Source organism: Clarias gariepinus, chromosome 24 (genome assembly GCF_024256425.1).
Source record: "Clarias gariepinus isolate MV-2021 ecotype Netherlands chromosome 24, CGAR_prim_01v2, whole genome shotgun sequence".
NCBI classification, from domain to species: domain Eukaryota; kingdom Metazoa; phylum Chordata; class Actinopteri; order Siluriformes; family Clariidae; genus Clarias; species Clarias gariepinus.
Window position 1 is genome coordinate 15570476 of NC_071123.1, and position 144179 is coordinate 15714654.

Sequence of the window (144179 nt, forward strand, 5' to 3'; positions counted from 1 at the left end):
TATTTCTTCATATATTTCCTATATTCTGTATTTTTTATTGTACAGTTATTTTATTTTTATTTTTATTCTATAGTTTAATTTTATTCTTTCTTAGTAAAATTTACCTTCTATTTTATTTTTTATATTTATTTTCTATTCATAGTCTTTTATTTTAAGGTCACATTTGTATTTAAAAATTGTGTCAAGTTGTGTGTGGATCGAGAGGTCACCACAGTGGACCAAAGACAAACAACAACCACTTACATGTCACTACTGTTATGGTTTTGCAGGGGACTAAGGGATCCTCTATGAGGTAGATCTACTGTACCCCCTCCTATATGAATAACCAATAAAAGGGATTGATTGTAGATGCTGTTATAGAAAAAAGCTTATTCTCAAACTACTGGAAGGTGTAATGGCCACACTTTAAAAAAAGTTTATGATTATGTTTAATGTTGTGAAACAGCCATGAGACATGTTAATTTTTTCAATAAACAGCAACAAATTGTAATTCGTCTATCTGGCATTTTTCCCCACGTGGAGATAATTAGACGAAAAAGACATTCTTACAGAGAACCTGGAAAGCACAAAGTTCTTTAACTTAAAGACTTCCCCTTGTAGAAAACATGCTGATTGTTACAAATGTTGATCTTGATGACTCCTTCCATAAGTCTAAAATAAACATCTGTTCGGAAAAATGTTTCACTGTCGAAGCGAAGTCTGCTTTATTGTCGATTCTGCTACGTGTACAGAACATGCATGTAGGGATTTAAAATACGTTACTCTCATTCTTTTAGAAACAACACTAAGTACAAAAATTACAATGTAAAAGAACAAAATAGAAAAAACACCTAAGTAACACAAATTAAGATCATAACAGTGATAAAGAGTTACTTTATATGTCCTGTAAAAAGAGACAAATAACACACGACAGAAAGCCGATATGGTGCAAAGTGGAAGCAGAGCGAATTAAGTGTAGTCATCAATGATCTATTTTTCTATGTTAAATAATATGTATTTAAAGCTGTATATTATGTTGGAGAATCTGCCATGTTACTACATAAAGAATATTGTCTTAGACCATCTATTGAGGTTAATCCACATCCAAGATTAACCTCAGTCAGAGCTACTGTATGGAAGACCATCTTCTGGAGACCAAAGTTGTCTTAGCCATAGTGGTTATGAGAGCAAATCAAAATGGACAAGGTCTTTGGTGGAAGAAGCTACACTAGTCAAATGTGGACCTTTGTAAACTGTGTGTGTGTGTGTGTGTGTGTGTGTGTGTAATATTGATCATGCCATTTTTAAAAAAGAACATTCCGCTTCTGGTTGCAAAATAAATGATGGTTTGTCAGGCTTTTTGTTGTGTGAGTACAGAACAGGTCATCCCCATGCAGCTTAGAACACCCAAAATTAATATGATGAAAGCAAATTTCCCAATAAAGACATTCAAAAAGAGAACTGAGAAAAGGAAAATACACTAAATATCATTAATCATTTAATATTGTATTACAGTAAAATGTGGCCTATTTTAACAATGAACATTAAAACAAAGCAGCTTTACAGATGTAGATTTAGACCCACAATAACCAGAGACATCTGTTGCAAGGAAACGCTCTCTTAAATGACGTGAAATAAGAGGAACTAGACTCAAAAGGGAACCCATTCTCTTTTTGGTGCCAGCAGACAGTGAGATCATAAACATAATCTAAAGTTTGTAAAGAGTGTGTGAACTATTTTGGGAACAAAACAAAATATATATTCTTTTTTATTAGACAAGTTGACATTTGATACCTTATTTATAATAAGAAGTGAAATTTCTTAATTGCATTCCCTCCTGACTCTCCTTCTCCCCAAGCAGTTTGAAATATTTATAATACTTAACTGTACACTTTATATAAATTCAGTTTTTCAGTTTATTAATCCTGTTGTGACTTTTGAATGCTTTAATATGTAGTTATCCCTATAGCTATCTGCGTGCATGAATATGGCTATGGCACTGGTGTTTCCTTAGCTTACTTAGAAAGTATAAACTTTAGGGAAGATTAGCTAATTTCCTAACCAGTAACCAGCAAATGCAAAGAATGTTTTGTTTGAGGCAACATGGCAACGGCACAGTGGTCAACGGCGGCCATGTGGTTGTGTTGATCCTAGATAAGGGCCTGTTAATAACATACAGAACAGTTTTAGAAGCTTTTCTGAATCTTTTCAGAACTGTTGACAGTTTATCCCATGTCATACGACTCAACATGGGGTTTGAGCAAAAAAGCTGCAAGTATATGACAGACACTCCATGATCCTAGTCATGAACCTGTCCTTCAAATTTCCACAACCATGTGACTCATATGACTCTGGGTTCCAAAAATATGACATCAGTGATTTTCATCACAGCCACTCATATGACCCACAAATGTTAATTAACAACAGTTTTTCCTTCAGACATTGAAGGATAAACAATTCTGGGATTTCAAAAGTAAAAATACCCTTTTTTAGAAGTTGTGCAATAGGCCACTTGTCACTTGGTTACCAGTGCGACCTAAACATTACTCATTTGATTCTGAATGGGTTTAACAGTTAAATTTAATGTCAGAGTTTGGCAAAAGTTCAAACTTTAATGTCTTACATAAATCTTATAAGGCTGAAGTCTAATACAACAAAATAATTTCATAGATGTCTAATGTTCTTTATGCATCAGGCTTCGACGAGACTATGGAGAGTCCCAGTGTTCCAGTTTGCATATTAATCTCTATAAATTAACACTGTCTAATATTTATTTTGGGTGGACATGTTCAAACTTTTTTTTTTTTTTTTACATGTTCTCTCTTTGGTTAATATTTTCCTACGGTGTGGTTTGACTACATAATAGTGATGTTTCAGTGGGGGAGATTTTCTTTAACATACTTTAGACTCTATTGTTTATTGGAATAAATGTTTGGGAAAATCTGTTCTGTACTTTCTATAAATTTTCCCCCCATATTTTTTTATTTGGTGGCAAAATATATAAACAATTCTAACCCAGTGACTTCCACTTTCTGAAAAAGAGAAGACAGGGTTTCCTCTTGCTGATGCAGAAGAACTATCATTTTAGATTCCCCAACCAGGTAATGGGCATACTTGATGAGGGTATAACGTAACTGTACCAAATGTAAGCAGACTTGGTGTGGGATTGGTTTACGTACAAGACTAACATAAAGAATTACGCAAAAGAGCTTGAAATAGCATAGGAAATTGCTGTGAGTGACAAAAATAAAAAATGGTGCTATCTTTGGCTATTTCCTTCGAGAATAATGTCTTGGTTGCAATGTGAGGGATGTAACTGCACACTCTCATGAAATCATAAGCTTTGAATGTAAATTCATGGAAGTACAGACAGTCTTTTCAGAAAACTTGCAGACTGTAGGAGATATGATTAATCAGTAAAGGCATGAAGCCATTTCTCAGAACCTGTTGCACCACAGACACAACAGAAATACAAAGTTATTGTGGCAACTGTGTCGCTTCAGCATTTTGTACCATCTATAAAAGTGAGTGTATTGTACATTTATGAGCGAGGTATCAGAGGCACATGCTCTTTTAGGAAAACAGTTACTAAAACAGTGATGCAACATGGGCTTCTTGGTTGAAAATATGCAGGTGGTGGGGGATATTTGAACTTATCACTTACATTATAGCAGAAAATATCAGCTGCTTCAATTAGAGGTTCAGCACACACACACTGACCTCAGGTTTTATTCCAAATGCCCTTCCTGACACAACCCTCCTAGGGACTTTCACTAAGCAACCCTAATGGCTCAAAATCGGACATGCAAGAAGTCTCCCACTGAAAAACCAGTGATCTAAAAACATAAGCCTGAGTACTAATTTTTGTTGTTAAATACAGTAGCACCATGCATGTGTGATGTATTAAGGAGAGTAAACATATTGCAATACAGTTATAGTATTAAGACCTAGTATCAATACTGAAATTGATTGATTCGGAATGAAGATAATGTCAAATTATATATACTGTACATAAGTCACCCAAATCCTTATGCTTGCCCAATTTTTCTGTTTTAATTTCATTCTTCTTCGTCAATTTCATGAAAAAAGGTTCACTCACTCATCGTCTATACCGCTTTATCCTGTTTTTTTTACCTTTCTGTTTATAGAGTTTGCAGGGAAAACATATTCTTAAGCCTGGTTGTGATTGAAAAATGCTCTAATGTGTTCCACAATATCTATATATCTAATAACATCTAAAGAAAAAGGTTGAGGTTCAAACCACATTCAAAATACACATTCAAAGCTCATAATAGATCATGTTCAGTTAATGGGGTGTAGGAAACATGCTACACAGGAATTACAAGAAAAGTAGCCACTGGGAGTTTTCAGGGTGGAGCTTGATGACGACTCAAATCGTAGAAAAACAAACAAACAAACATTTAAAAAACTGAAAGGTTATGCGAGAAAATTAAGGTTTATTGATTAACTCGCACATTTTTAATTATTGTAAATGTGGTGGTGTAGTGGTTAGCACTGTCGTCTTGAACCTCCAAGGTCTGGGTTCGATTCCTGACCAGGCTCAATTCCCGTCTCTGTGTGCATGGAGTTTGCATGTTCTTCCCGTGCTTGGTGGGTTTCCTCTGGGTACTCCGGTTTCCTCCCACAGTTCAAAGACATGTAGATTAGGCTAATTGACGTTCCCAACTTGCCCGTAGTGTGTGAACGAGTGTGTATGTGTGTGTGCCCTGCGATGGATTGGCATCCTGTCCAGGGTGTACCCTGCCTCGTGCCCTAAGCCTCCTGGGATAGGCTCCAGGTCCCTGTGACCCTGAATACAGGATAAAGCGGTATAGAAGATGAGTGAGTGAGTGAGTGTAAAGAAAAAGGTAGAATTTCTCAATGCTAAACACAGGAGTTTACAGTACTGAACTTTTTCAAGCTAGAAATGACCAAAAAGTGAATAGAAATACATTTCTTACGTTTTGATATGGTTAGTTATAATCCTTTAATATGAAACCTTAGCTCTCATAAGCTCTTTTGCTAACGAGTGAAAAAGAGAAAGTGTTTTAGTGGGTTTTTTTTTTGCCCCATGTAAGGAAGCATCTGTTTTTAGTCAAGCGAAGTGAATGTAAAACTTTAACACTTCTAAAGGAAGTTAAAAGCCATCTCTTCCTCAATAGGTGAGGACGTGAGATACGGCACGTTAATAATAATAACGTCTCTGCAGTTCCTGTTGAGATTTGCTCAACAAACTGCCCCAGTTGTAAGAAACCGATCAGCGTTTAGCAAAGTGATGAAATACGTGTTGAAGTAAGTTAGGAGCATTGCATGTTTTTTCCTTCTTGTTTTTAGTAAAGGGGTTTTGAAACATGAAGCATTTTTGTTTCCATTTTACACTTTTAGTGTTTTACACAAGCAAGGGGAATATTTTCTTATCTCTCTTAGATAAGGCCTGTAATAAGAACTGAAAACATTTACAGACAACCTTCGTTTAATGCCTTTGTGATCAGCATGCAAAACATTCTCTATGGTTAATAAATAGCTCACAAGTGAATCTAATAGCGATTCACTTGTGAATATCCAATTATTAATGGAATAATTACATAAGGGTGATGGCCTCAGTTGGAATCTGGATTCATTCTCCTATTGCACAACAAAGCGAGCATACAATCAAAAAATCCCCCACAACATTTAGGGTTATGGTTTATTTGCGAAAGAAGGAGGAAACTTTTTCACTCCACCTACTGTCGCATAACAGATTTCCTGTGTGAAAGTGAATCCTATAAATATCAGTGTAGTATGTTTTCTTTTAGTTTCCTGCTGTGAGGATTGTGTGAAGTGTTCAGAATGGCAGAACCAAACGTGCGACACTTGGAACTTTTGGGCTATGAGAAAAGGTTCTATCCAAGCCAGCATTATGTAAGTAAAGTATATATTTTTTAAATGTAGCATAAACCTTGACGTTGTATAGGTTGGATGAGAAAGGATTTACGCGTTTGTTGCTTGTTCATGTAATAAGGTGTACATGATCATGGTGAAATGGAGCGACCAGTCGGAAAAACTGATCTACAGAAAATATCCAGAAATCCATACTTTCCATGTAAGCCCAATTCTGCCCATTATTCACATTTTTGCTTTTCACTTTCACTGGTTTTTTTTTTGGAAGCAAAGTATTCCACACGAATGTTCACAGTTTCTAATATCTAATCCCCATTCTGTATTTATTTATTTATTTATTTTTTAAAATCTAGAAATCTTTGAAGGAGATGTTTCCAATCGAGGCAGGTGACATTGATGCTAAAGATCGTGTCATTCCTAGATTGCCAGGTAAGAATGAGCGACTCTTATCCAAGTACAGATTGTATTTTATTTTCGCAATCAAATTGTTTCCACATCATTGTGATCATTTGAACGGATAAAATGATTTACACCCTGCTTTAGGGAAACACCTGCTTCAAATCAAGCATTACAATGTGACAGTGTGATAATAATATCTGAGTCATACATTGCTGTTGACTGAATAACACTAGCTAAGTGTCACTCCATTTGAACATGTATTTATTTTGGCACATATTAGGGGATATTAGCGGTATATAATTGCTTTTCAGCTATAATAATCATATCCTTTATGAGAATCTGTATGAGAACATAAATAGAATTCGAAAACGTTGTGAAATTGAAAGCAGATCTTAAATAGCCCGTGTGCATTTTATGGAATTTACGCACTTGTGCACTGCGCTGGACTTTCATTTCTGCCCAACGTTTTCCTCTGTAAAGTTGCATTTACAAACTGTCATGAAATTGAAACTTGTGGACTTTCCCACAGCTCGCACATCGCACACCTGTCTCCCTCTTCAGCTGCAACCAGAAAGCAAAAAGAGAAATGATAGCACTAACTACCAGGCCGCACAATAATAATTCATTACTTAAAACTGTACTTATGCCCTTGTGTAGCTCCAAAATGGATCGACAGCCAGAAGTCAACTGAGACTAGGCAGGGGACTCTGACTGAATACTTTCAATCTCTGCTCAACCTGTCTTCAAAGATCACCCAATGTCAGCTAGTCACAAGTTTTTTCCAAGTACGGCCAGATGACGAGAATCCACCAGCACCAAATCCGTAAGTCTGATGCGCTCAATGCCTTCATGAGTTCACTAATAAATCCATACAAGATAATGCCTCACGGACATGATTCGGATTTGCAGATCTAAACGGAACGAGACCTTTGTCTCACCCAATGACAGAGCCAGAACCAACAACTCTGGTAATATATCAATCCATTCCCATTTTCATGAAGTTCTTATGATGTCTCTTGAACTCTTAATGTACACCCCTACCACAGAATCCTTTTTTATTAGTGATGAATCTACTTTAGCATTACCAGTAAGAGGTTTTGATTATTATTTTTTTTTAACTGGTGTAGAAATCACAGGTCCAATCATGCTGGACACCTACAGAGTGATTGGAGATTACAGCAAAACCTCAAAATATGAGCTCAACCTGAAGGCAGGGGATTTAGTGGACATTGTGGAGAAGAGTTCCAATGGTGAGATAAGGATGGAGTTCACTTATTATATTGGTTAAATTTTAGATGTTCTTCATAATGTAAAATGTAATGTCAGATTCTATACAACTGAAGATGAAAAATATATTTGTGTGTGTGTTTGTGTGTGCATTTTGCTTTAGGTTGGTGGTTCTGCCAGTGTGATACACATAGAGGATGGGCTCCAGCCTCCTATCTAGAGCCACTAGATGGACCTGATGAGTCTGAAGAGCCAGAACCAAACTATGCAGGTCAGTGTGCCATTGAGTGTGCGATCTAGAAACAACAGGACTTTTATAAAAACAAGTTTGCTACAATTAATTAAAATAGAAATACAAAGGACTAAAGGGAAGGGGAAGGACTTAAGGAAGGACTACAAACCACCCTAAGTTTGAATTGCATTATTTGAAATCAGTTTTAAAGAGATAATCAAACATTTTTATTTTTATTGCACCATTTCATCATCATTTTGTCATTTTCAGTTCTGTCAGTTTTGCCATTGTCGGTTCAAGTAACTGTAAATCAGCTTTAAATTAGTCATGGACGTACTTGGTAATATATGTGTAATGGGCATTCATCAATGTATGTTTGTGAATCTAAAGAGAATTCGTCAGCATTATCAAAAGTTTCTTAGTCAAGAAATTCTTTTAGATCAGTTAGTCCTTTGTTGACAAAATAGATAACATCTGTTGATGACTCAATCTTATATTAAATAGGAGAACTGTACAAAACCACAAAAGCCTACAAAGCAGTGGAGGAGGATGAGCTCACCCTGGAGGTTGGAGAAATCATTGAGGTCATCCATAAACTTTTGGATGGCTGGTGGGTGGTCAGGTATGAGATACGTCTTCCTTGAAGTCTAACTTTTAACCGTAGCAGTTAATAACTTTTTAAAGTAGATAGCAAAGATCGATAAATATCTCACCTAAAATCAATGTTCTTGCTTGACAGGAAAGGAGACGAGACAGGGTACTATCCATCCATGTTTCTTTGGAGTACTGGGGAAAGGAAGGAAGTGGAGGCTGAAAGGAGCGCTGTGACCAGGAACACCCCACCACCCAGGAGGTATTCAGTTTTAGGGAATGCCTAAGGATTATATGTACTATATTAGTTTCGGTTTAGGCCCTTAACTATCTGTAGAACCCTATAGGATCCATTTAATGACATAAAGCATTGTCAGTTTGCTTTTTTTATTGATAGATTCAACAAGGTTGGAAAATATTTCAAGTCTAATATTTTTATTCCCATTCAAATATTTTCCCACAAAGCCCTACAACTTTTGTAATGTAAAGAACTTTCACAAAAGGTTTTATTCAATTGAGGATGTTATAAACATTGACCTTGCAAACAGCTTGGAGTGCAAAGTAGCCATATTTCATGCTAACATGTTAAAGTACACAATCATAAAATGATTCTATGCATCATAAAGGCTGTTCTTTTTGTTGTCTTAAGATAAAAAAAAAAAGTTTCCTTATAGAGGCAATTTCGAAGCAACCTAGAATGTCCACCATAGATTTCTAAAAGTTTACACATGCATTATTGCATGATAAGATTTTTTCTATATTACCCTTTTTCCTAAACAATGTCTTCATCCTTCTGTGCACAGATCGACTATACGTAATGCCAAGAGCATACATGCCAAAGGTCGCCAACGCATCAGCCAGGACTCATACCGTAGGCAGAGTCGCAAATTCCTACAGCAGCGAGGAAGACTTGTGTCCCAGCCAAGAAAAAACTCCAGATCTGCTATGGTGGAAGGTAGGTTTCTACATGACAAACTTGCACAAACTAGTTTCCGAAAAAGTTTCCTTGCTGCAAAAGTTACTGTTTTTTTTTTAAATACTTTGGTAATCACTCATCCTACTCCCATTTCAACAGTTTTAAGTGCATTTTTTTGTGTCTTTGTACCCAAAACCCTGCAACAGAAGATGGCAGCAAAGAGGAGGCAAAGAAAACCCCAGCCATACCTCCTAGACCTAGCCCAGAGCTTATTATGGAGCGTTGCACAGAAAACACACGCAAGAGAATCAGTATTCACGCCAACTGAGGTGGACTAGTCACTGCTCCTAAACGCTCAACACTGCACCAGGATGAAGAACGGCAAGCTTTAATCTGTCACTGCTGCAGCTTTTGCTTGATGCATCTTTCATGAAGAGTTGCATGGCATGGAATTGTCAGTCTTAGACACGGCACAGTTTCATTTCCCCGTTCGAGGATTTATATCCAACATCTGTGAATGCTGGCAGCTTCACTTCTGTGCTCTATCTCTGTAACCAAAGAGGAACATAGCAGTTTTAAGCTCTGTGTAAGGATGTTACATGACTGTATATGTACTTGGTAATAAGCTATAGTGTTGTTTTTGTTCATTGTTCTTTATTAAAATAAATGCAAAAAAATAGCAAATGCCTTTCTGTGTCATTCCTTGTACGTAATGTCTTTTAGGTATTTATAAATCATACGTTATGCAGCTGATATCGGCAGCTAAAGATATCAGTATAATTCTGACTAATAGGGTGGAATGTTTAAAGGTTAAATGTGTATAAGATGTACAGGTGGAAAGCAGAACTAACAGGGTGGACATGCTTGAATTAACAAAAAGAAAGCGTTAATGGAAAATGTAAAATCATCAAAATGCAGTAAGTGGGAGTAGCTCTATTATAATTTATAGTTTAAGAAGGTGGAAAGTACTACCAGATACAATGCTGAAGTTTGGGCATTGGCTAGGAATTAAAACGCATTTCAATGGCTCAGTGGTAGGCAAGAAAACTAGTGCAGAGCCACCACTGAATATGGCTGAACTGTAAAAAAAAAAAAAAAAAAAGAGAGAAAATGACAATGTGACATGGTCCAATTGTTAACACTGTTTGACGGGATGGCTGCTATGTCTGTATGTCTGGTACTCCCCTAAAGTTGATTATTAATCTACTTGACTAGATTATTTATTTTTCCTAATTCACTGTCTATACCGCTTTATCCTGTATACATGGTCATAGGGGGCTTGGAGTCTATCACAGGATATGGGGTACACCATGGACAGGGTGCCAATACTTATACTAATAAGTATACTAATATACTAATAAAACTCTATGCAGACAGACAGATTAAGATTAATCAGATTATTTTCCTATGGTCAATTATTTAATCATAACAATAATTATTGTCATTATTATTGGCTTATAGCCCAAGCTTTGTGTTATGATAGCACTAGCCACCCCAGGGTTTATCTCTCTTAGCTCAGATGACATTTGCCTCTCTCCTGTTCAGAAAATAGAGTTTACGCGCCCTCTAGCGATCATTTGCATCACTACCTGCCATTTCATTTTGAGGCCCAACGGTTCCAGTTCATAAGCAGGCCGCTGATTGGACCGAGAACGATGACGTCACATGTGCGACAGACTGTTACTAAGCCAACCAAAGTGTCGGAAGTGAACTGTCATGGCTGCCTCCAATGGCAAAACATGTCTCATAATAAAATAACACCGTAAACAGAAATATAAGCGAAACATTTACTATTTTAAAAAGCGAGGTTAATAGAAAAAGATAAGTCTATATAGTGTGTTTGCGCGCGAGGTCGACTTTTATTTATTATTATAACAAGAGCTAGATATGGTTATATAGACTTGTGGCACATTTAGCTTGTTAGCTTCTCCTAGTTAAGTGAAGCCATGGCGTTAACCGCTGCTCGCTCTCGCTGCAGAGTTGTCCTGAGCTGCCGTTTATTTTCCTCCGTAGCGAAGAGCAGAGACAGAGAAGCCCGGGACGAGCTGCCGCTGTTCCGCTATGTAGGAGAGCGCAGGAAGCCCACTGATAAAGTGTTCGTGTGGGGCTTCAGCTACAGCGGAGCGCTCGGCATTCCCAGCTTCGTGATTCCTGACAGCGGCAAAAAGAGACCCAGGAAATACCAGCTGACCCCTTACCGCCTCGACACGGAAGGAAAGGTACCTCCGGCTTCAACGTGTCACGTGTTTCACTCGCATCAATTTACAGTAATTGTAATGAAATATATAAATGCATTAAGAAAGTGTTTGTATCAGCCATAACATTATGACCACCTGTCTGATATTGAGTAGGTCTTCCTTTAGTCACCACAAATAACAGGGATGCATTGTGTGTTCTGACACCTTTCTATTATACCCAGCATTAACATTTTCATCAGTTTGATCTACACTAACTCTTCTATTGGATCGAACGACACAGGCCAGCCTCCGCTCACCATGTGCATCAGTGACCCCTCGCCGTGCATGACCCTGTTTTCCTTCCTTGGATCAATTTTGGTGTGTCCTGACCACTGCAGACCAGGATCATCCCACAAGAGCTGCAGTTTTGGAGTTGCTCTGACCAAGATCTCTACCCATCACAATCTGGCCCTTGTCAAAGTCACTCGAATCCTTATGCTTGCCTATTTCTTTTCTGCTTCCAAAACATGCTGCCTAATATATCCCACTCACTTCCAGATGTGATTGTAACGGGATTTTGAAACTCTAGCTACTGGAGGGCCAAATTCTGATGGTGAGACTAACTTGGGTTGTTCAGTGGTCAGAACATACTAAAAGTGATTCAAGGGAGAAAACCGGTGAATTGATGGCAGGGTCATGGGTGGCCAAGGCTTATTTAAAGTGTTTCGCAATTGTTAAATAACTGTCGGTCATATGATAGGTGAAAGTAGGTTTATATAGACTGCAGTACTGAGGAGAGATTGCTGCCTGCCAACACCCACATTCAAAACTAGACATGGAAGCACTTTTAGCAAAAAAAACACATCTTATAATGATATCAGTTGCCTTAATAATTATAATATTTATATACTTAATATAGTGTTTTTTTTTATTTATGACTACAAAGCTAATTATCTCCTAACACACGGCTGAATCCAGGATCCCTTTGTTAAACCTGATGTGTGGGACATAGGGTTGTACACCCTACATAGTGCACTAGCTTTTTATTTGTAACACTATTAGGGATTCGAACCCAGAAGTTAACATAGCTGATATTCTAAAATGGAATAAGTGGACATTTAAAGAGAAACCACCTCTATGGTTTATTCTTCTTTGGTAGCTTTTGGTCACATAGTATTTAAATAGCACAACAGAATTTAAAACTACTTTCACCTCCGTTAATTACACTATTTGTAACAGTCACTAGCTCCGCCAGTTACTGTTAGTTCCTTCTGTTGTAGAAGATATATGTTGGTGAAGCAAAATAACTGGTTGAGTAATCAAGCGTATCTGTTTATAATAAATGGTGACTGTGATACTGTTTCACAAAAGCAATATCACACTCAAGGTTGCGCTGTTGTGCTAAATATCAACATACCATGTCACGACATTGTGTCCTCCTGATCCATGACCTGTTCAGTCCAACAGCACTCCCTCTCATGTGATTTTACTTAATTACACACAAATAAAGTGGTCAGGATCATGTCCACATAAGGCTTACCCGGGCCGGCCAAGCCAATGCAGCACGAAAAATCTCAATGCTGCTCACAAGAGAGAGGCACCTAAACATCCAGTACACAAAAGCCCGCCATACATGGGGCCCAGCAGCCAAACAGCTCAAGACAGCTGACCTGGCCTCCAAACTTCCATAGACCTCAGTCCGGTCAAGCACCAATGGGATGCACTGGACAAACAAGTCTAATTCCTGGAGGCCCCACCTAGCAATCCATAGCGCTAAAAGGATCTGCGGCCAAAGTCCTGGTGCTAGACACACCCGCAGAAGATCTGCACAACCACACCATGATGTGCCAAGCCTATCCAAATCCTTAGTGGTTGTAGGCGTTGTTAATGTTTTTACTGGTATGGCTGGTATGGTTTCATTTATACACCAAAATCTTAGAGTCACATAATCCAAATACATCTTTAAAATTAAACACAGTTGAAAAATGTGAAAATGAATAGATGAAATAAAACAAATGCTCTGCAGTGTAGTGTTTCCATGAGTGTATGTATGAGCAGCTGTTGTTTTGGATTTTTGGCAGATCTCTTCAGCAGCATGTGGTTATGGGTTCACATTATTGGCATCGAATACCAAAGACATCACCAAAGTATGGGGTATGGGCCTTAACAAAGACTCGCAGCTGGGCTTCCAGCGCACCAAACATGACCGGCGTAAGTTACTCCTCACGACACCACAGCTGAGCTGTTTTCTGATTGCGAGTCCATGCCAAGGCAGTGTGATTTTGAATGAACAGGTGGCAGAAACACATGGCTGAGCAGCAGAGTGAGATCTGCAGAATAGCAGAGTCTAGTTGGGTCAAATAAGAAATAAGTCAAATATCAGAGGAAAGGAATTTTTTTTATCTTATTAAATTGGAGAAAGAAAGATTCATAAATGAATGACTCGTTTATAGATGTTAAATGTAGGTATATTACACAATCAGAATCACTGTCTGCGGTGTAGGAGGAATAAAACACTTCAACCTCAAGGTTACTGATTAAATTTTGACCCTCAATAACGAGAACACTACATTACTTGTATTTTAGGGAAAACATGCAGGGCTTCAAACAATAGAGAGATCAGGATCTGCTCTTTTCATTTCCTGATACTTAATCTTAGAAGATTTCCTCATTTTTATTCCTAATATTTTCCCAGATAAAGCACATCATTGTTCCAGTCTTTGTAAAAACATATGAAAAAAAGTGTCTTGTTTCTCACCTTAAGGCCAAGCTTTAAAAAAAAGCTTATAAATGGCTCTCCTGTGTGTCTGTATGCTTTTAGGGTGTGTTGTTTTTTATTAGAGTTTTTCATTTAGACTCTCTGTGTACTCGGTCAACCCACAAGCCTTTGAGGTAGCCTTCTTTCATACCCATACTGTACATGATAATGTTCGAATGTATAAAAATGTGAGTGAGTGTTTTAGATCTTTTATAAGGCAGAGAGAAGTTCTCGCTGTGACATTTATTATTATAATTATTTATTAATATATATATATATATATATATATATATATTTTTTTTTTTTTTTACTTTCCGATTCTAGGATGGACGTGACCCAGCTTGGTCTGAAATTAAATTCCAGGTCTAAGATTTTAATGAGTTTAATGTGTAATAACGGTAGTTAAACTGATGTGTAACCGTTAAACCAGCGCAAGGCGAGCTGAATCACACAGTTGACTCATGCTGGAAAATCATACTGGACTGTATTGCACATAACATATGCAAACATTCTAGGGAAATGTTCTAGTGTACAAATGTTCTAGGGAAGTTTGTACTTAGTTTGAAGGTCGAGATATTCTTAAAGTTTTGTTTATTTTTACAACCACAAAAAGATGTGTGCTTTGCCATGTCTGCTCTAGAATCTGTTAAGTTCCCATAAGCAAATATTATCTGCAAAAGATATGATCATGTATGTTGATACAATGAGTATGCCTTTGTTGCCCCAAAACAGAAATTATTGGGACAACGGGGCCAATTCTTTTCAGTTGGGTTTGGGAACAAATGGTTAATATTTTACAATTTCAAAAACACTTCCTAACAAATTTCCTGTGTTAGACAGTCGTCAATATGAGCTCCAAGTTTAGGATTTGTCTGTGATGAGTGAGTTTAAAAGGTAAATCAACTTAAAGACCAGAGAGATGTCGATGAGAGAAAGGCAGGTCGCTTATCATATGTCAAATGTTCTAAAAAAGAGAAAGAAACCACCGGTGTATTGATGATGAGACTTAAAACACATTGGTTGGTTGTTAACAACAGAAACATTGTGAGAGCAGATCATCTGATCCATGCACAACTTACCTAAAGGAACCCTCCCGTTTTTATTTGGGCTGGGATATCGGATGGGAATCGAACCTAGGCTTCCACATGGCGTGCCTGACAAGCCACTAATGCTTTCCATCTTCTACCCTTTAAAGATTTCTAAAAATTCAGATTCTGTAGTCAGATTTTCATCTTTTGACCTTTAAACCCAAATGTCTTCAGTGCAGAGGAAAAGAAAAATCACTTGGTGTTCCAATACTTTTGAAAGGGATTGTAAATCTACCATCCAGTAACAAACTGAACTCCATACTAACTTAAAGACATACCCTGACACACAGTATGATGCAGATCAATCCCTGCTATCCGTTATCACCCAAATGAGGATGGGTTCTCTGTTGAGTCTGGTTCCTCTCAAGGTTTCTTCCTACTGCCATCTCAGGGAGTTTTTTCTTGCCACCGTCGCCCTCGGCTTGCTCATCAGGGACTTTCTGATCGTTTTGATTTATACACATTTTTTACAATTCATATAAATTTTCATAATTTTCTTTTGACTGTATAAGGCTGCTTTGTGACAATATCAATTGTTAAAAGCCCTATACAAATTAAATGTAATTAAAATGTAATATAATATGAATAAAATAATAAAAATGCTACTTAAAATTCCAATAAACAATTTTAAATAAAACTAGGCATCATTTGAAACTCACTGTCATGTTTCTTTTATTGGCTATTATATTATATTATATAAAGAGTAAAGCATGTTGTGATGCGTTGTAATATGAAAATACTCACTGACTGTATTCTGTGCTGAGTTGAGGTGGTCTTGAGGTTGTGGTTTTGTTGTGCTTGAACCACAAGAGCTCGCTAATGCTGCTACCATGCAATCAATTCCTTTCCCCCCCCCCAACATGTCCAAGTTGTCCTTGTATAGAAATTATTATTGGTATTGTTATTTCATTCTTGTGCCACAGATAAAAGTTATGACTATATCCTGGAGCCATCCCCTGTGTCTCTGCCGCTGGCGAACCCTCAGGAGACACGTGTCCTCCAGGTGTCTTGCGGCCGTGCTCACTCTTTAGTGCTCACAGACTCCGAAGGAGGTAAGCCGTGATCTGAGGGAGCCAGATCAAATGTCTGCATTTCATACGCTTATTAATAGATTTATGTTAGAAGGATGAGCCCTCGTTTGTCCTAACGTCACTTTATAAGTGCATGTGAATGCAATAAAAACAGTATTATAAAAATTATTATTATAGTTTGAAAATAAATAAATAAATAAATAAATAAATTATATATATAGATATATATAGATATATATAGATATATATAATATTATTATATAAAATAATAATAAATCGTTTTAATTGTGATCACATATTTGTTCCCTTCCGTCCCAGTGTTCAGCATGGGAAACAATGCTTATGGCCAGTGTGGAAGGCAAATCATTGAAGATGAAGTTTACAGGTTGGTGCCTAAATTGCAAATGATTTTCTTTTTTACTTGCTTTAGTTCTCATGTCTTATTCCTGTCCTGATTGCAGTGGCAGCCATCTTGTCCACAAGATAGAGGGATTTGATAGTCGAGTTATTCAGGTGAGTTTTATTAATGTACTGTGGGACAAAAAAAAAAATGACTAAAGACATTAGCTGTGATCGATAAATCTGTAAAAAGACAGTGTGAAATAATTTCTTTAAAATGACCTCTGGAACATCAATCATTAATATTTTCACCTGACAAACTCCTTCTGTTAGGAGCTTAATCTGATGCTTAATAAAACCAGCTGGATTGATTTGAATACTAAAATGATCTGCTTGGGAAGGAACATTAAGAATCATTTTAAATACCTTTCTGAGCCACCTGCTGCCACACAGCTCCAAACATATTAGATGATTAACAGTTGGCCAGCTGTTTGTTCTTTTAATCAAATGCGTCTTTTTTTTTTCATGGTCAAATGTTTTTGGCCAAACCTGACATTGTATCCAAACACGTATCTGTCAATATTGAGTTGGTCCCCCTTTTGTAGCTATAACAGCTTCCACTCTTCTTGGAAAGCCGTCCACAAGATTTTGGAGTGTTTCTATAGGAATTTGGGCCTATTTATTCTGTTGAGCGTTTACGAGGGCAGGCACTGATGTTGGACGAGAAGGCCTGGCTCACAACCTCCAAAATAGGTCATCTTAAAGGTGCTTGATGTGGTTGTGGTCGAGGTTAGGTGTCTGTGCAAGCCAGTCAAGTTCTTCTACATTAAACTCATCAAAACATGTCTTTATAATAGTTGATTTGTGCACTAGGGCAGAGCCATGTTGGAATAGAAAAGGGCCTTCCCCAAACTGTTTCCACAAAGTTGGAAGCATAATAGCATTCTCCAAGATCTCTTGGTATGCTGAAGCATTAAGATTGTCCTTCACAGGGAATAAGGGGCCTGAATTCAGCAATAAACAGGTTTGGCCAAATACTTTTGTGTTATTGTTGTGGCCAAAGTGTTGAATATGTACTTGGCAAAAGTATCTGGCTTGTAAGATGTATTTTGGAAGCACTTGCCATACTTTTACCAAGTACTGTACATAATGAACTGGTAAGGTTTCCTTCTGATGACTCTTCCATGCAGATTGTGCTGTGTAAGCAGTGTTGCTCAATGGTAGACTTAAATCTTCCTGCAGCTTTTTATTATCATTTGGGAGATTTGCTTCACCTTCAGGCCTTTGGTTCCTCCGGATTCCCGGACTTATGAAAGTCTTTCAAATCTGAAATTTCAAGCTGGAAGTAATTTGATATCTTTTCTTTTTTTAATAACTAAGGTGTTCTGTTTGATGAACCAGAAAAAGTATTACGCTCTGGAATTGTTATATCTAATGACAATCGTAGACCTGCCTAGCAAGTGACAGTTAAAGTCTAGAAAGTTACTTAAGGTCCTAGACTTCTGTAAGGTGAATGGTTTGCTTTAGTTTACCCCAGAAAACAGAACAATATGTAATTTTGCTGGGGTGCACAAACATTTGCACACAACTGTATGTTATGTCCGAAAAACTAGATTAATTTTTACTACCAACACTCTGGAGAGCTGTGCAGTTTATATAATTTTTTGTTGACTGATTTAATGAAATTAGTCAATGTTAAATTGTGTCAGTTTCAATTGAGTCAGTTGTTCGATTTAGAATCGATTGACGTAACTTTTAAATCTTTAATTCCCTAAAATTCATGGATTCCTTAAAAATATACCACAGTCACTACAGAAATGCAAAGCGCTTACATTTCCACCTTATCGCTTCTTTATGTTTATGAGTGCTTGGTGCAATACCACCACCTACTGGACTGGAGTGTAGAGAAGAAGATAGAAAATATGTAGAAATAAGACATAAAAAAAAAAAATCAACTTACGTTTCACAGCATTTCAGTGCACATTAGATACTTTTAGAAGTTTGTTTCTAATTGTGGCGTAGTGGTTAGTATTGTGGCCTCGCCCCTGCAGGGTCTAGGGTTTAATTCCTGCCTGTACTGTGTGTGTGTGGATGTATGATTTGTATCTTCTGTTACGGACTGGCACCCTGTTTAGGGTGTATTCCTCCTTAGGCCTAGAGGTCCAGACCGTTAACTGATTGATCTGAATCTAAACTGAAAATCTCAATGCTCCAAAATTGTATTGAACAATTGTCAGTCTACGTATGATTCACAGATCTACTAAATAAAAAGTCGTGTTCTCTAGGTGGTGTGTGGGCAGGACCACAGTTTATTCCTGACTGAATCAGGCGCTGTGTATGCCTGTGGCTGGGGGGCAGATGGACAGACAGGTCAGTGCCATTCATCTTCTCTCTCTTCCTCTTCTTTCAAATATGCTCCTTTAATCAGAGGTTTTTGTAGATGAATTTGCTCCTTTAATCAAAGGTTTGTATAGACAAATATGCTCCTTTAATCAGAGGTTTTTCAAGCCAGGTTGTGATTAAGCGAGTTATTAGTCATATGAAACAACCGGGACTAACTCGGATGTTGCGTGCCTCCTTAGGTCTGGGCCATCACAACAAGGCTGCGATGCCTGTCCGAGTAGGCGGAGACCTGGAAGGCGTCAAAGTTCAGCAGGTGAACACGTATGGAGATTGCAGCCTGGCTGTGTCCACAGACGGTCATGTTTTTGGCTGGGGCAACTCTGAGTACCTGCAACTCGCCTCGGTAACTGAGTCCACACAGGTACGAGCTAAGCTAACCTTTTAAAAGGTTCAGTTTATATTGTTTAGAAGTTGCTAGAACTGTAGTAATTGTCAATATAATTATTATTGTATAATAATATAATATATAATTATAATTGTCAAAAATTCCTTTGACTTACAATATTACATATCAGAGGCAAATTTATGAAGCATATCTGTTGCAACGCTATCATGGATTATTTATTAACAACAGCACCTACATTATGCTTTATTCCTCTTATACAACACATATTTACTATTAAATACATTTCACTTACTAAAGGACAGCCTAGAAACAAGATAGTTCCTGTTTTATTCCTCTATTCTCTTAGCTTTTAGGTTAATAAGAAAAAGATCCCCTTTATTAGTCATTAGGTTATGCAGCATCCCTGTGGCTTTTTTGCAGATCAGCTCCCCAAGGCTGCTTTCTCTGAAAGGCGTGGGTAAGGTGACGCAGGCGGCGTGCGGGGGAACTCAGGTCGCCGTACTCAACGGTGAGCATCGTGTCTTTGCATGGAAATGACGATGAACTTGTTTTGCTGCACACTCTTCATCTAACCAGCTGCTAGCATATTTGGTGTTCACTTGGCACGATACAAAAGTGCTAGATTGTTTTATTTATACACAGGTCATGAATATATTGCCCTGTCACGTCCTGGCAAGTTTTCAGTTGCTTTGTTTTGGTGATAGAAAGCTGTAATCTCACTAGGTGTCCTGAAATCTTTCCTATTGCACATTAATGATGCAGCAAGCGATGTAACAGGAGATGTTTGTTTGCAGAGGATGGAGAAGTGTTTGTGTGGGGCTACGGAATCCTGGGAAAAGGGCCCAATCTGGCTGAGTCAGAAATCCCAGAGAAGGTGCCAGCGACGCTTTTTGGGAAGTCAGAGTTCAACCCGGCGGTAAAAGTGTCTCAAATCCGCTGTGGCCTCAGCCATTTTGCAGCCATTACAGGTGAGCTTTAGTGTTAGAGCTGGAACATGTGACAGTTGAGTGCAAACATTTGCATTCTCTGTGTTTTTTTTTTTTTTTTTGGAAAAGAAACCGTATTTCGGATTGTGAGATATGAAATTTTAAAAATTAAATGTGTTTGAATGATAAACATTGGTTAATAGATATACACGTTGCATAAGGAATAAAACATGAAAAAGGTGCAGTTATAGAAAAATAATCAATAACAGTGTGGTGTGATGCAGCTTATTAAGAAGCAGAGTTTCACCAAACAGGTTAACACTTTTGCTATGACAGCTATAAACACCCCCGCCCCCCCCAGAAAGATAATTAGACTAAAATCAATCTACCGACTCTTCCATGCTGTTAGATGCACCAGACTGCCATCAGTACTCATTCCCACTCTTTTCAGCAATAATCAACCACAAGCTTCTCATGTCCGTCTTGGATGAATCACAATCTTAAATACTCTAGATGGTCGGGTTAATTTAGGTGATTTAGAGGTAAAGTACATCGGCTCCACGCAGACTCTTGACTGGTGTCCCACAAGGCTTTGAACTTGGTCCTCTACTGTTTCCCCGTCTACTCAATCTCTTAGTGAGATCATATTTTATACGCTGCTATTCTCATCTTCTCCTTCCCTGAGGGAGACACTCAAGTTTCTGCTCGGGTTTCAGCATTCCTGCCAGACATTTCCAAATGGATCATCATCTGAAACCTAATCGCAACAAAACTGAACTGCTGTCTATCCCAGGCGATTCATTGCCACGTCAGGGTCTCGCGATCTTCCCGGACACCTCTCTGATCTCACCTTAAGTCATTGTATACAACTTTAAACAATCAAGTGTCCTTTTCCTCTAACATTTCTTATCTGATTTCACCTTTGCAACAGTGAAAGGAGTCCATTTCTGTCCACACAGGCCACTCGGGCACTTGTTCAGTCACCTGTCACTGCCTCCACTTGCTCCTGGCACGTCTGGCACTTTCCCCAAGATTGCTACTCTTCCTCCACTGGTTTCTTATAGCTGCCCAGAACAGAATTAAAACACTGCTGCTTGCCTACAAAGCCACACTAATACTCTATCTTTGCTGAACTGGTCCCACAGGTGGTGAAATGCACCTATGTGATGAAACAAACTTCCCTAATGTCTGAACAGCTGAGTCACTGTTAGTCTACAAACGAATTCTGAAAACCTACACCCCCCCCCAACCCCCGCCAAAATACTTTAATAATCACTTTAGTAAGAATTTAAAAAATAAATCTTAATTTATGGTTTGCTTAGTGTATTTTATAGACACTTGTGATGGTATTCTCATATCAGTAAACTTGTAAGCAAGTAGCATGATGTAGTCATTGACGGACATCTGGATAAGGGAATCTGCAAACCTTCATCCTGAAAACCTGGATGTGCAGCATTACCTCTGGGTGGTACGAAGTGCTAACACTGAAGACTCCTTCTAAAATCCAAAATAAGTCATGATCATTTTACCACGTGTTCATCACACATCTCTGTGTAAATAGTTAGTAGAGAAATAATAATATATTAGAACGAATGCAGAAAAAAACATCTAGGATATTTAAAATCTTGTTGCTATGAATGAATTGTCATTATTTTGAATTGTTCCATCTTCTAGTATGCAACTGTTTTTCAGCCTTTGATGTTTTAAGTAAAATGTGACTGCGATTTATCTTTCGGGATCAAGTCCGAGCGCTGATTGTTTTTTCAGATCGCGGTGAACTGTTCGTCTGGGGCAAGAACGTGCGAGGATGTCTTGGCATTGGGAAAAAGGATGACCAGTATTTTCCATGGCGGGTTCGTACTCTGCAGAGCTTCTCACTTCTCACTCTTGTCACGCTTTAACCTAATCTACTACACATGTGCTGTAATAGAGAACAATTTAAAGAACGCTAAAGGACTAGTGTTTTTTTGTGTCTAAATGTTACTTAGGATGACTTATGTGCATGGTTTTCACAGGTGACCGTCCCAGGTCATGTGGTGGACGTGGCGTGTGGTGTGGATCACATGGTGGCGCTGGTCAGGTCTGTCATATGAGCATCAGACTAGACTGCTGCTTTGGTTTTTGGAAGTGGATTACTGGAGCTTGCACATGGAATGTGTAAAAAAGAATGTATTTTATGTGAGTGGGACACGAAACAAGTAATTAACTGTTTAATTTAGATCTGTGAGTGATTTGTTCAAAACCAAGCTGAAATATTAAACTTTATTTTATTATTATTTTTTTTTATATAAATACATCAAAAAAAGAAATAAATAAAAGGACTAGTCAGAAAAGAGCCATGAATTTGAAAATTTCACTGGGAAGATCAAGTCCCTTGTGTCAAAGCAGAGAAATCCAACATCTGTTTCACTTGGCTTCATTGTACAAGTAACTCGAGTGTGTTCTGTAATAAACTTGTCTTAACATTGTTAAACATAATCGACACGCAGATCAGTCGCCAACTGCGCATCGAAGCAAAGCTAATATTAAAGACACGGTCAGGGATGTTTAGATTTCGCTTCTATTTACGTTTTCAATGCTGGCAATAAAATATCTGTAAAAAGGTCCAGGGTGCGTAGTGCCTCAGGGGTAACAGGGTTGGAAAAAAAAAAAGGTACAGAACAAGGAGGCATCTCTGCACTCAACAGTACAGAAAGCTTACATTACATTAATGCTTTTATAGTACACTAAAGGAAATAGTCTGAAATTGGTAAAGGTAATGATAGAAAATTTCCTCCTTATAGATCTTTTATAGACACGTGACTACTTAAAATCGTGAAGCGTTCCCATATTTTTTCTTTCACCAAATTTAAATTTAAAAAAAATGTACATTATGTATACATTATGTACAGTATATTTCTATTAAAATTTCTATTTTTATCCTAGTTAAATTAAATTTTCTATCGTATTTTTAAAAATCTTTTTATTCATATTTATTTCTTATTTCTTAACTGGCGGCCGTAAGCATTTCACTGCATATCGTACTGTGTATGACTGTGTATGTGACAAATAAAATTAGAATTTCAAGAGAAACCTAACAATTGATAGCTGATGATGTTTTGGATTTCACAATTTATTTGAAAGAGAAACAAGCATGTGAAAATTGATGAATAAAGGTAATAAGGATGTTAATTTGCAAATGTTTGATTTATCGTAACGTCATTACCTCAGACCGTGTATAAATATGATTCCTCCTGGATTTGCCAGCTTTTGCTAGCATCGTCATTAGCATCAGCTCATTCAGTAAATGTAAAAGAGACCACGCTAAGGAACATGGTGTTTATTCTTTATAAAATTATGTGCAGATAACTAATACTGACATTTTAAGCTTTCTAAATAATAGCCAGCTAACTGTTCTGGGGTTGAATAGCGTAAAGGGAAAAGCCAGTGCACATTACATGTTCCACAAAAACCAAGTTAGTATCAGTGGTTAGAAAGGGGTTTGGGATTCTTGTTAGAAGCAAGTTAACTTTGTAGCTTAGGTTAGCCGTGAAAAACAACACAGATGGTTTAGAGGCAATTTCGGAACCACTTAGAAGCAGTTATTATTCTAATGAGGCAAATATTGTCATTAAAGATGATATAACATTGTCAGATGTAATCAGTGCTTCCGTGACTGGTTTTGTACGTGGGTTTTGGCACCGGCATCTATTATGTAACGTTGCCTTTTGTTATAGAGAAGTGTCCATTGTGGACAGATATCGTGATGTCAGGTGCAAAATAAAAATGTTCTTTCTTAAACTGTAGTAATAATAGCATTAAATAATGGTATTAAATATTAATTTATAACATTAATAATTGTTTAAGAACACTACTTTGCAAGTGTGTTGCATTTTTGTGTATTTGAGTTCACAATGCTCCTTTGCAGAAATAGATGCAGGATGCTGAAATACAGGGTTCCAATTCATCAGCAATAAACTAGTCTATCTACAAATCTCTCTATATATAATAACGATGTCTACAGCAATATCACAAGTGTTAAGCTTTGATTCATCAGAACGTATGTAGCTGTCCGGTCCTCTGTAGCATTTGCCTCGTTTCAAAGCAAATGTGAACAAAAATCGACGGCACTGTTAATAACACCGGAGCCTGAAATCTCTGTATAGGACTGTCTAGCTTTTCTAAAGCGTAGGTAAACAAGTCAGTCCATATGCAGGTAAACAACTAGGCCATATACAGGACGTTTGAGATGCAGCATGTGTAACTCGTATACTAAAACACAAAATGGCTCCATGCTGCACCGCGTGTGATTATAGGACAATGGCAATCCATGCCAAGCTCAGTCACATTTCCTAATGCACACACACCCAGACCTGAAGTGCACTATTGCAAATGAAGAACACAACAACTTGACAAGAAGATCCTTAATAAATTCCCTTGTTAAAGAGGCATAATAGATGCTTTCGTGTAAAAAAACTTTAAGCTTATCAGGACAGCCGAGTGCACTGAATAATGCGATCGATGCAATCCTGATAGAGTGCGAGTGAATTAATGAGAAACAAACCAGCAGGACACGAATCTCGCAGTTGGCTGGCACGCCTCAATTTCTATAGCAACTCCGGACTCCATGGAAATGAATTCTCAAAGGCTCAAGCAGACAATCCATCACAAACACTACAAGCTGCAAAAATACTGTTTTCATTTCTTTAATGGTCAGAGAAGAAATAGGTCACCCTTTAATTTTTAACACTGATAAATACATGGTTTCTGCTAATCAGATCTTACAGGAAAAAAAAGAAAAAGCCTGTGGGGGAGGGGGGGGGACAAAAAGGTCCATTCGTGCATTAAGACCAACAAATGTAACCCTTTTAAAAAGAGATTCCTTCCAAGGAGCAATTATTCTTCCCCGCTTTTTTTATTATTATTATTCACATCAGTAAGAATAATAAGATCTTTAGGGAAAGACCTTAAATAAAGTGCAGACTGGGGTGAGAGAGTTGAAGGCCTAAACTAACGCCAGTGTCCTTTAACACTTAGACCCCAACTAACATTCAATAAAGGACTGTAATTCCTTACGGCTTGTCGTTCGAAAAAATGCTGAACGGTAAAAACTTGGTAAAGAAGCTAGAGTATTGCGTGCCATTTCTTTTGTCATAGTTATAAAACACAAGATGGCTTCACACGTTAAAAGGGGGAAGAAAATGTCCAAAACGAAATAGTGTACAGTAAATTGCACAATCCATTGCTCTAGTTTTTCAGTTGAAATTGAGAATGAAGAAGTGTGATAGTGACTAATATAGTGAGATAGCGACTTAAACCCCACCTCTGTTTTGGAAAAAGTACAAGAGCTATGTCAGCCGTGATGCCTTTGATTCCAATCTGATAAATCTCTGCCGCAACTCAGAGCTGGAGCACAGAAACCCATTGATTGTAGTTTGGATTCAAGAACAACAACAACGTATTCATAACCCGGTGACTTGGCATTGAAAATTAGAATATAAACTTCAGGTGAAATAGGGGCAAATGAAAAACAAAAAATGGTTTCATAAACAAATGGGGAGAAATGTGTTTTTCCATAAATTGAACACAATCGATTTATATCACTATTTAAAACAATCGGCTTTTGAATTGCACTCAAAAACAACAAGGAAAACACACTAGAGGCCTAAAGTGACTTGGCACAGTACGAGATCAGGGAGGAGCAATGAAACAGACGTTTACACCAAAACATTGGCGAAGTACATTCTTGGCCTTCTATTAAAGAAGACTGATTACTAATACATTATGGTTATTTGCGATGAATAAAGAATTGTCGTGGTGTGGGGGAGTGTATATATGGGGGGGGGACCCACCCCGTGTCTCAGTTAAGCCTTATCATCGTGAAATAGGTCTGAAGGGGGAGATAAGGCAGGGGGGGGAGAAGGAGAAAAATCGAACACTGCAGTCAAACTAGCTAAAGGGTCCCTGTAGAAAAGGATGCGCTCTGGGGCAGGGGCAGGAGGCTGGTGGACAGGTATTGGCACGATCAGTCTAATCAAAGTGGGAGAGTGCAACTAAAGCAACCCAGCTGTCTGTCTCTTTCTCTCTCACATTCTCAAAAACATTCTCTCTTACACACACACACCTTTCATTCTCACCCCGGCTCCCGTTACCACCCCGACACCCCCCTCCCCTTCCCATCCCCTCCCTTCCCGACAGCAGTCCTCAAAAAGCTCTTGGCACTTTTGAAAATGATAATCTATCAGGGACTCGGAGAGGCTCGTGTCCGATCTCACTGTCCTGTGCTCTCGTTGGTCCTCAAGGCTCCGATCACACTCTGAATGTTCTCTTCTGGAACCTGCAGGAAATCAAGATGCTGATTTTAGACATTCTGTTTTTTAAAGAATTGTGGTATTTGGGGTTTTATGTTTGTTTGATTGATTGTGTGAGGTGTGAACCCTTATTTATTTCCAGTTCAGTCATCTGCCTCGGGTGGTGGTGGCGGCTCAAACGGTTAAAGCTCTGGAATACTGATTGGAATGTTGGGGTGATGAAGGCCCCTAACCCTATCTGCTTTAGGGGCGCTATATCCTGGCCGACGCAAAGAAATCATTTCACTGTACTGTAAGGTACATGTGACAAATAATGGAATCTTTTCTCATTCAGATGACCGATACCAGCTAGGGAAGGTGTGAAGGGTGATACGTGGCTAACATCGGCCTTGCTGACTTGCTGAGTCACAATATAATGTAACACACACTCGGTGGAAAGTGCTGTCACATAAAAACACTTACCAGAGCATGGTCAAACTTGAAGGTGCTGATGTAGTAGGCTGGAATGTCAGCTGTTGCCAAGGGTTCAGATATTTGGGCCACAATCCCACATTCGTCTGATGAAGACAAAAACAAATTGTACATTTCACAAAACCTGCTTTATATTTAGTCAGGGTTGCTCAGCAGGTCACAGTAACTGGGGCTTTAATTGAGTTATTGAAAGGGTTTGCACAGCCGTGTTTTAAAACTCACCGAATCCTAAAGGCTGTCCGCCAATGCGAACCATTTTCCAAAGCTCTCCTGAAGCGCTGGTAAATAGGACGTTGTTGGGGAACCTAGCAAAACAGACTCATGTCAACACCAGACACTGTTGGGAGGAAGTGGTTTCATCATTTGGATAAAAAAAGAAAAATTATTAATCAAATCAATTACAGTTTTTGAAGATCGGGACTTGACCAAAGACTAGCGCAAGTTTCCACATTTCAGTGTAATCCATCAAACCTGTCTCTACTGACTACACAAACACACACACACCTGCCCACCTGTGCTATGAGTAATGGAGAAGTGTCTAACCTTCGAGTAGTCTGCTCGTCCATAACCAGGGAGATGTAGCCCTCAATCAGGGAGAAGGAGAAGAAGCGGATGTGTCCTGAATCCTCATTCTGTGCTCCTGCCTCCTTCCCTCTGTCACAAATACAAGCAGACCAGGAAATCTCAGTATTACGCAACAGGCATACAGTCTGAAGTGCAGCCTGTTTTTATTCTCTTTTTTTTTTTTAACCGCAGTGCAGTGAGGTCAAGAGTTCAGCAAAATACTGAAACAAGACACTCTGCTGAGTGCTTCTCTCTAATAAGTGCAGTAATGTAATTACAGGCTGTCTTTGAAGCCGAGTGCTTGTATGTCAGTCAACAGGACTGACAAGGGATTACAGTCTGAAATTAATTTGACAGTGACTCTTTTGTTGCACTGGCAGTGTAATCAAACATGCTGGATTTGGAATAACACACTGACAATGCGGTCAAAGTGCAGAATGACAGATTTAAGTTGATTTATGACTTTATCAGATGAGCCATATTGGGATTATAGCCATTTGCTTACACGCTGCAATATGAAAAAGAGTGGAGACATGCGAATGCCAAAGTAATTTAATTTTTTACATAGATATTTCTAAAATCAGCATGCATACAGTGAGGTAGGGTTTTTATTTACTTTTTTCCTCTTTTTCCTTCAGAGCACTGTAGGTCTATCAGTGTTGTTCTCCTATCAGGCTAGCAGATGGCTCACAGAGTCAGCCATATGTGAGAGAAAGCGAGGCTCTTACCCTCCTGAGTAGAACATGACATCCATGAGCAGGGTGGCCACAGAGGGCAGCGTGTCTGGGTCCAGACTTGTCACGCAGAACATATTACTGGGACTGGAGAGAGGGTGGATGATGGGTCGAGGAACTAAGACAGAGAGAAAGAGAGAGACTGAGAGTTTAATCAGAGAGCCATGATTGGGTTGTTGGCACCACAAACATCACCACTTTCATCTCCGCGCATATAAAGAACTTCTCACCGAGTTTGGGCTTGACGAAACCGTTGGTGACCCCGGAGCAGTTGGCGGCTACCGTCTCTCCATTGACCACCCTGAGGAGGGTGAACTCGGAAGACAGCGTGTGCATGACCATAGGGAGATCCCTCTCTCGGACCTGGATGCGGAAAACCAGGACGCAAGGGAGATATGGTTTAGACTGGATTGATATATTATTTATTGTAATTTGCTGTAATAAAACCACAGAAGCAAAAGGTTTAGTTGTTGGAAGTCCATGTTCTGCACATCGTATTTGTTGCATGTTAAAATATTTTTTTAATTTATTTCCATGTTTGTTTACTCTTAATTCTGCCAACAAAGAAAAAACCTGCTAAAAACACTTTCGTTTAGCTTCAGTAACAACTTTATCCTGGTTTATCACGATCACCAAACCACTTACCATCATGTTTTGGAGTGATGGTAGGAATCCAAAAAACCCCAAAACTATTCATGCAAAACTCTCCCTCGAGCTGGTGAGGCAATGCATACTTCATGTAGATCTTGCATGCAGGCTTTTCCGTTTCGCACATATGGCAGGTGGACAGAAGTAGACTTTCTGTACGACGCCACCAAGTGCTGTGAGAAACTTCCCAAGTTTTTAAGCTTGCTGAAATGTTTACCCTCACAAACTTTAGTGAAGCCTTTACAGTCCATGACCTACGTCCATGAGCTCAAGTTACTTTTATTCCCGGGGCACACCTGAACATTTGAAGTTCACTTGGTCATACTGTTATCTCATGACCTTACAATGAGAAGCCCAAAGCATTGATCACTAAACAACAGCTTACAAACAAGTATCTGTGGGTTGTCCACAGGTTCTCTGGTTTCCAACACCCTACTGTATGAGATGCCTGAACCGGATACACGTTGTATCGTAAGTGATCGAATCAACAATGGCTAAATTTTTTAATAAAATTAATGCAAAAATAATAATAATAAAAAAAAAACACAGTTGTGTAGGCCATCATCTACACAGGAGTTTTCATCCATAGTGTTTTCTGCTGCAAATGACATCAAAATTATCAAAATGGCAAATGAACTGAATTTATCTTACAAACCACATACTGCGTCCAGAAATCAACTGTATTTTAAGCCAGTGTATGCAGGAATGCATGCAGGATTTTCTTTGTAGAAACTATTAAATGTGAGCTGCCTGTCTGAACAAAGCCTCAGTTGTGCATCTTAGCTCATCGGAAAAACAGCTGGTGATTTAAATCAGCTGTATAGGATTTCTGCAGCGCAAAAGAGCACCCTGGCCTGGGATTGAGGGACATAAAGTTAGCCAAGATGAAGGAAATGTTAGTGTGGCGAAGAATAAACTTTGCTAAAGGTCCCATTTGTCCTTTACTGTTTACTGCAAAACACGTTATATCACACATTTACACTGTACACTCGTCTACTTAAAATAATACATCTTTACTGAGACAGGAAGTTGAGTTTAGATTGATGATTACATTACTACCAAAATGCAAAAAATAATAACCCCCCCAAAAAGCAGAATTACTTGGCATGAAAAAAGGTACTCAGTATTATTACACTATGCTTAAGGGATCAGTTACACTGCTTTGAAGCAATTGTTAGGTTCTTTGCTACATTTCTGCCAGCGTGCCTGTAATTTGAGTCTGAGCTGTCAATTTAGTCATCACCTTCATATCAAGCGTTCGGAGAAGTTACTTAACTCGACTGTGCAGTGAATTTCCAGTGAACAGCATCCCTGTTAAGAAGAAAAAAAAAAAAAGCAAGTGCCTACTTACTAGGCCTGTGTAACTGAGGAACTCGCACGCATTTGCATTTCAAACGGCCAAAACTCCCAAATACATTACAGAGGGGGGAGGGGGGAAAAAAAACCTACAAGGATGTCTTGAGCAAACAGTTGGGCTGAAATTTAAACACGTCCTACAGGGCTCATGCTAAACAAGACTCAGTAGGCAGGGGGGGACACTGTTTCAAGGGCAACCCCTGTGGATCTCCTTTCTGTACATGCGTTTTTTCAGCAGACGAAAAGAGAAAAAAAAAAGCAATACAATATCCCTGACGGCTACATCTGACTATCATTAACGTATGAAAAGCAAATATTTCCAACAGAGAAAAATAGCCTGAATTTTTTTTGTTCCTCTCCCCTTTATGAAATACAGATCTTCACAGGAGACATTACAGTTCCACAAGCAATAGAAAACTAGGCCATGCCTGGGCTGCAGAAAGATTTCAACCAAAAAAAAAAAAAAAAGTGAGAAGAAACAAGAGAAACATGTGCGTCAGTTTTGTCTCATTGAGTTAGATAAAGGGGTTCACTGTGGCCCAGCTCCCAAAGCTAGGACAGGCCCTGCTATTTATAAAACACACATATACCAGGGTGAGGAGAAGGAGGAGGAGAAGCAAAGGGATCTGCTCCGGCCCAAGTCGGAGATGTGGATCAACAACTGCCCAAACCCTTTTTAACAACCTTTCACATCCCGAAGGGGGAAAAAAATAATAAAAATGAACAGCCAGAGCCAGGAGAACGTTTCGGTGAATTCCAACAAGAGGCCGTGCTGATCCTCTTTACATAACCACCTCCAGATTACCATCGGCTTCACCTTTTTTATTTTCATAAACAGGTCCTGGAGAGCGTGCGGGCTGTGGGGGAGGGGGGTATAGAAAGAGAGAGAGAGAGAGATAGAGAAAATGTAGCTGATAAGTGTGTGTGCATGCAGGGAAAGGAGATTCATGCAGTCGTTACACAAAGAGAAAAATGTGCTGAGACGACAAGCACGAGCAGTTGTCATAGTAGACAAGTCTGGGTGTCTTGCTTTTTCTATTCTCCTAACTCAATGGCCAGTTTCCCCCTCAACAACAATACAATACAGTCAGGCTGAGACAGCATATTTTCTGCATGTTATATGCTCGAATTACAGATTTTGTATGCACGGCACGAAAAAGCTGATTGTTTTTTTTCGGAAAACAGTAAGGCATTGAGAATAATACATCTTGAGACATGCCACGTCTCAAACAGCACACTAGGATTTCAGACACACGCTCCTATGCATTAATCCGACGGAATCTGGACGCGTCTACTTCATGTCGGAATGAGCGCTCTGGTCATGACGCTTGGTGGACAGTACTTGTGGAGATTTCTTACGAAAAAGTCTGGGGTGCATGCTGTCAAATTAATGTACTCTCTCATGATGTCCTGATGTAGGATTTAACGTATAGCGGACATACCGATCATGACAGTCTAAAAAGTGATGCTTTTAAAGCTATCATATTACACGTCCCTAAAAGTACAGTGCGAACATTGCAAGCGTTCTACGGCTCCTTTAGTCACGTATGGATGTGCCTATTGAAGCCTTGAGGCATGAGATTAATAAACACTGCAGGGGGTTGCTCCACTGCGGACTCAAACAAGGAGCAAAAGTTTTAAAGCGGACGTTTTGAACGACTTCTTTTACAACCCTACAGAAATGAGGCACACTGCTATTTGAGACGCAATAACTTGTTTTCTGACCAAAGTCAGACCTTTAAATTCTTGGGTATTTACTCAAATATATTAGTCTTAAACGAGGCAGAATGTTAAAACTCAGCAGTTCTGTAGCCCTCCAGGACTGAAACCCCTGACCCGAACAATCCCATATTCTAGACGAAATGTTTTAGCTAGTCCGATCAAAACGCTGACCTGTACAATAAAGCACCTCTTTGCGTTCCCCTGTGTGCCTTTCAGCCCAGACTCGATGTCTATTCTAGTGTGAAATGCACTGTGCAAGCAAAACTATTAACAGTGAGAATATACAGGGCTGCGTGTAAAACATGCAAGTAATTCCACAGAGTCAAACTTGAGCGTGCATTAACTAAACGTTTGAAAAACATTTAACATATACATGGTATCTACAGGGTAGATATTATTGCCTTTGAGATTATACCACAGCACTGTTGAATGTTGAATTCTTTAAATCTTATTGGTCACGAAGTGTTGAATCTTTTTCCTCTAACAGCAGACACTAGTTCCATCTGCAGATTATTATTATTATTATTATTATTATTTTATTCCTACGTGGTCATTTCCATAGTAATGACTTACAACTTGGAAATATGTGTTTCCTATGATAAGACAGTCACTTACTGTATTTAATGTTTATGGAGGCACTTTCAACGTTCTAACTGGTAACTGTTGTCTTTGTCTTATTAAATTCCAGAAAAAAAGAAATAAAGCGCAAATTACAATTTATAGCTGTAATACTTAAAGTGAAATGGTCTCGCAGACATTCCACAAGATTAAGAGCCTTTTCACATTAGTCACGATTGATTTGTACCGTGCCCAAAACGATTATCGATTTATTCGGCATTCTCAGGTACATTTGCGCATTAACACTCGGTATGCACTATGAGGGTGCACCTAACTGTTTTGTGAGCCTCCATTAAAACACAAGAGAAGAAGAGGACAAAAATTTTTTTTTTTTTTTTTTACTGATATTAATCTGATACTAACTACTGATATTAATGTCTAACACTACTGATATTTCGAGAAAAAAAAGAAATTTAAGAGCAACGCTCTCGTGAGCTTTCCTACTTTATCAGCTATGGCTGTGTAGGAAGTCAGAGGATGAGACTGGCACATGCTTACTGTAAGTACACAGAGATTTTGTGGAGACAGACAGCCCTAATGACATTGCTACTAAAAGAACTATCCTAAAAGAACTATGGGGCCCTAATGTGAAAACACCCTAAATGTTACTAGAAACTGATCACATCTTATTTTTACACAATATAGTATAATTTCTCATTTGGAAAATTGCTGTGGTATGAGAAGAATAAAACACTTATTACAGAGTTGATAATATTAACAGTACTACAGTGCCCCTAAAGGCACAAATAAATATGGAAAAAATTTTCTTTTAAAAGATTTCATTTCATTGCGGGTGATGCATATAACTTCTGGGTCTTTTAAACTACAGTGGAACCTTGGATTACGAGCATAATTCGTTCCGGAAGTGGGCTCGTATTCCAAAACACTCGTAAATCAGATTTAACTTTCCCTTGAGAAATAATGGAAACCTAAATTATTCGTTCCGCAGCCAAAAAATAAATAAAAATACAAAATAGAAAGTAAAATTTAAACAAATTAACCTGCACTTTACCTTTAAAAAAAAAAAGTTAAAATAAATCCTGACATAAGTGTTGAGGCGCTGTGTGTGTGTGTGTGAAGAAAGAGGAGGAATCTGCCCCTCCCGTCTCCCCCTTCTCATCTTACAGTAAACCTTGCTCCTCATTTATTTGAATTTCACACAAACACACATTAACGGAAAGACTGTTTTGTCTGAAAAATTAGCAAGGAATATCGCTAATGTGATTTACAATTCTGCAGCGCAAGAGAGAGAAAAAAACGTTGGCTCAGTTGTGACCACGTGACGCTCGGTGTCAAAACAAGAAGCGCATGTGTGATACATAATACTCTGTACTCATAAACCAAGACTTGTTCGTTTTCCTAAGTCAAAATTTATTAAAATTCTTTGCTCGTCTTGCGGAACGCTCGCAAACCGTGTTACTCGCAATCTGAGGTGTTACTATATACTTTAAAACACAATTTAAGTCCTGCCTTCATGATCTAGGTTTCTGACCAATCATAGATAAGACAGAATTCTTCTAACCAATCCTAAAGCATAAGGCAGGATTTCTTAACTTCATTGAAACTTGTTTTCCAACATTAAAATTTTTTTTTATCATCATTAGTATTTATAAAATCACTTAATTATACATTAGACAGACACTGAGATTTAATAATGAACCAAAATTGGACTAAACGTAGCTAAACACAACAGTTTAAGTCCGCCTTCAGGACTAAGCTCGAAGCTTTGGACTTATTAAAGATGAGAACGTTATAATGCACGGAATAAAGTAGGAATTTCTGAACCTTACCCGGAGACTTGCTATCAGTTGTGTCCTTTAAGCGGCTCAGTACTATACACTCCCCCGCTGATGGTTACTATCCCATAACCGCATGGCCTGTTGTGTTTTAGCTGCATAATTTGGATTTAAATGAAACACTATAAACAAATATTTATAAACTAATTGTATCTAAACATTTACTTTAATCAATGGCAAAGTTACTGGCCATTTTTTTTCTGAAAGAACATGAAGACTCTGCAGCACTGTATTCCAATAAACTTAACAACCCCCAGTTAATTTCCCGTCCTGACTGAGGATCTGTAACAGGCTAGAGATAATAACGATAACAATAGTGACGAACAAACCGTAGCTTGGCTGCCCTGCAGTCTTGCTGCCTCACAGAAGCTCGTCATGCACTACAGGTCACAGGGAGGAACTCATCAGAGTCATGCTTCGAATGCAAGGCAAATCATGACTTGGCCAAGACGTTATCTCTATGCGTTATTACTTGTTAACTTCAAAGTAATATTTTCTGCTCCTTTTTGTTTTTGTCCTGACTTATTATGGAATGTGAAGAAAAAACTAAAGTTTCATATATTCTCCATCGCATCGAGTTCAGACCATGACTGCATGCCTTCCTGTCTTTAAAAACTATTTTTTAAAGAATTGCTGACCAGATGAATTAGTGAAGCCTGATTCCAGTTCAGTCAAATGTTTTTCAGATTTCAATGCCTTTGGAATGTGAACCAGTACACAAAGCTTGGGCTCCTGAAGTCGACACCACTGTTTACTCCAATCCTCTAAAAGGAACTAAAAATTTTACTGCAGCTCATAAAACATTGAAACAACCCTCAAGATGACAAGACATTCGACCAAGAGTAAACAGCAAGACAATGTTTAAAAAGAGAGAGCAATGACAAAGTCAGATTTATACTAAAAAAAAAAAAAAAGTGTGGGTCATAGTGTATTTCTGGGACTTCCTGTTAACTTTGAGACTCACCAGAATGAAGTCTGTTTGGTAGGTTGACAGCATGAAGACGGAGATGTTGTGATCGGCTAAGGGGGCAATGACGGACTTGGCGATTTTGGTCACGCCGATTGGCTGAGAGCTGGTTGCGCTGCCACCACCTGACACTACGTTGAGAGCTAACCATGTTGCATCTGCTACGCTGAGATACTCCGACTCGGGCAGTTCTGAAAGAGAGGAAGGGGGGTCAATTATTGCTGAAACGATTCCTTAAGTAATTCGATCATAAATAATGATCCAGGCAAAATCTTCTGCCTTGAAGCTTCTTTTATTGAATTTTAAAAGCTTGTGGTATGTTTTTGCGCAATTATTTGTTTGGCGTGATCGTGCGCTTCAGGATGCAAGCCACCAGTAAACACCAACGAAGAAGAAAAAGCGCAAGGAAACGCAAACAGTTAGCTGTGTATTGATTTGAGGGAGCGTTTTGTTGCTGGCTCCAATATATATTTATACTTAATATATTAACATTTATTTTAATATGTGCCTTGGTTTTTTTGATGCTTAAAGTCATTTAGAATACCCTTTTTTCAGTTTTTGCATCTGAGAAAAGGCTTTAAAATAAGAATGTATGGCACTGTAATGCACTTAATTCATCTCAGTCAACTTTAAGCTATTTCTTGTATCGTGAATAATGACAAAAGTTTTTTTTTTTTATAAAATGCTATAATATAATGCATTTAAAAAATAAAAGTAGATTTTTCCAAAAAGAAAACCAATTAATCTTTGTTTCTCCTATATATTTTACATTGCTGATTAGTTAAGCGAAAGTACATTTTATCCGATTACTCCATTAATCATGGTAGAATACTCGATTACTAAAATATTCCATAGCTACAGCCCGAGAGTCAATTAAGCATAGCAAAATAAAAGGAGTTCAATAACACGAGAAGCGTTCACATCAACCTGGGACTTGTAATAATTTTTTTTGTGAATGACGCCGTAATACAGATTGACATTTACAGGAGACTTCAAGCGCAGTATGGTGATGAGCAAACACAAGCAATTTAAAAAAAGGGATACGTCTGTGGATCCAGATACTGGCCGAAGTGGCTAGGAGCCACTATAGTCGTTCTGGTGAACAACCAGCGAGTGGAACACTGCTTGCATGGTACAGGAACTCTAAGGCTGAGAGTTTTCCTAGATTGCTCGTACAGTCTGAACCTCGCTCTAAGCCATTTTAACATGCTTGGTCCTTTAGAGGAGTTTCTGGATGGCCAGACGGTCCAGCCTTGGCTCTGGCGTACTGGGAAAACTTTCTACCTTTATAGTATCCGAGAGCTTGTGCAACATTGGGATAAGTGCATTAGTGTAGAAAAGGACTAAATACATTTCATATAAAGGGAGTTTTTACTTAATAGGGTTCTGTTATTCTGGAGAGGCAATAGTCCCGGTTTGACCTGAACGCCCAGTTTGTGCATTTAAACTTTTTAATGAATGTCAACAAACTGCTCAGGTGTGGTACCACCATAGAAACTATGGTTTTGTTCATCTTCAGACCAAAATTTTTTATTTATTTTTAATTCACCATCACCAGCAGGAAACCTGCACCTGCTTCACAACCTGCAGGCGCCGGTATCCATGGTGACCTTGGCGACCCAGGTGTAATGACACACATTCAGTCAACCAACCACAAAACCAAACGTGCCGACAGCTTGGCCTCGGTTTACCCATAATGGAAGTGAAGTGACTGATGAAGCAAAATTTGGTCAAACATTGCCAGTGTGTCGAGAAGAGGAGGATGAGTGATAGTTCCATTTTTTGCCTGGAAAGCTCGAGAACCTCCAAAAGTACCTTTAAAGCCGTCTTCGTCGACTATGATGGTGTAGTCCTCTGGGGTTTCGGTCAAACTGAAGAACTTGCATCTGTAAAGGAGGAAAGGGAGATGAGGTGGTGAACCACACACACACACACACACGCTCACAAAGAAAGCTTCAACGAGAGTTCCTGTGCGGTTTTGAGAAAGCTGAAGAGAGCCCCCGAATTAGTCTGCATCTGTGGAATGGGGGCTAAATTGGAGGCAGAGAGCAAACACAGATCACACAACACATGTGAGCACTTCTCTGTGATTATTCCAGAATAACAGCTCTTGGTTAAAACCATCTGGCCATGTGTGACTCCCACACATCCTTGGAGCAAACTTTCGTCTTAATTTTTTTTTAAATGCTGAATTTTAGTTACCTCATTAGTGCAAAGTTTTTTTTGTTTTGTTTTTTTCCCCCGCTGGAGTGATATCGCAAAAACAGAACATAATTTGAATACAGTTGCCGCATGACTCGGGCTATGCAAATGGAATCCATTGCGTGCACACTTCAACACGCCAGAGTGCTTGGCATCATTTTTCTTTTTTTATGCCTATTCGTAAAACCAGATCCAAGATCTGGGTGCACTTATTTATGGCCTTTTAAATGACCCCCCCCCATATATATATTTTTCCCTCTCAGACAGGGGTGGGGGTGGGAGTTGTACGAAGAGGTTTGTTGATTGTCAAAACAGGGCAGAAGCTTTTTAGGAGACATTATCTTTAGACTAGCTAGCTAAAAATGTCCACACATGACATTTTTAATTCAATTAGAACTATAATTTAAGAAATCCTACATCATTTCCCTGGAACAACATCTCACTTGTTCGTACACAAATTTCAAAAGCAAACAGTGCTTCGGTTGTTGTGCATGAACACATTTCGGTCTAGCTTTCGCGTTGTTACACGTCGTCCCGGGTGACACAGCTGAATTTCCCTTTTGACGAAGCCAGCTAAAACAGTGAGGCAGCAAACACACTCGCGAGCCTCGACAGCATTCTGAACACTAAGCGACTTTTACCACACCCCTCCTCGCACGCTGAGCCGTCACATCACATTCGACACCACTGCGAGACACTTCGCAGAGAACGCACAAAGCAAACAAATAAGCAAACACACACCATCTGCCAAATAAGGTACAGTATGTGAAATTATTCAGCCTTATGAACAGGAGAAAGGGCCTTTCAAATCGCTGTATCCTGAAAGCCAACTCAAAAACACACCCTGGTGCCTGCGGCTCAGGAGAGAGAGAGAAAAAAAAACCCGACACAATGGCCGGCTCTGAAGACACACTGTTCACAGCTAGATTCAAGACCACAAGCTGCATTCGCTGGCAGAAGGAATTCGAAAACAAGTCTGACCTCTTGCTCGAGCTTGTTTTTAAATAAACTTTTCCTGTGACAGAAGAGGAACTTGCAAATTTTATGTCTTTTAACGTCTGTCAGGTGCTGTCAGTTTCCAAGCTCTGATACAAAAAAAAAATTATATATATATTAAGCATTTCTATAACTGCCCTTTTTGCTTTTTTTATCCTAAAATTAAATTATTGTCAATAAATTTAAAATAAAATTAATCAAATTCTCCAACGCAATAACGCTTCCCGAAATAAATAAAAGTCATTATGTAGGTCTGGTCGTGTGAAATCCCTTCAAGTGCTGATACAAAAAATAGAGAACAAAAATGATATACTATCTTTAAAAAGAGTCTTTTATCTTGATCTAATCACCTTCAGTTAAAATACCAAATCTCATCAAGACACACTGCAAAGCTCAACTCTGGGATCCATGGGCCACCTGATAATGTTTCGTCAATACAAAAACAAACAAACAAACAAACAAAAAAAAACAGGCTTGCTCAACAAAGAATAAAACCAGAAAGGATTTTTAGCAAAAAAAAAAAAAACCTCCAGTAAGAACAAATTCAGTGTTCAAGGCCTGGATTAATCTGCATTCAAGGAAGAAAAAAAAAAGAAGCAGCCAAACTGGGCCCATTATGTATTAGTTGAGTGACTAACAGGACTGTATTACTTGGAGCCGGGGAGCCTTTAACTCCACCTACGCTCACTTTAAAAGGGTTCATTAGGGCTCCGGCTCACGCCTCGGTAAATCCAGGAGAGGAGATGGCCTCCAGGACTGTGTGTCTGCAAACACAACGAGAAGGCATTAAACACTAGTGATTCACGGAGTCTTCTAGAAAGAACCAAGCAGCGAATGGGTGGGAATCGGGTTTAAAGCCCAATAAGCCGAGGGGCACTACGTGTTCTTGCATGCTGCTTTTAAATGATGTCCACACTGCTGAACTGTTAAATCAGGTGAACTACAAGCAGAGTGACGTGAAGATGTAGTCATAATCAGTTATGTTACGATGCAGTGGAACACTGATTGGACTAAATCCACTTTCTAAAACATGAAAAATGGTATCTGGTATCTTCCTTGTTATTTATTTATTTCCTTGCAGTTATGGCTGGTGACCAAACATGATGTAATACAATGTTAATTATAGGTCACTTGTGTGTGTGTGTGTAAATATATAATAAAAACACACACACACACAATAGCCACATCCAAATTTAGAGCATTAATATTATGTTTTATATATATATATATATATATATATATATATATATATATATATATATAATATAATATTATATATAATGCTCTAAATTTGCATGTACATATAAACAGAAATAAGTCAGCATAATGTATGATGATGCTTTGTGGACCCTTTCTATAAAGAATTAGCTACCTAGTTTTGCTGTACATACTCCAGACCCATCTACGGTTCTTCAGAAGTTCTTGACTGCTGCACCTGCTTCTTTCTGGCATGCAAAAACCAGCAGCTTCAATTTTATTTATTTATTTATTTATTTATTTACTTACTTATTGTCAGAAAATTGGTCGCTTATATAATTATAATGTGCTGCTTTCTTTGCTGGCGTACAAATATTTTTGTGTAACATTTAACTTTGCGTTACACTTTGGAACACTAATGTTTGTAAATCAGTAATGTAAGAACCTGAAGAACAGTGCATTTGCAAAACTCATCAAGCACCAAAGACTAAAACTTACCTCTGCTGCTTTTAGTTACCAGCCTCAGAAATCACCAATTAACAAACAGCAGCTCAAATTAGAGCAGTTATAAAGGCTTTACAGATCGTAAGTAGCGGACACATCTCAATATCAACAGTTCAAAGGAGATTATTGCATATTTAAGATGCCTTCATCATTTTGTTATATATATATATATATATATATATATATACAATGTTTTTAAATGCAGAGATGTCAACCATCTTTGTAAAACTGTTAATGTTTCAAGAAAGTTTAACACTTTTTAAAAAACAGTTCTGGTAAAATAGTTCAGAATTTTAACTTGAGCAGTACTAAATACTATGATGCATACTGAAAAACAGTTGGTCTTATGATATACAGTGTTTTTTGGTTGCCATGCCTACACACAGCTTGATTATTTAAAACACATGGAGGCATGCTGTTACAGGAAAATAATCAACAACCAAGTGTAGTTCTTTTATATGGCAGTTAGCATCTCCTGAAACTGTTGTTGCCAAGGCAGCGCTAACACTAACACCTCAGCTAGAACAATATTAATAATGAAACATCATCCAGCATAAACAGTCCATTTAGCAGACTGGCTTGAGTAGTAGTGTGTGGCATGGTCTGCACTGCTTTGATGGCGTCCCACTACAGAGCCAGGGCTGGATACTTATTTTAACCCACATGCGGGATGGACAGCTAGAAGACTGAGAGAGGATATTCACAAAATTTTGGCCCAAAAAGTGAATTAGATTAAAAATTGCTGACTAATCCTTTAACACACAGTCACTTACTTCACCACCAGCATATCTCCCTCCATTGGACAAAAAGCACCGGACAAACATCTCCTACTATCAAAAACTATAGAAACATAGGAATGATCATATTATTACTACGAAGGGCGTTCAAGTCAAAACGGGACTACACTATTGCACCTATTCTAGGGGTTCACTAGTGCTTGGATACCATCTAGAGTTTTTTTTTATTTTATTTCCCAGTACGCTGGATCCATGATCAGCCTGCTTGCTTCAAGTCTAAAATGCTGGCCTTCCAGTAACTCCTTTAATGACCCAAAAAGGTAGAAATGGCTTGGACCGAGATCAGGACTGTATGGTAAACTGTGGCAATAACTTTCAATCAATCGTCACCCACAGACGTACAGACTTCTTTAAAAAGTTTGCACTATTTAAACATTTTACTTATCACCGTACTGTACGTCAAATTGGTTTCATGTCTTCATCGATGACACATCCCGGTTTGACTTGAACGCCCCTCGTATTATACCATTACTGTAATAAACCTGTGATCTATCCTGTCACTGGCACTGGCACTAGTGTCGTCTAAAACCGATGAAGAACTGTCGAAAATGAATCCTGCTACTCCTGGAGATTGTTCTAGAATCGCAGAAGTCGCTTGATAACACGGTGCATTTTAGGGATGAAATCACGATATATCGTAGCACTGATGATCGGCACAGAAAAAAAAAAAACGATGGATGAAAGGTGCACCTCTATATCTATTTTTTCCCTTCCTTCTTTTCTTCACTGCAGTTGTTTACAGCTTTTCTGCAGCGCTGCAGCACGAAGGGGAATAACACAGAACCTGGTCTTCAGGAGGATTATTATTATTATTAATAATAATAAAGAAATAATAAAATGAGGTTGACACAATAAGGATAAAATATATATAAAAATATGTATGAGTCCTATGCTGATGTTTTTTTTTTTTTAACAGGGGGGGAACAGCACATCTACACACACAAAAATATATATATATATACACATACACACATATACACACACATCCCTTTAACATGGACCTTCATTAATATAAAACAGACAGAGGAGGATATGAAAACAAAAAAACTGGTTAATCCAGGAGCAGTGCGCCTTCTATTTTTATCCCCTCAGGTTTTAGAATGAATTCATTAACAACTTATTATTATGAGGAAGAAGTTGTGTCGAAATTGTTTTACTCACACACACACACACACACATACATACAGAGACACAGCTAACTGGCCTGCTCAGGATGCGTTTATATTAACACTCTCCATGTTTTTGCTTTGTGACATTCATTTCGACGACACACACACACACACACACTCACAATGAGGTACTTACCTTGTTTTCGACGGCAGGAAAGCGAGCTTAATTAATCCGTGAGTGCAAATCTGGATGCCTTCTTTTGCTATACTGGCTACTTTCAGGCTGTGCTCTAAAATGTGCAGCTCCATCTTTTGCGTCTTCTCATTTGGAGCTACACGACCAGTCTATTCCCCTGCCTGAGTCTGTCTCGACATGTAAATATAGATTTATATAGCGAGGTATATTGAAGAAAAAAAAGGAGAAGAAAACAAACAAATAAATAAATAAATAAATGAACTAGAGCTGCAAGCCAAATGGACCGGGTTTAATAAGAACCTTTAAACGGAGCGGAAAGGAGGGTGGAGAGGAAAAGAAAAGGAGGAAAAGTTGCGCACTGAAAGGAGGAAAGAATAGAACGCGAGCGAGAAAGACACAAGCAAAGGTGAAATAAAAAAAAGGCAAAGCGCAACGAGGTTAAAAAGAAAACGGGAAAAGGAGAAAAGAGAGGAGTGTGCGCCTCCCCCCGTGTTTCCACTCCTGCGGGGATTGGAACAGTCCGGCAGCTGGCTGCTGCGCTCAAACAAACAACCTGTCACTCAAACGCCAGAGGGGGGCGTGGTCATGGTCACAGGGATAACGCGAGCTGCATGAGGGGAATCGTAGTTTAGCTCTCGTGCTAACGTTTAACAGACAAATATGTCCCGTATGTCCAAAAGCACTTGTGTTTAAACAATCTCACAAGATTTACTTATATACTAATGAGTTTATTTATTAAGCTCCTGCGTTAGCTGTTTATTTTTTGGTCCAGTTTCCTCCCGCTTAAAAGAGCTAATTGAGGCAGTAAGTAGTGTGGAAGGCCATTGGGGTCATAATAATTTGCCTCAGCCTTTGAAATGTTAAAATACACAATCAATTTTTGAAATGTAATCACTGTTGAATTGTTAGATTTGAAATTTAAATGCTTACACATTTATTAAATCAAATACATTTTATTTAAATGTATTCATTCATTCATTCATATACTATACTTCTATAACCTGTCTTTGTGTTACTGTCCCTATTGCCGTTGGATATATGATCTATCTATCTATCTATCTATCTATCTAATATATTTGCATTAAATGGTGACAACATGTTGAGACATGTTGTGACATGTTTTCCAAGAACCACACACTTTATTCCTTTTACTCGACAAGGTAAAGAGATGAGCTGGCGGTGATGCAACCTACAAAACCCCAGCTAAAGATGCTAAGATGTACTGAGAGGAAGCGTGTTGAGAAGCAAGAGTGTGTGTGGAAGTGCCGGATAAAGCAGACGTAAAAGTTCAAGACACAAAACAAGTCAAGACAAGATCAGGGAAGGAAGCATTCGAGGTTTTTAAGGAAGGCCGGTCTGGATAAAGGCCTGGAAGATGAGGGAGAATGAGACATACAGTGGGCCATAATGTAACATACTGATTTCTAACCAGCGTTAAACAACAAAGAAAAAAAAAAAGTAGTTTTTGAAAAACTGCAATTTTCTAGGCAATAAACAATGACCCCTTTTTTATTGTCATGGTTGTTTATTCTCATATTTAATGTTGAGGAAAAAGGCAATCCCTTTTTGTAAGTGTACACATTGTAATTCTCATATCATCACCCAAATGAGGATGATTTCCCAAGGTTTCTTACTATTGCCATATAAAGAAGTTTTTCCTTTCCACCGTCACACTCGGCTTGCTCATCAGAGACAATCTAATCATTTTAATTAATACATATTTTCTGACATTTTATACTCATTTCAATAATTTTCTTTTGATTCTTAAAAGCTGCTTTGTGAAAATGACCTTTGTTAAAAGCAGTATACAAAGAAATTTGTTCAATTTTTTGGTCAGTTTGAAAGAGCATCTTCAAAACAAGGTAATTTATAGAAATTAAAGGATCTGTTACGGACAGCTTGGTGCCGGTTCCCACATCACTCCTTCAGAAATCTAGTTGAATCCATGCCTCGATGGGTAAGGGCTGATTTAACAGCAAAAGAAGGATCTACAGTATTAGGTGGGTGGTTATAATGTGCAAGTTCTTTGAAACCAAACTTTACTGTCTATGAAAAAAAACATACATGATATCCAACATTGCTGTCTTAATTCCACACAGCACTGGGGAATTTTTGACCCCCCTGTCACCGTATTAAAAAGATAGGCGGCAGTTTAATAATTCACATGCTGTGTCAGGCCAGTGACAGGGTCATAAACACAGGCCGTCTTTGTGTGAAGCAGTGATAAGATCCTGAGGCTAATTTGATCTCCCAAACAAGCTAAATCATGCATCGGATCAGGTCAAAGGACAGCCGTCCATTTAGCTCGAAAATACTATCACAGTATCTGCTGATGGGATTTCAGGCCTTCACATTCACTGATGTTACATAACATGCAGCAAGTAGCTGATGCTATTTAGGTTTGTATGCTTGGCATGTTGTACCTGGAAAGAGCCAATAGTTAACTTGAATTTATTCTGAGGAGTCATAAATAGATTAAAGGAGTGGGCTTCTCACTATGATAATGATACTCAAGTACTAAGAAGAGGCTACTGATGAGGGTGGGTGCGGGGGATTTAGATTTTCTATTCAGAAAACTCATACCTCTGTGCTCTTTTTAAAGAGCAGAAATAAACAAGATTAAGCAACACATGCTTTATAGGTGTTTATTAACAGGGAGAATATTGAGCAACACTATTACCACCTAATAACTGAGCTAAGGCAACGTTTTAATCATTGGTGTATCATTTTAAAATCCTGCTTATTGATCTGGCGAGCTTTGAAGAGTAACTTGCAGTGAAACAAGTATAACATTTTGTTACATTCCACATTTCCTGAACTTGCAATACTGGAGACAGAATGAGCACAAATCATCAGACTGTAAAACTCGAGACCTTTTACTTGGTACAAAACAGTGCAAAATAAAAGAAAAAGGACAACATTTGAGAGTTTATTTATTTCTGTATTTGAGTGAGGAAAGGGTAAAACCCCCACATTTTAAAATAAGTAAAGCAGACTTTAAATCCAACTATTCCAGCATAAAATAACTTTATTAATAGTGACTTTTGGACACAGAACCATGATTTACAGATTTAGAGCTGAGTCAGGGCAAAAATCAGTAACACCAATTTCACAATTCTAAAAAAAAAAAAAGGAAGAAACTATTCCTGATGGATAGGTTCTTAACAATTTTAATACGGGCCTCAGATTCCATCAAGGAAAGCAATGGCTTGTTTATAATTTATTCTTCACATGCTCAAACCACAGATATACTGCACCAGCCCCGACCCCCCCCCCCTTTTTTCATTTAAACTTCATTGCTTAGCACTTTTGATTTTGTATGAAATACAACAGACTGCCGCAACTGAAACACCAGCATTTTCAGTCAAACAGGCTTTTAGGTAAGGGGAGAATGAAAGGAGTACTGCAAGCTGTGCTCCCCAAAGAGAATCCTTTAATCTGCATTCCATGACCCGTGGGAAATGCCGAGAGTTGAGTCTCTGCTTGGCAGAAAGGCTCCCAATTATAATGCAGTTTGAGTGCTCAATGTATTCCTATAATACAAGTAACACATGAAGGCCTTATCCTTTATGAGCTGTGACGCTTTGAATAAACAAGGAAAAAAACATTATATACGATATTCGCCCCACCGAGCCAGGAGTTGTGACGCCAGAAAATGACACAGCGCAGCAACAAAAATACGACCAAGCTGCATGGATGACATGAGTTTACACAACCTGAAGGAGCTAAATTTGCTTTAACAAGGGGATACATGCAAGAAGGGCTGCAACTAACAATTATTTTAATTTATTATTCTGTCAATTAACCAGAAAAAAACAGGCATTAATTTTATTCAAAAACAGAACTAAAATCTTTAGAAAGTGAACAAACATGTTGCACAGTGAGCTGTTATAATAAAAATGGATAAAAAAAAACAAATGCCTTACATCTGCCAAATATAGACTTTTAAAAATAGTGCCACCTGCTAGAACAATAGTTTTATATATAAAAATACAAATTAGAACATTTAACAGCATTTGCTTGAATGTAAGAACTTCTCTACACTACAGATGCACACTTGCATTTCAGGTGCTGAATCATTGCCGTGGTGCTCCTGTGTCATGCCATGTCGCTTTTGCATACTATGCAGTCAACACACTTCTGTTTATTTAGAGCAAAATACTCCCACACCTTGGATGACTTGGGTCACATGGATTTCTTTGTCTGCACCATGTAGTTTTCCTCTACCTTCACTCGTTTTATTTTTGCTCCGCCCTGTTTATGAGGTGCTAAACTCTGCTAGCATCAGTGCGCTAGAGAGACCCAGTGTATTCACTCTGATTTTAAATAATCAAATGTCTCTGCATCGCACAACACCACGAATCGATTATGAAATTTGTTACCTACTCTTTTAGTAATCAATTATATCAATTCTATGTTGCAGGCCTCCATGCAAGGATTGTTTTAGAATTGCACGACACTAAGAAAAACAAAACCCACACGTCACTTTCGTTGGGAGTGACCATTAGAACGCCACGCTGACCTTTTATACATCAGCATCCTTTCAGGTTGATCTGTTGGATAGAAGGGGAATAAAAAAAAAAAAATAAAAAAAAAATTACAAATGCACTTCATTCAAGGAAGACAATAGAAAACTGAAATGTTGCCCAGCGGACAGCAGGTCTCTCATTGAAGTACAAAGACCAGCAAAAACTAACGCAGGGCGCTGATGTGGGATCACGGCGTTAAGGATCGCCAGTGGTGCTACATGGCTGACCCCCTTTGAATGTGATCCGTCTGTTGCGTTCTCTCATGATCTCACCTTCACTTTGGAGAATCCCACAGACTGGACAGGATGAAACATTCACAACCTGTCCAAAGAAATAAGTTTTAAATCTATGTTCAGAAAAGCAAAACAGCTGTACATTGTTGTACAAACATGTTCCCAGCAGACCACATCAGTTATCCTGAAGCAATCCACCGGGATGGGATATTCTTTACGGTCATGTCCACAGCAAGTCGGGAACATTGTTTCCCGATAGCTTTGGTATATGACCGAGGGGAAGGGAAAAAAAAAAAAAAAAGGGGGGGGGGGGGGGGTTTGGGTGAAGCAGTTACCTGGTTTGGATTCTGAATCTGGCTCATGTTTATTATCCAGGCCTCTCAGGGATTGACCTGCAAATGATAAAATGACACATCAGCTGAACAAATCCTTCACAGGGGTTAGAGCTGTGGTTGAAGCCTGACACAGCATACCACGAATGCTCACATGCAAGTGCTGACTAAAGCATGACTGCGCATCCTCAAAACCAACAGCCAAAAAAAAAAAAAAAAAAAAAACATGAGGCTGCACAAAAGTGACAAATGAGCATTGTTACAGAATTGTTCAGAACTGTTGCTAAAATTTTGCCACCCATATGTTCATCAAGCACATTATGAAACATCCAGGACTAAAGTCTGGTTAGTGTTCTACCATAGCACAAAGTAATTTAAAGTAACATTTTTGATGCTCATCTACCCCCTAAGGGCTCCAATTCCTGAAAGCACTTAATAAAATACATAAACTTAGCATGACATGTCTCGGCACCAACCAGGACCCAACATGCGAAGGATGTAAAGTCCATAGTGGAAGGTATTCGAGTTGTTCTTGCACTGGCATTTGAACAATCCAGTCAGACATACAACTGGATGCAGATACCACAGTGCTGGAAATAAATGCATACAGGGATGACACTCACCGGTGCTGGGACCAGTGCGCCCTCAGGTGGACACCACAGCTGCAACAGCAAGCAAAATGTGTAAAAAGCAAGCAAACCAGCAACTTAATTCAGCATTAACTAGATACTAAAATAATGTGAAGCAAGAAAAACAACTCCAACATTAGAGGGGTTAAACAGACTGTATTTATGGTTATGTTACAAGCTTGAAAGTTTGTCCTGCAGCGTTTGCCCACAGCATTAATGGCAGTAACACTATGGGTAAAGCTAATACTACAGAGTTCATCTCCGAGGCATTTCCAACGACAAGGCTCTACTGAGAGGGGCCCGTCGGGATAGACCTCAGGAATAAAATTGGCAGATGGGAAAAGATTTGAGAAAGTGTAGTTACCATGTACAGATCAGTACTGCACAAGCATCCTCACGAAGGCCACAAGCTTGCACCATGTCGGCAGCCCTAGAAAACAATACACAATACAAGTGAGCAGTTTTTCCAACATCAACCCATGCTTACTTTTCTTAAAAAAACAAAAACAAGAAGTGTTCAGAGAGGCAAATTTCTTTCACAGGTATAAGAGCAGTTGAACATAAAAAGCCAATCATCATGACAAAAGTATTAATATACATTACATTATATATCAACACAAAGAAAAGTGAGCATTACCTGAAGTTTGGTCAGGACACCCATCCCAAGCCTAATGATAAAAAGACAGTCAGTCAATAACAGCTTGAATTTATCCAGAGTTTAATAAGTAAATTGTCCATTCCCATAAGTAGCACTGCTATCAATGGAAAACAGCAGTGAGTTGCAAGAGAACAGAGTTGTACTCTTTGCACTGTACTAGTTCCTAAGCCCACTACCACTAGGCCGTGACTAGGACTGTGCACAATGAAGCTACCTAAGAAATCTCAATACTACTTGCCTTTTTGAAGCTCGGGAGTCATTGTGAATGCCCCAGTGATCTGCACATCCAGGCATGCTGAAAAGAAAAAGGGGGTGGGGAAACAAGTGTAAACTCGTGCATTTATGATATCCTTTTTAGAAGAGCAGCATGGTTGTTAGAAATATCCCAGGCCTCATTGTCACCTCAGCAATCTGTCGTGCGGAGATGAAAGCAAACCTGGACATTATCTAGCCATGCAACCAAGCGGAGATGCTCCATGACAGAGGAGAAATTCCACTCTACAAATGATTTAACATGGCTTTCAGAGAGGAGAGCTGCAGCGCGTGTGCGCGCGCATTTGCACGTGCGCCCTCTAACTCGCTTAGCTACTCGGCTACAAATCACATCCAGGGGGCGATAAACGTGGCGGAGGTAATTAATAACCCCTTCCTAAAAATATAATTCATTCGGCTCACTGTAGTTCTCGTCAAATTAATTAATTTACACTTTAGGATGTTTAGCACGTGGCCCAAGTCTACCGTTACCTAAATATGAATCAAACTAAATTGTCTTAAATGTGTACTTAAAATTGACTCCGAAATATGATACTATGTTTACACAAAGTTTACGGCATAATAACACATAAAGCTAAAACCACAAATATTTACCCGCGCAAAGGATCCATATCCATAGGACCGAGCTCAAAGCGAGCCGAAAGAAAGAGACCGGAAGAACTTCGGCGACAAGAGTTATACAAGATACGTCACTATCTCCCGCCCACAAGTAGAGAAACCCTGCCCTCTCTACTAAAACTCTTGCCTCGTGATTGGCTAGTAGTTTCTACTCGTGAACAAAAGACAGGAAGATTATCCAATAGGAGGGCTATGTATGGGCACGAGCAGACATGTGACGTAGAGCAAGAAGCAAGTTTTATAGGAGAAATGGAAGAAAACTTTACGACAGGGTTTTACGACAGGTAAAAGTTGAAATAATATACTGTATATGGTAATCGAACTTTCGACTAGACCACCTTGACCACTCATTAGAATCATTATGTGTGATTTCTCTGATGTACTACACCCATTCTTGTTTTTTTTTAAATATTTTTTTTATTAAGCTTCTGTTTTTGAGTTTTCTATCTTGCTTAATTCTTTAAATCTGTCTTTCTTTCAGGCTTCTTTCTTCATTAATTATATTAACTAATGCTAGTCACATGGCTAATTGAACATAGAGAGAGCAGTTGAATATAAAAGCCAATCATGATGAGTAAAATATATATAAAGTCTTAATATACATGTTCCCAAATGTTTATGAAAAAATACATGTTAAAAACACTTAAAGGTATTTTTATTTTATTGCATGTATATTGGAGATATTGATCATGTTATACATTTTTATAAACAAATGAAATGTTTTAATTATTGTCTAAACATGGAGTTAAAAATGAGTATACCTAGAATATAAGCAGAATACATCTTAAACAGCAGATTGTAATGAGGCTGAATGAAATAGATTGGATGGGTTTTGCTTTGCAGTACATGAATCAAAAACTGGAGAATTCATAAAGTTTGATTTATATCTTGTATTGGTGAAGTCTCTGGCTTTTCTCAGATTTACTTCAGATCTCTGCTGATGCTGTTCTAATCAAGTGTTTTGCAAACATTTGCACTTTTTCCACATTGCTGATTGATGAGCAGTGTTCATTGTTTCATGTCTGTTTATCAGAAGAAAAGTGCGCACCAGCTCATCATTTCTTCTTTGATGATGCATGTTATTATCCTGTTATTGACAGGAAGCAGACATCTCAACTGCAGACTCAAGAGGTAGAATTGATCTACATGTGGCAGCAGAGAAGGAGGAGGACCTGAGCAACGGTGAGCTCCTGCGCATAACTGCAGGGACCACGAAGGAGAAACGCCACCCTGGTTTTTCCTTTTTACACCTGTGGAATACTCAAGCCTGATTGGTCACAGAAGCAATTGATTTGTCATCTTTAACAGCAGCTCAGACTTTGAATTGTAGCAGGAGCCAATGTCAATAAAATTTAATTAACAAACTCATTTTAATATATTATTTTGATCATAGTAACAGTATATTGCCAGCATTATAATAAATGAAATTAAAGAACAATTTAGAATTTTTTTTTTTGAGTTATACAAATACACTGATCAGCCATAACAATAACACCACAGCCAGGTAAATTGAATAACATAAGTTATATATGAGCAGGTTAATCTATGCCTGTGGAAAGAAAAGGAGTCACAAAAAACCCCAATATAGCAAAAATTGCTAAAAAAAAATCAGTACTGATTATAATATAAAGATATCACCTTGTGCATCACAGCCTGCTGTATATGGGGCTTAGCAGACAGGTTGTTGGACAAACAAGTCTGATCTAGTAAGGCCCCGCACCTAAATCCTAGATAGTTTAATGTTATGGCTGATCGTTATGTGCATAATCTTTACTTGGCTGTAAATTGTCAAGTCTTTAATAAGTTAAACTTAAAGCACCTAAATCCTAGATAGAAGTCTGCTCTGAAAATGAAACTTATAAACTCATTTCTGGTTAAATACTGTTTGGTTTTCTTTATACCATAGGTTTTCCATAAACAGGGCAGGCTATCAAATGTAAAGATGCAAAGAACTCAATTAATTTTGTGCAATTGTTTTATTTGATGTCTGCCAGTTTCCATGCAGGAATTCTGGAACAGGATCCTCAGTGTAGATCAAACTCCCCCCCCCAATCCCTGTTTAAAAGTGATTGGATGTGTTTCCGAAGTATACAAAGGCTCCTGACGTCTGGAAAACCTTAATGTACTGTAATATACAGTATAGTGGTGGCAAAATGTCTTAAGATAACATATCCAATGTATTATTGTTCTGAAGAGTTGTGATGATTAACTAAAAAACGAGTGAAAAACAGCTATATGACGATGTTTAACTTCTGCAGCCCTGGCCTAAACTCAACAGAAAACATTTTTCAGTACACGTTCAGAAAGCAGTCGAGCAAGTGTAAATTGAGCGAGTGACAAGCAAGTAAACAAATTATTATTAATTGATTTTTTTATAAAAAAAAAAATTGAATGTTATTAAAATGTTGAATTTCACTTTAGGCACCACTGTACAGTATCAGCTGGTGGTGATATCAGGTAATAACCAGCTTCAACATTTGACTAGTATGGTTGAACAATGCAGAACTTGCATACTGATTAGACCCAACAAGCTGTGGGCTGTGTGTCAACCTGAGAAACTTTGAGACATGGCTTCTCAGTTTTTTACAAATATTTTTTGGAAATCTATTATGCAATATTTACTCATTTTAGAAAATCTATTCAGACATTTAAATGGGTTTGCAGTGTGTGCACAAAAAATGCTTTTTTCCCACCTATTGTGACCTCATAAAAACAACAACAAAAAAAAACCCCTCAGCTCGTTTGTTCCTAAGCTCTGCTGTTGGAAACGGAGAAATTATGAGAAATAAAAAACAATTTGAGGGCTATTTCAGCTGGAATATGAAGAGACAAACTTTAGGGAGCACAGAGACTGGTGATAACTAAAAAGTAAAATGTGGGCCTTTCCAACATCGCTGTGAAAAGAGCTCTGCTAGTAACCCAGGAGGTTCTGTAAGCAAACAAGGCTTCTAGGTTGGTTCTCTACTTTATTAGACATGTTTTTCAAATCAGAACATATACAAATAACACATTTTTCGCCAGAGTATAAAACACGCAAGATATAATACTTGAACCTTTTTTCCCCCTTTTTTAAACGGACATAAAGAAAATATCATATTCTGGTTTCTGGTAGATTTTAATTTAATATTAAAAAAGCATTAAAGCAAAGTTGAAGTCTTAAAAATTATATCTTTTATTTAAGAATTCACTGAATAAGGAGCCAAGAGTTTTTAGAGAATGTCTAGTGTGGTTAGGGTTTCTATAACTAGTTCTAACCCAAAGAGAAAGAGAAAAGAAAAGTGTAGAAACCAGAATGTGTAGTTTCATGCTTTAAATGTGTTCCCCCCCCCCCACTTAAACCCAGTAACCCAGTGTAAGGACACACAGACATCTCACTGAGTGATAATATTTCGAGTGATAGAATATTCCGACACGGACACAATAGAAATATGCCGAACGTTATCATATAGTTTTCATATTAAAAGCTAATATCCGCCTTAGGAATTGTTGTAAAGTGAGCGGTGCAAAAAAAAAAGAAAAAGAAAAAAAAAGACTGTTAGAAAAGAAAAGGCACGATAAACTCTGCCATTCGGTGCAAGAGGTGATGAACAAGAAGTAGGAACATAGAAATTTCATTCCACTCAAATTGCAAACAATCGCCTGAGATTAGGGAAAAAAGGGAAACAGAACAAGACATGATCCTTCCCCCCCCAACACCCCCCCACCCCCCAGCCTTTACATGCGATCATATTATCGAAATGACAGAGGAGCCGGACAGGCAATGAGACAGGGTACCAAAAAATGTCCAAGAAGAAAAAACAGACATTCAGTGATCTTTTGATGATTTTGCTTTTACAGAAGAGTATCAAACGTTAAGCAAAGTCCATCAAAGGGCGTTAAGCAAAATCAGTTCGAGGACCATTTAAGAACACGGCATGCATTGTTATTTGATTATTTATTTATTTTTTCTGTCACGTCATAGAGCTTTGAATACAAAGGCAACAGATTACAAAAGATGTCACAAGTCTGGCTGTTGCACTGAGCGCTTTGATAGAAGATTTGCTGCAGCAGTCCTCAGTTACACATGCCTGGCCATATGAAGATACCGACATTCCTACAGCTCTAAAACTACTCGAAAGTGGACGTCCACATCAATTTAAAATGCACTACACAAAAAAACAGATAGCAATAGATATATATAAATACTAGCCTGAAAAATAAACACTGAAAATAAATACGTATTAAAAGTCCAGTACTGAGAAAAACCACTGAATGCATGCTAAATATGTTTTGACATTGTGCCAGAAGATCTCTTTAGTGGATGAATGAATGAAATGACATTAAAAAAATAGATGAGATCAATCCTAATTTAATATGTATATTTTTTAACCCTTAGCACTGTACTGAACGTGGCTCATTCAATACAGACCTCAATGACATCTAGACCAACGTTACTGTAAATCACCAGAATGACTAGAGGAGGGTGCAAAGCTACAATCGTTCACTTGGAACAGGATTTCTGCTTGGAGGCATTTTACATGTAAACAGGATAGATGTTGGTCCATCGCTTTTTCAACATCACACATTCTTGATGGTCTGGCTGAATAAAACACATTTGTTAATCTGCACCAACACTGGGTCCTAAAGTTAATAATAATAAAAATAATACTACTAAAAAACAGAAATAAAAACAGAACAGCCAAATGGAGATCTAGAACAAGGATATAATTATTATTATATTTTTTTTTTTGCCATTTTGGTCAGGCATTCAATTTATACACCGGATTCTAGATGTAAACAATCAACGCTTTTTTCCACCAATACTGCCTTCCAAAATCTTTTTTTGGTCTAACGATCCATCTGATCGAGCGATTCACCCGAACCTCCATCGGCAGCTCGTGTAAACAAGATTCTCGAATACGTACTGTACTAAAACATCAGAGCGGATCGTAAAAAGAGCAGAGAGAACAGCAAGTTGAACAGTACTGAAACGTTTGTACACAACGCCCTGCTATTCGCCAGGGAGAAACACCTCTTCATATCAACACAAGCTGGCCCAAGAAGCTCAAAAGCCACATCGAACAGTAAAGTTGACACAACGGGAAGTACATATAGGGGTAGATTCTGGGATTACGGCAAAAGAGGTCACTTTGGTACCCATCTCTGGACTGTAATGTTGGAGGTGACGGTTAAAGGCCAAGCGTCAGGTTCTTGCAGGAGAGCAAACAGATGCTGGCGTCTCAGTCGTCAGTCATTGAAGCCTGAACCAGGGAGTTCATTAGTGAGTGTGTGCCAGCGCTCGATTTTCTTGTCCTTGTTTTTGAGACAGTCAAACCAGTGTTTCAGGCGCTCGCCGTTGGCGTTAATGCCAAGAGACACTCCACCTGGATGGAAAAAACAAACAAACAAACAAAAAAAACTGATTCATGGGTAGAGTGTTGATTTTATTTGATACTATTTTTGGGGCATTGTGCTTTTCAATTAGATCCTGCATCACTAAAAGTTACTGAACGATTTGTCTCTAGCAGCAGTATTCCTTACAGATTTCGAAGTATTAAAAGTATTAAACATATCTAATAATTATTAAAATGCTGTGTAACTTGAACAAAGTAAATAATTTCTTCCTTGACACATCTTTTGTCCAACACTCCATTCCAGCAGGTGGCGATATTGCCAACTGACCATAAACTCAAAAGAAGAAGCAGTAGTCTCACAAAAATGAGTTTTTGTTTTCTGCAAAAGCTGCACTATATTTTTAAGGATTAAAAAAAAACAAAAAACTTTTAACCATCAAATGTAAATAAATTCTAAATCGATAAACTGAACCACAGATTTTCATAAATAGAGTTGGCCAACAAAAGAATATTTATATATTTAGTCACACAACTCAAACACTGAACGTTACAAGAAACAAGTTAAGACTTACAAGATACACAACAAATATCAGAAGCATACATACTTACCTATGAAATCATTGGATTTGCCAATATCATAATCCCAAACGGTCACCTCAAGGGTTTTCTTGCTCAGTTCTGTATACTTGATCTCATAAAAGAACTCCTGCGTAAAACAAGAAGACACATGAAACAGCTAGAACAGAATATAGCAATCTAAACATAGGAATCCAGTGGATGAATAATAGCATGTTTGCTAAGAGCTAGAAAGAAGTAATGAACTCCAGAATTGTCCCCATCCTTTAAGAGAATAGACAGAAAAGGAAACTGAATGCAAACCAGTTGTAATATGCTAAATATGGCTAGTTAGAGAATGTACGTAGCTGTAGCTGTGGTGAAAACAGTAAGAACGGCTCACTAGTATTTAAACACTTCACCACTGGATCTGATCGAACACGAGGTGAAACACTTCTGTCATTAAATTGTGTTGAGAGCAGAGGAGAATATACAGTATATTGTTATATATATTTTAAATCAGTGTTGGGAATCTGATCATCCAGCCGCCTGCTCTACAGTGATCACGAAAGCAAGGGAACTGAAAGAGATGATTAAAAAGACTGCTTCTGCCAGGAGGTTATGACATGGCTGTGGATTGTACAACAAGAAACAAAATAAGTTCAATCCACAGAGGAACGGCTGTAGGGAAAAAGGAAAAACTAAATCTTTGCTCTGTGGTAACTAATCAGATTGGAGCCCAAGAGTGAAAATGCTGTGGTTCAAAATGGGGTAGTTGTAGTTTAGATTACTGTAATAAAATACTACACATTGTATGTTTCTTAGTGAAGTGGAGAGAGAGAGAAAAAGCAGTACCTCATTAAACTCTGGATTAAGGGTCTTCTTCTTGACAGCAGTCTTGTGTTTTGACTTTTTGTTCTCGTCTGGCTTCAAGTATCTGAAATGCATTTAGATGTAGACTATATAAAAACAGAGTTCCAGCAGAGGGCACTGCTACATCATAGATGTTTCACCATAAAGCATGAAACAAATCAACAAACATGAAAAAGTAGAACAAAAAAGATACTCCGGTTTCTGTTTAATTTGATTTGAGAGAAACACCCTGAAGGCTTGGCTATAAATGAGGTTAAGCGAGCTCTGACCCTCTGATTATAAGACTGCTCCAAAGGCCGGAGAAACCCAGGCCCTGGAAGCTGATTAAAGACATTCCCTACAGGGAGGTCAAGATCAGCATGGTTTAAATCACGTTTCAGTGTTTGTGTAGTGTTCTGATGAGTTTGGAGTCTTTAGAGGCTCGAAACGGAAGCGGTTTTTATAGGCCAGAGGATAGAATTAAATCTTAAGTGACAAAACGTAACTCAAATGGACTGCATATTTTGTCTTAGATCATAAGAGCAGAAGAACAGTGAATTCAGGTTAGATAGGCATAAACATGGTAAACAGTTAATTCTTGACTTTTTAACTTTCGAAAGCATCCAAAATGGCTGCCACTAACCTGACTCTGAATCTACAGGTTAATCTAATTGTGTGTGTGTGATCTAAGTGTGGATTCTGGATGTGTAGCTAAGCTAAAACTTTTCCCATCTTTATTATATAAAGCAGTCATAAAGAAAGTCGATAGCAGCATTATTAAGTACGGTGAGGGTAGCTGATAGCGTAGCTCACGTCTTAAATGATTAAATAACAGATTTCGCCCTTACTGCGGCAGAAATGCATGAGCCAGTCAGACTCAGTAGTTTAATTCTACAGACTGTGCACTGAATTTATTTTGTACATTTCCTCACCCTACCCTGAAATTAATCCCTGCGACACAGATGCACACTCCATCCTCTCCCTGGCACTTTACTCACTGCCTGAGCTGCTTTATAACGCTGCCGCTTGCTGTAATCTAATAGGTTCGGGCTCTAACTCTTACCTCCTGTGGACATCATCTTGATGCTTGATGGTGTTTTGGGGAAGAACCCTTGACATGAACACTGGGACAACACCAAGACACGCCCTTTACTCAGATTTAAGATGCCAGGAATGTTACATGAACTTAGGTTGGAAATGGTTTGCTTCATAAAAGAAGAATTTATATCCAAATATAAGGTCTAAAGGTCTAAAGTCTGGCTGGATTTAGGCAGAGAGTTATGTATAGCACAGCACTCCTAAGCTGTATTTGTATAGCTATATAACAATTATGTCAATGGAAAGTTCTTTCAAGTACAGCAAGAATAACGCGTGTTTGTCTGCGTGTGTGCATCCGTTCTGCCACTGTGATCGACTGATTTATTCATTGAATAGCCAAGTGAATAAAATGACTGCTCACACACCTCCTCTAACAATGAGAAACTTGCATTTAATTTTAACGGCTTCCTGTTAAGAGAAGAGGGAGAGAGAGAGACAGAGGGGTAAACTGGATTATCTAATAAGTGCATCCCCAGTTCCACTCGAACACCTCAGAGCCTTCTCTCTCTCATATCGTCAAACACACTTTTTTTTTTTTTTCTGTATACCGAGATCAGCCCAGCTACTAAATCTGGTAACTCTCAATAAACCAGTATGCTTCAGGAGAGGCTCCTCATCCATCTCTCTCGCAGCAGCTGACTATGACTAACTATTTCTGATGGCTATAATAGTTTGTATCCCTTAAGGCCTTTTGTTAATGGAGAAGCTCTTCTTTTGTTTAGATGAAACTTTCTCAACCGCATCATAATATCTGATTGGACTTAAAATAAAAAAATAAAAAAATTGGTAAATAAGCACCCCAATCAAGTCAAAAGAGGTTGGCTGGAATGAATGAAATGCAAGCGGTGACATATGGGTAATGGTGAAAGCCGTGAATACATTCATGGGTTAACAGTATAATTGACCAATGGGACTTTATAAGCTCTTGCCGGACACTGATAGGGTCAACCAATTGACCAACAGGTTTGCCAATCTGTTTGGTGCTACAGCGTAATCTCTTACTCAATCTCAACTGATTGCTGTTGAAACGTTTCAGTACAGAGACAAAGCCCTAATCCGGTCGTGTTTCATAAACAGATTAAATGTGAGGATGCTTCTTTTCCTACACATAAAGTTCATTACACTAAGTTTGTCAATTTATACATCTGTGACCATCTAATTATTCTGTATCATGAGACGTGACCAGAAGGTTGCTTCACCTGGTCTTGTTTTACCACGTACACCAAAGCTTTTTTAATCTGTAAATGTGTTTAATCATAACTGAGTATCTAGTTTAATAGTGTTTTCAGCTTTTTTTCCTAATACTCAGAACATCATAATTGCTATCCACATAGTACAAATAATTCTGAGAAGAAATTCTAAATGCATCCGAGTCTGTATTTCTTCGCCCTCTGCACAGCAGGAATTTCTGCTTTATTACCCTCAACCACTGCTGTGAACTCAGCACTTAGGACTGAATATAAATTTTTTTTAAATGCCTTGGCAATTTCTTTCAGATGTGCCCACCTTAGAGTCATGCTCCTTATTGATTACCTTCTTTCAGTTCAGCGGATTTATTTCTACTTATTTTGAACACAGTTTCTCAAAGAGACAGGTTCACGTCTCGCCGTTTCGAGGTCACTGTCCGTACTTAAGCTTGCTGTAAATAAAAAGTGGTGGCCTTTTAGCTAACCGGTGCTTCCAGGCTTCCTTACACAGCTAGCCAAGCTCATTACAGGATTACCGGTGAACAGAGGAATTTACACGGGAAAGGTGAGTCGCCAAGACAGCGAGAGGAACTCACGTTTTAACATAAGGGTCGGAGAAGCCGTTTGCGTCCATGGCAGCAAGGTGTGCGCAGCGGATGATGCCCACCACCAGGCCACACTTCTGCGAGCTGTACTTTAGAGAGATCATGATGCGCCCACGCTCCTCCAGAGACTTATCGTCTGTTTTATCGATCTGAAAAAAAGTGGACGACAGCGAAAGATTAACTTGTGGTCGCAGGTTGTGTCTCTGCCACCAGCCAGTGTTGCCGTGTCTGTAGTTTTGTGTAGAAAAGAAAAATGAAGGTTAAAGTAGAATGAAATGAACAGGCTAATTGCTTATCATATAGTCATGCAAGCAGAACACACAGTATGGTGCAAAAAGCCCACTATGCACCTTCCCCCTTTCCCAGTGATTAGTTTTGTCTGATTCATAATCATAGCTAGAATATCATCTTGCTGTCTAGACTGTTTTTTTTTTTCTTTCTGTGCCTCCCGGCTTATTTGATGCCGTCAGAGTTCAGTGTGTGTTTTTTTTTTTTTGGTTTCTTTCTGAACCCTAAGCCACCTTAGTCCATCAAGCATGAAGTTAATTAGCTGTGGAGGAGGCGTCTCTTCTCGTCGCCCACAGCAGAGCTGTGTCATTTCCGTCCCCTCCGGAGCACGTACACTCCCCCCTAAACAAACAGCTCATGCTGGCAGCCAGCTGGTAGCTGCTCCAGAAGCCAGAATCAACTCTTTAGAGGAGAAGTTTTTTAAAGAGGTTAAACTCTTGTCTGACTGGCATCACATCATGACCACAGTTAGGGCAGAGTTAGAATGAGAGGTTTGGACCGTGATTTCAAAGATAGCCATAATTTACCAATTAAAAGAAGTTTTTTTTTTTTTTTATGTGGGTGTTTGCAGCAGCCTCCGTGTTATCCTTAATCATCTCCTAGCTGTTAGATTTAGTGCTGATTTGAATAGCTGATCTTCTTGAATAATAAGGCCATATTAACATATTAATGCAGGAAAACAAGCAAGAAAATCACATTTGGCTTTTAGTTAAAAAAAATCTTCTAGTGCTGGATAGCTGGTAGATCATAAGATCATTAAAAGAATGAAGCAACAAAGCATGTGCTTATTGTCAGGACACCAATATGTATGTAGTATGCAGGAGATTTATATTTACTGATATCAACATTTTGACATCAAAATCCTTGAATACACGCATTAAAAACACTTCAATGCAATGCATGTTGCAGATCCCACTCTCCCACCGAATCCCATCGTAGCTGCTCTACCGGATACCAACATTAAATTTGCTATTGAATGAAGAATTCCATGCTAGTGTCACTGCAGGGATGAGAGTAATAGCTGTTCAGCAGTCGTCCTGTTGTGAAGTTTTTCCATTGCTGAAGGTGGAACATGTTATGGCAAAAAATTGGATAACGCATTTTAGCATGGAGACAAATACGTAAATTTGTACTGCAAATTAAAATAGGAACCTTTCATTTTTGTATTATTGTGGCTGAAGAATAAAAGGAATTTTATTTCTATTATATTTATTATGGACATATAATGCACAGTTTTTCTTCTATAATATTATTTTACATTCTATGTAGTGTGCATTTATAGTAAATGGAAAGCCATTTGATATCTAGCTTTAAAAATATAGTAATTAGAAAAAGTAACTTTCGGCTGATGCAGAACGTAAAAAAATTCTTAAAATGTAATTAGATTTTTTTTATATTAATTTTATTTTCATGATGATTGTAAATGCCATATTTGACCTGAGTTTATATATGTTGTTTAAAAAATTAAAGAACTGATGACACTGCAGAACTGTGATGACATAATTAGTTTCGGAAGCGTGCTTGAATATCAGAACACTCTTGTTTGAAAGCAAATTTCCCCCCATAAGAAATAATAGAAACTCCAACGAATCGTTTCACAACCCACCTGACTCCCTGTGTCAAAACAAAAAGCGCTTGCGTGCCACATAATACTCGGTTCTCGTATATAAATGCGAAGAAGCAATTTCCCTCTGGGATTAATAAAGTTCTGAATGTTTTTTTTTTTTTTTTTTTTAAAGACTCGTTTATCAAGTCAAAATTTATTAGAAATTTTAGCTTGTCTTGTGGAACGTTCGCAAATTGGGTTACTCAGAATCTGAGGTTCCACTATCGTAGGGGACAACTGATAAAGTGAACAATAAATGAAGGTAAAAACTGAAGTGTGCCTAATAAACCTAATAAACCTAATAAAACTACTTGACTGAGTTCCATCCGTTCATCTTAGCTACTCTCAGTTCTTTCAATTTTAATAACAATGATAGATGATGAATTAAAAACAGTTACGATATTCTGTAAGCAAGGAATACAATACCACTAGGTCTTCTGTTACAAGAAAATAGAAAGTCATTGCCCTCAGTTTGTCTACACCTTCTGAAGAAAAAAACAAACCATGCTTGGGCGATTGATAAGTGGGGTCATGTTCAATTTACACATTGACTGAGGGCATCCCATCAGCATTCATTATCTCTGCCCAGCCTCACGGGTCTCAGATCTGACACTATGACTTTGCTCATTGAGTCTTGAATGATCGTATATCGGACACGATAGGCTGTGATGGAGTGTATCGACTTGCTTGCCTCTACACTTTCTCCTTTTTGCTGACCAGTGCCCGAATTTGTTCCATTAAATGACTGTGACAAATCTGTGAGGAAATGAAAGATTTTGCTGGAAAAAAACCCCAACTACAAACACTTGGCTGATAAACACCAAACAAACGAACAAAAAAAAAAAACATTCAGAATTCTCAGGATTTTCCTGGGCTGTTGTGAGTCAGTGTTAAATCTAGTGTTAGTTTTTAGATTTAAGTCATTATACGACATCTTATATTGTACACAGTTGTCTTTTTTAATCTAGCTAACTAAAAGTTACAAAAACCCTGGGCTAAAGGTAGGACATTTCCCTTATTTATTCTCACTGCTCTGAAAGTATTTAGCCATACTGAGCCTCAAAACCAAGCCCAAAAAAGATATACTACTATACTATATACCCGCACATCAAATTGTGTCATTACTGTTTCAACATACTACTGATTATGCAGCATGCACTTGAAAGGGAATACTACTGCCCCAGTTCATTGTACTCCCATTCCATTTAAAAACCAAAAACGAAAAGTTGTTTGCAGAAACCAATAAAAAAATCTATCAGTCTTTATGTCTAAAACGTGAAATTCTACAAGTCTAGATCTGTGCCAGTACACGGTTTCATTTCATTTTATGCTTCTGAGCCAGGCAATCAAGAGCTTTAGAACCTCTGACCTTCCAAAGGCTTTCCTCAGAGACCTGACCTCTCATAGCTTAAAGACCATGAAATGAAAATATTAATATATGGAGCTCTGGGGATCGATTCAGATGTCAATTTGTGACACATGTACCAGTGCTTTTGTTTTGGAATGAAGTGGCAAAAAAAAGTAACACGCACTAAGATTTTATTCGACCATTTCTAGCTTTGATGTAGTGGCCAGTTCATGTGTGAAAATGATTCCTCAAGCTCCCAGAACCACTCTTTCACAATTGTCCTGGAATATTCCTGTCTCATCAGGGAATAAAAACTCCACACACGTGTTACCCTAACCATGAGTTATTCAGTAGATTCAGGTCGTCATTATGTTGCTGAGCCTAGACCTGACCAACTAAAGCAACCTTAGATCATAACACTGTCTCCAGAAGCTTGTACAGTAGGCACTAGGCATGATGGGTGCAATGCTTCATGCGCTTCCTTTCTTAGCCTGATGCACCATCACTCTGGACTATGGTCAGTCTGAACTCATCAGATCACATGACCTTTTTTCATGGCTCCAATGTCCAATCTTTATGCTCTTTATAGCAAATGTAAGACTTTCTGATTAGTCTTACTAACAAGTGGTTTTCTTAGGGTCACATAGATCCTGTGAGCTCTCATTAAACTGTGTCAAAACACTCTTACTATTAACCATAGGTGATTAGGGATTTCTACTTTTTTATAAAGCAACTGCACCAAGGGTTTAAGTGATCACAGTCATTCATGATTTAATTTTAACTGCATTTTTTTTTAGACCACTCTCTTTCCAGATTTTAGTTAAAGGCCTGGATGGTCCGTAACCCAATTACAGTAATTTTAATGTTTGTCTTTGATTGATACAGACTAATATTTTGACTTTTTTGAATTGAAAACTTTTTTGGCCAGGCAGTGTATTACCTATGTAACACCTAAAAGCCCAAAAATTGCTGAACAGACAATGCAATGAAAAGCTTGCATACATATTGTTCTGTCATTACCTAAATATTAAAAACATCATTTAATGCAATGTCTCCATAAGGAAAAATAAAACAGCACGACTCGAACCACTGGAAGACATAATGCAGCAATTCACCATATTATGCTACAATGGCCATATTGCAAGTTCATAATAGTTTAGTGGAGTAATTCTTCAAAAAAATAAGCCCTGAAGTTAATTAGAAAGAAATTGACGAAATCTAAAACCGTTACAGACGCTAGGTTGGGTTCATTTACCAATCTGATGAAAAAACATGAATGGCTTTAATGGCTTTAATAATGGAAATGAAGAGAACAGTCTGCTAATCCAGATAAGTGTTTGCTGTGCCGCAGTTACTGCATCTGAACCCGTTCTTGTAATCCGAGCAATACACAATGCCTGGTCTCAGAAAGGTCTTAAGACTGAGGTGTTTTTTTCATTAACAAGTAAAAGTGTGGTGAGGTTCAGGCTAATCCTCAGACAGCTGCACTAGAGCTTGAAGAAAACCTATTTTAATTGGTGAAAGTCTTCCTTGGGGTTGAGCTTCTTCAAGGTTGAAGGTCTTGGGCAATGAATTTATTGTGACAGAAGTTGTACTTCTTGTACATTAAAATGTCTCTTAAGGTGACTCTTATGCATGCACAGCACGGCAGGAACGGAACAAATTGTCTGTTTTCTGTTGAACCAGAGAAACTAAAAGTGCTGCTGAGACTTGATCCAGTGCATGTAGGTTCAAGAGTCTGAAGGTTCATAGCTATACTTTTTTGTTAGAAACTATAGGACTAAATGAATAACAGACTTCAAACTTGCCATCCGAACAATTATTACTGGTTGTGAACAGCTTCAAGAAAGACTTGTATGTCAGTAAACAATGTATAACTCTCTAATGAAAACACAATAAACAAAATATACTCTTTATGAAAATGCGTAATTACATTGGCCATCTTCTTCTGGACAAGATTAAAATGTTAACATTTTGGTGGGTTGAATTTCTGTGTTTGATGGGAGGAAACCAGAGTACTTGGAAGAAACCCACCAAATCCAGGAAGAACATGCAAACTCCATGCACACAGACAAGAAGCGGTACTCGAATCCTCAAACATGGAGGTCTAACACTACAGTAACCACAACACCACTGTGCCGCCTAATTGAAATTGGTCAAGTGTGAGTCCAAGTCAACTTGCAAGTCATGATGCATGTCACAGTCAAATTTTAGGTTAGACTAATATATGAGTGCAAACAAAATTGCACGTCAGTCAAGTGAAGGTTTTAATGAAATTGCAAGTGAAGTCCAAATCAAATTCTAATATTGTCAAATGTGAGTGCAAGCCAATTAGCAAACGATGTGTCAAAATAAGATCTGATTTTAAGCAAGTTCATGTCCACATCAGGTCAACAGCTGACTTCATTTTATTGCCACATGTGTTGCTGAGCCTGGACCTGAGCAACTGAAAGAACCCAAAACCATAACACTGCCTCCAGAGACTTATACAGTAGGACCTACTATGCATGATGGGTGCATCACTTCATGTGCTTCCCCTATTACCCTGACTTACCAATCGCTCTGGAACAGGGTGAATCTGAACTCATCAGACCCAGTGACCTTTTTCCATTGCTCCAAGGTCCAATCTTTATGCTCTTTATGTAAATACAAGCATTTTTTTCTGATTAGTCTCAATAACAAATGGTTTTCTTAGGTTCACATACAGTAGATGTTAAGTGAACATCCCTGGAGGTATGAGGCTACAGTGCTAACCACAACACCACTGTGCCATCCAATTAAAATCATGATTCAGTCAAATGGAATTGCAAGTTAAGTGCAAATGATTTGTGTCAAAATAAAATATGATTTAAAATATGAAAAAAGATGACCAAGTTCAAGTCCAAACCAAATTGCAAGTCACAAATCCAAGATCAATCAAGTGCAAGTCCAAGTCAAACTGCCAGTCAATCAAATGTGAGTCCAAGTTACATGCGATTTCAGACAAGGACAAGCCAAAATGACATTGTAAGTTAGTCGATGCAAGTCAGGGTCAAATCAAAGGTCAGTCAAGTGCAAATCCTTCAGTCAGTCATTTCTTAATTCAAGTCCATTATCATTAATACCGTATTATGCACATCACCACCAGGCATCTCAATTACTGACTAATGTCTTATTTGATTAGACTGATATGCAATCTGAGAAGCAACAATAATAGTTTAACATCTGTAGCTTCAAACATCTTTGTAAACTTCTGCAATCCTGTATTATGCATGATTCACTTTAATAAATGATTTCCAATATATTCACGTGCATGAGATCTTGGATCAGTCTGGTGATTGGGAATTACTCACAGGCAGCTGCTTCTCCAGGCAGTTGTAGAAGTTCTTGGTCTGGTTAGGCTTGAGCTTTTTCAGGGGGATGCGAGTCTCGCCGATGAATTCATTGTGCCGGAATTTGTCCTCGTCACACACGGAAATCCTGTAAAAGCATTAACCACAGGGACAAGATTAAATGCTGCAATAACACTTTTCTGAGCTACGGGTAGGAGGAAAGAGGAAAAATTTCAACATATCGCATGTAAACACTGCAATTAGGTGATGTATAATAGGGCATCACTACAGGCACAAGGATTCAAAGTAACAAAAGCTGTATCCTTAAGCGTATTTTAACTGGTGTTGTGTAAGTATAAAAGTCATAGGAATTTATTTACATCAAATCCTTATAAGAAATAAATTATCTAGCACTTTATTCTACCAAATTCAAGTGATCTTACTTTTGTATCATACTTGGCCATAAGAAATTTTTTTTTTCTCAAGTGAAAATCCCTACCTGACTGGTAAACATATCCTTCACATAATCTTTTAGGCTTAAATCTGATATCTGTATCAGTCTTGCTCTCGATGAAATGCATTTTCTGTGCTATTTGCTGTATGGATTAACTCAGGTGGGTAGAAAGACGTATGCTTTTCTTTGGCACTTAACAATTACAGTACATTTGACTGGATCAGAGGTGGAAGGTAACTGACTACATATACTTCCATACTGTACATAAGTACATATTTCTCGTATCTGTACTTTACTTGAGTAGTTTTCTAAGGTGACACTTTTTACTTTTACTCTGCTGAAAAGTACTGCAAATATTTGTACTTTTACTTACATTTCTTGCGATACTTAACCACAGTGATGTGTATTAGCTGACTTTTATGTGGAATTGCCTTTCCTTTAAGACATGTTTAACAGGTGTTTAACAGAAGTGGACCTAGTTGCAGACACCGATGAAAACAACAAGTTCACAACCGGGAAGCAGAGAGACGAGAGAGAGAGAGAAAGTGATTTGTACAAGCCCTGTAATTTGGTTGCCCTGTACTTCTGTACGTTTACTTAAGTATACAAGTCAGTGAAGGACTTTTAGATATATTATTAGATATATATTTGCCATGGGGAATCTCAACTCTTACTCAAGTACAGCATTTGTGTACCTTGCCTAACTTAAACAAAAAAAGCAAGCAAGTTTCCAAAAGTACATCTGACTGGTATACTGATTTATATACAGACTTCTCAACAACGATTTTAATTTACTATTTCTCAAGATAATAGAATATGATTTACTGGATTATTTTCAACACTCTACTGTTTTTCAGTGCCAAGTCCCACACACTATATATGGATCCTAATGATACGATCCAAAGTCTTTACCCAATATATACCAGGGAAGCATGACTGTGCCTTTGCTTCTTTTAGGCAGTTTGGGTGTTGGATTAAGACCACATATATGCAAGTCTTGGTCAAGTTCCAAGTAAACCCTAGTGTTGTCCAAGTCTGACAGCACTAGAGAGCTGTTTGACTGAGAATGAAACTGACTGCAAGAAGTGAAACAAAAATGACGTACTGTATTTGAAGTTAATTGCAAAAAAAAAAAAAAAAAAAAAAAACATGAACAGAGCTTCAGCTGTAGAACTGCAGAAATGTTCTGAATATTTGGATGGATAAACAGAAAAAAAAATCAAAGAGTGGATGTGCTGCACAAAAATGTCAAACTATTTATTAATAATAAAAAAAGAAATTTCTTTTTTTTGCGCAACTCCTACACACACTTAGGAATGGATCGTTTTTATTTTATTTTAATAAATTAGAGCCCTATACTCCCCAGTGTTTTGCTTTTTGGTTTGTTTAATTATGTGCAGTCAGGACCCCAAATAAAAAGATGCTCTTGCCAGTACAAGTATCCTTTTTCTTTCTTTTTTTTTTATTAAATCTTGATGGGTTATGACTGTTCATGTATCATGTACTCAGAAACTGACAGATGGTTAGCTAGTGTTCCTGTGAAGTAGTGGGCCGTTTTACAAATTTCTAGCTTTCCAGGGAAAAAAAAGGAAGTAAAAAGGGACTGAACTAAAATGAACAGCATGACACGCAGATGATAAAACTTCACAGGCCGTATAGAAGATAGATAAAATTTGAGTATTAGATATCCATTTAAATATTAGGTCATAACCATTGTCATAAAAAACACACACACTGCAGTCACACTATAAATAAATAGGGCAAAAAACCCTCTGCTTATAGAGAATGTCATTATATCAAAAATAACTCATTTTACAGGGATCACTCCACATACCTGAATTTGATTGGAGGAGATCTTAAGATCAAAGGGCTCTAGTCAGGACGTTCCTTAAAGTTTAGCAATTAACGTTTGAAATAAAATAAAATAAAAAAATCCAAAAATGTTCACATAGGCTGTTCATGCCTCTTCGTAATAGGTGGTAGTGTCCAAAAATATGCCACTTATTATTTTTTTTGTTAATGTTAACCGTCATTACAGAAGTGCTTGTTTTAAACCTCTAATTCATTGGCTAAATCCAACTCTGGGCATTAAACTACTAAATAGTATACACTAACATACTACACTCCAGGGCCCGTATTCACAAAGCTTCTAAAGCCTAAAAGTCGGTCCTAGTGATGAAATTCTAAGAAAATTCTTAGAATTATGACATTTTCTTAGAATTTCCCCATAAATTTAGGATTAAATCTTAGTAAAGATAAAAAATGATTCATGAAACATCTTAGCCCTGTCTAATTTGGTTTTCTTGTTTTACTTCTTTTCAGAAAATTGTTGGCTACATACCATCCAAAAGTGCAACTTAAATAAACTGTCCTACAATCATGTAAATTGGTAAAAAGGTGAGCCATTTTGCTCCCATCAATCTGAAATGGAATGCAAGTAATAAAATCAGTATGGAATTTAAATATATGAACCTAACTACTGTGTGGAAATTGGTTGCTTTAAAAGTAGACACATTTTTAACATTTGGCTGTTTTAATTAACTTTAAGATACCTAGCCTATAACAGTAACTTTGCATGAAGTAGCCTGTAGTCAATTAAACAATTTCTTCATATACAAACATTATGATTTTACTATCATACATTCCATTTTCACGAAGAGCGCATGTCAAGACCTTTACAGAGGTCAGAGGTTATTTTTATCAACCAGTCACAGTCCTTGAGAATTGTGGCATCATCCCTAGCAACGGGGTCAACAACACCTCACCAAGATAAAGGTTTTTGTACTTTTCTTACTCAGAGTTGCTCTAAAATGTTTTCTAAATCACTTTTAGTCTAAGACTTCCAGCTAGGACTTTTTAGGCTAAGATAAGAGCTTTCTTAGAGAATTTTAAGGAGCTGTGTGAATACAGGCCCAGATGTTTACGTTTAGTTTGAAACTGTGGCAGGTTCATCACTTCTGTAATCACATCTATCTAAAACATGTATGGGGGCACTTTACACAGGTGAGAAATAGTAGCAGTTTTTGACAAGTGTTGACAATTTATATCAAACTGTGTGATGTAGATAGACTTTGCAGCAAGCTGGTAGATAAATTCACTTGTTGGATTGTTCGGCAGAATATTTAGGTGATTTAATCTACATCACAAAATCGAGGAACCAAGTGTATGATGAAGAATTTAAATTCAGGACCATTCATCACACTCTAATCAAAAAAGTTTGGGAATGTAGAATGGCTCATCAAAACTACATTCATTATTAGCCATAGGTCATGCAGTTATTACTATATGTATTACTATAAAAATGTTAGTTTATTGATTTAAAAAAATACCACAAATAATTAGTTTTTAATGCGGAGAGTAACACTTTGTCATGTAGCATAGCAGTGTTTTGTAATATGATGTTTTTGTCACGCCGCCAACCCGTACCACATATTGCTGGATTATATTTGGACTTCATTCCATCTGTAGATGAGATGGAACTGACGCAACTGTCCATATGTACTTAAGGATTCTTAAGGATTTTCTTTTATTGCAGTCTCTGTGTGTGTGTGTTTATGTGTATGTTTGTGTGCAGGGAATTAGGTATTCGACCGGCCACTCACTCATACACCCACATACCCTCAATCACTCAAAGTCTCACAGAGATCTCATAAGCAGCTTTGGTAGGAGCATGAATGAAGTTCACATTCTCATTTTAATGCATATAGGGTTTTTTCACCCGGCTACGTTTAACGTCATTAATGAAACTGGCTTCTTAAAATCTGCTAGGACTTGAAACCTGTAGTTTCAGGAGCTTGATAATAAAATGTCCACGGTCTTGGCGTTCATGGTGCCAGCAGCTCCTGCATGCAGATTTTACAATAACAAAACAATTCTACTGCTTAATCAAGATGTTGCTGTCATCCATGCGCTAGTTTATAAAAGTTACATGAGGTCTGGTGAAAAAAACCCCCCCTGAAAATATCCAAGCTGTTTTCCCCTTTGTTCTTAATTAACATGTCAGTGCCACAAAGCAGAAGTGCTGCATGAGTCAGAGATCTGCACCATCTTACATTCGCCAGTGGTCCTGCATCACATTATAGTAGTGGTATTGGAACATTTACGGTGTTAAATGTAAAGAAAAGAAACTCAGTGGGGTGTACCGGTTTAGGGAAACAATCACTGTTACTAAAAAAGAAAAAGAAAAAAGGAAAAAAAGAGTGCAATGAGGAAGCATGTCAGATTGAGCTTAGGGGTGAAAGCCATCCTTAGGAGACGTGTGCGGGAAATATCAAATAATAAGGACAAAAGTTGAAGGAGACCCTTAAAGGCATGGAATAACCCATTTTGCAGCGAGACAGATGGCTAAAGCGCGCCTGTGCTCATGTTTCATCTGCTGCCAATACAAGTCATTCCAAACACATCTCCTTACCTTTGAATGTCTACAGGTTTGCAAGAGAGAACATGAGTCTGTAACGTGGGACTTAAATCACAAATACATCGATGTTTATGAATACTGGTTAGATTTATAGCTGTATCGAAGGGGTGCAATATGGAGACGATGACTTCAACTGAAATCATTTAGACTAGAGAAGTGCCAAAGCATAAATCCACGCAGCACACACTTGTAGCATAAAGGAAATCAATAAGAAGTGCAGCAATATCCGGTGGTGTTGACAGTTCAGATAAAAAGGTGAACATGGTGACAACCACACTGCAGTAAACTGTAGACGTAATATTAGTTCCTATATACTTGGACCTAAAGTTCTGCGTGCCGGTGGGTGTGAAAGGTGTGTTGCAATTAAAACATTTGCATTAAAAAGTAGTAGTTGTTACACAGTCCCTACAGTTCACAGGAGCTGATTTAAAGCATTGAGTATGAGCTTTGGTTGCTGTTCATTGAAAAAAAAAATAAACAGAATTTTCAGAGAGATAACAGTAACTTTAGGAGTGGCCAAATCAAATTAACTTTGTATGTACTTCAATAGAAGCAATGCACTTTTAAAGGACTTGAAGACCATGGAAGACAAATAAAGTCCACACAATTCTTTCTTTGGGAATAAAAAAAAACATCACCTGACCTTAACCCAACTGAGCCTTTACTGAATGAAAAACCGAAGGCCGAATGACCCACAAAACAAACAACAACTTAAGACGGCTACGGTAAAAATCTTGAAAAGCTTCTGCAGGCAGGAAAATTAGCATTATTAGGTAACGTCCCCGACATTGGGTCCCTGACTTCAGGTAGTCATTGACTGCAAAGGATTCTCAACCAAGTATTAAAAATAATCCTCATACACTAATCAGCCATATCATTAAGCACATTAACATTAAAAAACACCTAGGTGTTATGTTCCCCTAGCGCCACTGGGGTGGCTCTGGCCCCTCAGGGTATGGCTCTGCAGGGCCTCTGGGAGTGTGCTGTTTGGCACCAGGATGTTGGCTGCAAATCCTTTGCACAATCGGATTGGGGTCTGGAGAGTTTGGTGAGTTTGGTGGGTGGGTGGGTGTGTGACCTTAAGCTCTTTGCGCCTGTTGGGCCCTGTGCATGGCCGGCTGTAGTGCACTGGGTGTTCTGGTGCATTTCTATTGTTTCCAGAATTTTTTGCAATTTGTGCTCCATGGATTTTTTGTGGGACGGGACTGGACGGTCTGGCTTTGATGCATATGATCCTGTCACCTTTTTACTGGTGTATAGTTGGCGATAATTATATATTAGTTACATTTGTTTGTCCAATTACTTTTAAACCTTTGAAAATGGAATACAGCGAATGCAATATCAGTATCTCTTAAATAAAACCTGAAAGTTTAAAAATCTTTTTCAATCACACATTGCTTCATAGAGGGGCAAAAAAAAAAAAAGAGTTAAACTTACTGTTAAAATCCTTTTGGAGCTGACGGTATCCCCTGAATAACTACAGCTCTAATCAGGTCTGCCACCCATCACACATTTTCTCTCTCTTCCTCTCTTTATTTCTTTCTTTCTTTCTCCAGCTCAAGATAAAACGGATCTAAAGTGTATTTAGTAAAATGTTTGGGCATTACAAGCCACCAGAAAACATTTGATGTGCCTCAGAGACGTTTGGATGGTCCTTGGAAGGTCGATATGAATACTGTACCTAAAGAGTTAACCATGTCACTTTATTAACACACGGTTATGTTTTTTTGGTAATAGTTCCTGGATATAAATAGCCATATAAAAAATTTTCCCATAGTCGGCTTATTGAATACTAATATTGCATAACGCTGATTTATGAATAGAGTGTCTAAGAAAGAGGCAGACATGTGGTATGATGTTTGTGGACTTCAGACAGACTTACAATCCTAATTTTGATCATCAGTAAATCACAGAATCCTGTCTTGTATTGTCTTCAATAGAACTGGAGTGGATTGTGAGTTTGTTGGGTCTGGGTTTTTGACCAGTCCCTGATAATAGCCATGCCGTTTTGAAGCTGTGTTACAGCCTACATCACAAAGGAAATACCAGACCATATATCATCCCACAGTTTAATTTTTTCCCTCTAGATGTTCAGCTACAAAGCCAGTATTACTAAGGAGTAAATATCATATGCTATATAGTTGTAAAAGTTAAATAAATTCTACATCTTTGCACTACTCGTATAGCGACGAAACAAGTTTGATGTGTAGTGTTATGACATCAGACAGTCATGGCTGATCTTTATTTGGCAACCGTGACATCATTATAAGAACTTAAAATGTGTATTGTGAATAGGTTTCAAGTAGGAATTTTTTGTTCTGTCTAAGTAGTAAAATATGACGTTTTGCGCATACAACCTTCGCGTAGAAAATGAAGATAATCTGGAAAGTCTAGAATTTCTCCCTATAGGATGTAAAATAATCCACATAGTAACAGTTGAGTGTGGGCGTGCTCCCTTCTTGACTCCTACTCAGACATGTGAATTAGCATGGTTTTCATTACAGAAAGTCTTTTGAGGTTTAGAAGCTGCCGAGAGACCTGAGAGAGAGAGAGAGAGAAAGAGAGAGAGAGAGAGAGAGAGACTTTCATATAATAAAAATATTTCATTCTATAAATGTCCACGCAGAACGGCTGGGTTTGCGGGCCAGGAAGCATCAAGGCTAGACAAGGTGCTTAAATAAAAGCCAGCCCCGATGTATGGGATGAGGACAAGAAAACATTCAGAAATGACAGATTGGAGACTGCTGATTTGTCATTGTTTAGTGCTTATTTGCATGAAGGGCGAGCGCTTGTCGTCCCCCCCGAAAAAGAAAGACCTTTGAAGGATACTTTGTGTTTCCATGGAAACTAGCAGAGACGGGCCTAAAGAAAAGCCATGATGAATCATCAGGTGGGCCCTCCCAGATCAATACACGTTACCTGCACATACACCCACACACACACACCACATGTTCAGATACAAGCTTGCTCTGGCAATAGGAACGTGCAGGTCGCATTGCAGGTCACAGTCTTGGAACAGGAAGTAACAAATTTGACCACTGAGCATCACTATGTAGGATGAATATTTATTATTACACTTTTTTCTTTTAAATGACAAAATAAAAGGCTGCAGGTCTAATAGCGTCAGGAATGACAGGGTTAATGCTTTGCTAACACTTTGCCAGCAGTCATTAGCAGTCCTGAGAAAGTACAGAGTCGCGCTGTTTATCACAGGCGATCTCTGCAGAGCCGTTGCCATGCCTCATTAATTTCAGTACAGTCCAGACAGACATGTGAGGGATGCGGCACGCTCGCCCTTTTGCTCCTAACCTGCCGCGATTCAGTCACAAACGCGTGCGTTACTTCTTTATTCATTTATTGATGTACAGTAGAATGGCTTGACGGTTCTGTGAATGCGACATTTGAAGAGAGAGAGAGATATGAAGTGCTCGGTACGGGCAAGCAAGCGAAGGCTGATAAATTCTCTTCTGCTGCGTAGAGAACAAACTGCACTGTTAAGAATGAAAGAGGATGGAGCAAATCCTACAATATCTACTGTCCGATACAGTTCACATCCGCCGCAGGAAATCTCTAATTCCTATTAAGTCAAAACGGAATGCATTGTGGACATCCGTGAAATCCGCAGAAATTGTACTGGACTTGAATAGCAATGCCTTCCCATTCCACGCCTTCTACGATTTTTTTTCCACCCAATAACAGAAACAATATTAACTGAACACTCTGCGACCTCAATCATCATTAACTCCTCGCTGCCAACCTTTCGCCCATGAGAACACGTGACAGCTTAGTTATGTGGTTTATAACACAGCTGGCAATATGTTAACCGGCTTTGCATGGTGCGTCAACGAAACTACCGCAAATTTTATGTAACATCTGAAAGGGATGAATGCGTTGCATTCGTCTGGTTTCCAGACGAGAAGAATGTCAATTAACCGCTCTGTCACAGGACATGAAAAAGACGGCACGACAGAGCTGATATAAATAGAGAAGCCGCTTAGAAATCAGAATGTTGTTGTATAAAACTGACAGTGCATAAAAGAAGAAAAAAAAAAGCGTGACCCACATTAACCCGTGCTGCTGGGTAATGAGGGATAACCCCACTGCAACTATGCTGCTGCTTCGAGAAGCTTAATAGACCATGAAACTCAATAAAGTAGCATTAACTTGTGCAATCTGCCAAAAACTGCATTTTTTATGCAATAAAAATGAGGACAGTGTACACGTCTTAATAACATTTAATTTCTTGTGTAATGCTAAAGTGCAACGTCTCTGACAATGGAGACTCCTTCCAAAAATGCAACATAAGCTACCTGTGTTCATACTGATTTACGTCAGGATGACAATAATGAAGAACACAACAAGGCAGAGCAACATTAGCATCCTCATGCACGCGTCATTGGCTAATGTGTGCGTGTGTGCGACTCTCCAGCATTAAATGAGATTAACCTAGTTGTCCAGGTGAACGGGGAAATCTCTTGTTTGTGCAAATACAAAACACTGATTTACAGTGAATATTTTATACCTCAGCTGTCCATGATGAATTTAATGAAACGTGTAACTATGACAGTTCAGAGTGGAGTGTGAAAAGGCTGTCAATATAAACCGGAAAAGACATAGTAGTGATGTTGACATTTAAGAAGGATTCAGGAGAGTGCGGGTACCTGAGTGTTTTGCGGACCATGTCCTCATCGGTGATGCCGTAGTAGGTCAGCGTCTCGCTCCAGATGGGGTTCAGGGTGTTATGCAGAGTCTTGGTTCGGAGCTTATTGGCCTTAACAGGGAGACAAAGTTTGTGGAGAGTGCTTAAACCTAAAACAAGACATTTACTCTTCCTCCTCCGGCTGCTTCCGTTAGGACCATTTGTCTCCATCTAACTCTGTCTACCACATCTTCCTTTGTTACGCCGACCTCCTGCATGTCCTCCCTCAACTCATCCATAAACCACGTCTCGGGCCTTACCTTTTCCCCCTACCTGCCAGCTCTATCTCCAGCATTCTCCTCCTGATATACCCGTCATCCCTCCTCTGTTGTCCAAACCATATTAATCTGGCCTCTCTAAGTTTGTCCACAAACCATACTACCTAATATACTCAATATGGTATATAACATTGCTGGTATCGCTCTCGTTCTGTAAACTTTCCCTTTCATTCTCGCCGTTACCTTTCTGTCACAAATCACTCCTACTACTCTTCTCTACTCATTCTTCCCTACCTGCACTCTCTTTTACCTCTCCACACTCCCCATTGCTTTGGACACTTGACCCTAAATATTCCTGGTACACCACTCTAGACTTATGTCAACCAGCTCCGTAGTGTACTTTCGCGACTGATCACAATATCATCCGCAAACATCATAGTCCATGGGGACTCTTGTCTAACCTTATCCGTCAACCTGTCCATCAACACTGCAAACAGAACAGGACTAGGAGCAGATCCCTGGTGCAGTCCCACCTCCACCTTTAACCATTCGGTCGTACTCGTGGCATACCACACTGCTTTACCCTGTACATATATTTCACTACCTTCTCTGCCAATCCTGACTTCCTTCTGCAATACCACAGTTCATCTCTGGGCCCCATGTCATGCGCTGTGTTCATCTACAAACAAAACATTTATTGTGGGAGGAAATCACACATAGCTAGAGAAAGAGGTAAACAAAACCTTTTTTGGCCCAAATAATGTCATGCTTGGACTGCTCTCCAGGGTGGGTGAATCTTTGAGCATTAAATGTTACATAATGGTCCTCGTAGATGGCATACAAACTGCTGAGTACCAGAAAGAAGGCTTCGCTTTGTAAAAGTACCAAATCAACCTTTGCAGTGAACTATTTAGCAAGTTATCGGTTCTAAACCCCACTGCCTGCTGCACTGTACAAATCGCCTGAGGTGATCTGGCTCACGGGAGAGGACAGGAACCTGCGGGTGTGCGCAAACACTGATGAAACCGAGCCAAATAAGGACCAGAGCGGAAAGCTGTCATTTAGAACATCATGCTGGTAATGTATCTAGATGCTAGCCAGACTAAAGCGATCTATTTTACATACAAGAAAACAAAAGGTCGCATATGATAATAAAAACATCCAGACATGATGTATTATATGATAATCTGCACTCAGGTAATAAACACTTGGACTGTCTTAATGTATACAGCATGCTAACTAGCATGCAGTGTCTAATTACATGCTAATTTTTATAAACACTAGTTAGCTAGCTTTGTGAACAATATGAACCCAGGTCACTTGATCACACTGAAATGTCCTCTTGCCCAGAGAGATAGAATTTATTACATATTTTTGTACATATTCCACCCTGTGTAAGCTAATATCACCATGCAGAGGGTAGAGATAATATGCATTTAAGGTATGTAAAGTGTGTGTATGGAAAGAGTTCATAAGTACATACTTTGCTGGCTCCAGGTAGCAGGTGCAGTTTAACATAGGGATCTGACAGCCCGTTGTGATCCATGGGTTTGAGTCCCTGTGCAAGACCAGAGAGAGAGAGAGAGAGAGATGTTTAACAATGACAGCCAGGATGAACCCAACCCTTTTCTCTTTCTGATATCATCCTACTTTTTGCCCCAATATAAACCAATTTAATTACAAACAAGTCAAAACTGAATGTTGACAGCCCCCCCAAAAAAACTTCCTCTAATTTGAAAGATAATATTAAGATGGCAAAGTGTGGGTTAAAAGCCCACAATTACTTGAAATGTCAAAATACCCAAAGACAGAAATCTGCTTTGACATGACCTTAACAGAGAGACGAACTGTTTCGCGCGACGGGGAGGGCTGTGAAGTTCATCTACAGCTGATTAATACATACCGCATGTGTAATTGCTCAACGAGGCTACATTTAAAGGCTAAGTGTGGGAGTGTCGAGATGGGAATAACACACAAACAAAGGTGTTATGCAATATTTTCATCTTCTTAATACGTGGGCTGCCTGTTTCGCTTTTCACTCGTAACTTTCGCTCTATTTGTCCAGATTCTGTCACAGCATAGGTCCAATAACCACTTTATTATTAACAATAGTAAACCAATCGGCCGGTTATTATTCGCATAAGCATGCAGGTACGGGTCGAGAGTTCCATCAACTGCTGATTTTAAATGGTGTGGCAAACAAAGAACATCCTATCAGGAGCGTTTAAAAAAAAAAAAAAACTGATAGAGGTCAGAGAAAAATAATGTAAGCTGACAGGAATGCTACAGGAACTTAAACAACTTAAACAATTTACAACCATGTTAAACAGAAAAGCTTGACAGAATGACTTGACACAACATGTTGGGTTCAACATCATTTACAGTACAAAGAACAGGAATCTGATCTGCTAGATTGGGCATTAGCATAGTTCATGACCTGTATTGACCATATTGACCACGCATGACTGGTTAGTATAGATGAGTGGTTGGACAGGGTTTCCCAATAAAGTTAATTTTGAGAAATGCGGCAACTCAACAGAGTTTTAGCATGTCAAAAGAGCTTAGCTTGCAGCTTGGAGCTATTTTAGACGTTTCTTTCATTCTGAGGAAATCAGTTGGAAACAGCTGCGGTGTATTAGCATCCGCTGCTGTTCCACCTATCATAGCAGGATTTTGTCTGCTGAAGCATGCATTTGGGTTAGGTCAATCAAAGCAACCCAGCCGTCCAGTGTCATGCCCGAGTTCAGGGCTTTGTACAGAAAAAGAAGAAGAAGAAGAAGAAAAAAAAAAGATTCCGCTTGAGACAAAGCATCAATATGATATCACACTGACAAGAAGATATTAATCATTAATAAGTCGTTTAAATTAAACATTGCGCACTACAGTTAGCCGGCTCATTTGCGCAAGGGCAAGGCGATGTGTTTATGACCGCCTGGTTTGATATTGGTGAAGATATCTGATGCAGGCTCAAGCTTAGAGAAAGCTGCTCCCAAGTTCACAAGACAAATCATTCCTTTCATCTTTGCGGTACAGGATCTAATAACCAACATATTCTGTCAAATCTCTTAACCAGGCTTCGACAGCCATCAAAGAAAAGTAGAGGAGTTGTGTTAAGGTTTAAATAAAAAAGTTCAGGTCAATCAGAGGTTACAGGGCAGCAAAATTCAAAGTATATTCATGGCTTCAATTTCCCAGCCAAAAGAGTTAGTAAAACAAAACTTAATTTATCATATGAATTTAGATTTGACTTCAACCCTTGGTTTAGTTTCATTGCAAAACTAATTAATCTGGGAATCTTTTGCAGTCTCTCCTGTGTGGGAAGTTTGTCACAATTAGTAGTATTATAATATGATATTGTTATATTTAGTTCATATTTTTTTGCAAAGTTCTGTTGGGAAATTAGTCCTTAACTTTTTTTTTTCAGGTTCGTTATGCTACATTATACTTGGTTCATAATTTATTTCTTACAGGGTCCTTCTGTTTAAGCTTTGTCTCTGAGGCATTTGCATGCAGTCACGCAGGATATAAGTACACCGCACAGAATGTCAATCTCTCCTACCTCGTCTACTCCCACAGGCTGACAGAACAAACAAAGCTAATAAGTGTTTTGTGGTTTAAGCAAGTAAAGATGATCCCGAGTGGGCAATTGCTGCTTTACTTGCAAGATTAATAAAGCATAATGCAATTTATTTATTTATTTTTAAACATTCCGCTTTGTTACTTTTCTCCTTTTGCTTTTTTAAATTTTTTTTATTATTAGCTGCTTCCAGTCATATGTCCCTCAGTAACATAAAGGCTCCTCTCGTTTGTCTTTTACTTGACAGACCTAAAAGGAGTCTTTCAAATGTCTTCGCAATATTCCGGCTGTGTGTGTGCGAGCGCGAGTGCGCTCGTGTGTGCATGGACTACAGATTGACTTTCGCTTTGAAGCTGCATCTCTTGGGGTATGCTCGAACCACAAAAGAGGACTTCTACAACGTGCAAAGTATAAAGAGGGAGTCCATGAGAACAAACCTCTGTCTGGTTGCTCTTAAGGTTTCGTGCCAGGAAGTTCTTCATTCTTTGGTCATTAGGAAGCGAAATGATGTACGTCAATATTTATTTTTAATTGTTAATTAATATATTATTAATAGTTCATCACCAGTTGCTTTTTTTGGTAAAAGCCTAAAGCTGCCTAGAAATGTATCATCCTCCTCGCATGAATATTTATATTTAACAAATTTAAGGAAAAGGAAACCTGGACCGTACATTTGTGCCATCAGAGCTCTTGATGAAGTGTAAGCCACTCAGTGCTAACAAACTAAAATGGATTTGAGTGTGCAATACCTTTTCACACCAGTAGTGCACTATACAAATTGTTGTACATTGACCATGAATTCGTTGAAGTTTTATCTTTTAATAAAGACATGGACACTGATCTAGAGTTCCAGAAATCTAGATTCCAGAGCATGAAAAGTTTAAGACTAGTTATGGCCTGATTTGTCCAATAACTCCAACAACTCAATGATAAACTTCAATCCTATGGTGGCTTTAATCAAATCTCAATTTAAAAACTCTCCTCTGCATAAGGAGCAAAAAAGTGCACTTTCTGAATATGTCATTTTTTTATATTGTTTTTAGTTTTGTTACTTCGTTTTTGAATTTATTTCATTTTGCACTTATCGGCCACCGAACCCCTTTATCCAAAATCTACTAAACTCCCCCTACCACAGCAATATCATATTGGAATCTTCCACCAGGTGGAACACTTTAAACCTGTTTCAGTAAGCTCTCTCAGAACGCATGACTCACAAGACATAGTGTGTACTGCCTTTTTTACATAATAGCGTTACCTGATCTTATTCATAGGGAAAACTGGAGACTAATTTATGGACGTTCTGACATCTGATGGAGCCTTTTATTGCTGTAACATAAGCTCGATAATTTCATCAGTTCCTCTTCGGTCTGTGTCCAAGCCAAATCATGCTGCCAGTTGCAGTGTAGTCTAACAGTGCCTTTGGCTTCACACTACAACAGATTTTGTGACTAATCTTCCCAGGAACTAAGGCTTGGAAGTCATCCCGGGAGCAATAAACTAATGATCAAATGCAGGTTCTACCTACGGGGCTGCCCTTGACTCTAGAGACAGTGGAACTGCTATTTCATCATGTGTTTATCAATTATGGCCAACATCACTGGTTCAAACAGAATATTGAGTCAGGATTGCTCAAGAGATGACTATAAAATTATTCAAATTGGTATTAATCAAAATCAAATATCAAGCGTGATTGTTTCCGTGATCTTACTAGTACATCAACTCTATCTTGTTCCCTTGGCTACATAACACATGGCTACAATGGATAGTTTCAGCACAATGGACCGAGGTAGCAGGTTGCCTACATGTATTTTCAGTGCATCACCCATAAGGGAAAAAAGCAAACATGAAAAAAAAAAAAAACACACTGTCTGGTATGCCACCTCTGACAGCCACTACAGGCTCCTGTTTGGAAGTGATCAGTTGTTTTGTCCAAATAAAATTATAAAACAAAAGAAAAAGCACTGTCTAAGCCCTTTAGATGCCTTGTTACTGCTGCAGAAAAATTTACATTTGGGCTGTTCAGCACAATTTCATGGTTTCTGACATGAAGAATATAGCATTAAGCAAAAGAAATGATTCTGAATCCTAATCAGACGAGGAAAACAAACACAAAAAAACCCTCTCTTGTTTTCTGCACCTTACTTGATGCCAGCATAAAAGATTCCAAAATGGGTACTGCCTGTTGGCGGCCCTTGGGTTGGTAGTGGGTACTTCCATCACTTTTTGTTTGTGTGTATTCGTATGGACTCTAATTGCCCTCACAATCCATATTTGATCATAGCTTTGGTTTCAAGTTCACTGCTCACACTTTTTGGTTATCAAACTAACGTCTGTTCCTCCTGAGTTGCAATTGCTGCGCATTTAAACACAGGAACTGGCAAAAGCGCAAATTTTGTAATGAATCATAAATGAAATGTTTTTGGACCTGATAAGTCACAGGGTAATTCTAAAAAAATTTGGACTAAACTTCATGTCAGAAATTTTATTTCTTTTCAAATAATAGTTGTGATATTGTGTAAAGGAGCAACGAGGCATTTGCATAGTCCTGAAAAGTCAGGGTCATGAAGCATATATCCAGAAAATCTGGGATTAAAAAAAAAAGGAAAATGTGGAGGTGGAGAATATTACTCAACATACCAAAATTTATTATTTAGTTCTTATATCTATTACTGTAGCATGTTGACTACAAAGAATGAGTTTCAAATCCAAAACTCAGTACATAAATATTTAAGGACTACTAGAACTGTTGTTCATAAAATAACAAAATAATCCTTTATTGTTGCTGGGCTGCAGAAAATTTGATAAAAGTTTAACACACACTAGAACAGACATCAGTTATTCATAAACTTTTCCGATATGCAACCTTTTCCACCTTACCCAGGGGGTAGGAACTTTTTTGTGTTGTTTTCAGTTGCTTCTATTTAAAATTTAGACCAACCCAATGTCTGATTCGGCATGTCAACTTTTTTAAATCACACCTTTGCAATCTCCAAAGCAGCTCTGTATGGCTGGACCGTCTATTCCCTGATCTAGATGGAGGGAATGACCCCAACTACATCTCACTCTGAAGAAACAGCATAACTAGACTTCTCTCTGGGTGATGTTGGCACTTAACCGAAAAGAAATGCATTTTGGAATGCAGCATCAAAATGAAGTGGCTTCCTGGGCTCTGTGATTATTGTGCTGTGACTGAATAGGCAGTTGATAATAATTGCTAGGAGAGTAGGAGAAATGACCAGTATGAAAGCCAGATGGGTGCCATGCATCAATGCTTCATGTACCCAACTCATTCATATTGCTTTAATCACTGCTGCTGGATGACCGCATTCACTCAAAAAAAAAAAAAAAAAAAAAAATTGCTGTACTTGGAGTCCCTTTATGTCCTAAATGATCATCTTTCATGGAAAAACCTAGACACATTGTGGGTGCTAGGGGAAGGCTTGATGTATAATCTGTGCTCATCATGTGCAAATGAAAGAGGCAGGCCTCGAGTATAATGAGCTTGGCAGGAATCACTGGCCACTAAATGCAAGCAAACATGGACGACTATTTAAAGAGTGAGGAAGTGTTCAGTGCGTGGATTGGAAGGAAGCATGAGACTGAGACTGGAAGGATTGCGTATGAACTGCTGTAGTAAATATGGACCCGAGTGACATGGCAAATCTGTGGAAGAGAGAGGTGAAGAGAGCGGAAGGAACACGTCAGTAATGAGCGCTGAAGGACGTGACATGGAGTTAAAGTAGCACCAGGCAGGAGAACCAAGCTCTCCTCCACATCCTGCATCCTGATTGATGATTAGACTCATTCACAGACAGCCTACTGCTAGCTGCCAGCACCAGATGAAGAAGTTTGGAAGCATCTCAAATTGCTAGACAGACGTATATATTATTTTAATAACTCCTTAATAACTCCTTTAATAACTCCTCCCTGGACCGAAAACATACAACAAATACATACAGCCTTATTAATATATATACATGTGAGTGCATAAGCGATGCTTTACGTTGACAAAGTGCCATTCCCATCATAACGCAAGATCATTTATACAGCAGAGTGCTAATAATGGTAGTGAAAAATGACCCATCTCAAAGAGGCTGGAAAGCTAAGGCAATTATTGAAAGAAAGGATTTAAAATGTTGCCCGAGGCCATAATTTATACTGACAATTTTAAATCATAGATCATTGTCTTTACTGGCAACAATGATCATTAAAATCAAACAAAAACAAAGAAATCTGACACCAGCAAGAAAATCCCAATTAAAGGATCCAACCCGGGGGAATCTCTACCTACTGGATATAACTGCATTTATTCATCTTCAGTAGCCACTTTATCAGTGTCAGAATTACACTGACTGATTCAAAGACTATCTTTTAGCCTACATAACCCACCATCTCAAATCCAGATGGTGCTACTATAAGGTTTAGTGTTTGGGCTTTAAGTGTATAATTTCATACATAATGGTGGCCACAACCAAGTGAGGTTGTGCATTGAGCTACAAATGCCCAGTAGTGATGGGAAGTTTGAATCATTTTAGTGACTCGGTTCTTTGAATTAAGAACATTAAAATGAATGGATCTTTTTTTGAGTTATTTACACAAATTTACACACACAAATTTTGGCTATAGTTCTAGTAATAAAAATATTACAATGCAGCTAAGGACAAGTTATGATAAACAGAATGAGTATCATCTCTTATATCTTCTGTTCCGAATTGTTCGTTCTTTTGAATCTATTGCACTACGTAGCGTCTATGGGAGTCACGTGACAAAAGAACAAACGACTAGGACTTAAAGACTAATTAAGTAGAACCGTTAAATTCTGTTCCCTGTGTAATGCACTTCATAGAGTCCATGGGAGTCACGGGACAAACGAACGAACGACTCGGACTATAAGATTCGTTGAGAACCGTTCAGTTCTTTTTCCCGTGTACTGCACTGCATAGAGTCACGTGACAAAAGAATAAACGATTCGGACCAAAAGATTCAAAGGTAACTACTCATTTCTGTTTTCTGTACATAACCTACGGAGGTAAAAAAAATGAATGAATCTCTCTCATTTTTCTGAGACACGGTAAAGACTCGATCAAAAAGAAGAAATTGTTCATGAACAACCCAATATTCCTCAAGACTGCACAAATATCCAAGACATCTCTGGATGAGCAACACGACTCACACACAAAGGACAAATGCAACTTAGATGAGAAAGACCTGTCCAATCAGAAGACGGCGGTAAAAATGTCCTATACTGCACTAAGCTGACGTGGATGTGAGGTTTGTAAGCTAGTCTCATTCCTAGCTAGTCATCTGTGCTCATTAATAATTCAGTCAAATAAGAATTGAATTATTAATCAGTAATTATATTGTGCATTTGACAGGGACACCAATATGGTGAATGGAGTCGGGTTCAGGCTGGCTTGAACGTATATTTAAGGAGAAATAAGAAGACTTAAAATGAGGGTTTGCTAAGGAAAAAAGGGGGGATAAGAGAAACACAGCCGAGCTTACCTTTTTGTACCTGGGTAGAGGGAGCTGGAATTCATCACATTCCCAAAATCAGTCATGCACAAAGTGTGTGAGAGAAATAAAGAAAAAAAGAAAGAAAGAGAGAGAGAGAGAGAGAGAGAGAGATGCATGCAGGCAAAAAAAAACAAAAAACAGAATAACAAGAAATTGACAACATTGAGACAAATCGAATAAAAAAGCAAAGCAAAGCAACATGCCGGATGGCAATTTAAACAGACAAGTGTTAATACAGAAACGGAAATTGTTTTTCTTGACCCGTGAACGGATGCGCTACTTGAGTTGATGGCACAATGTGATTTTGTGAGCAAGGCCATCATTTTGCTGTCATTAAGTGATAAACGGAATGAGCCAAAAAATAATAATTTCAAAAATCAAACTCTTCCTGTTTAAAAAAAAAAAAAAAGCAGAGATGAAATGAATAATTAATAGACTCTCCTTCACCCACACCTACACCCACCCACTCTCTATTCATTCACCTTGACAGCGAGGATTAGGACGTTCCTTTGTTCAACTCAAATGCCTGATAGCTGGTTTTTCACTATTCATACGTGGAAACTAAACCAAGCCCCTGCCATTTCTACTCGGATCACTTTGCATGTATTACAAAAGAAAATGCTGCTGTAAGAGAGAGAGAAAGAGAGAGAGCACTGGGGTGACAGATACTTGGGGCGTCAGTCAGACAAAACTAAACTTTTTTTGACACATTTTTTAATATGTGCTAACTAATAGACTGATGACACCACGGGCAAAACAAATAATGAGAATTCCTATCAATTTAATATTAATAAAAAAAATAGCACATTGATTAGATGCCTAGAGGTTCAATTAAATATCCGTTGAGTGATGTTTAACGCGTCGGTAATGAAGTGCTTTAAATGATGTGCTCCAAATTGAACATTCCATGCGTAGTATACATGAAAAAAATAAAAATAAAAAAAGGTTAAAGGAAGATTCAATATTCCATGTTAAAGTGGATAATACTTCGTAATGAAGTACTGGAGGATGAAAAACAACATCATGAAGGATCATGAGAAGGTGACTTTAGTTGAGAAATATTGGAGATAAATGTTGAAGGTGGGCAAGAACAGAAAGACCTCTCTTTAATAGAGTTCACTCGACTCGATAGTCATGTTCGCCGTTTTCTGAACAGCGTTTGGGGGTCTGTGTCATTCGTCTCAGCCCATCACACACTGAGTATCATGCGTTGAACTAATGACAAATGATCATGTAGTGACTGATGTGTCGGATGCAGAATGACCTACAAAATGACTATCTGTCAAATCAGGGTGCTTTCATATGTCTTCTGTGTCATTTCCCCCCCCAAACATTTTCTTGAATTTCTAGCGTGTGCTGGTACAGACCTTGGCAGAATCATGACTGTGATTTTAGCTTGGTTGATCCTATCTGTTTAGAGCATTGAGAACTGTTTCAGTTTACGGCGGTGATTCATGATGAGGTTAGATCCTACCATCAGACATTTACAACACTCTTAAAATGAAATACTTACCTTCTCCTGACCAACAGATCAAAGATTACAACATACGTTATTTATTATCATGGCCACAATATAATTTATATAGGCAGGCCTATGAATATTTGGATGCGGACGCAATTAGCTTAATTTGGACTTAAAATTAAGCCATCAAGATGTGATTGATGTATAGACTTTTAGCTCTATTTTAATAGGATTTCGAAAATGGACTTCTAATGGACTTTTACTTTTAGACTCTCTTATGAAAAGGTGTGGCCTGTTTCCACATTATTTCTTGAAAATGAAAAAGAAATCTGGAGTTGAGTCCATGTGTTCAATTTTTATGTAGTGGCTCTCGATATGCGGTCCAGTCCAGAAACGTCCCTATGCAAGTGAAGGAGGCTAAAAAACAAAACCCCAAACCTATCAGGGAGATAGTGGAACCTGAAGCAGTGGTCAAATTAACTATTTGGAATGTTCTTAAAAATAAGGAATGAACTGACTCAGCAACACCAAAAAACCTTGAAGCCCATGGAAGTGGATGATCACATTTACATTTAGACATTTGGCAGACGCCGTTGTCCAGAGCGAAGTAGATTTTTATCTCATTATACATCTGAGCGGGCGACACGGTGGTGTAGTGGTTAGCACTGTCGCCTTGGACCTCCAGGGTCCGGGTTTGATTTCCAGCCAGGCCCAATTCCCATCTCTGTGTGCATGGAGTTTGCATGTTCTCCCCGTGCTTGGTGGGTTTCCTCCGGGTACTATGGTTTCCTCCCACAGTCCAAAAATGTCGTTCCCAAATTGCCCGTAGTGTGTGAATGTGTGTGTGAGTGTGTGTATGTGTGTGCCCTGCGATGGATCGGCACTCTGTCCAGGGTGTACCCTGCCTCGTACCCTAAGCCTCCTGGGATAGGCTTCAGGTCCCCGCAACCCTGAATACAGCATAAAGCATGAGTGAGTGAGTGAGCAGTTGAGTGCTAAGGGCCTTGCTCAAGAGCCCAACAAGGACAACTTTGTGGTTGTGGGACTTGAACTTAAGACCAATGCCTTAACCTTTCCTTGGTAAAGAAAAACTCCAAGTCGAGAACACTATTAAATGTACATGTAGGTAGTTTAAGACACAACCCGCTCAATGCTGATTAGGCTTTACTATAATAAATACATAAACAAAAAGAATATTGATAGAAAATATGTATTTAAAATATTTATAAATAAATGCCCATGTCTGGCACAAGTTAAACTTTTATGGATTGGAAGAAAAGAATATAATAAAACAAGGAAAGAAAGGGGATAATGTTCCAAAGCTCATCACACTATACAGTATGTTAAACATGGTGAGGGCAGGGTCACTGCACAGGAATGTATAGCTGCCACTTCATTGTTCATTGATGCAACCTCTGATCGAAGGATGAGTTCTGAAGTGCACAGAGCTATAATTTCTTCTTATTTAGTCAAACCATGTAATACTGATAGGACGACACTTCACAGTACAAAGGAATAATTACCCAAAGCATGCTGTGAATACTACACAAGAGATTCTTAAGTCTTAGAAAAGGCTGAGTTTGTCAATTGACCTCAACCCAACTGAGCATGCTTTCGATTTCCTTAAGACAAAACTAAAGGCAGAAAGACGCATAAACAAGCAACAACTGAAGGTGGCTGCAGTAAAGTCCTGGCAAAGCAGCTCAAGGGAGGAAACCTGGCATTTGGTGAAATTTAGTGCTCCAGACTTCAGGATTTACTCATTCACTGTCTATACCGCTGTATTTAGGGTTGCGGGGGGCCTGGATCCTATCCCAGGAGACTTAAGGCACAAGGCAGGGTAACACAGGCACACTGGACAGGGTGCCAATCCATCACAGGGCACACACATGCACACTCATTCCTACATTATGGGCAATTTTGGGAGTGGTAGTTAGCCTAATCTGCATGTTTTTAGACTGTGGGAGGAAACCAGTATACCCGGAGGAAACCCACCAAGCATGGGGAGAACATGCAAACTCCACACACACACACTGAGACCGAAATCGAACCTGGCTGGGAATCGACGCGCACAAAAGATTCACGTTCTAGAATAAAAAAAATAAATCTAAACATTTATGACGATGTTAGTGTGTCCAGTTACTTTTTAGCATGTGACTTTGTAAGAATGGCTGTTACTCCTATAAGAAATAAATAAATGCAATTCTGTTGTTAAAAGAAAACATTTTTTCCTCACCATAAAAATCTGTATTAAACGTTTGAAAACAAACATCTAAACAAGCCTGACTGCATTTTGGGGGAAAAAAACAACATGTGGACTGAAGAAGTTAAAGAACTCACAAGGGAGGAAGGTTTTGGCATAGTCCTCAGACTCCCCTGACCTAAACACAATTTGAATTCTGTGGACAGACCTCAAAAGAGCAGGACATGCAAGACCAAGAATATCACCATATTATTTTAAAACTTAAAAAAGACGGAAATAAAAAGTACTTATGGTTTAAATATTAACAAAATGTGAAATAACTAAGTGAACTTTTGTGTCTTTCTTCCACCTAGCCTTGAACCAATATGTTTAACTGTAAGGAGCTACTGTGGGTTTTCGAGTCAAGGTTTTTTATTTCCCAATGCAGGGTCAGGGAAGGATTTAGATTTCTGTAAAGCTGCTTTGGCTCTAAGATCAGATATAAACCTATTAAACTCATAGATTAAACTGATGGAATTATAAACTGTCCTAATTTCCTGTGAACGGTTTTTATGTGGGTGATACAAATGGTCACATGACCAGAGCCAATTACTTTCTACTTGCACCTTAGGAAGATGATTAAAACAAACTCATATTTAGAACATATTATAACACTTTTGATATTAAACAAGATAATGACATAAGCTTCATGTATTATGAGAATTTTTTGCAGTTGCAGACGCTGCTCTTGCTACGTTATCTACAAGCCCGGAGAGGTAATTCCTTATAATCCTTGTGTATTTCCTCTGACTCCAAATGCCTCTAGTTGGGCTCAATATGACTGATATACAGTGCTTCGCAATATCTGCTTCGTAAATAACAGCCTGTCCATTTTTTTGTCACATACACGTTATCCACGTTGAACTGCACTACATCGACTGAGGTGGAACAACACAGGCTTTCCACTTTCCCGTAACTCAGCGTTGTGAAAAATACAGTGTTCCAACCTGGTCCACTGACTCACCAGCTTCTCTAAAGACATTTACTTTTTGTCGCATGAGGTGTAGTGCTGACGACAGACGGAGGCTTCCCATATTCCCTGAAATGCAAAAGACTAAGATAAACTATGATGTAGACTGAGTGACTCATTCATACCCCTTTCTCCCTGGTAGCAACAATAGCAGCCACTGACATCTTAACCAAGCTTTATTATGATTTGTAATGCCTTTGTACGCACTTAATGAGAGCTTGAGTATGACAGGGATAAAATTAAACCTCAGTCATGAGGTTTACTTTCATCTTTTCTTCCAAAAATTAAGTGTGAGGAGGGAACCTAAAAAATAACAGACCATATGTGTAGTAAGATTGTTCAGAGGACTCCAATGGTTTAGATTAGTCTTCTGTGTGAACGTAGGGCTACTTAGAAAGAAAAAAAAACATTATCTGGCACATGATATGGGGATTTCAATAGCATCTGCAGGCAATGAATATCAAACTGATAGACCAAATTGCACATTGGCCTTGAGAACATAATCCAAGGACACAGAACGAATCGGTGGATTTAACAATTAAAGCTGAGCTTAAGCGTCTGTGGTCTCCTTGCAGAAAACTCTTGATAATACAGTGGGACAGACTACTTAATTGGAAGGTCACTTGTTCAAACCCCAGAGCCACCAATGTGCCACTGTTGGGGCCTTGAACAGGGTGCTCAAGCCTTAACTGCTCAGATGTATAATGAGATCAAATGCAAGTCGCTTTGCATAAGAGCATCTGCCAAACGCTGCAAATGTAATGCTTTCTAATTACCATAAGCAGGTCACTGGGCTCTGGATATTCTGAGAACAAAATTATATACAAAGTTACACATACATTACATACAGTACATCTATTGAGATAGTCACAGAGGAACGATCCCGAGTTCATTTATTCATTAAAAGACATACAGTGGAACTTCGAATTAAGAGCATAAATCGTTCCGGAAGTGGGCTCGTATTACAAAACACTTGTAAATCAAATCGATTTTTCCAATAAGAAATAATGGAAACTAAAATGATTCATTTAACAGCCCAAAAAAATTATTACATAAAAATAATTAACACAAAATTTATAAAAAATCTTTGCTCGTCTTGCGGAACGCTCGCAAACCGCTTTACTCGCAATCCAAGTTTTACTGTAGTTTCTAACCTCACTTAACAGAGGTTAAAACTCCAATTCCAAAAAAAAAAAAAAAGTTATCAAACTCCTCTCTTGTTGTTCGCTCAGTTAATAATTTGAGCTTTCCCTGCGATTGGGATTCACCATAAATCAATATAATACACTGCCATCCTACGAAGGCAGTTCGAATGAAATATTAACAGCTGGTATGCAAAAGGAAGCCAGATCTATCTTTGCTGTTCGGCAGGGGTTGGGAAGCCAGCTGTTTGGCTGAAGTATAGATCTGGATCCAAACAGAGGAGATGAAAAAAAACTGAAGGTCAGTCCTGATCCAGCAGAGCTTTGTCTTTGATGGCTTTGTCTTCTGCTAACTTTATGAAGTTTGTTGACTTTTGCCAGGGCTTATTTTCCTCCACTGTTGTGTTTCCAGTGTTGTGAGAACAATCCTCTAACAAGAGAACTTTTGACGAAAATGTATCCACCGTAGCCTCTGATTTCCAAACCTAGTGTGAAGATCTCTCTTTGCAGCCCGTCATCCTCCACAAAGTCGGACAAATTCCACATTCTGGGATGCTTTCTGCTCACCCTTGTTGTAAAGACTGGTTATTAATAGCTTTCCTGTCAGCTCAAACCGGTCTGGGTATCTTGTCTTCTCTTGCCTCATGTCAACTAGACATATCCACCCATAGAACTGGAAATTTTTTCCAAATTCCAGAAATCACCATTCACTGTTGCCATGTGTTAACTGAGAAAAGGCATGAACATGCAGGAAGATGTGTTTTTACAGCATCTGAATAAAATAGAGTACTAGAGTGGGAAGATCATAAGACATACTGTAAGAAGAAATTGTGAAAATGTAGAAATGCAATATTTACTCAGATCAAGCTTCTAACATACATTCAGTTGCCAGGGCCGGCATTGACACATTATTAATAAATATTGAAAGATTAATCATGTATCTTTAACAAAGGAGCAACAAAGTCTTTTTCTACTCACTACAGAAAGTTCATTTCACTTTTCTTTTGGTATAATTTTCACTCCTACTCTCTTCAGCTAAAACGCAAACCCAGTTATATTAATGAGGAAACTAGGCAGGTGAAGTACTGTAGCTCTAAGCAGAAAAGTGTTGCCGCTGGGAGCACCACATCTAACCATACGGGACATAATTCACCAGAGAACGCTAAATAGGTCTCTGTTTGCTTTAGGGTTTGTCTCAGTCTGTGCTCTTAAGATAACAAAATAACCCAATATGTAATTTCTCTTGAGCAAAGAGCCTGGCCAATATATTGAGCTTAAATCCAGGAGATGAGTGCAGGCTCATTAAATAGCCTGTTCACTTTTATAAACCAACATTAAAAAAACAAAAAAAAACTAAACATATCCTTTTGTTTTTCGACTGTGCTAGCATAATTACTGTATAATTAATTGCTATGGGGAGTTAAACAGATAGAAAACGACTTCTCTTGTCGCTGAATATCATGCTTTAAAAAAAAAAAAAAAATTTTAATCCTTAACACAGACACCAATTCAAGCAAAATCATCCAGGTTATCTTCACAGGCCAGAAGCACGCCGTAGCTGAGCGCTGTATCTCAGACGAGGGGCTGAAACAGTGCTTACGCATCTGCAGAGTAGTGAGTATATTAGAATTAGACAGGCTGTAAAATCTGGAAGTGATAAGATAGAATTATGTAAAAAAATATATATATAAAAAAAAAGACTATTTTTAATGCAGAACAGGGATAACCTGTAGCCTGGAGACTTTAGCTCGTAGCCAGAGACAAGCTTTAGCTTTACTTCTGACTGTTACAAAGCATCGACACTAGAGACTCCTTATAAAAATAATGGTGTTACTACATTTTTTTTTTTAAATCAGTTTTATTTTTTTATAGATTCCATTTCAGAACGCAGAGCAAATTATTATTGTAAGATGAAAAACCTTTTCACCTGTTTCCTCTCACTGGCTCTAAACAGCATTAATAATCTTTCTAGAAGGAGTCTGGGACAAAAGTGTAAAGGTAAGATGGACCCAGGGTAGAAAATAATAGGGAACAATATTAAAGAGCTGGATAAGAGCAAAAGAGAGCAGAGAGGAAGAGAGCCTCTGTCGTTCTGGTCTCCAGAGGAAACAAACGAACCTTGTGATTATCTCCTCTCTTATTTGCTAATGCTTTGACTGCAATCTGCTTTAATTGTTCCAATTTGTAAACAAGCACAAGAGCCAATATGCCCCTGTCTACGCCTACATGAAACACACAGAGTGAAAAAAAAGAACCAGTCGCTAATTAGTCGGGTTCTAATCCAAAGTCAGGGATGGAAAGAACTAAATATAGGCATATGGGCTTGTTGTTTGATTATTACTGTAGCTATATGTTGTATGTATGTATGTATGTAAAAATCGAGGGCATCTGTCTCATGTCAGAACGGTAAAAAGTGTCCTCAGTCATAAACAACATCAGGTTACATCAGTGTCATCTAACCAACAGTGAAATGATTAAGCCAAATATTTGCTTATGCAATGTCTATTAAGCATGTAATTAAACATGCAGAGAAATGAAGGGAAAAAATAGGGTTATGTTTTAAGCAAATCCGTTCACTCTAGTGCTGATGAGTTAGAAACACTTGAAATTATCTTGATGTTATCTTAAACACCAAAATTGAGAGAGACCGAGAGAGAGACAAAGAGAGAAAAAAAAATATCTTGGCAACATTATTAGCTTTTGGCTAATGGGTGACAGCAGAAGCAGATGGGTTTCTGGGCAGCACAAAGGGTTCGCAATGCTGTCAGCACCATGAAAAAGCAGCGGGTCTCCACTTACCTGTTTTGGAATGCTAGATTTCATTGGCAGATTACTAACTCGTCACTTACGAACGCAACAGATGATATCGGAGACTGCTTTCCAAGCTTTCTTTTTTTCCCCTAAGCTCAAATTAACGCGTGCTCGTATATATACAGGTATATGACGAGATACGACAAAACAATGGTTAAAATGCTTTCTTCCGAACAGGGTGTGAGTGAAGATTTGAAGAACCGAAGGGCGCCAATGTCTGCAGATTGATTCCATGGAATTAAGTTGGATTTGTGATGTCACCCAGTTCACAAAGTCATGCTTATGTACATCGAACCTAAGCAGTCGCCTGTCCCACTGGATCTTGCTAGATAACTAAATAACAGAATATGCAAACCGAGACCAATTTCTCCAAAAGCCAAATAAGGATCTAAATAAATCTTGTAAAAAAAGAAAAAAAACAACAACAAAAAAACCCAATGTTTTTGCATACGGTAATTGTTCTTGATGTACATGATTCCCGCAAGAGTAAAACTTAAATGTGTCATGTGCGATAGAGATGAATATCTCTATAATATCTAGAATGGCTGAACAGGTAATAATGGCACTGCATACCTTTGCTTTATTGATGGTGCAGTGCAGAGCGTTGTTCTCTTGATCGTACAGCAGGCTGAAGTCCAGAGTGCCAAGCGTGGCTGTGAAGAGATAAAAATACAGCAAATGTTACCCATGCCACAATGCTCTACACTCTTTGATACGGTTTGTGAACAAGCACTGATTTTGGGTCCGTGATCTGTGTTGGTCGGATGAGTTAATACGGTACAGCTGGTAGAAATCAGAACAGAGACGGTCTTCATGCTCCAGTGCAGGGTTTTGATGGACAGCAGGAATTGATAACCAGAGCTCAGTTCAACAAGATCATTTTTCCATTCTGAAACCCAGCAAAAAGTAAAAAAAAAGTGAGGCATTTCTTTCTTTTTCTCCATCCAGACAACCTCAAGGTAGTATTCTGCATTCACAAAGCATGCTCACTTTGGCCATTAAGAGAAAAATAGTCGATAAGCTTACTCTGGCCCATGGCACATGTTGTAGCTGCATGACCTTTCAATTTCCCCCCGCTTCAATGGGGTCAGAATCAGAGCTGGTGAAGAATGTAGTCTAAAATGAAGCCTAGTGTGATCAGAAGGAGTTCTTTCATGAACATTGCTATTGTGGCTCTCCATACACTGAGAAACACCAGGGGGTTACATTATAGGTTCCTCCTACAATGATAGACTACAGTATGGTTTCGGTCAGGTTTTAACCATCTGGTTCTGTACGTTTTAAATAGACATCATCAAAAACATGCAATTAGTGAAAAATGAAAAGTTTGAAAATAAAAAAGCTCTGTTTAAATCAAGTCTTTTAGTTGCGCAACAGAAAAGCATTCGCCATCCATGCCAGGAATCAAGAGTGAAATAACTGGCTACCAGTGGTGGGGGAGATTGCTTTTTAAAGTAACTAATTACATTACAAAATTACTGTCTTTAAAAAGTAATCAGTTACATTACAGCATAGTGTAAACTCCTTTGTGATTCCTTATGCATGTTGTTTTAGTCGAGACCTTTATAATTTATTTTACCATCATCACTCAGTGAAGTTTGGCCCATAATCTGTTAACTACTAATACCCCTACCTCACCAACGGGTTTTTGCGCGGTGGTCGTAAGTACAGTTCATCATGATTCACTGCGAGTTTTGGCGCTGTGATTAGGTTTTCATCTTTCCGCGCGTCGGTCCTCGCATAGTCAACCTGCATGTGAGATAGGAGTATAACAGCAGGAATAACAGCAGGGGGGGCGGGTTATCGAGGGCGGGGCTTGTAGGACGACTTTCTTACACGCACACTAAGGGATTGAGAATGACTGCTGTCTGGCTCACGGTTTACATAAATTGTACTTAAATGGCGGCCCTAACGCGTTAGATTACTCGTTACATCATAAATGTAATCCAAGTACTCTAACGCTACTTTGTAACGCGTTACACCCAACACTGCTGGCTACTCAGCAAGAACGCTAGGCAATCTGTGAGATCCTGTATTTGGAAGATAACATGGAAGATAAAGTTTTTCTCTGAATGTGTTGCGCTGCTCAGTGATTCAGCATGAGCAGAAACCCTGAAAAGATGTGAATATAGTCTTGACACGTCTTAGAGAAAGCACATGATTTTCCACCCTTGGTCAGGAGATGTGGTATGCTCAGGTCATGTTCGAGCTTGTGGATGAAAATTGGGAATTATAAAATAGAGGATATTTTATATACATTTTCCACTTGACATGTTTGTGCAGAAGAACCTGAGGTCTAATTCTGATACTACCACGACTATAGACACTATTAAATCCTAATACTGATTTCTCCAGCTCTATGCAATGTCCGTGTCTTATTTTTGATACTACAGGAAAACTTCATCCAACCAGCTGCAAGCAAAATGGAAACATAAATAACTATATAAATATATAAAAATTCGCAGAATGAAAAAAGACATCATTACTGCTGAGTCGTTTAATATTCTAAAGTCCATAAGCTTAATATGAACATTATGAAGTGCAGGCCCTTTGGCAAATTTAGTTGGCAATGAGTAGCTAGTGTAATTCAAAAGCTCATCTATCAGGCATGCATTTCGGTTTTCTAGCTTACATAGCTATTTTCCAAGCAGCAAATACAGCTCTTGGTCATTCGTCCCTGTGCATATGCACCCAGCTCGCATGCTACAGTAGTTCTTTGTTTCCACGCGTTTGTGATTCGGGCATTGTGAGAAGCCTGCTGTATTAAACTATTTAGCGAGCTGTGTTTTCTGACAGGATTTTGAGTAATATGATAAACGAATTAGCCTCAGCAGGGGTGAGAAACGCAGAAACTGGCTGCTAAAATACCCAAGGGTTACGTGGCTTAGTTTTCATACGTCTAAAGTTATTAAAAGCTTTCCCAACTGTGCTGTTTTAAATGGTTATCACACTTTATGGTTTCCTTTAACGAAAAAAACAAAAAACTGCTAATTTTAGTCACTGTATAGAACCTTTCAATGTGAATAAGTACAGAAGTAAAAACACTTGTTATTCAAAAACTCGCTGCTCTCTGACAGCTGCATGTTCATCACGGTTCAATTAAACTGCATTAAGACTTAATTAACACTGGCTGCTGCTTTGATGGTCCTCCTTTCATCGAGATTAAGCATATCGTAAACATGGGCCTTGTAAGTGTAACCTCAAGACGGCTTGAACACAAAACAGGATGTGTTCACAGCGGGAGAGAGACCAAGACAGAGAGAGAGAGAGAGAGAAAGAGAGCGAGACAGAGACAGGGGACTCCATGGGCTGTTGTGTGGACGGCAAATCTGAGAAATAAATTTTGTTGTGAAAATAGCCAGAGTAAAGTTCACACTTGGTAGTATGAATGTAAATAGACAATAGGTAAATGAATTAATTGAGATAAAACACTGATAAATAGGCAGATGGATGCCAAATTATGGGATGCCAACTGATGGAATGCCGTCTGTAAGAATGTTCTAAAACAGTTCCGGAAGGTTCTGGCGGCTTAACACCTTACTAAGGCGCTTTAATGTTGCATTTATAGGTCGATAAAACTTTCATTTGGCTAACATAAAACCTAGATCAAATGTGCCGTTGTAAACGGAGTATGTGGCTTTAAACGGAGACGCCCCTTTAACTAAGTGCATTTTTCTAGCCGATTAGAACATAGAGACACAAAAGTTGAACCCGAAGTTTAAAACATTATAAGGAATTTTCACACTTTCTCATTTCCATCGAATAACACAAACAGGAAAATTGATTTTTAGGATTGAAAACGGATTTATCGCATTTATATTTTAAGGGAATTTATTCACAACGACATTCTCGGTCAGGGTTTTTCCTGCATGGAGAATACAAGCCAGCCTTCATCAAATTTTGTGCCACCTCTGGGTCTCGACTCTGGAGGGCATCTTCATGAAGAATGCAATTTTCTAAAAAGTCTGTCATTAACAGCCATCGTGGCATGTGGTGGCGCTGCATCGCAATCGGCACACTGCACTGGGAAATGCTCTGCCAACACAACCACAGAGACAAGAAAAGTGCTGGACCTTTTCTCCAAACAGAGCATCTGTTTTTTTCCCCTTTAAAAAAAAACAAAAAACCCACACATTTCTGGCAAAATATCACACTGATATTTTGTGGCTGTTTAAACAGGTGAATACTGTTTGTTTTTGCATCCAAGCACATCCAGGTTTTTAAACAGCTTTCATAATTTAATGCTACAGCCCATCATTATAATGTTTACAGCTTAGTATAATCAGTGATTATTTTACAAAGTGATTTTGCGAGAAGGAGTCACGAGGGCAGCTGAAACAGAGCAGACATCATCTGATAAGCAGTTACAGAGTAATAATTAACATTAATAATTAGTTATGACGAGATTAGTCAGGGCTGAAAGTAGGACACAGCCACAAGAAATGGACATAAAATGTAGTTACACTAGCCAATCGAGGGCATTTGTGACCTCACGCAAGCAGAAGGGGTGGATTAGTGCTTTCCTCGGAGTGTGTTGTGCCATTCCCTAAGAGCAACTCGAAAAGATGTACTCAGTGGCTACACATACCTAGACTGAACCTAGAGTGCCCTCAAAAAACGTTTGAACGTTTACTTTTCTTAACCCATTTCACCTATGCATTTTTATATTTAATGATTTATAACCTAGTAGATACAAAAAAATAGATTTGTGTTTAGTCACTTTGTTACTCTGTCACTCTCTGGTAGATTATCAATATTCCTCAAAACGACTACCTAGAAGATTTATCCTGCTTTGGCATGCAATACAAGCTATCGTCAGCAACATTACCCTCACAGTGCCCGAAATCAACAAATGAGCTTAAACTACAACTTTAAAATAGGAACACTTACAGTTTCAAGATGTGAAGTTGAGTCACACACAGTAAGAATAAGTCCACACTTGAGCTGTAGTATTGTTGCAAAAAACAGCTTGGAATTATCACTTGTTAACTCCGTCAATGGTCTAATTAAACACACATATCTGTGCTGTCTCTTTTATGTCTCTTTTTGGGCAAATTGAATGGTGACTCCTGAGTGGAGCTGAGCCCCGAGCTAGAGCAGGGTCCTGCCATCTTACCTTTCCTGAGGAGTGTTGTAATCATTACAAATTACAGACAAGAGTGGGTTTGAAAAAATATGCTAAATCTAATGGAGAGAAAAAAGAAAAAAGGGTTTTTGTCACCTTCCTGTATTCATACAGTATCTGCCATAAGGAGTTTAAATCCCAATGAGAGATTTAGTGCAAACCTGATGGACATTTCATTTCTGCCTTATGCCACAATTCGCTCGTTAAAAAGAGCCTTTAAAAGCTCGTGAATATCTTTCCGTTCAGCCTCATTTCCATCAAAGAATCATGCCGTTTCCTCCTACACTTCTACCAGGCTGAAGAAATGCGTTTCATTCCTCTTGTCTAAATATCCATCAGCTGAAGGCAGTTTGAATGAAAAACGGTGGATGAGGATGAAAAATAAACACATTTCTGACTAACCATTTCGGTTTAAATCTGCAGCCATACATCACGCCGGCATGGAGGCACCGTAATGAAAATTCCTCGCATCCCAACATGACGCCTAATTGATCTAGAGCGGATGAAAGTGACGAGCGATTTGGGTTGGCTAATGTGTGGTCATTAGCTCAAGAGACCGGTTGGCAGTAGGTACTGTGAATCAGAGGATCATTTGCCTTAATTGAGCATCTTGAGAGCATGTTAGCTATGACCTTCTGTGTGTGTGAGTGTGCTTTTGTGTGCGAAGTACTCCTCCTAGACTATACTAAAACCCTCATTAAAGAAACACTGAGGTCACTGATGTAACCGATACACCTTATGAGTGGGTCAGAGTTGTTTTGCACTCTATAGGGACGAGGGCAAAAGGGCGCTGAAGGCAAGTGGATCAAACCTTGATGAAAAAGGGAAGGATAAAAATTAGACTTTTAATCATGCAAATCATTCGAAATCTAACTATATGAAAATAAAGACCTAAAGCTTCTTGTGCTAAGACATACCACAGGAAGCCAAACTTTTAATTATGTGAGGATTTTATGTGAGAATTATGTTTTATCTTATATCATCAATATAATTTTTCCTAATTTGGTCATCCGCCACCCACCATCAGAAGAAAGCGACACCTGCTATTGTCTATGATTGGTGTCACTCTGACTGATGAGAGAGAGATGGAGTATGCCACGGGTGTCCATGGCTTCCCTGGGATTTGAAATTATGAACACCACACTCTTTCCAGCAACATTGGCTCAAGCGACTGATATTTAAGGTGTATGTTCTTGACTTTTCGTCTCGGCTCATATTTACTTACATACAGCTTGCTCCAGGCTCTAAAGGACGTCTTTAAAAAATGCAGAATAATAACTCCAGGTAATAAGACCAGGGAATTACTGCTGCAGGCTGAATCCACTCTAAACAGGAGCAGCACTTATAAGTCTATGACAGTGGTCTGGGCAGATACAGTGCATAAAGAGAAAATTAATTACAGGACCTGCTTTATACATAAGGTGAACTAAGCCATGAGACTGAAAAAAAAAAAAAACACTGCCCAAGGAACAGACAAATGAGTCTCGGTCTGAGACTGTGAGCAGAAAATAAAGTAGAAGGAGAGAAAAAGAAAACATATATAGAGCGATTAGATTAAGAGTAAAGATAAAGGTGCAGCAAAGACAGACAGAACAGAAGAGAGAGAAAAAGAAAGAGCTCCATTTGTGGCCCTGTGCAGTTCAGACTGGTCACACTACGCCAGCCTCCATTAGTCTCCTTCCCTGTTCGACACGTCTAGAGGATGAAGGCGGCACTGAGCCTCTAATGATTTTCGTACTGAAGGTACAGCTTTTGAGAACGTGCAGCAGGTGCCATTAACTCTAAAGAGTTGCTATTATTTCACTCAATTATATCCATTTTTCACAGGTACATACAGTGTATATATATATATATATATATATATATATACTGTATGTACCTGTGAAAAATGGATATAGTATATATATATATATATAGTATATATATATATATATATATATATATATATATATATAAAAGTAAAATGAAACTATATAATTGCATTTAACGTGTGCCTATGAGCATCTAAGCACCAGCATGTACTGGGCTTAAAAGAGAAACGACAGTCTGAGACTCTGAACTGAGCTTCAAATGCTTAAAGTTCAAATCCAGCAACCAGTAATCTGAACTCTTGGCTTCTGGACATCAAATATTCAGCTGCATTCTTTAAACATTGTGGTTTCTTAACAGGGCGTTTCTTTGGGTTAAAGCTGATGTATGGATTGTGTTTTCTGTGCCTGGGATGATAAACAGACTGTATCAGCTGTTTATTCATAGATGGACAAGCAGGTTCATACGAAGCTTGTGACCAAGTAGCAGGAGCAAACGTTTCTTTATCTCAGCCTTTGCATGGGATACTAGGCTTGACTTCTTACCCAGGCAGGGCCCAGCATGATGCCAGTTTCAGCACTTTATTAGCACATATTAGCACTTGTTCCCACAATCTCAACTAGAAAACTAGCTAAGTATTATATTAAGCTAGCTCACTTAATTAATGATTTAGATCATCCCAAAATAAAAAGTACAAGATAGCCCAAGTAAATACTAAATGCAGTTTTTAAATGATTTCATTTATTAAAAGAAAAAAAAAAAAAAGCTTTCCAAGCCATGTCCCTATGCGAAAAAGTCACTGCCCATAAACTTAATTGGTTATGCCACAATTGTTGGCAAGAACTGCTATCAAGCATTTGCAAAAACTGGCAATCAGGCTTTTATATAGCTGTGGAGAAATTTTGGCCCACTCATTTTGGCAGAATTGCTTCAGTTTAGCCCAGTGGTTTCAAACATTTTCTGTCATTCCCTACTTAAGGGGATGGGCGAATTTTCAAGACCCACTTGTCAACAAAATGATAACGAAATCCAAGTTTACTATTTATTGAAATATTAATTCCCAAGCCAATAAGATCAAATAACACCAAGTTCAAAACAGATAAAATACACATGAAATTGTTATAACAGGCTTAACAGGCTCACTTATCTAGAGCTTACTTTCAAAGAAGTCGAGTGGTTTATTAACGTGACTGGGGTGTGTTGTCTCTAAGTTTCTTCCTACTTTGTTGTGTCTCGTGCTGTCTGCTGCCAGGGGTTTAAGACACAAAACACACACGGGTCTCTCCTCTGCCTCACCATAAATCCAAGCGCAACATAGGCTTTATCATGTTGTCTTTACGGCTGGCTTTTTGATTGATTAGGCTGATGGTGGTGAATCACCTCCTTTTTATGGTCCAAGTAACAAATGTATCCATTGACGTCATTATGCTCACTACATACAGTCTGCTACTGACCCGGTTTGTGACCGCGGTAAAGTTCGTTTGATATTCGCATCTCCGAATTTAATAGCTGCGTAAATAAACCCGCAAATAAGATACCCACATATATTTCCTCTCAACATTGTCTTTAAGCTACATCCGCCTTAAATTATACATGTTTAAAAGCATAAACACCATTATTCTGTACAGCGCAACGAATGATTTAGGGATCATCGCAAAATGCCGCACGCCAACAAAAAGCGTAGAACGATGTTGATTAAACATCAGTATACACATTGGAATAAATAAAATTACATATATAATACCAAATGTTTCCTTATATATTGTTCCTCTGCAATTAACATGGCGACGTTAAACCGTTATTATTGCACTATGGTTCCACTTATGGTTCTTTGATGTTATTTTAATTTACTTGTATTAATGATCCATTTCTTTGCGTGTGATTGTTAAGTTTCGAGTGTCCGATCTTTATAGTTAGTAAAGGAAAGGATGAATTAGAATAGGTACTTTCTTATTATTTTCCACTAATTCCCTCCCGTTCATTGCGCCCCACCTGTCATGTTTGGATTCCCCACTAGTGGGGCGCGCCCCACACTTTAAGAACCACGGGTTTAGCTACATTAAACAGCCTGTTTAAGATCAAGCCATAGCATTTCAATTGAATTTATGACTAGGCCACTCCAAATCTCCCCAAAAAATGTTCCTATTCAGAGGTGGACTGGCTGGTTTGTTTCGGATCCTTTTTACGGCTTCATAACCCAAGTGTGCTTGATTATGTGGTACCTAAACCCAATGGTTTCATATACATCTGGCAAGTAATGGGCTATTCTTTTCAAACCTGATTTCTTTCAAATGAGCTATTCTTTCAAACCTTTCAATTCTGTAACTTGGCTTCCAATAACCAACAAAAAACTCACACTGGTTTAGTCGTCATGTTTTGGCATGCTCTCACCGCATTTTTCGCTTTTTAAAATAAAACCTTCGTCGTGCTAACCCAATGCTTTTGTAGGGAGAGATACCTACAGCTATTTACTTTAATATGTTGCACAAGGTTCCTGCTCCATCCAGCAGCTGTGGCCATGTAAAGGCAGTCAGCATGACAATTAAGTAAAATCCCAGCCACTTTGGCTGGAGGTGTGTGAAGAGAAACAGGGCTCGGGGCTGAAATGATTTATGCGTTTTTCTGCGATTTGCTCAAAGAGAGTCGACAAAAACCGTCAGTGAGCGCTCTGGGGTCATCAAACGATGCAAACGTTGACTAGTGCCATGGAGGTAATCAGTGAAGCTGAGTGAAATCACTGGCGAGGATGATGAGCATCATAGGAACATGAAGGAAGAACACATGATAAATTGGAAATTGAGGTTCAGCGTCCCTGCTGCTTCGGTAAAAGCAGACTGACAAGGGCAACGGGTGCTGGGTGGAATTAATTGAAAACGCCTCATTGGAAATTGGATTCACTTAAAAAAAATTAAAAAAAGATGTCATATGTTGACTTTATGCTGGTAGATGTACTTTAAGTGTAATAAGATTCTGATAAGAGGTGGTCACTATTTTAAGATCACATCTCTTAGATGTTTGGAAATTTTGGAGCAAATGAAACCATCCTCTTTGTTCACCTGGAGCTGGCATATTTTATCATGACAGCACCCCCTCTTCCACAAACACACACACACACACACACACATCTCTATAGAAGTTCTCCAGTCCAGGTTCTGTCCACAGAGCCACAACTCCGAAAATATCCCTTGCTATATTCAGGAGCAATTTGACGGCGCACTTGCTTTTTTATGAGTCAAGGTTATTTTGCTCTACAGGTGCTCGGTAAAATGATGGATGTAGCACTAAAAGAATCACTCACTGAAAGGCCAATGCCATTTTCTCCCCCAACAGACATTCTAACACCATAATATTTTTTGGGTCTTGAGATGGAGGGAAAAAGTTTATGTTCTGGTGTTTAGCCAGACGAAGTCATTCCTCCCTTAAGTCTTTGTTCTTTGTGCAAAAAAAATAAAAAATAAAAAAGATAAATTGAAACACTCAAACCTCGCCCTCAACCATATTTAAATATCAATGTTTTCCTAGTCATTGCATTGGAAATTTATACAATAAATGAAAAAACAATTTCCACATAAGTATTTTACAAATAGACATACGTTTTCTTTATAGTTGAAAAATATTGATGTGAATGTCCTCATATTGCACCCACGTGGTATTTTATTTCCCAGTAGCTGCTATTTGAAGATACATTTTAATAAAACTCCTGCTTTTTCACTTGTTTATTTTAGAGAGTTTCTGACTTTAGCCTCCACTTTGAGAGGTAAATAGTATGCTTAATTGAGTTAAGGTCTGGTGATTAACTTAGCCAGTCAAAAACCTTCCACTTTCCCCTCTTTGATGAAATCCTTGTGTTGGTAGCAGTGTGTTTTGGGGCATTATCTGGCTGCATAATGAAGTTCCTAACAATTACCTATAATGCATTTCCCTGGAAACTGGCAAACAGAATGATATGGACGCTTTTAAATTCATTCTTCTCCTGCGATTGAGAATTACATCCTCAATAAAGATTAGTGATCCTGTTCAAGAAGCAGGCAAACAAACAAACCATGCCAGTACCTCCACTGGGCTTGACCAATGAGCTTCCATGTTTTGGACCAGATCGGTATCTTCTCCACACTTACTAACAGTTGGGCAGACGCTAACCTTCATTCCAGAACGTCTGTAGAGCATCTCTGTATTTCGGGTTCGGGTGACTGCAGCTGTTTTTTTTTTTCCTTGTAGAGCTCTCAAAGTATTTCTCATTAACTACTGGTGATTTTCTTGGCTGACCTGTTGAATGACTAACTTGTAGTACAGCAGTGTTTGTTTTCTCTTATTCTTTCGCCATTCCAAATTTCCTGAAATGGTAAGCATTTTTTATGCTTTTTCTTAGTTTTAAAACGGCTTTCAACCATAGACAGCTCTCTGGTCTTCATTTTAAAATTTTTTTTTATTTATTCGTCCAATAATGTGGGGGCTCCCACATTAAGGCTACTTACCTCCAACCAGCCAAGAGGGCCGACTGGTGTCACGTGGTTCGGAGGAAAATGGTGTCACGTGGTTTGGAGGAAACACTACTTACCTCCGACCAGCCAGGAGGGTCGACTGGTGTCATGTGGTTCGGAGGAAACGCGTGACAGCACCCGGCCCTCCTGGCTGGTCGGAGGTAAGTAGTGTTTCCTCCGAACCACATGACACCAGTCGACCTCTTTTTTTTTTTCGACCTGCTTGCTAACGCACTGTTGGGGGCGGTATCACACACTCGGAGGCCAGCGCTTTCCGCTCCCTCCGCGTTGGTGAGCTTGCAAATGCCCCGAATGCCGTAGAGCCGTGCAATTAATGTGGGAGCACTAATACCTTTCATCCCTCCCCGCTGAGAGAGCTCGGCCAATTTAGCTCTCTCAAAGGCCTCCGGCTGCGAGAGGTTACAGCATCACCCGGGAACCAAACCAGCGATCACCGGATGATAGGGCGAGCACTTTACCACTGCGCCACTCGGAGGCCCGCTCTCTGGTCTTCATGGTGGTTTATTCATTTTTTAAATCAGAAATGCACAGGCAAAACCCAGGGCTCAATCCAAGAGCTTTAAATTGTTTAAACAATTCATTTAGCATGTGGTCTGTGGTCAGGAAAGTCGACCAGGCAGCGCGCTGATCCGAGACCAGCGTCACAAGATCGTTTTATAATGGACGTGGTTAGAGGTGTGCGTGAGAGGGATAATGGTCCGAGAGCAGTATAAAAGTATGAAGAGTATTTAAGGAATAAGGTAGGTTTATCTTTACCCTTTAGTGAGATGAACAGCACAGCAACAGCCTTCAGCCATTCACAAAGGAAAAAAAAAGGGCATCAATACGCACAGACATGCACAGCACTGGGTTGCTGTCTCCTTCAGAAGAGGACAGCTACATCATTAGGGCCAACTGGTGCTAAAGAATTTATGGGCATAGAGGAAGATGCTTTGGTTTAAACACGTTTTAAATAAGGCAGCTAATTAAAAGTTTATTAAAAGCCAGGAGGCAGAATGTTTCCAAGCCTTCAATTAATATTTGGCTAGAATCTGGGGTAAAACTCTACCACTTCATTTAAGAATGATGACAATAGTAATAATGATCAAGCTTATAATAAATTATAACTGATTGTAACATACCTTTTGATTATAGCCTTGATTTATTTTAATTGTTGCCTTTTATTTCAATGTCTCCGAGTCACCTGATTTAAATAAGGACACTATGTTGGTATTAGGGAAACCAGTCACCAAGTGAGAAATTATGGAAGAGAACGAAGGAGGGAACTTTCAGATTTGGATATCTAAATACAGATATGGATAATGTACTGTAATTCCGTTATGTTTCCTAAAGTATGATTAGTATAAGGAGGGCTTGTCCTTATGAACAAAACTGTTAACTGGTGACTTGATGCTTAACACCACGCCCAGCTGCACTGTTCTGACCTGATCCTTGTACAACCTGTGACATAAAAGTGGTGAATGGGCCATTAAATATTAGTCAAGTATCCTTGCTAATAGACTGACTGCGATATTACAAACGTGGCTTCCCCTGCAACATTTGTGGCTCAATGACTCAGAGAATAAAAGCTCCGAGTGGGACGTTAAGTGGAACTGTACCTGCTTATGACCTGCATGAACAACAATGAATGACTCAGATTAGTTTAGATTAAGTGAGATGAGATGAATGCTTTCATTATCCTCAAACTGAATTTTGTGATTCTGTAGAACAAATATTTACAGTTTATTTTGGAGCCTGGATATATTTTAGTATTTTTTTTTGATAGTCTCTTTGTGCAACTCGGATTCGAGCAGACTGTTTGTTCTGCATATAATCTAAAAGTGTTTACAACTGCTTGCACTCCTGCAACTCAAACACTCAGCTTTTCTGCTGGTGAATAATAAGGGGGGAAAAAATCTATATATATATTTAATATATAAAACGTAAGGTTCTTGCTCAAAGAACGTGTTGCTGAGCTGCCTGAATAGCATGTCGGAATGCAGCCAGAAAGAATAAAGCTAAAAAAAAAAAAAGCCTTTATACGGAGAGCTGAATATTGCTATTCGGATGGAGCGAACACAAGGAGAACAGGTCAGGAAGGTCTCTGAGAAAATGTGGGTAATAAGAAGGAAGGTTATGGGAGTGCATTTTGGATCTTCTTCTCTTATCATTGCCGAACAGCTGCTGGTGTGGAAATAGTTAGCATCAGGTGAATGAGGTCATTTGAGCTGAACGCGATCTACTGCTAGAGTAGGTTTTAAAGCGTTTTTTCAGGAGTCTGCTGCCACCACGTTCCGCTGCTATCGTTTATCAAAAGCTACGAGAAATACATTTGGCTCGTGATGAAATTGAACTCTTTACTATCTTTAACTGTCATCTTTTAACTTTGAAAAATTGAACGAGGTGGAGAAAACATGAAACTTCAGCACAACATGGACACACACTAACACACCAAATCGCACACTATGGGCAAATTGGAAACACCCATAAGTCTGCACTATACGTATTTGGACTACAGGAGGAAACTGGAGGAAAACTCACTCACCTCCCAGGGAGAACATAAACACGGAGGGTCGGTGAACCTCCAACCCTGGAGGTGCGTGGCGGTAGTGCTAACCACTAAGCCACCTGAAGCACGGGATCAAAATTGTAAATGCTGGAGTGAAACACTGGCACCTTTGGTTAAATAATTTAGACTTGGCGCTCTGCTTTGTTTAACCTTTTTTTTTTTTCTTAATAAAATTATGATGAAACATGATGATGTATCATCCGAAAACAACATTTTCATGCAAAAATGGTGCCGAGCTCCTTTAATAACACTGCAACACATGGTGTATTAACCATGCTCTGAACTTTGACCCAGGTTTCCCTTTCGAACATCATTAAGCGACCCAAACCGAATAAAGCAAGGCTTACTTGATGAATGATATGAAACACACCTAAGACACAGCAAAACCATTAGTCTCGCACTAACAAGCGTGGTGCAGCCTACAGAAAAAGTCTGTTCCATATGGACAAGCATGTTCTGTATACTCTAGGGATTGTATCAGAGACTTTCCTCTTTAAAGCTATCGCAAACGAGATCCCACACACAAAGAAGCTTCTTACGGTATAAAGAGGCTGTAATGAAACGAAAATGAAGGATCTCTGGTTCACTTTTTAGCTATAATTATGCCTGGCTAGGTAGGGAGAAAAAAAAGCATGCCGTTAGACACACATCCAGGATGGTGTTGCTCTGCATGCATTCCGCCTCTATTGTGTGTGTGGAGTGTGTTTACAGTACACTTGATTATAGCTACAGCATTTAGAGTACCTTTTTATATCATCTCAACGGGATGATGGCTTGAAAGAGTGAATTCACTCTGGATGAACATAATTCAGCATGGAATACATTTTAGGTTTGCTTTTTTTTCGAGATAAATGCTGTTTCCTTTTCCGATGACAGATTTGGACGATGTTGCGCTGAAGACGTCTTTTGGGTGTTCCGAATAGCAAAACATCCAACAGTTCCTCAACCTCAACGCTACAACACTAGAGTTTATAATGCATTTTTAATGCTACCTCAAAAATGCGACCAGGCAGCTACTAAGGATAAATGAATGAATGCTGGAAATGCTTGAAAATCCACACATGCTTTTTGGCTCAACATTTGAACGCTAAAACCTTAAAATAAAAGACTATTAATAGGAAATAAATATAAAAAAGAAAAAGAGAAAGTAAATTTAACTAAGAAGCAATAAAATATCTATACAATACAAAATATACAATACAAGAAAAATAAGAAAAACAGTAATATAGAAAAATATAGAATTTATGGTTTTTGTTCATGTGGGAATGAAGCTGAATATAAATAAAAATGTCCAGGGGGTGTGCAATTATGCCTGAAAGTGTCATAATTCACATATTTAAAGTGCATCAGGGAAACAATGTCCAGGGGGTGTGGTAATTCAGAATAATGCGTTTACATTTATTGAATTCATCGCAATTCGAACTGAGTATATTTTATCAATTGTAAATGTAGATCAAATAGAATGATTTGTCTCAAGCAGCTATATATATTTTTTTAAAGAAAAGAGATTCCTTTATACGTCGCACAACGGGGAAATTTCTTTGTTACAGCAGCAAAGACAAAAAATGTGCAGATAGAAAATAGGGACAGTAGAGTATAAAAATGAAAGAAAAAGAAAAACAATACAATAGATTACAAAAGATTGAACTAGTCCAACAAATTGCACAAGGATAATATTGCACAGTTTCTACCCGGATAATAATTCTGATGCATCAAAAACTACAAGTATTTAAATCAACACAAATGCCGTGCAACTTGTGCTGGCGATAGTTTAAACGTTGTGTCTCGTACAAAACGATACTCTTTTTTTTTTTATAGCAAAAACCTTTTCTTCTCCAGTCCAAACTGCTCACAAAATCAAAATCACAGCGGATTAATGTGGGATAGCGCTTTTCCCAAAATGTTTTACGCTGCAATAATGTTTTGGTAGCTCGTAGTTCCCTAATAAGATGTGCGGGAATTGGAAACGAACAGGTATTCTCTTTTCTTAATCTAAAGGAACGCTGTTCTCTGGTAATCACACACACTCTAGACAAGTGTAAGGTAACTGTCCATTCCTCTTGTCCTCTATAAACTCTGAGAAACCCGTAAATCTTTGGGGTGTCATGCAAAAGAGAAACTTGATTGCATGCACAGCTTGTTTTTTGGGGGGAGGGGCATGTTAGCATTACCACATCGTGCTAATCAGCCTTTATTTACTGTTTTACCTTTCTTTATGTGATCTGTTTAAGGAAAAAGTACACCTGTCCTACCCAGTGCAAGTTGTATGTAAATGAGGTTGATTTCTGAGTGAGTGAACACATAATCTGAAGGTCCTGCGTATTTATTCGTAGACGCGTGTGTGTGTCATCCATCATAGACCCATGCCTGGCTAAAACTCCAGTGGGATTGACTGAAGCAGAAAACAGATTAGCGAGGGAAGCTTGAGTGAATCCAGTGATCAGTAAAAGCCCAGCTGGGGACAGTTATAGAAATAAAAATGTCTGAAAATAGGGGAAAAAAAAGAATATATATATATATATATTATGCATCAAAGGGAGATGAGTGCAGTTTGGTAATGCAAAAAAGTACTGTTGTAAAAGAAAGCTTTCTGGGTAAGTGTAAACAATTAAGCCTAAGTGACAAATTAAGGTGTGAAAAATGGAAAGTGGTGTTCGAGTTGAAGCGCAATGTGTTTTATAGTGCAATAAACAAACATGGAAGCCATTGCACCCAATAAAGTGAGACATAACACTAACAAAGGTGGCGGAGATAGGGCCACTGGCGGCCGTCCTGACTTTGCCCACGGACCGTTTAGGTGTCGTGTCACTTCTCAGATACACGACACAAAGCTAATGAAAAAGAGAATCGCACCACAATCCCACACACGTGCGCCCACCCCTTCGCCTCTGCACACAAGCACTCAAAGCCTCTCTTGGATGACCTTAATCCATGGATTGAAAAGGGGGAACAGAACGTCCGTGGTAAGTACTATGAGTGTCTTTATATATAAATATAAAGTAAAAAAAAAGTGCACTGAAAATCGAAAGCTCTCACGCTTGTCTCGTAATGTAGGTTTTACGCTACCGATTTCCGTAGGTGTGCGCCTTATAGCGAACCGAATCCTCTCGCAACATGTATACACAATAAGCGTGGGAAGATATCAGGAAGATATTACATTTAGGCATTTGGCAAACACCCTTACCCAGAGCCACTTACATTTATCTAATTATACATCTGAGTAGTTGAGGGTTAAGGTCCTTGCTCAAGGGCCCAACAGGGACAACTTGGTGGTCATGGGATTTGAACCTGGGACCTTCCGAACCATAGCCCAATGTGCTGGCATGTGCTGTGATTTTTAGAAACTATTTTGACATTTATAATACAGATGAACCGGTCGATCAGTCAGTGACCAGAATTGGCTGATTTTCAGTTTAATTGGCCGTGACAGGTGATCAGCCTCGGATATAAACGGGTCTGTACCAGAGTGCAGAAGCTTCAGTGGAAAGGCATTTTTATGGCGTTTCATGATCAGAAATCACATGCATCAAACGTCTCCGAGTTGCCTTTTTCTCCACTCTCTGTGAACAAATCTGTCTCAAACCCACTAATTACACACTTGCACCCATCTCAAAACACCGCGGCAAATTAAACGAAAATGGTGGATGACTGATATGAACAGAGATACAGCGTTGTTTTTGTTTAATTTCAACTCTTGTAAGTTATTTTGTTTTGTGAAGTGAAAAAACTGATGTTATATGGTATGAGGCACATTTAATTCATCGTTAAACTTCTTTAAATCTTGGTACCACCTTGGTATCAGGTGGTGACTGGTGATTCCCATCCCTATAGATTATGTCTGTAAAATATATAATAGGAAACTAATAATATAACCTAAAACCATATGGTAGGGCATTTAAAGAAAATCTAAATTTCCTATACTAAAAAACTTTCCCATGGTTGAAGCAGTGATGCCGGAGCCTCCATCTATCCATCTCTATAAACAATGCTATATGCTAATGACGTAAGCAGCGTTATACAACACTTTTTTTGGACCAGTTTGATTATGCTTAGATTACGTGATGCGTGTGCTACATAACTCCCTGTGAACAAGTTGTGACTCTAACGTAGACTGCCGATTTCATTAGAGTTTTGGGCACTGCAATTTTTACCTTCAATAGCCCTAATGGTTACTGTCTAATCTTTAATTTAGAAAAGTACAGGCCTTCACAGGACATATTAATACAACTGACACTAATATCAAGTTCACAATAGAGGGGGACAACAGGTTGGCCTTCCTGGACTGTGCAGAAAACGATGGGAGACTAGATATAAAAGTCTACAGTAAGCCGCACATACGGACCAATACCTGCGGTTTGACTCCCACCACCCACTGCAACACAAATTAGGGGTCATTAGGACGCTGCACCACAGGGCAGAAAACATCCCCGCCTCCACTGAACAAAAAAGAAGGAAGACAAGCATCTGAAGACAGCGATCAAGGCCTGCGGATATCCTAAGTGTGCTTTTAACAAGATAGCTTCCAGATCCAGCAGAAGGACGACAGATAGAGCTGAGACCCAGAGCCAATGGAACAACTGTGTCCAAGAAGCTAAAAAGGATTTTTGATAAAACACCACATACCCGATCACTACAAACCCAGCAACAGACCGACACACACACATAATATAATATAATATAATATAATATAATATAATATAATATAATATAATATAATATAATATAATATAATATAATATATGTGGTCCAGTGCAGTGACGATTTTTTTTAAAATCCTTCTCTCCACAGAGGTCTTAGGCACAACCTGGGTCCTATTATTCATGCTGCCCTTCCATCCATCCCCAGGAAGATCAAGACCACTTTACAGCACCATCAGAAAAGCCACACCTAAGGACTCCATCTACTCTACTATTCCCTGGTCATCACATCTTAATGACTCTCCCTAATTTCTTTTTATCCATTATTGGTTTTTCCCAACAACTCTCCCCCTTCCCTACACTCTAATGACCCACTCTCTTACTCTCACCTTCTCCATTGTTCACCTAATGAGATCTTTCAGGGGAGGATCCTTGACCCTGGAGGATACAAATTTGTGGAATTCTACCAGCATCTAACAGACTGAAGAAGCTATTTTGATGAATAGTGAAAGAGTTCAACCTAACAAGAAAGAAGTCCAGTTAACATTATTTAACTTCCAGATAAAAATCTTAATCTTTATAGATACATTAAAAACTACTATAAGTATCTAATGAAGCACAGAAATGCGGTGTAACTTGTGCTGAATGCTTAAATTACATTACTTGTACAAAGAGAATATTTTTCCCAATCTAATCCATTTTTTCAGCAGGTGGCAGTATTGCACCAATCACCCATAAACTCAAAATGCGAAGCGGTGATAATCTTGCAAAACTAGAGTATTTTTGCAAGTACCTTGAGAAAAGGTGGGAGCTGTTTGTATTTTTTGCAAAAGCTGTTCAAGCTATATAAACCATTCAGATAAATTTGAGATTCTGAATCAAAAAGTGACAAATGTCCAATCGAACTGTTTAAATTATGCAGCTCTAGTTGTTAATGTATAATGATACATTACAAATAAGGAGTTCATTAATGTATTGATATGAATAATGAATAACATCAGAGCGACCAGATTGTTTTACTGGTTTACGACACAGAGCACTTTATACCATAAATATATAACACTCAGTTACGACTGAGAAAGCTGACGAGACGCATTCCACAAGTGGTGATAATGGAGCACAACAGCACAGGAACATTTAAGTTTATGCATCTCAGGTGTTCAAATAATTGTCACTTAGTGTTAGTATGGGTGAAAGTTGGCCATTACGATCCGCAGTACTAGATAGAGGGGAGAGCATCTACCAGTGCAAAAACCCACATTCAAAACTGGTCATGAAAACACTTCTGATAATGTAAGATCGACATAAACAACACTATCTTCTTAGGAATTGCTTCCAAGTAATTTCAAATTGCCTCTGAACTGTCTGTGCTCTTCTATTCACAGCTAAAACGCACTATAAAGCTCAAAGCTACAGGGCTAACCTCTGAATCCTTGTGGCGCACATGCAACCACAGAACCTCTTAAGATAGATGATCATCTGAGGTGCGAACGAAATCTTGGAAGTTTCTCTGGACTGTCCACCACCTCCATGTTTTATTATCTTCACCTCCTACCGATCAGAATAAAAAAAATAAATAAAAATGAAATACTTTCACTCCGTTAATTACAATTGGTTGATCCCCAGCTCCTCCAGTCACGGTTGATTAATTTCTGCCAGTCGTGGAAGGATATGTGTTGAGCAAAACAACTGGATAAATTAAAGAAACAAATCACAATCTGTGGATAATAAATGGTGCCTGTAGAAGTGCAGTAGAAAAGTAATATCAGCACGACTCTGACATCTTCAGTAACCGGGCTATGCTGATATTCAAGCACAACAGCATGTAGCTTATAAATGTAAATGTAGCGTATAAACAGCAAATGGGTCTTACTTGATTAAACAAGACTTAACAAGTAGTTTATAAAAACAATAGCAATATTAGAACAACGTTAACAATAAACGAAACCCTTAAATGGTTAAGAGCATGTTCATATTTTTTTTATTTCAAATTTTTTTGCTTATGCTTGTTTACAGAATGTTAGTTCTCAGTATTTAGTATTTAATTTGCTGCACTGGCGAGTCCTCTGCATGAAATTGCAGTAAAATGTTAATAGTACCATTGCACTAGTATTGTACCACTTCATGATAGACGGTAATGAAGAAAGGAATGCTGATATGACTATAATATCTTGAAACGGCTTCAGAAGGAAATTGCAACTGGAACGCTTAGTGGTTTTAAAAGGAAATCACAATCATTTCTTGCCCTTAGAGAAAAATAAAATAAATACACCATAATAAAGATGCATTGTAGCCTGACGTAACCCAAAAAAATAAAAAATAGTGGGATGAGAAAATGACAATCACACGCTGTCAAAAAGCCTGTTGTGAATCCTTCACGCTGTCCATCATTGGCAGAATGGATCCTTCTGCCAAGAAACGTGGCACAGAAGGCATGCGAGCAGCAATAATAAGAGCATACTCCATGAATGGCTACCACAGAAGGTGGATATGCTCGCACAGAATGGAGAAAGGGAAGACAAAGAGAGAAAGGGAGAGAGAGAAAAAGAGATACACAGCGAGAGACAATGAATGTTTGGTGATCTGTTTCCAGGGAAGACCTGGCTTGGTGCTGTGCATGGTGTATCCTCAGCCATGTAGAAAGAATATGAACACATACATTATTGTTTTGTTGTGTTTTTTTTTTTCCTAAGGCTCCGTAGGATCCCAGGGCCAATCACATACAGAAAATTCGCTCTGTTCTTTTCATTACCAGCTGACAGCTTGCAGATAGATGCTTAATAGGGTTCCACAGAAGGCTGCGGCTTGTTTTCAGGAAATCCCCAGCCCCTCCCCCTTCTCATCCTCATACTACTCATCCTCCCTCTACCGCGCTCCGTGTATATCTGGGAGCACCCTCAGCTCAGTTTGGGGAATTTTGTATTATTAAGTGTCCTATATTAAACATTTTGACTGAAAGAAAAATCAATGCTTAAGTCTTGGGGTGAGGGAAAAAAAAATTGTTGCGGAGAACATAATAAAAAATTTTACTGTACATCATGATGTAGCACATCCTATATTCACCCTACACATACAAAAAAAGTAAAGAACTTGTTGGCCAATAGACTTGCGCCCTCAACCTGCATGGAATAAATAAAACAACTTTAATCCCATCTTTAATGTAGCGTGGTCTAGTGTATGATGAGGTAATAATATTAATAATAATAATAATGTATCAGCAATGACTATTGATCTAATCTATAAAAAGTAATAAAGAACTTCAATCCATCCCTAATGATTTCCCCTAAGGAGGCTGCCATGGCTTCCATGATCCCAAGATCAGGAGAGGCGTGCTGTTAAAAATACATGGCAGAGCACTAAAAGATCCGCGGAGCTTAAAGACCTCGCGTGCAGCCCTCGTTGTCGCACAGGATAAGCTCTTAATTAGTGAGCTTGTCATCGAATACGATTTGATTGGAGCACGCATGGGGATGGCGGTGTACTTTTCAAGGTCAATTACCCTCCAAGTTGACGAAAAACAGGTTAGAAAAGGCTACGCTTAGGGGGTTCGATGTCTTATTGCACCAATATGGCAGCGCCGGTGGTAAAGAACGCAGCACAGGGGTTCCTTTTAAGAGTACCTTCTTTAAGCGGTTCCTAAACATCATATTCAACCCCTCTCTCTCTGAATTGACACAGATGGATTCTGAAATCAAATTTAATGTTAAGCAACTGACTAATAAGGATCATAACAAATAATACTTCGGGACTTATGTAGATAAAATGTCACGTCGGTCGTCTGAGCTGAAACGGACGATCCTCTAAACGTGAGGATTTCTGAAACATCACTTCGTGCCAGGTCAGGTAATCCTTCAAATCTGCCATGTTCGTCTTCCCCGGGAAAATAATTGTGACTTGATTCCACTTATATAACATTTTCAGCAAAGACCATATCTTCCAAAATCTCCTTTAAGCCTCTGTCTGGCGTGAGACTCCCACCCGCAAGGCTGTATCACAGTGTATGTTTCAAACATAAATCCCAAGCATTATACAGCACAGGGACCTGATATTACTCCCTGTGATAAAATGAGAGGAAAAAAAGATGAAATGGGAAGAAAATGGAATTTATTTCCTGAACCCATTCTTGCAAAACACTGAAGATTGGACTGTGTTAATCAATACAACCACAGAGTGATCCATCTCAACTCTGCCGGCGTATGGGAGGAAGCTATCGATGGCATCTCGTGTGCAATCAGCTTTGTGCTTTCTCTCTGCAATCTCCTAGTGTTGCTTTAGTGTAGGAGCATTGCATCTTTCAGCACGAATACCTGTATTTGTTACAGATCAGTGAGGTACTTATGGCAATAAGAAACGGATTGTATCAAACTTTCTGACTGTGAGGCCAAATTCTAGCTCTTAAGTCATGCTGCTGATGCTGAGTTACAGTGCAGTGTCACACACTTAGATGAAACAGCTAGTGAACAGTCTTCCTTTGCGTACATGAGCGTAAACAGACCCGCAAATGGCTGGGGTTGCCATCCCTCGTTTCCTAGCCATAGAAGGCTGTGGCGTCCTCAAAATTCCAGAAATCTCACAAACCTATAGAATGCCCTTTTATGCTGTAAAATTACCTTATCATTCACTGGAACCAGGAGGCTTGAACCTGTTCCCTGAGAAGATAAGATTGGAAGAAGAACTGGAGAGCCCTGTGCAAAACCTTTTTTCAACAAGGACTACAACCTTATGCATTCTTGCTGACCGCATTGACATTTTTATAGTTAAATCAGTGAAAGGCCTTTTCAGGAAAGTGCAGGTTATCATACTAGCAAAGAGGGTGTTAATGTTCCAGTTAAATCCCTTAAACATCATCTGCTTCAAATGCACTGTTCCAGTGTCCGTAGCTTTAAAGGCAAAACGAGCTGCTGTCTCTGCCAAGGCCCTTTGTGGAAATGCATTTTCTAGCCACAATGGATTTTGCATAATAGTTGCCCTTTAATATCAATACGTGTTAATGAAACCGAGTCAAATCTTTCTGCATATTTTGGAGCAAAGTTCTAGCAGCAATTTTACGCAAAATTGCATAAATGCCCAATACAGTCAAGTTTTAAAGTACTTAATTTAGCTTTTTTTTGTTGTTGCTTTAAACAAGCAATTCCAAAGCAGACAGAACAAATGCACGTGCACATGCATTGTGCCATCTTGTATTCACACCACTGTTTAACAATACACAGCATTCCCTGGTGACAAATTAGAGCTTCATCAAGCGACTATTCCATCTATTTAATTAATCGCATTAATTTGCACTGCATCTGACAGACCATGACTTGTTTTTTTTTCTTTTCCTTGTCTTACATCAAAAGTAGCATCCCAATCTGTACCGCAATCACTGTACTGTATGAAACGGCATTGATCTCCTGCAGTCTGTAAAGCGGTTTTGTCAACATAAGAGCTGCTGGGCGCCAAATGTTTGGAAGGAAGTCGCTCCAAAATCCATCTGTTGCATTACCCACATTCTCTCAGCGGTGGTTTGTTTTTTGGAGCTGCTCTGCTGAAATCCGCGTAGGCCTCGAAGCCTGTTGACTGCCCTTGTAAACGTGTGTGATGGCCTTATTTGTGTTTCGCACATCACGGTGCACCCTGGATTTGGCCGTCTGCTTGGCTGCTAATAGGTGAACTGTGAATCAGAGTGGATCAGTGGGTACATGATGGTGAGCGGAGAGTGGATTTTTATGTGAACGCATGAGCCTGTGGTTAATAAACGTTGCGATTAAGGCCAACACACTGCTGATATCTAGTAGTCGGAGAAGCTGCAAGTTGCAATGGTGAAGCTCTGTCACGGACAGACAGAGGGGGACAATGACCTCGCATCCCCATGAGCATGCTCGGACATACACAGCACGCAGTTAGAGGATGGCAGCTTCTGAGGCTAATCTGATTTGGAATTTGATTTAGTGGAAACGCAAAAGCTGCCCTGGCCATGTAAGGACAGTTCATATTTATTTTCTGTAATCAACAGGACACACATTTCAGCCTGCAGCTGTTGAGGTGGTAATGAAAACTACCAACAGCAGTATCAGTCCGAAAGCATGCTAATTTACTTGTAAATGCATAAAATCACTAAAACCACTGTATTTTACCACTAATAAGGACAATCGAAGCAAACGTACTGTTTTATAATAAAAGTATATTTCACACAGAGCGTGAACAAACTGCTGCAGGTTTAAGGAGCTCGGTTCAGTAAGCACAGAGTATCGATTCAGCGAAATAATACAAATTCAAGCCAAGAATTAAAGCAAGTACTAAAAGTCTAATGTCTATACATTCACAGTGCGTCTGATGGAGCTAAAAGGCCAGATTAGGACTGTTGTGCAGCAGTTCAAGATCCTGTTCAACTCAAAGCATTTAGATGAACAATTGCACAATGAGAATCGACACTCCTTGACGCTCAGACACAAAAACACACGATAGTGAGAACTAACACTTCTATATGCGGCAGCATGTACACCGTGTAGTGCCGCGTCGATGTAAACAGCGTCTGTATCTAAAGCTCACACGCCCACCACTTCATCAGGGCCGGTGCGCGCACTTTCTACTACACAAGCAGGAGCTGAAGTGGAGCTCACCAGTGTGTGACTCATCAGGGCTAATTAAAAACAAGAACGATCGCTGTGTGTTTCGGAAAGGTATGGATCCCGGATTATGGAGAACGGGAGGTGAGGAGCAAAGGCAGAGGGATGGTGATGCAACAGTTGTCTTTGTGGAGGGATTGGATGCAGACTGAAATGATGGGGAAAGAGAGAGAGAGAGAGAGGAACATAAAATCAACCACATAATACAGTATGTCCAAAGAGAAACAGGACAGAGAGAGAGAAAACAAGGAGGAGAACACTAAAATGTATAGTGATGTAAAGGGAATAAGAAAAAATTGAGAGAAAGAATGAATCAACAGATGGAGGATCTCTAAAATAAAAAAAATAAAAAAACTCAACCAGTCTCCTGTGGCTAAAAACAAACAACAAGACAGAAAGGCTTCAGAAATATAAAAATATCAGTCAGACAATCACTACTTACTGGAGTCGTCCGAGTCATAGCCCTCCATATCAGGCTCTTCCTCCTTCTTGCTGGGCGGAGGCAGGGCGGAGGCAGAGGCAGAGGCGGCACTGAAGGCCCGGTCCAGATCGTCATCCTCGTCTTTTTCTCGTCCCGTTTCGACTGACGAGGACGCGGCGGCCGGGGTGGAGGATGAAGATGAAGAGGAAGAGCGCAGCGAGCCGGCGCGCCTCAGAACCGGGGCAGCTGTGGGAGGAAAACCCCGCGGGTAGCGGGGGAAATAGTCAGAGATCTGCTTGATGGGCTGGATGGGGCCCGGGCACACGTCAATAGCCATGTGCTCCTGGATGCTGATGGTGGGCTTTTCGCCTCGGCGCTGTGTCATGCATGCAGCCGTGCGGGCGACGCCCCCCAGGAGGCGGGGCGGGTGTAGAGATCGGCAAACGACTCTAAGAAAAGTTTTTGGGGGGAAAAAAGTTACCAAAAAGTCCAAAAGGGAAAAAAAAAAATTGCTTGTCTACTTAGGGTCTTCACCTGTAAAGTAAACCCCTGAAGAAAGGAAGCAAAAGGTCCTGATGAGATGAAGCTCGATGCTGAGTGTGTGCGTGTGTGTCGCGCAAGTGTGTGTGTCTGAGGCGAGAGTAAGCAGTTGCAACTACATAGAGAGTGCCAGCGGAGTGGTACTGCAAGCCGCAAGCATGCCGTCTGCCTCACAGCTCTGCTCAAAGCGCTACAAAATGCACTGAGGCTGCCGGAGCGCCAGCCACTGGAATAAGAGAAGAGAGACAGAGGAGGAGACAGGAGGAACAAGTGAGAGAGGGAGGGGATGGGATTAGAGAGAGAAGGAGGGATTGGCTGATGTCAGTGCTTAGCAACGGCGCGGTAAACAGGAACCGCCGTTGCGGCTACTTAATTATGCTATTAGTCCCTTCCATCTGTCAGAGAGTGAGTGAGAGAGAGAGAGTGAAAGAGAGAGAGAGAGTGGAAGAAAGAGAGAGGGAGGGGGAAAGAAGCCAGAGTGTTCTCTCCATTCCTCTAGACTAACAGTAGCATCTTCAGTTCACAGACACAAGTCGACTGCAAAATCAAGTGCAACAAGTGGTACATTCCTACACGCCCTGACTCACTGAATAAAAAAAAAATAGAAAAAATGAATAAATTAATAATACACAATTTTAATAAATGATCTCTTTTAACAACCCAGAGAAATCATTATTTTTCCACAAGAAGAATTGAAAGATGGACTCGTATTGTGTTCTCGTCACTGGTGAAGGCGCTTTACGAACGAGTTATCACAAATCACACATAGAATTAGGAGAGTGACTTACATCATACCTTTTACTGTTTTTATTTTGCCATTTGGTACATTCCTAACAGGAGCATTTAGTTTTAAATGGCCCATTCATTTTATCAGTTTCCTGACATTTACAATAGTAGTGAAGACACTGACACCATGAAATAGCACATATGCAATTCTGCGGAGATCAGTAAGTGTTTAGCTGTGAAAATAACAATACGGAGGAAGGAATAGAAGTAGACTTTCTGTAACACCACTCGATTTTTCAGGAACATCATGTTGCACCACTACACACTAAGAATTCTGAGATGCTTTTCTGCTTCACTATGGGTGTGTAAAGATTTGTTGTTGGGTTTTTTTTTGTTTTTTTTTGAGTAAAATTTTTTTTTTTTAATATTCAAACCAGCACAACCATCACAGATGAGGAAAAAACAATGGAGATCAACAGACGCAATGCGGGTCCTTTTTGCGCATTTGTGATTTGAGAGACTCCAGATTCAACATGATGTTCCCTCTTCAGCAAGAATCCATTTATTATGAAACCAGACACCGGCAGAAATTGTGCCGCGCTCACCCAGGAGACCCTGCCCTGCCGGAGCACAACTCTCATTACGACCAAAGAGCGGACGAGTTTATGAACGTGAGCAGTGTCGTACTGACGACGACGAAGGCGAGTTTATGTAGGAATAAGTGGCACTCAGTCAGTCGGCTCAACAAGTGGCACTCAAGTGACACAGTCATTAGGAGGAAGGAAGGTGGAAAGAAACGTGTTAATCAAAAAAATAAGCGCTTTGGAATTACTGAAAAGGTAATTCGGGCCAATTAATTTCCTCGAGTCATTACAGTGCACCTGCAGTAAACTCTGTGGCAGGAAATAAGAAAAAAAATGTTTGGACAGCACACCTCATTAATTCTCATCCTATCTTTGTAATCCCTTCTGGAGGACTCTGTCCTTCACATTTGTTTCAGAGATGGAAAAAAGAATAGTTTTCTTTCTATATATTTTTTTCTTACTGTACAAAAATAAATCCACAGAGGAACTCATTTACTGTGATGATTGAAAGCCATGAGTTCTCGCCAGGATCTGTAAATAGAAGAGAAAACAAATAACCCACGGTAGACCACCAACATCTGGCCAATCAGGACAGGAATACGCTTTCTATTTGCCTGACACGGTGCTCCCTTTATCGTGCATGCATTTGTGTATGCGCATGTGGTTTGAGGGCGTGGCTTGGAGGGGAAATATTTCTATTTGAACCTTTATGCTTTGAGAACTTCCACTGAAACTGCTGACTCTTGCACGATCTGACGTCAGAGAGAATTTGTTGCTGGGTCGCGACTATAGTTTGTAAAGAAAGGCTGAGGTTTCTTTTGTGTAAACGCACGATAGGGTTTAACAAATACCCAGAGACTTAAATGATAGAAAAATGTGTTGTAATATAATTTATACAGTTTGCTGCATCTTTCTTTGTGAAGATTTTTCTTTAGTCTTACAGTGTCTGTGCTTTGGAACTGTCAAAAGCTTAAGCTGTTCATTTTGGTTGAAAAATCTCAGAGTGCTGTGCAATTTCTTAAAACATAAGATGTGTTTTATTTGTCTTAATAACATCAAAAGAGAATAAAAATAACAATGTTAAAGGAATGATTGACGTGTCCAACACCACATCCGATAAACTGTTTCATTAACAGTGGATAATATTAAATTTAGTTAAACGTGAATAAAAAATCATGACCAGATATTTAACAATAAAATTGGCAAATTAGTGTTAGTGCACATCGCATAATAGAGTGTGGGTGATTATTTTCAGCACACCATAACACATTTCTCACCTGCCTTGCAAAAGGCCTGGGCTTCAATCTAATTGGACGAGAGTAGGGCTGAACCGATTCCTCGAGTAACTCGATTACAAAAAATGATCGAGGCAAAATCTTCTGCCTCAAAGCTTCGTTTAATTAATTTTAAAAGCTTGCAATATGTTTTTGCGCAATTATTCGTTTGGTGTGACACAGCGCGCTTCTGGATGCAAACCGCCAGTAAACCCAGACGCAAAAAAAGTGGTTATGTCACACACAAAGCATAAGAAGAAGCAAACAGTTAGCTGTGTATTGATTTGGGGGAGCGTTCTGTTGCGGGCTGCAAAATGGAAGCGAAAAAAAAATATCAGCGAGCCAAGAGAAGAAGAAACCAGACGGAGAAAAGGAGAGAAATTGCCCAAGGTTTGGGATCATTTTGAATTAAAAAGTAAAAAAAACCTGTGTTGTGTGTCCATTGAAAGATCGAGCTTGCATACCATAATAGCACATCGTCCAGGCTGAATTTCAGATTGCTCTTTAACCCTGATCAAGAGAACAAGGGATTTGGCACCCTACATAGTGCACTAGCTTTTCATTTAGTGCTATTTGGGATTCAGAAGTTAACAGAGCTGAAATTCTAAAGTATAAATGTAAAGAGAAACTTACTAGACTTAAAGGACTTTCCACCACCTGCATGGCTTCAGAGTACTGTTAAGAACCTAAAACCACTTTCACTTGTTAATTACACCAACTGCTCCGCTAGTCGCAACATGTGTTGGTGGAAGAAAATAACTGGTTAATCAAAGAAACAAACCACTATAATCTGTTGATAATAAATTGTGTTGTTGGTTTGGTGTTCATTGAGGGCTGCATCCGCATGACTACTGTATGATCACATCATGTCTGTGCTGATATTCATCACAACAGCACGAGCTTAAGTGTGACTTGCTTCATTATACAGCAGCTTCAGAATACCTAATATGGTAGTGCATTCCTTTGCCTTTCATTTGCAATGTTGTGCATGCTTTATCCTCACGCTGTTTAGTTTCATTTCATTTCACTGAGCCAGACTCACACACACACTCCTCAAGTCTCCTCCAGTACACCAGATGCTGCTTTTTCATCACACTGTAACGACTCTCTTCATGACATGGTCAGTAATTGAATCCAGGCTGAAAAAACAGCAAGATGAAATGGATGGCTTGATTCGCGTGGCAGAACTTTGCAAATGTCACTTTGAGACACCAGACATTCAAAGACAGACGTGGATCAGAGGCACTGTGCACAGCAAAGTTCACGAGTGGTGACATTTCTGTGCAAAGCATGACGGACGCAAACTGTTTCTTCGGATATTCTACAAGGAACAGTGAGCAGACTGTAACCGAGTAGCTGAGTTTTAGGTGACGATGCTGCATGCGAGACTTCAGAAATATCTTTCGAAAGGTGTTTGGAAAATGCCTAATGTGGTGATGTTACAGTACTATCAGCGCCTGTCACATATGCTGTCATTACAGAGGGGAAAAAATGAGCCGAAGTAAGATTAGGAAGTACAGCGGGTTCCTAAATACGTATGGCATTATAACCTGTTCTAACCAAAAATCCATATTAACAGAGCAAACGTTTTTACAAACGCACTTTTTTGTTTTTTATTTTAGACTCACCTATTGGGCTTGAAATATCTTAAAATAATGGATTACATTTAATACCACTAGCATCTTACCTAAATGGTTAGACATGGAATCAAATTCTGCCTATTCAGTCTCTTTAAAAGCTCTTCTTAATGCAACGATTTTATCCTCCACATCTCATTAGACAAAGAATGTAATTGTCAAAACTTCTTTTCAGATCAAGGTTTAATTTAAGCAGCACTTTGGGTTACAGTCATATTCCTTTTATGTCATAATTTTTTATTCCGGATTCACTTAACAACAATGCTTTTTTACTATGGTTTATGACAGAATTTTTGAACAAGTTTGATATAAATGTTCTTTTCCTAAGCAGCCGTTTTTAAAAAAAATTTAAGATATCTACAAATTTTAAATGTTCTTTACTGGCAAATTCCCAGGTTTTCCCTAATTTGCCAAAGACATGTCTTGACTACATTTTAACTCCAGCTGTTTCTCTAAAAAGGCCTGATTTCCAAGATTTACAGGAAAATGTTTTTTTGCAGTCTCGGACCTCCACCTCGATTAAGACTACCTGGAAGACGGATTTGGGAAAGACCGTATCCAATGGGCTATGGAGCAATTTTTTTGTGTAATACTTATAAATCATCTTTTACAGTGTAAACTTGTTCCTCACACTTTTTTTTTTTTTTTTTTTTTCCAATTTTCTCCCTAATTTAGTCGTGGCCAATTCCTCCCCGTCACTAGGGGGCTCCCACATTAAGGCTACTACTACCACTCAGTCGGGAGGGCGAAGACTATCCCGTGTTTCCTCCGAACCGCGTGATGTCTGCCGACCGCATCTTTTCGAACTGCTTGCTCACGGCGGAGTAACACACTCGGAGGAAAGCGCTAGCTGCGCCATCCATGTGCGCGAGCTCACAGACGCCCCTGATTGGCTGTAGAGCCGTTATTAATGTGGGAGCGCAAGTACCTCTCATCCCTCCCCCCTGAGAGAGCTCGGCCAATCAGCTCTCTCTGTGCCTCCGGCCGTGAGAGGAAAACAGCATCACCCGGGGTCCAAACCAGCGATCTCCGGATGATAGGGCGAGCGCTTTACCACTGCGCCACACAGAGGCCTTTATCACACTTTTTAAACCAAAGTTAGACTGTCTAATATGAGGGTGAGTCAAAAATTATCCACACTCTAGCAGTAGAATTTATTTCAATTAACGTTTAGAAAAAAATAATACAAATTTTTTGATAATCTCCTTGATTTCCGAAACACTTTGTCAATGAATGTCCATGAACACCAACGTAAGAGCTTGTGCCAGTTCTGCAGGGCAGTAACATTTTAGCCTAAACTTTCTTACAATAGAGCCAGAAAACTAAAACCCGCCCTACAGTAAACATGTTATTTCTAATTAAAGTCCTCAAAATCAAGAGAAATGCAAGGCAAGACAAATCCACATCAAACATCAAGTTACCATGACCACTCAAATATTCACCTTGTAAATTGTTTTTTTTTCCCTTCTTATATTAGAAAAGATGAATTTATTAAATTGCTCTTCTAAAATTATAGGACCCCTTTTTTCAGGTTAAAGGAGCTTATCTTACACAGGACTCTGTTAACTAGGATATTAATGTAATAAAGATGATACGACTGCATGCAAGCCATATTTTATTATTTATCAATATAATATATTACTCTCTGACCGTCTTTATTTTCATCTTTTTCTCTTTATTACCTCTTTACCTTTTTTCTCTAGCATTGCAGGTTTAATTTGCCATTTCATGGTTTATGTGGTTGATTTATTGTTTCGTTAATCTCTTAAAACTGCTGAAATCACTCATTCATTCAGGCAAGTATTCCGACCCTTGTCTAAGGCACTCCAAATTCAGCTCAGGTGCGTCCTTTTCATCCACATTGAATATGTTTGAGATGTCTCTAAACCTTCTCTGGAGTCCATCTGGGGCAAATGCAACTGATTGGACATGATTTGGAAAGACACGCACTAGGGTATAAGCTCCCACAATTCAGAGTGCTTGTCAGACAAAAGCTCAAAAATAATCCGAGATCAAACTGTGCTGAGACAAAGAGCTTGGCTAAGGTGCAAAGTGATGTCTAAAGATTTTAACATAGCCAATTAAAGATCCTGCTTGCTTTTGACCAACATATAACGTATGCCAATGGCCAAGGATTATGTGTGGAGAAAATCAGGTCAGGTCCTGCTTATTACCTGGTAATATAATGCCTTTGGATAAAGAAGCATGGTGGTGGAAGTATTATGCTATGGGGTTACTAATCAGGCAGATACGAGGAGACTGGTCAGACTTAAGGGAAGGATGAATGAGCCAAATACTAAAAAAGTCCTTGAACAAAAATTTAGGAGCTTAAAAGGTAAGTCTCTGACCGCCTTGAGCGGAGCAGCTAAATTTCAGACTAATACCTCATGAAATATCTGCAGAGAGACCACAAAATGCGTTTACAGATGCTCACCATTTTATCTGATGAAGCTTGAGATGCTGCAAAGGAAGAATTGAAGAACCTGGCCAAATCCACATGCACCTTAAGGTGCAAGTCATTTACAGAGAAAATGTTGGCCAAATGTGCTTAAAGTATTAAATAAAGGCTCTGAATTTTTACAGAGGTAGCACAGCGGTGTAGTGATTAGCACTGTGGTTTCGCACCTACAGGGTTTACTGGCTGAGCGAGTGGAGTTTGCATGCTCTTATCCCTTGCCTATTAGGTTTCTTCATCGTACCCTGGTTTTCTCCCGCAGACAAAGGCATGAAGTTTAGACTAACTAATGTTTCCAATTTCCCTGTAGTGAGTTGCGCAAGTGTGATCTACAATGGAATGGTACCCTGTCATTGTAAGTCTATAAAGATTTATAGCAATTTAAAATGTGTATAGCATTTTAATATTTATTCTTAGTTTTCAGTAACTACCTTAACATGAGGACTTTTTAATCTCTGATGGCCTTGTGTATCTACTTGCCTGGAGAAAGTTCTATCCATGCTCTTTTGGTTCTGTTTCTTCTGCACACTGTCGACACACGATAAACCATGGCTGGATTACTCGTATATTAACTACCTTCATTTATCAGAAAAGCATCAGGGTCCAGATAGGACCGTCACGCCATCCGGATCTGGACCGTGGTCCACCATTTAGTATATAGAGAGAATGAATAAATGAATGAATTGCTATATAAATAAGTTTTTGATTATGGGCTTATTATTGTGTTTACGTATAACCTAATAAAGCATGCAAAATTAAAGCAGCTGAATACTTTCTAAACCCATTGTATATGACACTGCAGGAAATATCCAGATGAGCTTATTTGAGGTCTGAGGATGTGCTCTACACGATACAAAGCTATCAAGCAACCCAACGGGTGTATATTGATCTGACTGCAACATTGTCCTCTTGCTGAGAACAACAGGTCCACCCACACCATAAAACTTGGCAGAACATCGGATAATGGCCAAAACCGCAGGAGGAAGGAGGGGAGAGGGTAGTAAGTACACCAGGGCTATTGAGTTTTATTGGTAGGTGGGCCAGATTTTGCTGGAGGGGAGGACATATACTGGCTATGTGTAATTGCACAATTTTTTTTTTTTTATATATAATTCAGTATCCTACTTGAGAGTCAACCAATTAGCAGCCATTAACCATGGAACAGTAATTTAACTCTTTTGTCATTTAACAGCCATTTAATTTTGCTTACTTTTTTTAACTGGTCTTTTACAAATAATGGCGCAGCAATAAAAAAAATCCAGCTAAACCTCTGTTATTTGGAAAAGGTTAAATGACAGCATGAGCTTGTGCATGAGGTTCGGCTTCTCTAGCAGGAACGAACTAGTGCTGTGCAATAACCAATAACATTTGTTACATGTACGCCAGAACAATAAAAAATAAAATGATCCAATCATTCATCCATTAATCTTTATTATCTTCATGTATTTTTAGCGACCTCCTCCCCACCCCCAGATGAACCACGGGTCTAATGGGACCTTAGAGATTCATTCAGATGGTTAAAAAACAAAGAATACAAAATTAGAAACATCAGCCTTTACATTTTTATTCTCTGGACTACAATTGAACTAGATCATTTTCTTCTCCCAATTAGTAAATGTCAGGTCATTCCATCACTCTAAAGATTATGTGATGTTTATGATAGTGTGATATTTGTACTGCCCAGGCACTGCTGTTTGTCCAGTTAATGATAGTGATTATAAGAGGAGATGCTCTTTGATTCGGTTCTCAGACATCGTGACCGTCATGCTGATGTGCAAAATAAAGTTATTCTATCAAAATAAATAAAGGTTATTGAACTCCATCGATATACGCAGAAGAACTGGGCGACGCGATGTGTAACGGAACGTACTTCCAGAGGTAGCTTTCAGAGGAAGAATTCTGCATATATCTGATTTTACATCAGGTTGGATTTGAGAGTTCACAGCGAGGTCAGTTACACAGAGGTCTCCTGAGTGGATCAGTGATCAGAAGAAGGCCAGACTATGAATCTGCCTTCTGGGTAAATTGCCTAGCCTGGTTGAAAATAGAGACATTAAATAAACATTTTCTGCCAAAAAAATCTAAATGTCTGTAAGCCTGAATAAGAAAATATCCTGATAAAATGACAAATATATGCTTAAGTTGTATTTAAATATTGCTCTTATTGTTAATAATAAATCATTAAATTATTTGCAACTTAAACAGTAAAGCAGTTCACCTACAAAACAGAAGCCTGCATGAACAGCTCAGTGCTTTTGTCAATCCTGACAAAATGGTAAAACAACTATATTGAGTTTACACTTTACCATATCACCAAATGGTGATTACTGTAACAACAAAGAGGTAAAAAATATCAGTTAAACAAATTAAAATGACTTGTTGCTACATGGGTCACGTGACACTGACATTCTGGCAGCCTCTCTACATTCACAGGTCTTTCTATGCTTGGTATTTTGGACATAGTGACTATACTTCAGGGATGTCCCCTGCTTCTGAATGACATTTTAACGTTTTTCATTTCGACTCGTCTGGCTCGACTTATGCTTCAAGATCTTAAAGATTCCAATCTGTCCGGCTGTACATTTGTGCAACAAGTTTCTTGAATACCATGCCATTAGGGGGTTTCTTGGAGTGGAGTTCATCTTTGAAAGAGGATGATTAACATCCTATGTGCTGCCACATGGTCTGCAATTGGACATCTTGCATACAAGTCATTTTCCCTCTTTCTGTGAAAGTATACAGTTCATGAAAACTTGTACTGCTTATACTGTATGTACTGGACTCTCTTGCAAATGCTAACATTATTAGCCCACATACACATGCTCAAATGCATCTTTGGAGAAAAGACAAGAAAAAAGAAAAAAAAAAAGATAGATTTTCACATATCCAATAATATCCTGCCCGAAGGGGAATCGTTTTACGTTCCTCTCTCTCCCTAAAATGATGACAAGGTTTCAAAGGGTGTGCATGTTTTTGGTATTGTAATCAGATTGCTCCACCATGTCATTACTCCCCGACGGAGGAAAAATCAAGATCCGCTAAGGAGAAAAACAACAACCGTAAGACATTAATTAAGTGTAGCATCAAACCTGCAAGTTCTGCAGAAATGAGGGCAAAACAAAACCACCTAATAAATTATTACAGAGAGAGCAGAATCAAAGAAAACCTAGCTGCACTAAGTGAAAATCTAATGACGGGAACACCAAACCCCCTGCAATCTGAATCATTATCTATAATCACCATTATCCTGGAGCTCTCGCCAGCTATGCTGCATGTGTCAGAAACATATAAAACCTCAACTCATTAAATGCAGGTCACATGCTAAAATACAGAAGTCCAACACATGCCTGAGGCAGGCAAGTCAAGGGAAGAATGATGGCCGTCCATTTGCCCTTGATAGGCTGGTGATGTATGGACTATGTGTCAAGCCGCTCACATGAAGCAATAACCACTGGCACGTACATGGAATGACTAAATTATCTTTTTTTTTTTTTTTACTCCGGAGGCATGTTGTAAAGGTTTTAGGGTTAATTAAATGTCTGTCAGTGGTTCTATTTAGAAAATTTATCACCATTATGGCTCAAATACTGTACAATTCCAGCAATTGATATCGTGTTAGCTAACACTTCATTATGCGAGGAACGTTATCTATGTGGATTTTTTTTTTTTCGTCTGGAGAGCCCCTAGGCATGCTTTCAGCCAATTCAGCCCAGAGCTGGCCGAGAATAATAGCTACATTCAAAGACAAAATGGACGAAACCAACAATTAGAATTGTAAAACTGTGGGGTTAAAACCAGATTCATTCCATTACCAAAGTCTAATTCCATTATTTTAAGGAAATACTGATTCTTCTGTTGTTGTTTATGCAGCATCACTACAATGATTACAACCGGTTTAGATTTGTGTTGTCACAGGCATTTACTACCTTTTTAAATTTAGGTTTCAACAACACAAGATTGAAGTTTTGAATGGGTGACCAGAGATAATATCCAACATCTTATAGGAATATCTTCAGCTTGGTCTTTTAAACATGCTTTGCATTTATGATTACACTAGTAATAAAACAACTCACCCCAGTCTAGAAAAGGCCCAATTTTATCCCATCCCACTCTTTCCTGGTTAAGAAAAAGCCTATTTTAGGTAATTCTACAAGTTTTAGAAAGAAGCGTTCCTTGATTGAATTCAGCGTGTGATTTTCCATTTCCTCTTTATCCTCCTGACACTAACCAACAGGTCTCAATATTGCCAGAATAGATTAAAATTTTAAGCTGTTCATTCTCTCATTGGCTGGAAAGAATAAAAGCATGATTCAAAACACGATGCCACCACCACCTCCATCACTCCTCACTAAACATGTATCTACTGTTTTTTGGAAAAACAAGCCTATTTAAAACAATTATCCTATTTTACTCCTTAAACAATTTTAAGAGTACCTTTAAGGTAAAATTTTAAGGTAATGGAACTGCAAAAAAAAGGACCTACTGTAAAGAATAGGATGCACAAAAGGTTTTGAGGAAGTACTGCAAGCTACAAGGATAGAAAGCCTTAGGCATGGCTCTTCAATTATAAAACTTATCTTTAAGTGCCTCAGCTCTACAATTGATTCTAAAAATGGTCATTCTTTTTTACATTTTTAATTTATTTTTCGTTCTCTTGCAGCTAGAATTAACAGTCAGACTTACAGAAGTAACCATTACCATTTAATCGTCAAGTGCACTACTGCATTAAAACTTAAATAGGTGTAATTCATTCAAAAATTTTATACCTGTAATTCTTTGATGGATGCTGATAAGGAAACCCAAAATTATGAAAGAAAATTCAAAATATTAAAGAAAGAATATTCCAAGATTTTCCACCTCATGGCCGTCTTTGCACTCAAATCTATATTGTGTGGTTCATTAGTGCCCAATTTAGTGTCTAGCTCACATGTTTCCTGACGCAATTGCTGGTAATGTTGCAAATATGATTAGATTAAGAGCATGGTGGCTAAAACCATATAGTGCACCGCAAGAGATTACTATGAGCTCATCTGTGTTTCCATAAAAAAACAACAACGAACGATATAGGTCATGTAAAGGGCATCGTGGTTCATCGCTCATCATCACTCCGCTAACTAAACAGCTTTGGACAAACAAACAAAAGACAGCATTGGGCAATGCGAACAGGGGGAAAAAAAAACAGCTCTGGACAATGTGTCCGATTTAAATTGCAGTCTGAAAGTGAATCTGTGGCGAAAGTAATGCTGGCTCTAGGAGCACTTCAGTTGATGGCACTGGAGAGTGTGGGGCCATTACTACAGCCTGCTGTGCAATACAGGGCCCATAATAACCCGGCACGGTAGGGGAGGTTTTTATGTGCACCTGCAGTACAAACGCTCATTTTTTACTTAGTCCACTGGCAAATAAAAATTTGCAGCGTGACTTTCCAGGCAGCGTTTACGCCTATTTACAGAAACACATGTTGATCGATGTTCTGGTGTTATTTCGCTTGCTATCTTTCTAGTCATATTTGTGTATGCTGCTTTCTCGAAAAATAAAAGGTAAACAGTAAGCTACCGCAAATCATTCAAATGTAATTTGAACGCAGTTACGCTGCATAAAAAATACAATTAGAATGCAAATAAGCATCGGCAGTGAGTGTCAAAGTAAAAAAGAAAAGAAGTAAAACACAGAAAATATAAATGAGGATTTGTAATCTCCATCTCCAGAATTATTGGCAAAATAACACTAAATCTCCTGCAATGCATGATATGAGTGATTGAGGAGAATGCTAATATCATCATCATCATCCTCATTTTCCCCCACAGATTTTCCCTGCAGTTTAGGCTTAGTCCTAGGGTGGTCATGGAAAGAACTTTATTTTTAAGGATGCATGCTTGCTGGAAGATCTAACCATGAAGGAGATGTAACTCCATGGCAGAGAAAGTCAGAGAAGTTAACCCTTTTGAAAGGCATCAATGGAACTGGATCATTTTTGTTCTAGAGTCTAAAAAATTAAACAGGCAGGGTGTCCATGGCAGAACACCACAGAGGAAAGCGCTGCTTACTAAAAAGAACATTGCTGCATGCCTGAAGTTTGTGAGAGAGCACAGTGGTACTGGCAAAAAACGTTTTGTGCACTAATGAAACTAAGATTGAATTTTTTGAAAAAACACCAAGCACTACAGTACATCTGCCATAAAACATCCCAACCGTAGAGTATGGTGGAGGAAACATCATGATTAGAGCCTGCTTTGCTGCATTACAGAATTCTTCACCATAATGTGAAAATGTCTGCACATCAGCGGAAATTGGGTGATGCAATAGGACAATAACCCATAACACCAGAACAAGTCCACAGCAGAAAGGATTCAGGAAAACAAAATCCACCTTTTTGGTGTGACCAAGTCAGAGCCCAGACCTCAATCCTATTAGGATGCTATGGAAGAACTTGAAGAGGGGCATACACGAGACATTTAAAAAAATATGAACGAGCTGAAGCAGTTCTGCCAGGAAGAATGGGCTAAAATTCCTCTTGAGCGATGTGCAGGTTGCGCCTGGTTGAGTTTATTGCTGACAGGATTATTGCTGTGTGGGGAGGGGGCTGTCAACCAATTATTAATTCCAATTCTTTCTTTTTTCCACTACCATGTTAAATGTTGAATGAGTGTGTTCAATAATGACATGAAAGATCAGAGTTTTTTTCCCCCATGTTATTATTTTAGGCACTTTATAATTGTCTATAACCCTGACTTCGATGAAGATCAGATTATATTTTATGACAAATTAATGCAGAAAACCATGAAATTCATATACTGTGCATGAAAATATCCTGTGCATACAAGGCACCATACTTTACTTTAGAAAGGGGATTATTTTTTAGTACATTCATCTTTCTGTTTATGCCAACCATGCATGACTGTAGACAAAGAAAAATGAAAAAACAAAAACAAAAACAGAACTATTTTTGTCTCAGAACCCGATTTTAGACAGACGTGTATTCAACTCCATGTGCTTACAATTGTGGTTGGATGAAATACAAGGCTTTTATCTGTTGTGCCTTCACAATAGATTTGGAAACTTGGTCAATTTCCAGCGGTGATCCTTTGAGAGATGTTTCCCTGCCTAATCGCAGTGCCTCACTGTAGCTGTTTAGTGCCGTTTTGTTCAGGGCTAATAATTACCTGACATATGACACATTTAGTCTTATTGCATTTGTCTATTCTATAATAAGCGAATTTGGCACTTCTTATACACACACACACAAGTATAAATGGGAACAAGCTTTGACCATATTTTGTTCATACAAATTTCTGATTTTAAACATGTTACTTTGAAAGAACTAAAGGCTGTGTTTAAAGCTAATTTTATTCTTTTTCCCCCCACTCATCTTGCCAAGGGCGCTTTTAATTCGGGAACCTACTCTATGGCTTATTATACAGAGATTTCTCTTACTCTCTCTCTCACACACACACACATGCTGCTGCCTGGCTGGCATTATAACACTCTACAACGGCCTCCAGCTGCTACCATATTTCACCCTATCAGCTCCTAGTGAAGTTCAGGAGTCTGCAAAGGAAGGAGGACGATGCATCAGAGGAAAACAATACAGAAATGATGTTGTTTAGAATACACAGCCCAAGGCTTGACAATCAACATCTTTAACCAAGGAAGGGAAATGATGGGATCAAACAGCCTTAAGGACACATGCTTGCCTATGATCTGTGTCTTGCACTGGTTGAGATCGAGTCTGACAGGGATGCTGCACAAAAAGGGGGAAAAAAAATAAATAAAACTTCAGCCAGCCCATTTAATCTAAGCCTTTTCTTAAATCACACCAAAGACCATTCTGATAATGGCACAGGCAAGACTGAATTAAGATTAAGAGAGGCTGTTTCTTTTATAACGCTACAAATCCTGGCTGGAAGTCGTGTTTGTTGTTAGATAAGCCTAAAAAAAAAAAAAAAAAAAAAAAAAGGACCAACATCATTTCTAAAAAATTTTTTCATTTGAAGTGCTTTAAAGTTATTGCTAATCAAAACTTTTATATTCCCCATACAAATCTGTGTTTAATTTTTACCTGCTTATACAGAACACTGCCGCCTCTCCAATCCACCTACCATCTGTCCTGGCACACACGCTCAATTAATGTAATCACGAAACCATCGACATTATTTTTTTTTTTTGTGTGTTTATCCACCAAAACAGCAACAATAAACCTGTCGCCAATTAAAAGACAGAGCCAAAATACGCCTGCTGAAGTAATTATATAATAATGGCAAGCTGTTTCCGAATACCAGTTCTCAGTTATAAGACATGGTGTTCCACAGGCTTGCACGTATTTCAGGATGTTGCATCTGTTGTTAAAAAAAAAAACAAATGACCTTCTACTACTGCTAATAGATGTCCACTTGGGCAGGACTCACACTGCCCCATGAATGCTCTGTGAACATTTTTAGTAGAGTAAGAGCATTAATCAAGACAGCTTATGATGTCTGCCAGGGTTGCAATTTTTCTACCCCAAATTGGTTCAATTTATTAATACTTGCTTTTTAGAGGCAATTAAATCATTTAGAATCAAGTCTGTGGATAAATACTGTCCCCAAAATTTATAGAAGCATTTCTATTATTAAAAGAGCGAAGTTGGGATTATGGAGTGCAGAATATCCATCCATCAGAAATGTGTGACTGTTTTGCCACACACAGACATGCTCAGTCTGATTTCTGGTCCTTCAGCAAGAAACACATTTAATCCAGTACCTCAGTCCTTCTTCTGGACAAAAATATTGCCAAGGTAACCAGAAGGCTTGACGAAAGCTTGGCATCCTGACCTTCCTTCTACTGTAAGCACTGTTATTTCAACACATTGTAAATTGCTCATTGCACAGACCTGAGCACAAGCCTAAAGCCTTATCTTCCGTAAACTGGTAACATCAATCGATCGGTTCATCAATGTTTTAATTATACAGTAATGCCAGTAATGCACACGGATTAGTGGATCTGGGTCATCTGGAAAGTGAGAATTGATGATAAAGGCAAGAGTGATGTTTATCGATCGAGATTGTGCTGATGGACTGAGCATCAACACATCTGTTGATGTTGAGGAAGTCGAATGAGGCATGTTGCAATCTGGACAAATATATATAAGAAATTTCAAAAGCACATGTTTTAAAAAACCAGACAATGAAAAATGCAAATGAAGGTCTCTTGTCACAGGTTTATAAATATGCAACCATGGTTAGGGCTGGAATTAATTTGTTGAGATTTTTTGCTTTGTTTTCTTTCAAATTTTCATAAGAAAAAAAAAAACATTACAGAAAGAGATTTACAATTGTGGACTGTCTTCTTAACTCATCCTGTTGACAATTTTTTTCTTTAGGGATCCATCGAACACATATCTGCAGTATTAAGCAGTATTAAGCCTGTCTGAAGTGATTACTTTAGTGTTCGTGCTCGTCTTTGCTCTGGCAAGTGGATTTCAACTGAACAGGATGTAATGAGGCTTCATTAAACATTCAGGCTAATTCCGAAAACCGGAATGCGGTGGAATGCTAATCATTCTTGAGCTCATGCAGTTTTACATTATCTTGATACCCGACTGTCAAATTTTAGCCATTACACAAACTAGGATTTTTTTTTTTTTAGACCAAGTCAAGCTACAGGCAAAACCATAAATCAATACTGACGTTCAGATTAATGAAGATTAATTACAATAAAGCCATGGAAATTAATAGTTGCTTCAATAAACACAGATTGAGATTCTTTAAAAGACCTGTAGTTGTCCCTATGGTAGGTAGAACATTGCAGTGTTTGATTATCAGAGAGACTTTCACATTTGGAAGCTAAGAACACTACAGTACCACAGCGCAACGGAATGCTCGAATTTGATTGGTTAGAAGATGTGCACTATTATTGTATACGCACAGGTAGTTCTTGGTGTAACATGAACAAAATATTTATTATTCTAATATGCTATTGTTTTTACTGTAAAATGCAGAAGAATGACTATCAGAGAGACTATCAGAGAGAATGACTATCAGAGCTATAACATTAACAAGAACTTTACACTTGACAATATTTAATCTAAATAATACAAGGTACATTACATTGTATTATTTAGATTTACATTACAATGTGCAACGTGGTGTTCTTTGACTAATCATGTCAATATAGACCAAAATCTCTAAGTATTGTTTGAAACACTTTGTTGAATCCACGTCATAAAGAGTTATGGCAGTTCTGAAGGCAAGCCAGTACTAGCAGGGTGTGCGTAATGAAGTCAGCTGTGATACACTTTCGTGAATAGATGCAATCCACTTGCATTTTATATGGCATGCGTTATTTTTTTAAATATTTTTTTTTAACACAGCACAGGCTGTTGTGTGTTACTTAATTATCCACCAAAGCTTTAAAAGAACCCATGTTTCTTCCCCCCAACTTTTTGCATTTGTTAAATTTCACACTTCTCCACAAATGTTTTCTGTAGGTTGTGAAGAATTTTGACAAATTTGGCAACCTGTAAATATCAAAGCAAGTTGGAGCAGCAGGTCAGTGCTCACAATAAGAGAGATGCTTATCGAGAGCTGCTCTCTGGCTGCTATGTAATTAAAGAAAGACTGGACCTTTACAGGGCAGCAGAATGAAACCTCTATAAACCGAGTGGGTGGAGATGTTGGAGGCTGTCAGTAGGAGTCCGTCTTAACCTTGCTTGTACAGTGGCATGAACATTGACAACAAGGCATGAAGACAAACAATGTAATAATACAGGATTCTCCCAAATCTCCAACCATACAGGATATAAATAATTTGTACAAATTTGCTACATATAATGGAAAATATTGAAATTGGATCATTTTTCCTTTTTTCGGTTGGGTTAATTCAAAGGTGGACAAAGTACAGAAATCCCGTACTTAAGTAAAAGTAGACGTCTAATTTTACTTGCAACCCGAGAAAAAGCACACAAGTGCTCACTTTTAAATGTACTTGTATATCAAAAGTAGAGCTTTTATCAACTCACAGCAGCCATGTTTATTGTAAAAAAATTAAAAAATAAATAATTTCTCTGTCTCGCTCAATCTGCTTTATGATCGTGAACATGCTGTTTGTCGCTGTCTGCAACTAGGTCCACTTCTGCTGTCAAACACCTGTTACATTATTAAGCATGTCGTGAAGGAAAGGCAAGTCACGCAATTACGCATAATAGTCAGTAGATGGCTTTAAACTACACACTACAGACCACTATCGTTAGGTAGTAAAAGTAAAAGTGCAGATATTAGCTGTACCTTTAAGCAGAGTCATCGAAAAGCTACTCAAGGAAAGTACATATGCATATGTACAAATGACATTGCCTCATGGGAGGTTGCCTCCCACCTTTAAGGTATACAAGATTTTTTAGAGATTGGGTATATATATATATATATATATATATATATATATATATATATATATATTTAGAGATTGGGTATATATATATATATATATATATATATATATATATATATATATATATATATATATAGTAATTATTACAAGATTTTGGTCATGACAGTTTTTAAATCTTCAACATCCGAGTTTCAATCCTGTGCTCACTGTAGCCTCAATTTATTATTTTTTTCTGAAACGCTTTCCTGCTCAACAAGGTTGGTACAGGGTGTTTATTTGCAATATCCTTCCTGTCAGTTTCAACCAGACGAATAAGGATTTAAACCTTTAAATGTGCATCGCTACACTGTGAGGGGAAAAAAAAAACACAAAGAAAAAAAATGAAAAGGAGAATATGCATGTCTCATGTGGCAATATACCAAAAGGGGTTAAATATATCACTATTGGAAGAAACACTGTGGACATGGAGACATATTGTCCAGAGGGTCCTGCAGCTTTTATTATGGTTTACAACGCTGCTCTCAGACAACCTGTCAGCTTCTTGTTGGTTCTACAGGCGCAATGGGTGCTTGTCAGTACTATTGGAGATGACAGACAGACAGACAGACAAACACAGACAAAGTAAGAGGATAAATGTGTGAGGGAGGGAATATAATCTGGAGATTAAGTGCCACAAATGTGATTCTTTCTGCCACTCACATTTAAAACCTTCCATCTGTCATACTACTGATTGTGAACAGTTCAGCAGCCTCCATCTACATATCCCTTGTGGCCTGTATTTCTTCAATCTTCACCTTTAGGAAACCTCCATGGGCTCTAAAGAAATGTTGTTTTGTGTTTGGCTGAATTTAAGCGGAAATATTATTAGGCAATTCATTTAACCGCGTATTATGAGATGAGTAATCTAGCAATTTTTTTGCGAATGAAGGAATGAAGAAAGAGTTCTACTTCGCACTCTCTGTGCTGAACAACTTCACATAAAAAGGTTAAACAATGATTACATCTGGTGATTGAGGAACCTGTGGATGGCACTTCAAATTTGGTGTTTAACAAACCGTGCTTGAAAAGATTTAGCAGTAAGTATGAAGGCATTATCTCCCTGGAATCTGAGGGAAAAAGAGCTTCAGTAAAACTGCCTTATATTCCTTGCCTGTTATACGACCACGCAAAGCAAACATTGGATCTAATAATACTTAACAGTTGGCACTGTGAGCATCCACTGGCTTCCTGGCTTCCTCCAAAACGAAAAATCTGGCCAATATGGTGATCACTGAATTAATGGAGCAGATTTTCAGATCTTTCAACCAAGTTTGGTTCTTCTTTGAGTTTTGATATAAAAAACTTCTGAATGGCAAACCCGACATGAATTCCAGTTTTGTGAAGCTTGTATATAGTTTTGGTTCAAATTGTTTCATAGTGATAAATTGATTGAATTCATTCAATTCTATCAAGGCCATACTTGTATTTTCTGGAAGATGTTGTGCTTGTAGGTTTTAACTACTGATAACGTGTGTCCATGTTTGACATACACGGTCATAATTTTTTTTAATGATTTCCGTTAAAAATTCTCAATTTTTTTGTTTTGTGACTGACTGAGCATCTGGAAATTGGGCACCCACTGTTTGGCATCTTTGGAACTCCTTCGTGTTTACCTGATACATGCTACCATTGGCTGCACTGCAGCGATCATTATATAAAAGTCACCTTTACAACTTGGATAGTAATTGTACTTGCATTTGCTTATTCCAGAAAAGCTTTGTCCACCAATGCGGAGTTTCTTAAAACAAGCTACTCTGTCCAGATGCAAGTTGAGTTATCCATCTGGATTAACCTTAAAGATAGGGGGGAAGAACTGATTCAGTTGCACATCACAATTCTATTGTGTGGAATTCAAAGTCCAAAATAAATGTATATATTTTTTTTTACTTTATAGACATTTGCATTTGAGGTGGTAAAATTTTGCAGTTCTTCTGTCATCCAACAGGTGCACTCTATAAATATTCGAACGTACTGTAGGCAGGCAGTTCAGCGTCCTGTGTGGTAGCAGCAAACTATTCGCCATATTTGATTGTTAAAAACAAGACTTTAAACAAATTTTTAAATATTATATGGATCGGAATATTTATAAAATCCTGATATAAGCAGAATCACAGTACAAATAGAATCGCCACCTACAGTAGAGCCAGTCCTAGGTGATTGCCATCATCTAACCTAGGATAGATTTTCATTCTCATAGTAGGCTAATTTTAGCTTGTTTCTTTACCGCCTCGTTTTCTGACTTTACGCTAGCCTGACTGACACTGCAGCTCCATTTCATTGAATCTACTATGCAATAGAGATGGGAATTTTGAATCATTTTAGTGATTCGGTTCTTTGAATCTCGTTAATCAAAATGAATAAATATTTTTTTGAGTCAATTAGTTTATTCTGTTCTTTTGATAAGAAATAAAATGCGTCATGTTCAATAAAAAGACCCCCAATTCGTCTACATACACAAGTTTTGACTATAATTCCAGTTATGAAAATATTACAATGCAGCTAAGGACATAATAGAAACAGAATGAGTAGCTCACCTCTTGTATTTTCTAGTCTAAGTCACTCGTTATTTTGAATCTATTGCAGCGTCAATGGGAGTCATGTTACAAAAGAACGAATGACTTGGGACTTGAAGATTTGTTGAGAACCGTTTAATTGTTTCCTGTGTACTGCATTGCATAGCGTCTATGGGAGTCAAGTGACAAAAGAACGAACGACTCAGAGTAGAAGATATATTGAGAAAGAATGGCTCAATGCTGTTTCCTGTATATAACCTACGGAGGTTCTGCGATGATTTGCGCATGCGCGCCCAGTAGAAAATTAACGAATCACTGTCGGAGAATACTCGTTCTTCTGTGTCACGTTAAAGATTCGTTCAAAAAGAACGAATCGTTCAAGAAGAACCCATCACTACTCCTGTATGCAACCCCTTCTATACAAAGGGGGCGGAAAAAACCTACTTTGAGATCCCTATGCATACCCCATTATGATGTAATTACTTTAAAACGGGCATACACAGTGGCTTAAGTATCTGTATAAAATCCATGTCAGTTTTTCCTACCTTTAAGCGTAACTTACACAATTGTATATTTTTTCATGCTATTGAAAGAACACAAAACCCAGAAAGCAAATATGATTTCCTCCCCCCTATATTTTCCTGGAACTCATAGCCCATTGATTATGTCCACATCCAGCTCATAAACTGCTACGAACACAGAGAGATGAACTGTCACACCGCCATCAGGACGACGGCGAAGGCATATTGTTGCACCGTAATTATTGTTTTGAAAAATAGACGTAGTTTTCTGTCTGAGCCTCCCGAGACATGACACACTGATAATGTGCGCCAACAAAAACATCACATCAAGCAGATATTCACAAGAATGAAATTACGCTGTAACTGCATCAATAATCTCGGTCTCTGTGCTGATCTGGAGACACTTTTTAGTTAGTTTGTTTTTTAAATTTATTTATTCTGCAAATATATGTTTTTATTTAAATTGAGATCGCTTTGAGTATGATTTCTGTCGTGTCATGGTATTAAATGATCTGATGTGGGTCTACTGAAAGCAGAAGGCGCAGGGGTTTAACGAGAGGGTGATCGATGCCTGTTGGTCATCGACACCCTAAGGCCTGTCACTGCGTACATTCGATACAAAAGGATTCAGAGGGAAATAAGTGGTCAAAAGCTGACTGAATGGAGGCTGTAGGATATGAGGCACAAAACATTGGAAGACGTACTGTATGCAAGCTCCATGATAGCAAATCTGTGGTATCTATTTAAAAGATAAGGACACCTTTACTTCACATACTTTCCATCCACACCTTCAGGCACATACAAAAATACCAGCTACATCAGCACAGGGCCTTTGTGACTGTATTGGCAGAGTGATTCAGTGCTCTATAGGTACTGTAGAGTACGAGTGAATAAACTGCGAGACCCCTACTATAGAGCAATCGATGTGCTACAACTCTAAAAAGGGAACGGAAGGAAGACAGAATGCTACGGAACTGTACAAAATGTTCGCATCAGAAGTTTTGACTCGGCTGATGTTAATCCAACTTACTTTCTGTTGCTAGATTTATGAATGTGCACATCGATTAAGACACTGACCTGCCATTTTACTCATGCACATTCAAGCAATTATCCAGTCAGATCATGTGGCAAAATGCATAAAATAATCGAGAAAATGGAGAAATAGAATGTAATAGAAATATTAAATTACAATGAAAGGAAATTGGCACTAAAATACAACAAACTAAATATTTATTTTTACAAAAATATGAAAAATGTATATATGGGATGGAATAGACAAATTTTAAAAATGCAAGTTAATGTGTAAGACAAGAACAAGAAATGTGCAACATACACTCAACAAAAATATAAACGCAATATCTTTGTTTCTGCTCCGATTTTTCATGAGATGGACTTAAAGATCTAAAATTCATTCCAGATACACAATATTACCATTTCTCTCAAACATTGTTCACAAATCAGTCTAAATGTGTGATAGTGAGCACTTCTGCTTTGCTGAGATAACCCATCCCACCTCACAGGTGTGCCACATCAAGATGCTGATCTGACATCATGAGGAGTGCACAGGTGTACCTTATACTGCCCACAATAAAAGGCCACCCTGGAATGTGCAGTTTTGTCTCACAGCAAAATGCCACAGATGCCACAAGCATTGAGGGAGCGTGCAATTGGCATGCTGATAGCAGGAATGTCAACCAGATCTGTTGCTCGTGCATTGAATGTTTATTTCTTGACCATAAGCTGTCTCCAAAGGCGTTTCAGAGAATATGGCAGTACATCCAACCGGCCTCACAACCGCAGACCACGTGTAACCACACCAGCCCAGGACCTCCACATCCAGCAGGTTCACCTCCAAGATCGTCTGAGACCAGCCACTCAGACAGCTGCTGAAACAACTGGTTTGCATAACCAAACAATTTCTGCACAAACTGTCAGAAACCGTCTCAGGGAAGCTCAACTGCATGCTCGTCGTCCTCATCGGGGTCTTAAGTGGGCAAATGCTCACATTCGATGGCGTCTGGCACGTTGGAGAGGTGTTCTCTTCACGGATGAATCTCGGTTTACATTGTTCAGGGGAGATGGCAGACAGCGTGTATGGCGTCGTGTGGGTGAATGCTTTGCTGATGTCAGTGTTGTGGTGGTGGGGTTATGGTATGGGCAGGCATCTGTTATAGACGAAGAACACAGGTTTTATTGATGGCATTTTGAATGCACAAAGATACCGTGATAAGATCCTGAGGCCCATTGTTGTGCCATACATCCATGAACATCACCTCATGTTTCAGCAAGATAATGCACGGCCCCATGTTGCAAGGATCTGTACACAGTTCTTGGAAGCTGAAAATGTTCCAGTTCTTGCATGGCCAGCATACTCACCGGACATGTCACCCGTTGAGCATGTTTGGGATGTGCTTGACCGGCGTATACGACAGCGTGTACCAGTTCCCACTAATATCCATCAACTTCGCACAGCCATTGAAGAGGAGTGGACCAACATTCCACAGGCCACAATTGACAATCTGATAAACTCTATGCGAAGATGATGTGTTGCACTGTATGAGGCAAATGGTGGTCACGCCAGATACTGACCGGTTCTGAGTCCCCAGACCCCCAATAAAGCAAAAAACTGCACATTCCAGGGTGGCCTTTTATTGTGGGCAGTATAAGGTACACCTGTGCACTACTTATGATGTCATATCAGCATCTTGATGTGGCACACCTGTGAGGTGGGATGGATTATCTCAGCAAAGCAGAAGTGCTCACTATCACACATTTAGACTGATTTGTGAACAATGTTTGAGAGAAATGGTAATATTGTGTATCTAGAATGAATTTTAGATCTTTAAGTCCATCTCATGAAAAATCGGAGCAAAAACAAAGGTGTTGCGTTTATATTTTTGTTGAATGTATGAACCGTGTGCACATGTTTAATGTGGCGAGTAATGCGCTCCGTTATGACCCTGACATGTTAAGACTCTAAAGCATTATTTTTATTGTTATAAGTAGTAGTAATGGCATTCAGTTTTATTTTTTTGCACAAATACCATCCTCCTTTTCACTTTCCCGCCTGTCAGCATGTTTAGTAGGGGAAAAAAAATGGAGGTGTAGCACAAACAGGACCACGGGACCATCCCGCTCTCCCTCCCCAGCTGTCAGGCTTTTTGACAGCAGCCGTCTAGGAGAAGCACCAGGTCAAACTAAACAGCAGGACCGTACGGCAGAATGGCGGCTCAGCTCGAACACACAAGGGAAGATGGAGAAGCAGCAGAGTGTGGAGGCATGACCTCGGCACAGTGTGAATGTATATAGAGAAAATTAAATCTCTGATGGACTTCGGTAAAAAAACTGCACTTCCTGAAACCCGGAAAAAGATCATATTTATGATGTTTTGATAATTCAATGACCAACGGAAGGCATGAAAATATATTACTAGCAGAGTTAGAGGTAAAAAAAAAA

At 38.7% G+C, this 144179-nt stretch overlaps 4 protein-coding genes, 1 long non-coding RNA gene and 1 other non-coding gene across 8 annotated transcripts; 2 read left to right on the top strand and 4 right to left on the bottom strand.

Annotated features, from left to right (window-relative positions):
- Window positions 1–5739: 5739 nt before the first annotated feature.
- On the top strand, window positions 5740–9908 carry ncf1 (neutrophil cytosolic factor 1). 2 transcript variants are annotated; one of them, XM_053484859.1, is made up of 11 exons: window positions 5740–5880; window positions 5981–6061; window positions 6213–6288; window positions 6916–7081; window positions 7168–7226; window positions 7386–7508; window positions 7649–7756; window positions 8222–8339; window positions 8457–8570; window positions 9112–9263; window positions 9431–9908. In XM_053484859.1, exons 1-11 carry the CDS (start codon window positions 5809–5811, stop codon window positions 9550–9552), a joined length of 1191 nt encoding a protein of 396 aa, XP_053340834.1. In that variant the 5' UTR covers window positions 5740–5808; the 3' UTR covers window positions 9553–9908. The 2 variants fall into 2 exon arrangements, with proteins under 2 accessions (XP_053340834.1, XP_053340835.1); XM_053484860.1 differs by having other exon boundaries at window positions 9434–9908.
- A 1014-nt stretch (window positions 9909–10922) lies between these two features.
- rcc1l (RCC1 like) lies at window positions 10923–23566 on the top strand. Its single transcript, XM_053484858.1, has 11 exons — window positions 10923–11443; window positions 13483–13612; window positions 16171–16299; window positions 16597–16663; window positions 16740–16791; window positions 18903–18987; window positions 19200–19381; window positions 19787–19874; window positions 20161–20334; window positions 22060–22145; window positions 22308–23566. The coding sequence occupies exons 1-11, from the start codon at window positions 11171–11173 to the stop codon at window positions 22383–22385; spliced, it is 1344 nt and encodes a 447-aa protein (XP_053340833.1). The 5' UTR covers window positions 10923–11170; the 3' UTR covers window positions 22386–23566.
- Window positions 23567–24961: 1395 nt separating this feature from the next.
- On the bottom strand, window positions 24962–42988 carry castor2 (cytosolic arginine sensor for mTORC1 subunit 2). Its single transcript, XM_053484861.1, has 9 exons — window positions 42460–42988; window positions 37274–37344; window positions 35456–35649; window positions 28582–28714; window positions 28346–28469; window positions 27597–27707; window positions 27276–27358; window positions 27045–27139; window positions 24962–26608 (listed from the first exon to the last, which is right to left on the bottom strand). Exons 1-9 carry the CDS (start codon window positions 42570–42572, stop codon window positions 26543–26545), a joined length of 990 nt encoding a protein of 329 aa, XP_053340836.1. The 5' UTR covers window positions 42573–42988; the 3' UTR covers window positions 24962–26542.
- A 2481-nt stretch (window positions 42989–45469) lies between these two features.
- On the bottom strand, window positions 45470–48852 carry LOC128511766 (uncharacterized). The gene is made up of 6 exons (XR_008356204.1): window positions 48820–48852; window positions 48547–48612; window positions 48177–48215; window positions 47557–47613; window positions 47261–47309; window positions 45470–47012 (listed from the first exon to the last, which is right to left on the bottom strand). It is a non-coding gene; the product is annotated as an uncharacterized LOC128511766 (long non-coding RNA).
- On the bottom strand, window positions 48368–48502 carry LOC128512692 (small nucleolar RNA SNORA18). Its single transcript, XR_008356316.1, has one exon. It is a non-coding gene; the product is annotated as a small nucleolar RNA SNORA18 (small nucleolar RNA).
- Window positions 48853–52677: 3825 nt separating the features above from the next.
- On the bottom strand, window positions 52678–119795 carry LOC128512436 (double C2-like domain-containing protein beta). 2 transcript variants are annotated; one of them, XM_053485707.1, is made up of 10 exons: window positions 119608–119795; window positions 119095–119522; window positions 93997–94076; window positions 77186–77260; window positions 75447–75556; window positions 65936–66062; window positions 59353–59510; window positions 56475–56556; window positions 55674–55770; window positions 52678–55094 (listed from the first exon to the last, which is right to left on the bottom strand). In XM_053485707.1, the coding sequence occupies exons 2-10, from the start codon at window positions 119456–119458 to the stop codon at window positions 54958–54960; spliced, it is 1230 nt and encodes a 409-aa protein (XP_053341682.1). In that variant the 5' UTR covers window positions 119459–119522; window positions 119608–119795; the 3' UTR covers window positions 52678–54957. The 2 variants fall into 2 exon arrangements, with proteins under 2 accessions (XP_053341682.1, XP_053341681.1); XM_053485706.1 differs by having other exon boundaries at window positions 119095–119795.
- Between the last annotated feature and the right edge of the window lie 24384 nt (window positions 119796–144179).

Bases quoted from the DNA above. Each gene is read 5' to 3' on its own strand.
- ncf1 (XM_053484859.1), top strand. From the start codon at position 5,809: ATGGCAGAACCAAACGTGCGACACTTGGAACTTTTGGGCTATGAGAAA. The intron at 6,062-6,212 runs GTAAGCCCAATT...TTTAAAATCTAG, and splicing joins CAGAAATCCATACTTTCCAT to AAATCTTTGAAGGAGATGTT. The intron at 9,264-9,430 runs GTAGGTTTCTAC...ACCCTGCAACAG, and splicing joins CAGATCTGCTATGGTGGAAG to AAGATGGCAGCAAAGAGGAG.
- rcc1l (XM_053484858.1), top strand. From the start codon at position 11,171: ATGGCGTTAACCGCTGCTCGCTCTCGCTGCAGAGTTGTCCTGAGCTGC. The intron at 19,382-19,786 runs GTACGAGCTAAG...GCTTTTTTGCAG, and splicing joins CGGTAACTGAGTCCACACAG to ATCAGCTCCCCAAGGCTGCT. The intron at 19,875-20,160 runs GTGAGCATCGTG...GTTTGTTTGCAG, and splicing joins TCAGGTCGCCGTACTCAACG to AGGATGGAGAAGTGTTTGTG.
- castor2 (XM_053484861.1), bottom strand. From the start codon at position 42,572: ATGGAGCTGCACATTTTAGAGCACAGCCTGAAAGTAGCCAGTATAGCA. The intron at 28,715-35,455 runs GTGAGTCTCAAA...TTCCGCATCCAG, and splicing joins ACCAAACAGACTTCATTCTG to GTCCGAGAGAGGGATCTCCC. The intron at 27,708-28,345 runs GTAAGAGCCTCG...TATTTGTGACAG, and splicing joins GTCATGTTCTACTCAGGAGG to AGGGAAGGAGGCAGGAGCAC.
- LOC128512436 (XM_053485707.1), bottom strand. From the start codon at position 119,458: ATGACACAGCGCCGAGGCGAAAAGCCCACCATCAGCATCCAGGAGCAC. The intron at 77,261-93,996 runs GTATGCAGTGCC...GGTCTTGCACAG, and splicing joins GCACCATCAATAAAGCAAAG to GGACTCAAACCCATGGATCA. The intron at 75,557-77,185 runs GTATGTACTTAT...CTCCCTGTTAAG, and splicing joins TGCTACCTGGAGCCAGCAAA to GCCAATAAGCTCCGAACCAA.